Source organism: Lepidothrix coronata, unplaced genomic scaffold, assembly GCF_001604755.1.
Source record: "Lepidothrix coronata isolate B3197 unplaced genomic scaffold, Lepidothrix_coronata-1.0 Scaffold101, whole genome shotgun sequence".
NCBI classification, from domain to species: Eukaryota; Metazoa; Chordata; class Aves; order Passeriformes; family Pipridae; genus Lepidothrix; species Lepidothrix coronata.
Window position 1 is genome coordinate 1 of NW_016690281.1, and position 141,964 is coordinate 141,964.

Below are 141,964 nucleotides of genomic sequence, written 5' to 3' on the forward strand. Positions count from 1 at the left end.
TGACCAGAAACCCTAAAAAATGACCAGAAACTCGCCCAAAATTACCCCAAAAAATGACCCAGAACTAACCAAAATCTCCCTAAAAACTGACCAGAAACTCGCCCAAAATTACCCCAAAAAATGACCCAGATCTAACCAAAATCTCCCTAAAAAATGACCAGAAACTCACCCAAAATTACCCCAAAAAACGTCCAAAAACTCACCCAAATCTCCCCCAAAAATTGCTGTGCCCTGAACACACTGCTGTTGTGGTCAAAAGTAAGCTTCTGCATTGATTTATCCTAAAGGGCCATTTTACCTATGCTAATTTCAAAATATCTCCCAAAAATCCACAAGCTGATACCCTGCTCTTGTCCCCTCTCCATGTTGTAGCCCCTGACTTATCTTTTGCATGGCTGGGGATGTGAATCCATCTGTGATGCAAAGGAAAGCCACCTCGGTGAGCTGAAAGGCTCCTGAAGTCCCCAGATTATTTTCTTAGTCAGCTAAAAGAAAGGAAACCAAAAATCATTCCCCATGTTTAGCACTGCATCTGCCAGAACACAACAATCCCCCTACTCACCCTGTCCCAACTGCACTGAGGTTCTCACGCTACCAGCTCCAGCCATGGCTATTGTAGTGTGGCATACCTGAAACACACAGAGAGAAAGTGACGTGGCCTTTCTGAAAATTCAGTGGACCCGTGCTCCGCCTCTCTATCTCCCCAACTCGCCTGGAAGGCTCCTCTCTTTCCAGCTGCTACCGAGACCGCCCCTGCAAATAGAATAGGTAAATGCTCAATCACTGAGCTCTCAAATACTTAGGGATTCCTCTCGAGGCAAGCTGAAGACCTATAAACCCTGTCAGACTGCTTGCTGAAGTGTTGCTACAGCCCGCTAAGCAGACAGACGGCCACTGCAAAAAAAACACAGATGTGGAGGCCCATGCTGACATACCTCCTCATAGTGACTATCTGAGGCTCCTTTATCTTGACCTCTTATTGGATGGACCTTCATCACATTCAGCAGACAGGCAAAGGGTTGTGTATCACCTAGAAAAAAAAAAAAGCAGTTACGACATATATGCATAGACAACATCCTAAAACTAACACCAAATTCAGTTCGAGAGTAAAATTCTCACCTCGCTCGTCTCTGCTCCTGTGTTGGTAGCCCTCGAGACACTGCTCTGCAAACCCACGGCATCCTCTCGGGGCCGCGCCTGCCGTGACCCCAACACAGCAGTGCACAGGCCCACACTCCCCGCCGGGGGTCCCTCCACCGCCCCGAAGAAGGGATGTTGTACAAAGAGCATGCAGAGCTGGTCCAGGGAGCCTCGGCTGATGGCCCCGTACTCTGCTTTTAACAACAAAATGCCACAGACAAGTTTCCCAACACAGTGAAAGCAAGAGACTATGAGAATAGTTTTATTATTAAACACTTATTATCACCCAAAACAAGGCACGCATGAAGGGGCAGCTCTGTATTTCCTTAAACAAAGCAACACGTTGCCAGGTTCACTGTTTTCATAGAACTTGGAGTAAGAAAGCTAGTCAAGAGCAACAGGCATTACACCTTAGCTTCAATATAAAAGCAATTCAGGATCACTCTTCTATTCACCAGAACACCCCCATGCATACACCTCACTTGGAATATTCTACTGTAGTAGAGGTTGAATACCAAGACTAAACCCTGTGACAGTACCAAATTAGGTGTATTCATTTACTAGGCATCGTGTGGTTAAACTGAGGGACTCTATGGCAAAATCAAATGCCACGACAGTGCATGTTGTTCAGAGACTCATCAGCAGTATTGGACAAACATGATCCTACGCCAGTTTTCTGCACAGCTCCAGCCTATCTTAACAGCTGCTGCCATCTGTGGGGGGCTTTGGCTTTTAATTACAGATTTTAATGGCACAAAACCAATCTTCTGTTTTTACATTTGAAAGCTTAAAAAAAAATGCCTCTAATTTTGAAGGGAACTAAGTTGTATTAGTATCTTACATTTCTCCTCTCCAAGAAAAGTCTCCAGAGTATGCATCTAAAAATCTGCAGAAAAAGCCTAGGCACTATATGGTTCAAGGAAACCAGGGGTTTCCTCCCCAGTATAATGCAAGCCAATCATTTTGATTCTCTGCAAAATGCTCTCCTACCAGTAATGATCACTTTAATCAGCCAAGCCTAAAAAGTTCTAGTCCCAAAAGCACGAACTCGTGAAGGTAATTTCTACGTTATTTAGCAGAATTAAAAAAAAAAAAATCAGACCACAATCACATATTAATGACTACATTTACAACTGGTCTGCAATATAAATTGAACGTACTCTGTGACTACCAAAATGTCAAACGAAGGTCACCTTCAGCAGCAATTTTAAAGACATTCAGATTTCATATTTTTTAATACACCTAGCATCTAAGAAAAATGATCCACGAAAAAGTGATGGGTTATATAAAACTTATATTAAAATTCAAGTTGAATTGCAATATGTCTTGTTCATCCCTACCATGCAATCCAGAAAGAAACTACGCCTTTTGCTGCCAAAGTAAATTACTAAGGTAAGACCAGCACAGAAAACATCATGAAGAAATCAAGTTTGCAAGATAAAGCTGCCGAAAGACTCAAAAAAACAAGGTTTCTTCCCATTAATGAGTAGGTACAGTTTTTAACCAGGTGAATACCAGCAAACTTTTGACAGCTCCTTCACTGTAGCCGCACTCCCGTCCTCATTGCTCCTTCGGCAGCTGCAAGGGAGCATTGCTTTCTTGGGCCATATCTAAAGAGTCCACGATCTCGCCGGAGAAAACCGCTTCCAATCGCTCATCAATCTCCGTTTTTTCCCTGAACACACACCAGAGCAACAGCCCCGTGCACAGCACACTGAAAGGCAACACCTTCAGCCACGGTCTCTCGTGGTCGCTCCCCATGGACCGGCTGACACTCCACACCCGCGGACTGGCCTTGCTGCTGGAGAAGGGAATGGGCACCCCGCTCTCCGGATCCGCGCCCGCCGCACCCTCCGGGTCCCGCCGTCGTGCGAGTCCCTTCCAGGGCTCGGGCAGGCGCGGGGGCCGCCGCGCCCTGTAAAGACACGCATGAGCGGCGCGGGGGGCGCGGGGGGCACGGGCAGCGGCCCGGCCCGGCCCTCACCGCCAGTGGCCCCGGCCCCGCTCGGCCCCGGCCCCGCTCAGCCCCGGCCCCGGCCCCGGCCCCGGCCCCGGCCCTGCTCAGCCCCGGCCCCAGCCCTGGCCCCGCTCCTCACCGCCAGCGGCCCCGGCCCCGCTCAGCCCCGGCCCCGGCCCCGGCCCCGGCCCCGCTCCTCACCGCCAGCGGCCAAGCGCCCAGATCATCCCGCACCGCCCCGCGCCGCTCGGAAGGGGAGGCGCGAAGGCTCCCGCAGCCGTGACGGGATCACGAACTGCGCAGGAGGAGGAGCCAAAGCGAGCGGGGACGGCGCTCTCGCCGTCCATCGTCTGGGGCAGTGGTGGTTCCGCAGCTGGTGGTCGCGGAGTCCACTTTATTCCGTATTACATACAGAGAATTGCCAGGTTACCACAACTATGCTTTTATAACAATTCACTGATTTCATTGCACGTTTCAGTCAGATCCCGAACGGCTTTCATTTAACCTGATAGCTAAAGATGACATCGACCTTTGAATGTGGGTGGGTGGTGTGTAAAGGACTGCTGTGACAGAAAACGTTTCCTTTTCTGCTAAAGTACGCAGAAAACATTTTAGCATACAGATGAAATAACATGTTCTTAACACTGTATTTATTACCTTTCATACAACATCTAACAGCACTGGTCTTGAGCTGTTTTCTATTTACACCACCTGTTACCACACTTGATCATTAAAAACAAGGCTAGGATTGGACACACAGAATCTGTAAACCTCTGCCACACACCAGTCTTAGCAAAGAAAGTTTCACAAATGTTCTCAGAAACTAGCCAGCTGTTCTCATAATGATGAGCCCTCACATTTCCTTTGCTTTAGGGCAGAAATTCATAAAGTCAAAAATACTTGCAAGAAGATAAATCATTTCAGTGGCATGATACGTGTTCAATTTAATTGACATTCCATATGAACCACCCAAGTTTCTTCATACAGTGTAGTTCCAAATTCCTGTGTCGCCATGCAGGTGCTCATCCTTTGACCCATTAAGAACTGTTGTCACTGCAGTTGCCAGTTTGTGACTTACATATTCAATACTGGTATTTTCAGCTGTAAAATTTAGTTTAAGACATCAGTTATTTTTGCTTTTAAACATCAAAATATTTTTGTTATAGAATTAGTCAATAAATAGTTTTGAAATAAGTCATCTAGAGTAAACTGAATTCTGCTTTTGACTATACAGTTCTAATTTGCAATAATTAAAAAAACTACTGCAATAATTAATAGAACTACCAAACACACAGAAATACTGTGCAAGTTACATAGTTAATAGTTTATATGGGAAGATAAAATGTTTTTAAAAAATTTTATTATGATTTTTTCCTAGAAAAGAAAGTCATCAATTTAAAAAAACAGGTAAGAAAGTTTCTCAAAGCAAAAAGAAAAAAAAGTATGTCGCTAATTTTAAGCTACTTTAATTAGCTCAACAGTGCTTTGTTTTCTTCAATTCTGAACATAAAAAGTGTAAATATATCTATATCTATTTCTTTTCCAGGAAATTAAATTCTCCTTTGACAAACAGTTCATGTAATAAAGGGCATGATGGCCTGGAAGAAATGAGGGAGAGGAAACAAGCAAACAAAAAAGCCCACAAAAAACAATCCACAAACCCCAACAACAAAGCCAAAAAAACCGACTTGTCTGGAATTAATCCAGATTAGCCTTACTTCTTCATAGCCAGAACCAGTCTTTCCTTTTAAAAACTGCATGTGATATGGTACTTACCTAACAGAAATCAAAGAGAGGGAAAAAGAAACAGGTGACTTAGTAAAGGAAAAAACCAATTCAAACAGATACAGAGAACATTTCAAATGTTATAGAAGAAGTCAGACCTTGTGGTTAACATACAGAAAGTGGAATTACTTAAAAGACACTTTTATGCTATCAATGCTGTAACATTGATTTCCTTTTAATTTGGCACATTAAGGACTAGAGACAAACTTCAATTACAGTCAACATTTTTCTACAAAGCTAGAATTTCAAGTCATCAACAGATTTTCTGGGGGACAAAATAAGTCCTCTTGCACAGGAATCAAAACCTAAGGACTTATTAGATACTTTGTCTACTGAATTCTTCCTTCATATATGCCAGATTATTTAATTGCTGCTATAACTGAAAACAGTATTGGGGTATTCACATTCTGAATAGACAACAATAAAAAGAACAATACCAAAAAAACTCACCAGAATTTGCTTTGTATGCAATACCGTGCTGATCTAATAAAACTTTAAGTTTTTTTATTTCTTCAGAAAGTTGCTTGTATTCCTAAAAAAGAAAATACATTTAAAGTGGTTCTCCCACTTCCCAAATGCATATCTAAAATGGGAGTTTATAAAACATAATGGGTCTGTGCAGAACTGTTACAGCTTTTCACTTAAAACATCATAAAGATAAACTGCTTATTCCAAGAACAAGGTGCAAATTTTAGAAGATACATGTCTATGTTGCCAAAACAGGAGCCAGCTTTTCTCAAGCCTGAGTGTAAAAATTAGGAGTGCTTTCTGTAACTATTTTGAATCTGTCCTCTAAGTAGCATTTTATCATAGAACAAAATTGCATTCTTAAGTTTTCTTCAGGACTGGCCTTATTTTATTGTATCATAATGCTACAGTCTGGAAATTTGTCACCTCCTCAACTCTTGACCTAGTAACTTCATGTTCCTGCTTTCAGCAGTTTCTGTTAACTTGCAGAGAGAGGGATTGCTTAGTAGTTTTGACACTCAAACCACATACCTGAAATCTCAAGAGAAGCCCCAATTTTTTATTGTCTTTTGGTGTTTACATGAATAAAGACAGAGCAAAAGAGTAACTATTTAAAATTCTGTGGTTACCAAAACAGCCAATTTAATGTCAATTAAGCTATGATGAACCCAGAAAAAGAAGTACAAATTATTAAGTACTGTATTGTTAACGAGCGAGCTCGTATGATTTCAAAACGGTGATCTTTATATATGTATATTCAGGTTAACCACAGTCTTCTGATTATATATAAGTAGCTATCTGGTGTTTTGTCTTTGCTACATTTTTCAAATAAAATGACAACAGCAACTTCTTCTCTGCATTATAATTAATTCCCTTCTGTGCTCTTTTTTTTTGATGTTCAGCTTGCACTCTTTTAGAGTGAGCACCCCTTCTACCTCTGTTTTCCCTATTCCAATTCTGTTGCAGAACTGTTCACACACACAGAAGTCCTTCAGAAATGGACATAGCATAGGTCATTCTGCCTTTTGCTTGTGTTACAGCCAATGTGTCCTGACACAAGTGTGGGTAATTATCCACAGAGAGAAGCACCAGCGTACTCAAGGTTGGTTACACATTTATTTGCACTGTTAATTCCTTCCTATTTCCAGACTGATATTCCCCAGAAAGAGTACCTACAAGGTGTTGGTAACCCAGGTGCATACCCTAATTCCTACATACCCACCATCTTCTTACTGGGCATTCATCTGTACTGGTTTGGTTTTGACTTAAGGGCTAGAATAAAGATATCAACTCACACTCTATGCAGTGTTACATATTGAAAACAAAAAAGATAATCCCATGACAGATTTCAGCTGAATCCAAAGAGCATTTACATAATGCTCTCATGCTGATACTGTGATACAGTAAAAAGGTGGCAGTTTAATTCCACAAATTTAATATTGTAAATATTTTGCTCTATACCTTACTGCACTTTTCCACTGTTTTGAATTCCAGACTTATTTTCTTACTCTGTTTCTCAGCTTCTTTTTCTTCTGTTGCTTTTAGAAGTCCTGCTTCCTCAAAAATCTCTTTCAGTATTTTTTTGTAACCCTAAAAAAGAAAGTTTTCAAAAGACAATAGATCAATCCACTCAACTCTGATCTCTGCTTGTAATTTGCACTGGCCATTCCAAGTCCTCAAGCTTCATTGTAGAAAACATTACAATTACCAGTTCACACAGCAGTTACAGAACATAAAATTATTATTTGCCAACTGCAGAATAAATGCATCTACTCCAAAAGGAGAAACTGCAGAAGCCAGGTTTGGCTATTGACAGTAATTGTTTTTTTCACTGAACAGAGTTGGAAAAAGTTAATAAACCTGGTCAGTTATTAGTTCATCATACAGAAGCTGCTCTGCTTCATCCCACTTCCTTTGCAGTGCTTCAGGCAGAGTTGGATAAACTGAAAAATGGAAGGCAAACCATGTAAAAACCAACACCACTGTCCTGCATTAGTTAATTCCCCCTCTAGTAGCATGCAAGCATATTTGTTCTAAGAACTCAGTGTTTCCATACAGTACATAGTCTCCACTACTTTCAAGAGTTGGGGTTAAACTTAAATTGCACTTCACACATTTAAACTTTCTGGAAAATGCCTCTGACCAGAAATTTTTCTCTTATTTCCAGCTGCAAGGCCTCACATTTATTTGCTCAGTGTGATTCTGAGCTCTGCCTTTTTGTAACATGGGCAGATACTACAGGGCTGATTCCTACAACCAGTCCAAGAAAAAAAAAAAAAAAATCCTTCACTGGGTCTGTATCAGCAGTGACAATTTATTTGAGACATATCTGTGTTCTAATGACTGGGATTTAAAATACACTTTGTATTATATGTTACATGTAATACTCATTTATATCAAGGTACAAACTTGAAGAACCTAAAAATGGACACTCTGAGGTTAGTGTAATATGCCAACTGCTCCACAAATGATTTTCTAAATCTTACCTAAAAGAGAGTGGGGATGGCACACAAGAGGAGTCTCAAATGTCAGAGAGTAAACACAAGTACTTGGCTCAGACACATAAGCCAATTTATTGCTCTTTCCACAAACAAGATGAACCTAAACATCAGTAAAAACAAAGATGAGCAAAAAAGGTCCACATGAAACAGGACCAGCATTGATGATCAATTTGCTGAGTTCCAATGCTAGCAGATGCATTTCTATACATACTGTCATGTCAAAGCTTCCAGTCCTTTTTCATTTTTCCACAGAAAAAGAATCATAGCAAGCACATTGTCAAATTATTTTATCAAATGTGAACACTGCTTCCTCTAATAGGAAATGATTCCCCCCCCACCATTGTTCCTTCAACTCCCGAGCACCATATTTCCAGCAAGAATGAGAGTAAAAAGGAGGGGGGAAAGGACATCCTTTAGAGCCTCATCTGATGTAAGCACAGTTTGCTTAAATTTTATTTCTCACCAATGTGCTAAACAAAGAGTACAAGACGCATGTAGACTGTATAAAACTATTTTCATTACATTTGTAGCACCAGTGTTTTCCGTCTGTCAAAACACAATGCCTGTGAAAGATTTCAATCACAATATCAAAGGTCATACAAGAATATTAATTTTCTTCTGCAGCCCCCATGGGAGATAAAGGCACCTCCACTACAGTATAGAATATTTTCACCTTGGCAGCCAAGTTGGCAGCCAATCACAAGAGATTCAACAAGGCAAAATGCAGGCTCATGCACTTGGGTCACAACCACCCCATACTGCTCTAGGCTTGGGCAAGAATAGCTGGAAAGCTGCCTGGTGGAAAAGGACCTGAGGGTGCTGGTTGACACCTCTCCTTGTCAGATTTGTGCACCAGACCCTTCCCCACCTCCGTTGCCCTTCTCTGGACACACTCCATCACCTCAGTGTCCTTCTTGAAATGCCCTTGGTGCTTCTTTTAACATCGTGCTTAACTTCTGGGTATGCTACTGTTAACTGCCTAATTCTTTTCCCTCCTTTTTTATGGATGTTCTTAGTACAATAGACTGGTAGCTTGAATTCAACCAACAGCTCTTTTTCTTTATTTTTCCTGACACAAATTACAAGTATATTTCTACAGTAGCAATTAGAACATTCCACTCTATCAAGGAAAAAAAGAGTTTTAAGTAATCAGTGAGAACACGTAAGTACACTTCTTCAAAATTTCACCCTGAATCTAGATTCCCTCCTCCATCCATTCACGTAGCTCCTACAGGAATTCATCTTTTTCTATCATAGCTTAAATAAGGACTTTTTCAGGGTAGGAATGTTTCAGTTTGTAGAGTGTCACAAGTGTATGTGTAGTCATGCTGTCTGAATTAGCATAGCCTAGGTTATTATACCTTTGTTTGTCTGGTCTTAGTTTCACATGAGTCTCCTTCCCTCATCCACATTCCAACAAATGTGTTGTTGTTAATTTCCCATTCATGCCAGATTCTGAAAAAACAGGACACTCTTTTAAGTTATCAGAAAGAAAAATTTGAACACTCAGGAAGAAAACCAGGAATACCTTATACCATGTTCAATTCAAGTGTATATACATCATTTTTGTTGTCTGAGTATTTCCAGTTCTTACAGCCAACACCTTACGTGCAGCATAGTTTGTTATCCAAGCTGCTGTATAGGGCATGTCAGCATCACTTTTGAGAGCACAGTTTTGGATCAGCTTTCAGTTTGCAAACCATTTGCACTTAAAATCTGTGTTTAAATCCAGTAAAATATCACTTATAGATCAATCCCACAAAAAATTCCATGATGCTAAGTGCACTGTGCATTTCAGATTGTTTGCAGGATTTTTAGTGCTGGTGAGAGCACCTAAAAATCTACTCTAGTTCTGCTAGTCCTAAAGCAAATGATACCCTCAGCATGCCGATGTACCATCTTCCTCACATACCGGCTCACCATTTTGCACACAGAGAAAAGACATCTATATGCAAAATATTTAGAAAAGCAGTGCTCTGGTTTAGAATTAAATTTATTTTAAGTCTCATGATTTGGGAGTTATATGATCTGGGGTCCTCAAATATGGGAATTTTTTTGGGGATCTACACTGAGTCTTTTATAACTTTTCATTAAATGATTAATACAACCACTAGGCATAAAGCACTCTTTTCATTTTGTAATTTTTGTATTTAACTCAAACTGAAAATAGTTAACAGCTATGAAATCTCTGTAAATATAAGCTATAGTTATACATTATTAAATTTCTCACATGAACATATCACACTTGCAGTTGGCACTGGTTATTAATCAGTCTCCAACTAAAATAGGAGGTTAGTATTTATCAACCCAAAAAAAAAAAAACCTGAATTTTTCAAGACAGGATATCTTTACGCATATTGCCTTGGGAACTATAATGACCTAAGTTAACTCATAGAAGAATCTTCTTGTTAAAACTGCCTCCTTTTTACAATCTATAAAATGGCCTGCTAACAACATAGGTAAAACTTAAAGGTCTAAATGCCTCACCCTAAAATCCCACTATAGGCATTCCATCGAAAAGTCTGCTCATGCTGAGTGACATTATGGAAAGGACAAAACTCATACTTGTACCTTAAAAGAAAAGAAAAAGAAAATAAGAAATTTTCAGACTGAAATGGAAAACTAGTAAATTCCTAGTAAGTAAACAAAGACTCAAATCCATTACTCACGTGGATTCCACAAAACTGAAACACTTGCCAGCAAGCCCAAAGAGATGTGCAGGGCCTAAAAACACCACAAAATGACATAAAGGAAGAACAATGTTTTGGTTAAATTTAAGAAAGTTACTATGGTGACAAAACTGCAAGGAATATGTGACAAATTTAGGTCTCTGCTATACATAAGGAAATTCTTATCCTCCATATGTATTACTGTAAGTTCCCACTAGCCCTATACTGGTTTCCATCATAATCTTTAACATTTTTCATCTTCAATACTCAGTTAAATAGATAAGCCTCTGTCTACAACAAAACCAAGAAACCCATGTAAAAACAAATATTTGGAGGCAAGGTCCATAAAAGGAATCATCAGTGCAGATCTTTCCAAAATCTAACACTGAAATCACTAAAACTCTTGCTTGGGAGCTGTCTGTCCCCAGAGCCATCCAAAATCCTCAAGTAAAGCCCATTTGTTGACAGCGCGGCATATTTAAGTTTCCCTGAGATTCTGAAACTGGATATTCCTTTTCACAGTTTGCCTTCATGGTCTGATCCAGATAGTATTCAACAAGATAAACCTTTTGCTGTCAGACAGGTCAGCAGCTGCAATTCTACTCTTGTAGAATTGACTGTTCCAGCCTTCCTATCAAAGGAATCCAAGACAGGTCAGTAAAAAGAAGGTCAAAAGTTCTGAATTATGTGCTAGAGGAGTATTTCAGTGTCCCTTGTTTATAGAATTTTTGCTTGGAACTATTAAATATTTATGAGGAAAGAAGAATAAAGATTTCAAAGCATACAAAATAAACCCCCATCCTGGATTCTAATTCCCGACTGTCAGGATTGCCTAGGTCCTTTTTTGAAAGATCTAGCCAAGCAATCCTACAAACAACAGTCAGACCACCAGAATCATGCCATTCAGAATAGCTTAACCTCTGGGATATGAGCAGGTTTTCTTTCCCAAGTGTGTTTTCTGACTGTGTGATCTTGCATTTCATTCTACAGATAGGCCTGGCCAAAGGGTTTGTCCCTTTGCTACATGAAATCTGTGCCTTAGTGATTAGGATGCTCTGCAAATGTGAATGTCCCCGAGGAATGCATTAAACTCATGCCTCCATTTCCTGGGCTGATGCTCTAGAAGAGAAATTACAGGAACTATTCCACCAGCTGTCTTGTAAAAGAACGGGTAAGGTTTCTATGCTAAAGAAATAATTGTGCAAGACAGGGTTCCATGCCCTGGATTCCTGTTCCATACACACTCCCAATTTTTGGCTACACATAAGTTCCCACAACAAAGAAAGAAGGATTTCTAGCATGCTGTCCTTAATTTTTTTTTCCTGCTACTTTTGTCACCTTTCCATTCAGCATTCTGTTACTAATCCCATTCCTAACTATTTCACTTTTCACATGCTACACACGCAGAATTTATAAACTTGATTTGGGTGCACAAAACATGACAAAGAACCACTAAGCATAATCACATTGTGTCACCATACCAAAATGCCTTTACTGAATTTGAACAAGGTTTAAGTCTGTGCATAAAATTAGCAGAGAGACTAGAGTTATTCACTTTTGCTTAGTCTTTGCCTTCAGTATTTATCTGCTCTCCCCCATATATGGGCTAGATTTTTTTATATTCCTGTTTATTTTGCTTAAGTGGTGTATTTATATCACAGCACCCATGTTGTGTGTGAAACTAAGCCTCTGTGATAGCTTCCAAGACTACTCTTAGGACTTTTTTTTATAACCATTTTTTGGTTTTAAGTGCTATTATATGATGAAATATATGACTTTTATATGACAATCTCGAGGATGTCAGAGATTGTTTCAAGAAGAAAATAGTTTTTACCATGGGTCAGAAAGATTTGTGACTGGCTCAAAGAGAGTAAAACGTATGGATAGTATTGTGACAAAAGCAGTCCAAACAGCACTGGGACATTGTAGTGGGTTTCTGTGGCTGGGTTTTGGTAGCTGGGGGGGCTACAGGGGTGGCTTCTATTAGAAACTGTTAGAAGCTTCCCCTGTCCCATGGAGCCAATGCCAGCCAGCTCCAGGACCGACTTCCTGCTGCTGGCCAGGGCTGAGCCAATTAGGAGTAATAGCAACGCCTCTGTGATAACATATTTAAGAACAGAAGATTGTTGCACGGAAGAAAACTCCAGCCAGGGAAGAGCAGAGTGAGAACATGGGAATAACAACGTAGACACCAAGGTCAGTGCAGAAGGAGGGGCAGGAGGTGCTCCAGGTGCCAGAGCTGTGGCTCCTGCATCCCGTGGTGCAGACCATGATGGAGCAGCTGTCCCCCTGCAGGCCATGGAGGACCATCAGGGTGCAGAGACCCACCTGCAGCCCACAGAGGAGTCCATGCTGGAGCAGGTGGATGCATGAAGGAGGCTGTGACCCCGTGGGAGGCCCAGGATGGAGCAGAGTCCTGCCGGAGACCTGCGGCCCCTGGAGAGGGAAGCCCACACTGGAGCAGGTTTTTCCCTGGTAGGACTCGTGGCCCCTGTGGGGGACCCACAGGGGTACAGCTCATTCATGAAGGACTGCACCCCGTGGAGGAGTGACCCACGGGCAGTATGGGAAGAACTGCTGCCCGAGGGTTGGACTCACGCTGGAGAGGTCCATCAAGGATTGTCTCCCGTGGGAGGGATCCACGTGAGCAGGGGAAGGAGTCCTCTCTCTGAGCAGCTGCAGAAATAACAACTGACTGCAATCCCCATTCCGGTCCCCCTGCACCGCTGGGGGGAGGAGGGAGAACGTGGAAGGAAGGAGGGGTGGGGGGAAGGTGTTTTTAAGACTGTTTTATTTTCTCACTCTTTGGCTCTTATCCTGTTAGTAATAAATATAAGTTTGAGTCTGTTTTGCCCGTGAAGGTAATTAGTAACTGACCTCTCCCAGCTGTTATCTCAAGTCATGAATCCTTAGCTGTTCGTTTTTTTTTTTTCTCTCTTCTCTGTACACTTGCAGAAGAAGAGCTAGAGCGGCTTTAGTGGGTACCTGGTATCCAGACCAGGGTCAACCCACTACAGACATGGAACACCAATGAGGTTAACCTAGGTTTTAACCCTTCAGAAGCACAATAAAATATATTTGCCATGCTTATTTTCCGTGATGCTTACAGAATGACATGCAAAATTAGGCTGTGGCTGCATAAAGTCAAAGTAGACAATTTGCATTGCAAACAACTGTTGCTAAATGATGAAAACCGTACAAAAAAAAAAGGTAACGCTTGCATATACCTGATACTGCAGACGGGGACATCTTTGGCTGGAGCCTATTTGTTTGAGGCAAGAATGGGTTATTCAACCTTTCAAAAGAAGGAAAGTTAAACGTTTAAGGCTGTTGCGCATCTGGCCGTGGATATATCCTCCCCTACCCGTGTGTGTCCCAACACCGACGGCCCCTGCCCCAGCCCGGCGCCCCGTCCCCGGAGGAAGGGGCGGGCGGAGCGGGCGGAGCGGCAGACGGGCTCAAGCCCGCCGAGTGCGAGTGGATCGCGGGGCACAGCGAGCGGGCGGGCACGTACCCGAACGTGTTGGGCTCCTCCACGATCTTCATCTTCCCCGCCGAGGCGAAGAGACCTGCGAGCAGAGAGCCGTTGGCCGCGGCGCACGGACCGACCCGCGGCGCCCGCTCCCGCCGCGGCCCCCGCCTCACCCAGCGCCGCGCCCAACGCCGCCAGCAGCAGCCGCGCCGCCATCGCCCTTTCCGCGGGAAGCGGAAGCGCGCGGGCCGCGGGGCGGCCGCTCCGCCCAGCGCGGCCATGGTGCGGAGCCGGCGCGGGGGCCGGCGCGGGGCTCGCAGCCTCGACACCTTCGCGGCGGACGCGGAGGCTGCGCTGAGAGGTGCGTGCGGCGCCGCGGGACGCGGGTCTGGGCCGGCGGGTCTGGCAGGACCGGGCCGTGCGGCCGCTGGACGCTGATGTGTGCCCGCTGTTTTCAGCTTGCCTGGAGGGCGAGGGGGCCGCGGCCGGAGGCGACCTGGAGGCCAAGTTCCCCTGCCCCCTTGCCATGTGGGAGCTCGGACACTGCGATCCCAAGAAATGCACCGGGAGAAAACTGGCCCGGAAGGGGTTACTCCGAACCCTGCGCCTTCGCCAGAGGTTCCCGGGCGTCGTCCTCAGTCCGCTGGCCACGGAGTACGTCTCTCCCGCTGACAGGTGAGGCCCTGGTGCCTGCTGGCGCGGGCTGTGAGGGAAAGCTCTTGGTTCAAATACCGTCCTGATGCTGTATGAGGGAGAACGTTTTCACCACTGATTCATGGCCAACACTCTGATACAGAATAGATTTGACCTTCCCGTGACATTGCCCTGATGCATGAACACGAGAAATAGAGCCATTTCATCAAATCAGGTTAACACTTTTACAATAGCTGGTATCAGCTGAGAAAAGCTTCTGTAGATCCCAATGAGAAATCAAGGTACACCTCATAGGTTAATTTATTCAGAGCATAGGCCTATAGCTGCTGTATCTTTATGATGCCATATATAAGTTCTTCAGCTAGGCAGCACAATGCATTAACTAGAAAACTTTTTGAGGGAAATGAGAATTTTCTTCAAATGTGCCTGCAGAATTTTTATAAAGATGTATTTCCTCAGAGAAAAGATTTCTCTTTAGAAGCTAGCAGAGAACCTCAATCTGAATTTTGGTGTACTTTATGACTATGAACATTACTATTAACCACACTTCTCTGTCACATTTTTAAACCTAGAATCTTTCACATTTCAACTTGAAACATGGATAAACATTCTTTACCATATGCATGTTTGAAGGAAACCCATGTTATAACTCTTTCTCATTCTCTCTCTCTTCTCTATTTTAGGTTATGATTGACACAAGCGGGGGTTGTATGCAAATTTGTTGCTGATATAAAGTGGCAGTTGGAATTCTCACTTCATCTGGGGTTGTTTAGTCTGGAGAGGAGGAGGCTCAGGGGAGACCTCATCACTCTCTACAACTCCCTGACAGGAGGTTGTAGCCAGGTGGGAGTTGGTCTCTTCTCCCAGGCAGCTAGCAGTAAGACAAGAGGGCATGGCCTTAAGCTCTACCAGGGGAGGTTTAGGTTGGATATTAGGAAGAAATTCTTTACAGAGAGGGTAATCAGCCATTGGAATGGGCTGCCCAGGGAAGTGGTGGATTCTCCATCCCTGGAGATTTTTAAAAAGAGACTGGATGTGGCACTTAGTGCCATGGTCTAGTAACCATGGCGGTAGTGGATCAAGAGTTGGACTTGGTGATCTCAGAGGTCCTTTCCAACCCAGCTGATTCTATGATTCTATGATCAATATAATGGTGACAATTTTTCAAATACAGTAATGTTTCTTTTTTTCAGGCATGTCATTGCTCAGAGTGGAATTGCAGTCATAGATTGCTCATGGGCCAAATTAGAAGAAACTCCCTTTAAGAGAATGAGGGGGAATCATCCTCGGTTGCTGCCTTACTTGGTGGCTGCAAATCCTGTAAACTATGGTCGGCCGTGCAAGCTGTCCTGCGTGGAAGCTTTTGCTGCAGCATTTTGCATTGTTGGTAGGCTCGGTTTGTTGCCAGCAATTCTTACATCCTTAATACATCAGAAGAGATGATCTGCAATAAAATAAACTGTAATGCTGTCCCATTGGTTATCAGTTTGCTGAGTCTGGGATCAGATTGTCTAGCTTTCTTCCAAGTACTTGCATTGGGGTACCTGTGGAGTATTCGTGTCAGCTACTAAACAGGACACTAAACTAAATCCTGTTTTCGTCTGGATGGTGCGTAATGTTAGAAAAACTGTTAAAAAAAAGACAGAGAAGACAGAATATGAATTCTTAGGCACCTTTGCCTTAGTGAGAGGTAGCAGCTGTCTGTTAACAGGGCGGGTTCTGGATAAGAACAAAAGAATTTGCCCCTTCTTGTGATGTTTTGCAAACTCACCGCAGAACCTTGACAACTGAAGAGAAGTACTCTACCATACTGCAGACAAATATTATTTTCTGAAAATACTGTATGTACAAATGCTCCTGTACTGAAGGACTGTGGGACCTAGAGCTTGAATCATTCATTACCTGTACAAAGTATTTTTATGTAACACTCACTAAAAGGCTATGAACTCTTCTTGGATTCAGTTAGATATTTCAAGTTAAACTGAAATTTTAAAAAGATTACAAATATTTTCAAAGTCTTAATCCCCTAATGCTGAAAACAATGCTGGCAAACATCTTACTATTTTAGTGATACATAAGTATGTACTGAACTTAGAAACCTGTAGGCTGAGTGAAATCTCACACTGGAAAACTGATCACCTATTTTCTATTTTAGGATTCCCAGACCTAGCCACCATTCTTCTGAGGAAATTTAAATGGGGTAAGGCATTTATTGACTTGAACAAAAATCTCTTGGAAAAATATGCAGCCTGTCGTTGCCAGGATGACGTGCTAAGCATTGAGAAGGACTTTTTAGCTACTGTCCAAGAAACAAAAGATGAAGATGTAGGTAAGGAAAAAAACACAGGGACACCACACCCCCCTTTTTCCTAACTGGTTTCCTTATAGTCTTTTCCTTTGATCTCGTGAAAATATTGGCAAGGTTGGAAGATAAGTGCTTTGTTGAGATGTGTTCTTCTATCCTTATACTGTGTATTCTTCTTATAAGAAAGTTTACCCATTTTTTTTCAACTAGAATAGATGAAAATGACTAAAGCGACTTAACGCACAGAGTAGTGCTTTTCCAGCCGAACTGTGAAGCAGCTACCCTGATACAAGTAAGGATACTGGAAAACTAAGGAGCAAAAAGAAAATATGATGCATTCTCATTTTATCCACAGATGTTAAAAGCTGAATATGAGTAAAAAGACTAGTAATTGAGAAGGAACTATAATAAAAATACAACCATACAGTCTGACAGCAAATTAATTACACATAAACCTAAGAAAGACCTTCAGTGAACATATTTATATAGTCCCCAATCAAGATGTTTCAAATCAGACTTATCAAGATAATTAAAATCATCTGTAATAAATACAAGTAGTTTATTCCCAAATTCTTCCAGTAAGTTATTGGAATCCCAGTATTTCAAGCTATATTCACAAGTGACTGCTTGGTCTTATTCAAGACAGCACAAAGAAAGACAAATCAAATAATCAAGAACATATGAAAAGAGATGTTCCTAATTAACATTTTCCTGTCACAGTGGTTAAGCCCCATAAAACAGGCCAGGGGCTCATACTGTAAGGAGACAGTCAACAGCCTTAAACTGCTCTGAACTTTGATCTCTTTGCCATTACGCACTGGAACGTGATGGAATGAAACCATCCTGTTTCTTGGTGGAAACCTAACTAGTTACATTAAACTGAAGCCAGTTCTTAAGGGGCAACACGACTATGCCAAATAAAGCACACTTGAATCTATGCACTTTCTGGATGGACTTCAGCTATCATGCCTTGTTTGACTTTTCTGTGGTAACAGTTCTCCCCAGCTGTCTAAGCCACCTCCCCTCTCTTCCCCACCTCCCCTGGTTTCTGATCAAACAACTATGGTAAACTTAACAGAAAGACTGAACCAGACTTCCTAGGCCTTCCCCTCCCTGCCAGTAATTTTCTGTGAAAATGAGGGCAGATGATTAAAATATGCCTTTTTCATCATGTGCAGTTTTTCTTCCTTTTTCCAGATCCATTTGATGTTGACTCAGGAAAAGAGTATTCTAATCCCAACAGGCCAGTCAGTTCCCCAGGGTAATGAAATTTAATTTAAATACTAGTTTTTCTTATTATAAGTTATTTTGCTTTTATAATCCTGAAAAATGTTTCCAGTCTAGCACAAAGCAAGGAAGACTCTGAGGAGGACAGCATGAGCACTCCAGAGGATGCCACTGAAAGCAGTGAAAGCAGTGATGAGAGCAGTCCAGAAGATCATGGTACTGTAAAGTTACTGCAACAGCTGCCAATAAATCAACTATTTGAAAAGTGAAAAGAAAAAAAAAAAAATCAAACCCAACCCTCCTCAAGAAACAAAACCCTCCACCTACCAGAAGAACATTAAAAACATCCCCAGTAATCCCAAAGAGTTGTAACATCTTGTATAAAGAAATTTCATTGTGAACAGCTAAGTTTGTCTTGTTCACCTGTAGCTTGGTGCTTAGCAAATCTCAGTCTCTGTGTGGGTTTATAGGTCTTTTAATGAGAGCTCCAGAGTTACTTAATTTTTAGGTAGGTAACTATGGAATGTTAATTATTTTGTAAGGAGCCTGAAGCTTAGTAACAAGTTAAAAAAAAATCCCTTTATTCTAATCAATGAGTCTGGAAAGTGGTTTATAGGGTTTATTTTTACCTAATGGTATATTAGGTAAAGCTTTTTAACTTCTGGGCTACATTTCAACAGGAAAACATGACTTAAGCTATTGCCTTGTTCAGAGGACCTGCCGTATAAGGTGCCTCTGACTTTGCAGGCTTGAACCTGCCATATGTGTTTCAACTACGTCTTCTAGTTTAGGGTAAACTGACTGCCTAAGCTTATAAAAGGAAAAAAATGCTTCCTGGAATTCCTTTAACATCTCAGTGTGTCTTCGGTAACTCTACTGCTGTTTACTCTCATACAGTCCTAAGCAACGCCATGTTTTGGGACTTCATATTCAAAACTGTACCATTAAATTTCAGATGGCAGGTTCAGCAGTGCTGTCTCTGTGCATTCTCAGCACTCCAAGAGCACTGCACCGACACACAAATACACACTGTCTGGCCCTTAAAGGTTTGAGTCAGACTTGTACCAGCACTTGCACCTTAGGCCACTTTTCCACATGCTGCCAGTTTGTACAGTGAAAGTGAGCCGGTAGCAGGTTTGTTCTGTACATTTAAATAGCAGGTTTGTTCTGTACATTTAAATAGAATACTCTTAAGTTTCTAGCACCCAACTGAAACTTACTTAAAACTAAACTTCAGCAACTCTTCACTGGAATTGGAGATACTAAGGGCAATTTGTAGACTCACCTTCTCAGATCCAAGTTTTTCAAGTCACAGCAAGACTTTCTCCTCTTAACCCTCTACCACTAGAGACTAAATGCCAGCCCTGTTGGAGCTAGAGCTGAGAATAACAGCAGCACTTTGAGTGGTACAAATATTCAATCTGCCTTTTAAAAAAAAAATTAAAAAAAGAAGCACAAGTAAATTAATTCAGCAGGGAAACTTTTCCTTTGATTCAGTTTCTGAACAACTCACTGTCCCACCCATACGAAGTCTTTTCCAAATGAGCTGTTTCAGCAAGGGTTTCTAGACGGTGACAAAGAAATCCTACAAAATTTTTAAAGGACTAAGAATAATGAGGGTGTTAGCAATTCTAATTTAGGAATACTTTTATATTATAAAGCCATAGTAATCAAATGCAGACAAGCAAAACAGATCTGAGAACTGAGCTGTAAAACACTTAGATTAAGTCTTGAGCAATAGCCATTTTTTAATAACAAAAGCCTTGAAGGAGCTATAGCTCAAATGGAACAAAGCTTTTAACAATTAATTTGTTTTGCAGAATGATTTTGACTAAAAAATACAATTAAAAAAGGCAGTGAAAGTTTAATAGAGGGCATATCAGCTTGACATACATGAAAATAACTTACATAATTTAACTGATTTCCTTTACAGAAGGAAACTGTCATTGCATAGATCACGTCCTTGTCCTAAAAGCTATATACATTGACATACGGAATAAGGCACAGAATTATTTGATAAACAAAACCATTTAAAGTCTCCAGTTTCTGTAGGTCCCCTTAAACTCCTTGGATGGCTTCTATTATTGTTCATATCAGTCTAATACTTATGCTAACGTGGTCACACCAGTTTGCTGATCCCATGATGATGCACAGTAAGCAACTGGTCTCCAGTGAGTCAGAATTCTGTGTGCTGCCTAAAGGAACTGATCAGAGGTGACTTGCTGCAGATACCACACAGTGAAGGGCCACATTCATGTTGGGGGTTGGGGCAGGGAAAACAAATGAAGACACCATCTAAACAAAAGGTAAGTGCAGCATCACAGGCCTTAAAGATAGGACTTGCACTGAATTGTGTTCAGAGCCACTTAAATGGCAATCTTTCAATCATTTTAATGAAGATAAATGAAACAAAGCCCTTTATATAAACAGTTTATTTACTCTAAACAGCAACACAGACAGAATGCCATATAAACACAAAGGAAGTGACGCAGAATAAGGATGCTGGCTAACTTTGGATCTCGGAGGCTCTTAAGCAATAACAACCTAGTTTCTGAAAGATAGAAAAAAACAAATTCAGGGAGGGAAGGGGGTGCAGGGCATGATTTTTTTCATACAGCCAGCTAGAGGCTAAATACAGTTCTAACATTTTAAAGCATGCCTGCATCAGATAGCAAAGTAACTAGAGATACTAGTGAATTTATAGAAGTATAAAAGTTTATAATTTTACAGCAGTTGAAATACTGACATCAATATTAAAATAAAAGCAAGTTTTACATAACAATCAAAAATACAAAAGACTGAAGGAAGAGACCCTGTATGAAAAAACTGGGGGCAATTCAGCAAATTTAGAACTGTATACAAGTGGCGAATATGGAAAATGGCACACATACAACCCCCTCCCCTAAGTGGATATTAATTGTACATAGCAACATTAGATTTTGCAAAAGTTTTGTAAACAAGTTCGTGCCAAACCAATCCCTTCCTTTTTAAGATGCTGCATGACAAATGCTTATGATGGTGCAAACTTCTTGGCTTGTGCTCGAACCCTCTTTTCATATTCCACTCTGTTTTGGCTGAAAAGAGAAAAGGTAATTACAGCTGGAGAAATCGTTAGTTTCATACTGAGGAGAAACAGAAGAATAAGTCTTTGCTGAAGGCAAAACCATCAGATAGGAATTCACTGAACACTACAATAGATTAAAGGCTTTTCTAGACCATTACTTTAATAATTTACTTCGGATAGAAGACTGGTACTGTTCAACTCATCACTTCTCAAACATCACCTGTTGTCAAATGACTGCACTATTTGACTTCGTACTATACCTGCTTCTGCAAACAGGTTTGTGCCTGCTCTTTCTCAAGGCCAGATGTATCTCATGTGCAAACATTCTCATTCATCTCAAGTTTTCCACTCCTCACTCATGTTAAGACATGAGGTCATTAACAACAAATTCCTAACAGCACAAAGTCATTGATGAGAGCAGTTCACTGACAGTTGGTGGACTTCAAATGATTTTAAAGTATCGTCTTTACTGCTGTGGAGAGAGAATGGAACTACTCTTTAAGAAATGGGAAAATAATAATGGTGTGGTAATTTCAGCCTGAAATCTCTGCGGACCTTGACTCACAGCTTTGGGTTAGGATCCTGATCTTCAGTTGGAAAAAAAAAGCTAGCTCAACATAGTTCACTAAGTGTACCATACTTGCAACAGGATTGATTAAACAAGCAGGTACTACTTGAGGGAACTATGCCCAGTCATTAAGCCTCAGACTCAAGATGTAAAAGGGCGAGATCTTTGTGTTCTATTCTTGGGCCAACAAGGAATGGTAATAGCTTAGTAGAGCATCCATTTACATTCAGTTGTCCATTTTGCATTAGCTGTCAGTCAAGAGCTAAACAAAAATTCGTTACCATTACTCTTGTACCAAAGGTAGTTTACAGTGACTAGATTTTGCAGACAGCTTTGCAGGAAATTTAACTTACTTTCAGCTATGAAGGTTTGCTGCAGTGAAAACAAAAAAAAGGCAGCAAATTATATCCTCAGAACTTGATAAGGGGGAAAAAGAAATGAAACCAATTTTGGTCAGATCCAATGAGCAATTACCAGCAAACAGACTGAAGGTATTCTATACATATTTACAAACTTTATTTTTTTTTCTATAAGTTATGTTGCATTGTCATACAAGAACACAGAGTAGCTGTTAAGTCTCACACCCACAGAATCCACCCAGAAGGATGCCTTCCCTAGTAGACCCTGCATGGCTGCAGCAGAGGGGGAAGCAGGTGAGCACATCAGGAGTGTGAAAGTTACGGAATGACAGTACCAAAGCAATCCTGAGAATCAGTATTCTCATCTTAAATACAAAGTTTAGTCTTGGAAAATTAGAAACTTGACTTAAAGGCATCTATTTAAACAATGCTGCATCTTCCCCAGAATTGATCAACTATGCCACGTTACAGATACATGCACAACCCTGCTCTGTGTACAAGTTACTCACTAAGTAGTAAGAGAGACACACTCTCAGACTGCAAAATTATAGGAACCCATCTAAAATACTATGCATGTCCAAGAGACATGAAGAAAGATAAATGGAAGACTGTATATACTTGAAGCAACAAAGATCATGTACTAGTTTAATCTCAATAGATTCCCCCCCCCCCCAAGAAGGACTTAAAGCAAAAACAAGACTAGCCAAGACTCCCACACATGCGTGTGAGAGGTGATTAAAAAAATACATGTTATACATGTATAACAGTATATTATTCCTGCCCAATATTCCCTCAGAGTGGCTTTTTTTTGATGAGGCCTGCCTCATCATTCCTGGCTCCCAAAGGTGTTCCCTGCAACTCTGGCCATTTAACTGTCCTCTGTATGCACTTGGCTCCATCAAGTCTTCAGTAAGTATTCAAAAAAATAACATTCGGTGAAGCCTTTAATTAAATGCAAGCCACACTACCCATCCCTATGTTTCCTTTTCATTAGGATCCTATAAAAAGACATTTTTGACACAGCTTGCATGTGCAGTCTCATACAATGCTATTTTTCAAACTTGGCAATCTCATGGAGGCCTCCTCTGTCCATAACGGTAATTCCACGTTTCTCTCCTGGTCATTATTTCAGTAGCTGTCAGTGCCAAAAAAGCATTCGTTTAAACTGTTTTGCTCCCCTAAAGATTATAGAACAACCATCCACTTTTAAAGGTGGGAAAGTTATTAAGCTTTTTAAAAAAAAGTTCTTTTTAGCTCACAAATTATCACCTTTCTCAACAAATGCAAACTTCATTCAGCTAAAGCTACAGGTGTTTTACAGATGTAAAACACCCTGTTTCCTACAGCACTCACAGCTCTCCTTTATCTTCAGGCACTAGTGCTTTCAGGTACCCACTTCTGGAGAGAAGTAAGTTACTCCTGGACTGACAAATGTTTCTTGTCACCTAACTCAGTCTCATGACACCATTATGCCTCATTACTACTACTCAGCCTTTAGGGGAAAGGATTCTGTGTTGGGTTAGAACCAGGATGAGAATCATAATCTAACTGAAGGAGTCTTCACACTTTATTGCTGTTGTGTTGCTATTAAAAGCCCCACTAGGCCTGGTTACCATAAGGTTACCATTTTGTTCAAGGTTAGCACAGTCTAGGCATCTCCACAGGATATAGTCATGAAGGTAAGAAAATTCCCCTGATCATTCCTAAAAACATTTCCACATTATGCTCCTAAGTAACAGAGAGCTGTATGCAATATGACAGCTTTGAAGCTAATACACGAAGATACTTACCAGTAAATTGTGTAAGCCTCTGCTTGAGCTGGGTCTTGAATATTTGGTTCATTTAGAAGTTCTTGTATTCCTAACAAGATCTGTGGAAAAAGGAGTAGAAATAACATAGGCATAGATATTACTGAAAGATATTCACTGAATAACCCATAGAAATCAACTACAGAAACACAGAGTGAACATCTTACATTCACATCAGATAAGCAGACAACGCAAATAAAAGGGCAAAGAATAAGTGTAAGTACAACTAATGACCTGTTTAATTGTGATTGCGGGTCGCCAGTCCTTATCCTCCTCTAAGATGGAGAGACACACGGTGCCTGAAGGATACACATTTGGGTGGAATAATGGTGGTTCGAATTTACCTGATAAAGAAGAGAGAATTATTTCCATGCAGTGCTAAGACGAAGATCAGAGAGCTGGCTTAGATCAGTGGGGGAAAAGAAAACCCCACCCCCCCCAAACCAACACTGGCAAAAGACACCCCCACGCCTCCAAAAAAAACCCCCCTACAGATTTCTGCAGCTATTAATGTCAGGGGTTTTTTTGGCTCAGCCTGCACCTAAGCAGGAACTCCATCACATCTGTGGTATCAATCCAGGCAATCTAAGATAATAATTTTGACCAGTAATCTTCTGGTTTAAGAATGGAAACTGACAAAATAATTCGGAGTAGCTTTGTGATAACGACTTTTTAAAACCAGTTCTGCCTTTTCAGCCTCACATACTACTATATAAAGGAAAGATATGGCCCTTCACTCATCTTTTCTCTTCTTACTTTGAAACTTTCATACAAGAAAGACTTAAGTTTCTAGCATTTCTTTCAGTTTCCCTTTTCCTATGTATTATCAAGATGCACTGAACAAGAGGAACCAAGTTTAAGCTACAAGACTGACTTAAGGCTTGTGCAGCTTTCCTTCTGCCACTCAATCTATATTCTGGCATTTCTTTTAATCTTTACAGGACTTAAATGCAACAGCCACCATCTTGAGTAAAGCAATAAACACTTCTTTAGCAATATATGAAATATCTGCATGTTAGTGCAGTTTTCTTATCCAACATCACAAGTATTCACATGCCATAACAATCTTGCTGCTCAGTAAAGTTCAGTGGTACCTCAGAAGCTGCATTGGCAAGGAGTCTTACCAGTCACATATACATCTTATATTAAGGCATGACAATTCATTTAACAGTTTCAGGATGTGATAACTGGTATTTCTCAAGATAATAACGTTAAATATTGTCTAGTTAAAAGGGATGTTTCCCCCTGTGCCACATGTATTTAGGTGGTAACAATCAAAACGAGTAGCCAAGACAACCGATAGAGCTAAAATATGCAAATGTGATGACAGATGAACTGCTGTCAAAAAAGCCCTTTGTAATCACTGTCATTGCTTTGAGATGGCAGCCAATTCAAGAACCATGAAACTACACAAGGCAATAGATGTTTTCAGGTTTCTACAGTACGAAAGTTTTGAGACTGTGTAAAGAAAATTCAATTCCAAAACTTAATATGGAAGTTAGGTATCTGAAGAGCTGTTATGCACAGTAGCAGAAAAAAAGCAGATTCATGGTTTAGAGTAAGCTGATTATAAGGTTCAAGTTATTGGACCTTCTTTTTCACTAAGTTCTTGTCTTCTGAGTTCTTAGCTGAGAAGACCAAGTTAGCAGTAAAAATACGCAAAGGGATTTGGCCTGAGCATCCCTACCTACCAGCTTCCAAGGAGTGCTGATCATGTAATGAACACTTCAAGCAATGCTTGGGTCAAACTCTGAGGGAACCCACACAGCAATCTCCCTCTCCTCCCAATTTTGTTATATTGAGCACTTAACTGATTTCATCACAACTTTTTTAATGCAATGTGGTGAGTGTGGAGGGGGAAAGCAGTGTGACTTAAAAAAAAAAAAAAACAAACAAAACCAAACAAACCCCACAAAGCTGTAAGAAAGTAATAACCATTTGTAGAATCTCGTGTATTAGTTCAACACTTCTCTAATAAAACCGTGGTTTTCAGTAATTTTACTTACATTTTGGGGGTGAAGAAGGATAGTCATCCTTGAAAAGCATTCGTAGTTTAAATAAGCCTCCTTCCCATGGTGTCTATAAAAAGTTAAGGTAAAGTTTAGGTTACAGCAAGGAAAAGTCAAGCTTGTGGAAAGCAGCTTACCAAGAATACCATTTCTCAGGCAAAGCACAAGACATTTTTCTGCTACACAGCAGAAAAGAGCTGTCCTACACTGCAGCACCCCGTCTACACCGAGGAGAGTTATCCGACTTCTACTACATAAGAAACTGAAGTGGAAAAGCAGGGGTTTCTTTCTTCATTACACCTACTAAGTGTTGCTGAGTCATCAACAAGAGTCAGGATCATCACCAGTAATTCCATATAAAAGTAAAATTTTCATAGTACATAAGAACAGAATACTTCCGAAGTTTTACATGATAAACACATGCAGTGAAGAAGGGGCTGTTGTACCCCCACTTAAGTCTGAGAAGATGGGATATGGATACACCCCTTAAGCACATGGGTGTAAATGGCTTCTATTGTCCCTTATGAGAATGTGGCAAATAAACCCACAAATGAACAAAAAATGTGGACGGCACTGTAGTATTGCTACAGTTACATGAGGTTCACTAGTCTAAACTAGCCCTGTCTACATTTGGTAGCATGGAGTCTCAGATTCCAGTTTTTTGTAAAACAGAAATTCTAAGAAGCTCTTTATCCCTATCCAAAACCAGGAAGAGCACTCATAGGAGCAGTTCCCATGGCACAGAGCAAACCAAGTAGGACTGTACTAATCAAAAGGGTCACATAAACAAGAAAAAACATCTAGCAATAGACAAAAAGGCTGTCTCAAATATACAAAACACGTAAACAAGGAAAAAAACCCATCTTCTGACAAACTGAGTTCTGGTAAGAAGTGTAGAAATACAGAAAATATTATTACAGATGTAAAATTCAGACCACTTCTCTGTAACTTGCCCTTGCTATGTAAACACTGCAATGGAAGTGCATGTTGAGTTCATCCACTAAAACAACTGGAGTAAAGATGGTCTCACATCTTACGAGCAAAACGTGATCAAATCTTATCCTCACGGGCAGACAGATATGTTTGAAGTCTACCTTAGGAGGAAATTCCTAATTCTTTCTTATTTGAAATACATGGGTTTTAGCTGAAAGAAGAAAAAAAACAAAACAGAACACCCCAAAAATCCACAGGGAAAAAATCAAAACCACTCCATTGTAATTGGTATTCATTATGCAAAGCCTCAAGCTAAAATAGCAAAAAAGCCATACTAGGAAATAATAAGATAACAACGTTTTCAAAAGTGAATGAGTTTGATGACATTTGCTATAGTGTATTTAAGCAACTTGATCTAAACTGCTGTAGTCAGTTGTCAACAACTAGAAAAATCTATTCTCCATACCTTGTCAGAGGAGTCCCTCTTCAGAAAACAGGAGCTTTTTGACAAAATAAACTTTACCTGTTTTGTTTGCTTTCAGTCTCAGGGGAAGACAAATAGCTTTTAATAATTTCTTCGAGTAGGAGGACAAGAACAGTCGACAAAGTTTTTACTATCTTTCTTATAGAGCAACACACTTTATGGGTGAAAGAGAGTGGACACTCAAAGGCCTCACTAAGATAGCAGTGTGACAGCAGTGGCACCAAGACCACACTGCATTACAGGACTAGTTGCAGATGTCCTTTGAGTCAAATTCTAGGTAGTTCACAAGTGATTTGATGTTAAAAAAAAGTGAATGGAGATATCCAACCCAGGACTAAGACCACTTCTATTTTTGATCTGGCTGCAAGTAAGCATTTTAGTAGTTTCAACTACTCATCTCAGGGGAAGCAGCAGCAGCAGCACAGCATAAAGGCAATAGCCGACTGCTTGGTCTCGTAGAGATGAGCAAGTCATGCTGCTGCTTGTTAGAGACAGCATTTTTACTTGAGTAAAAACCCTTTTTTTTTTTAATAGTAGAAATCATATCAGCATAACTGATCTTTTCCTGGCGTGACACATTTTCTAGTAAGCAAGAAGCTGCCTCTAAGGTCTTGCTTGTTCCATTTTGTGGTTTACAAAACTTCAAAGCAGTAGCATGAAGATTTGGTATGGCATGAAAATTTTACGTAAGTATTTAAAGGTGACATCTTGATAAGGTACATAAATTATACGGGATAATCTTGCTTTAGCAGAACACAAGGGGATGAGTTTTTCCTTACACTGTTAAATTATTTGTAGCTGCTTCTTTAAGAACTAACTTGAGCTGTGCAGACAACTACTAAAACTAAGCTGTAACAGCAATGCCACATTCAGCATTAAACCGAGGCAACAATACAGAACCTGCAGGTTTTGCCTACACAGTGTCTTCTCAGAAGCTAAGAAACAAGATCATAAGGGAATTTAAACAAGTTTGCAAAAGGCAGTAGAACAGGGAAGGCAAAAAAGTCCAACGTCCAAGGCAAAACACTGAAGACCCAAAGAATTAAAACCACCAACTAATTAATAGTAGTATCTCAGAAGAAACAACTGCATCCAATGAATTCAAGAATAATATCTACATGCTAAATAACATCTTGAAAAACAGAAAAAAGATTCTGCTTAGAATGAGCTTTTATAATGACAGTGTAAAAAAAAAAACAACAAAGAAGTTTCACACATTAATGATTATTTTCACTAGAAAGCTTGCATTTGTCCTATCCTCCAGAATCAGATCAAGCTGATAAAAATTAACAGTTCTGATAGCTACAGACTTTTTCCTTTCCCTTGTTATTTTAAGGTAAGGGACACAGAAGCACAAGTGAAATCAGATAAAAAGAAACATTATTAGAGAGCTCTATCTTCTTTCCCCAATACAAAAGAGAAAGTTCCATAAAATGGAAGGCAATGAGATTCCATGTAGATAACACAAATTATTTTCCATGAAATCCAAAAAGATAAAAATGGTGCACTTCTCTGAAGGATCTCACTATTAACCAGCAGAGGCAGTTAACCCAGCAGAGGCAACATTTTGGTAGTAATTACTTTCAACCTTTAGGGCTTAAAACAACATTTAGTAAGAACTGAAATCACAAAAAAACCTGACATGAAGCAGAAGACCATCTCCAGTTTGTTCAATGCAAGATTCTTACACACTCCTCTGAAAACTTTTATTCTGAAGGTGGTCAGGTTGAACAGGCTCATGGTGTATTTTGTCCAATACTCTCACCCCACTGCACTTGGAGTTTGAAGTAGCAGCAGGATCTAGGCATTTTTATTAAACTAAATGTAATTTGCATTCTCTATTGTTGGTGGAATGCATGAGCAGATTTATGCTACTTTTCACCATAAATAAGAAGTTAGGAGAATAGTAAGTCTTACCCCTTTCTTTCCTGGAATAGCACACTCCCAGTTCATTAGATTCATTGTGCCATCTGGATTTTTTGTAGGTACTGCTACAAATCCCTGAATTAAGGCAAAAAGCCAAAGGGTGAGGATTTTAGAAGATGTACTTCAAATACTTCATGACATATTTTATCTTTACACAGAGTTACTTCTTTTTGCACTACATAGTTTTTAAGCAGCTTTTTTTTTATTAAAAAAATTTAATTTTAAAGAAATCCCATCGAGGTAAAGAAAAATCATCACCAGAACACCAAAACAGCTGCCGAGTCAGAAATTTGGCAGTTCTCATACTTACAAATGGATGATCTTTCCTCCAGGCTTTTCTCTCCTGTGCAAGTCTGCTAAGAGCTATGCCAGACATATTCAGAGTCCCTCTAAAACAAAAGTAATTGCTTTTAGTATAAACTTTTACTTATAGTGTAAACAACACATTATATTACTTGTTAATAAGCCCTGCTCACTTAGGAATTATTTTGGCCTCTGATTTTCAGTTCTGTAACTGTTTAAACTGAAGACACGTTTTTGCACAGCATGCAGAACTTAACATCAGGAATAACATCAAGTTTGCCCCTGTCATCAAGTTCTTAGTTACTGGCCTTGATCTACAAAATTCTATCCTTACCTTGTTGCTTTATATTTGAACTACATCTCAGAAGCAACTTTGACAGTAGCTTGAAAACACAAAGTCTGTTAGTAATGGAAAGAGTGCTCAGACTTCCTACTTGTGCAACTGATAAACACGTCTCTATTTCCTTCCTACACCACACAAGGAATGGTTTTCCTCTGCGGGCAAACACCTGTACTTCTCCCATTTCTGGCAAATGGGAATAAGAAATGTTACTTTTAGGGTAAATTCCTTTTGAAAGCCGGGATTCCACACAAAAGCAACACAGGCACAGAACTTAGCAAAGTCACATCGCTTTTGCAGTGATGCCACTATACAACTTCTAGACAAGAGCAGGAACAGACAGCAATACAGAACTGAGCTAAGGAAGAACCAGTGGCTCGTTCCACAAGACAGGTTTTCAATTCCAGTATCAACTGAACGATATCTGCACCTTCACTGCCTCAGTAACAGCCAAGCATGGCGACCAAGGCTGCAGAGGAAACACCAGAGCACAGGTCACTGCTGCATGACACAGAGCAGTTCCAGACACGATGGCTGCACAAGTGGTGCTTGCAAATACAGGGGAGGATTCTCCATTTACCCAGAACAGTCCTCGAAGCAAGAGTTTATTTTTCATTGTCAAATTATCTAAACTCAGGGTTTCATTAGCTACATGGTCAAAATAAACACCAGTGAAGGTTTTTAATCCTCCTCCCAGCTGCACTTCTACCCATCCTAAGAGCTGATAATTGGCAGTGGGAGAAGTCAGGCCAACTTGTTCTCAAATCCACATGTAACTCACAAGCCTTTATGACAGCCAGGAGAGTAGAAGTCTTACTGTTCTCTTACTGTTAGAACACTTAATCACCTCATAGAATTAAGGAAAGTAGTATTACCACTCTATTGAAACAAACACTGGTTAAGCATTATGCAAAATTTTACAATCTCTCAACATGTAGATTACTTACAAGAATATTGCAGTCTACAATTAATATATCAATTGTAGCTCTTTAAAAGCACCAGATTAAGCATTTTATGCAGTTCCTAGGACAATGGATATTTCAAATCCCTTCTTCCAGCCTTTTTTTTTTCACCTTCAAACTAGCAACTAAATTAACGTGAGATAAAGCTTTTTAAAAGGGACCATTAACACTCAGTGAACATACACATACAAAAATCCTATATTGTTCAATTTTTCCTCTAGAATTCCCAACACATGCACCTGTATCTGAGTTATGTCAGAAGATTTGCAGGACTTAGTCAACACAAACTGTACACAACTTTGGGTTTTAGTCTGTTCACACACAGGAGATATGGAGCCACTGAAAAAGGTACCAGTGGAACAAAAAACCCCCTCTCCCTTAACCAAATTATACATGGAGTCATTTTAAATATGCTGTGAGCCCACACACTTGCAACAGATGTAAACGAACTACTGACTATACAGCAAGATTTCAGTTGCGCTGCTGGTATCTGGTGGTCCAGTAATACCAACCTTCCCATCATAGTTTGAGAAAACTATTTTTTGTTTATAAACCATCCAAATATTCTCAGTTTAGTAAATCAGCTACCTTTTCTGCCAAAAAGACACATTACAGGATGCTTTCAAATACATGAATTCCATTTCCTATGGCTAATAGCCAACTAATTACATGTACCCCAAGGGAAATGCCAGTTTTTCACAGGCACATAAACAAACAGTGTATGTCCTACAGAACATGGCCAATCAAATAACTTTTCAAGACAAACCCCTCAGTTTTCAGGCCATGCATCCTGCTTTTGTTATGCACTATACTGTGCCCTAGTACATTAAAGATTTGCTTATGTTCTACAAATATCTTTTCAAACCTTGAGGCATTTTACTTAGTTCAGCACTGATAGACTACATAAAAAGTTTCAGTGTGTGTGAGAGACAACAGGCTTCATGTGTATGGTTCCCACAGGCTTCAGTCATACTGACATGGGCAGACAAGCACCTAAAACCTCATCACAGTTTACTAGAAAATAGAGATTAGACAGAGAAGACTGAAAGCCTGTTTCAAAAATTAAGATTCCATTAGGTAAGCATCCCCTCAAAAGCAATCTGTTAACAAATTGCCAATATTTATTCTCTATATCCCCATCTATTTATGTGCCACATCACTGGAAATAATTTCGCACCAAAGGAAGTCTATCAACCCTACCCTGTACATGCCAGACAAGTCTAAGAGACCAGTTTTCACATTTTATTTGAGTTTAATCCCCCAAACACACCCTGCCATTAAGAGGTAGCAGTGTCCCCTATCAATTCAGAAAGTTAATTCAAACTTCCAAATTTACTCAGTTGCTTATCCCTGCTTCTGTTACTGCCTATTTTGGAAAAGGACAAAACAAAACCAATACAGTCATCATAGGTGCAAATTTTTGTGTTCCATTACAGAACATCTTCCCCATCTACATCCTCTTATGGAACAACCTCCTGCCATGCACAAAATGCAATTCTTACAAAGAACCATTCCCGTGCCACAGAAAAGTCTCTAAATACATCAAACCCACGCTCCTTAAATTTCAAGAATTTCCAATAGATCTTATTAATTCTAAATCCCCAAACGTTCAGATTACCAGCCTGACATTTTTACTTCGCAGGTTAAATACCGACGTAGGAACAAATTATTATGGGAGTCATGGCTGGGCTTCGCGAACGAAGATTTGGGAAAGGTCTCTACCCACGTTTTGCTCCCAAACTGTACAGACTTTTATTTTTCAGAAGGGTGGAGAAAGCCACGGGCTGAGATTTAATCAAAGCCAACTCTGGACTGGGAAAAAGTCTCCTCTGCCTGCGGCAAGAAAAAGGCAGAAGAGGCCAAGCGGCGACCGGAGCCGCACGGAGAACAACAGAAGATGCCGCGCGGCGATGGGCTCGGTGCTGGACGGCCCGAGGCCTGCACGGGACACCCCGGGCCCGCCCGCCGATGCCGGGCGAGTGCCCGGCGGGGCGGGCCCGGCTAGCGCAGGCCCGGCGGTTCCCGGCCCTCCTGGGCGACCTCCTCCACCGAGACCCACGGGGCACTCGCAGCCGCGGGCAGGCAGCGCTGCGCTCCGGGCCCGGTCTCAGGGCACGAGCCGCCAGGCCCGCACGCCCGTGGCCGCCGGGCCCGGCCCGGCCCGGCCCGCCGCGGGCAGGAGCCGTCGGCCCTGCCTACACCCACCCCGCTCCCGGTCCCGCTCCTGGTCCCGCTCCCGTTCCCAGCCCCGCTCCCGGCCGGGCCTCACCGAGAGGAGCCGCCGCCGCCGCCGCCGCCGCGCGTGTCCCGGATCGAGGCCGCGCGAGTGACCCGGATGTTCCCGCTCCCCCCCCCTTTTGTCTCCACGCCGGAGTTTCCCTCCCTCTCGCCCGGGAGCGGAGCGTGACAGCACTAGTATGTCCCTCGGCCCGACCCGTCCGCGCCGCGCGCCGCCCGCCACTCGCCAGGCTTTACGCACCCTCACGACACAGGACCCAGAGGTGCCCGGACGATGCCTGAGCACAAAGCGCCGGCAAGAATCCAAGCGGGGCTCTCCCAGGACCGATCCCTCCTCGCGCCCCTGGCTCTCGCCAGTCCCGACCGAAAACTGAAGCAACCTTCACCTCCTACGCTGCGGAACCCGCCCGCACCCTGAAAACGCCCCGTCCCACAGCGGGAGGGAGCGCGCGGTCTGGCCGAACCCCGCCCACTGTACCCAGCCGAGCTTCTGATTGGAGGATGGGCCCTTGCCCTGGTGATGGGCAGGCGGCGCGACCTATGGGAGGGCGTGGGGCGGGCTCCGGCCGCGCGCTGGATACGTGATGCTCGTGCGGGGTTTGGGTCTCGGGTCTCTTCGGGTTTTAGAGGGTTTTTAGCGGGTGGTTGTTTGGTTTCGGTTTCCAAGAACGCATTTTTAGTGGCAGAGTATGAGTCACATTCTGATCTCGTCTTTGAGTTATATTTCTGATTTTAATGGGAAAATTTCTAGTCCCGGATGCTCTGCCTGGCCGGGCCCTGCGCTGTGTCGGTGCTTCTGGAACTGCGTGCTGGGTACTATTACAGTCCAAAGGGCTTCTTGGCAACTCTATAATTGACTGTCTCAATAACTAGTCACGTAGATTTGAGTCAGCCCTAGTCAGAGCGTGTGCTGAAGGGTCCCTCTGGCTGAAAAAACTTTCACCGGCAGCAAATGCCCACGGCGGCCCAGGACAAACACATACCCCCTGTGCACCTTTCCCAGCAATTTCAGTGATATTACCAAAAGCAGTGGAAACTGTTCCCATTCGGCTGACTAGATCTATCTCATGAAATTGCAAAAACTGCAGTCTTGGAGAACATCACATAAATATGGACTGTGTGTTTATTACTACCAGGCAAGACCTCAGCCCACTGAAAGATGAATTTGCAGGGTCACTTTCATCTTTCTGAAGTGAAACTTCTGACTGAAAGTAAAACTAGCTCCAGATAAACTCTGAAAGTTCTATAAGATCCAAATAGGATGTTAATTACTTACTTGGTTAGGTCCCCTTTATAAACTGGTTTCTAGTCCAGGTACACACTACACAAATATGCAACTACAATTTACATCTGAAGTGCTAAACTAGGAATTATCAGTGATATTACACTGTTAATATCAATTAATACATTTGGAAAAAAAACCAGATTTAAGACATGAGACTTTAAAAGGGAAAAACCAGGTTTATTTCATGCAGTTTACAATACACCAGTGTTATGAAAAGGAGTTTAAAAAAATACCCACACACTTTTTAATTGTATGCTTGATTTAAAAGTGATGGTTAACTGTAACCACCTTCAAATTATATGGGAAGCCCTAGCAGATTTCTTTCCAGGGAAATTCCCTGGATTCACTTTCTTGTCTATGTCTGTGCTAAGAGTTTTGGCTAATGCAAATGCATTAAAACCAAATCAAAACTCAAATTTTGCTGCAGTAAGAACACTTCAGAGATAATGAATTGGCACAAAATAAAGTGTTATTGCTAATCCACTATCCAGGAAAGAACATGTTGCAAGTATGGCCACTTGGATATAAGCACAAACAGCTGATGCACAACTAATTTTGAGACCAGTGATTTGGAGGAAAAAGAAAAATAAAGAACATCTGTTGAACTGGGTAGGTGGGCCTATAGAGTGCATAGGAAATAGATTTTTCACAGCTGGGTTCAGATGAGACTAAGGTTAGAAGCAGGTGGAAAAATTTGCCATTTGATACTTCTTCAGTTTGGTGATCTTGTTTCAGTTCTAGGTAGAGAGATTGGCAACATTTCTCTTACAGTGCCTTAGCACTTGCTTCATTCTAGCAAGTACAAGAGCCAAATTAATGTGAGTAAAGTTGTGCATAAGCTTTTGGAAAATCTTCAAAAGTAGCAAGAATCACGTACATAAATACATTAACCCTTACATTCCAGATGGCTAGGCCTCAATACCGCAACTTAAGTCAGGTCAAAATTTAGGCTCAGGCAAGGAGAGCACTGTCACAGAACCTCCTCCCCCTTCCACCCACTCCCAAAGTAGCAAAATAACTTTCTAAAAAGTTCCTGTCATTATAGTAGTTATTAACACACAACATCCTAAGGAGAACCCTTTGATGGGTTCAGAAACCTGTATTTGCAGCAGTGTCTATTCACTGAACTTCTGAGAAGTTTATGCCTTGGTAGACCCTGCTAAAGTAAAGGACAATTAAGTTGTGAAAAAATATTCTGTGACAATTTCCTGGGGCAGAATCTTCCTCAAAGCCTCTCCATTGGCAGTGTGGTTCATAGAAGTTGCTAGATTTCAGCACGGGCAATAGTAAAATCGTGGGCAAGTCTACTATCTTCTCTAGTGTGCTCCTATATCCAATCTGGATACTGAAATTCCAAGCCATATAGGAACACTTATATCTGCAATTGGTTCAGCCATTTCTAAAAATTATTTTAGAGTCCAGGAGTTGAACAGAAAACAGACTAGTTACTTTTTGAATGTTGTATGTCTCTGGAACCTCAAATTAGCCCTGGAAAGCGTTTTAGCCCTTGGCATTTCTGCACTGAAAATGGAAAGGGTTCCTTCTGACAGTCATTTAGGCAAACTGAACAGTAATATCTATTTAGCCCTTTAAAGCCTCAGTTCAGTAAAAAACCTTTAAAGACAACTTGTGATTTTTGTGAGCTAAAAGAAAAGTTATATGACACAGTTCAGAGAGCCTTCCACTTTTTTTTTTAAACTGAATATTTATACTATTTTAAGAATCAATAATTCTACACACAAACCCAGGTAAGATCCCAAGATTGTCCTTAAAGCTGGAGATAACTGCAGTCTAAACTATAATGAAGTAACAGGCAGCATCCTCAGACTGTAAGTATTTCAAATTTGTTGTGTTAGAAAAGACACTTCCCAATGACCACTCAGGTTTTAATCCTACTGTCTTGAGCTAAACAAAATATCTCTTTTCAAGAGCCCCATAGTTCAGGGCTGATTGAAGAAGTTAATTTGAAAAACTTGGAAACTTTTGATGTGGTGAGAAAGAGAATAAAATAAGAGAGTGACGCTTTCTGATTTTATAACATCTCAAGTGAACAGAATTCCAGGGTTCATCTCCAGACTCTCTTTCACTTGACTTTGATCTTCATGAAAAGCCCAGGACTTCACTCTTCTCCCAGTACTTCTCAAGAAATGTATTCCAGTATACCTGCATGATTGTTATCTGGTTTCTATGTTATTTCATTGAATCAGATACTATTACATTTTTGCACTCCAAGGTCATTTTTGTAACAATAATAAAACCAGTAATTTTTAATAAATGTATGCTAATTTGCTGGTGGTAGCTCTCTACAGCTCAAAAAAAGACTGACAACTCTCAACAATCTCAAGAGATATTCACAGAATAGCATTCTGAGAAGCACATTTCTGATAACACCATCATCCTACTCAACAGACTAGTTCCACAAGCATGCCTGCAACCCAGTTTTCTTTTGTTTAATCTACCAGAAGCTTTCATATTTCTCCTGGGGAAAAAAAAAAACCAACACAACAAAACAACAAACCACCTCTTTCAGAGAAAAGGAGATTGATTCAATTTTTGTTATCTGCAGGAAATAGTTCTAATTGATCATAACTGTGCATTCACATTGCTGGAAATGGAGCTACGTAAGTATTGTCTAAAGAAAATCTGAAAACAAAAAAGTCAAGATGGATACACTAAGCTTCATTTTTTTAAGAAATATCTTTTCCTAACCCTACAATGCAAGATGAAAGGAACTTTTATCATTAAAAGAAACCTATCTGAGTTTGAAAAAAACACAGTACATTTTGTTCTGAGAACTGACACTTTAGTAAAGAGTCAATATAAGCTTCTGAATTCAATCAGGCCTTTGACACACAATTAAATTACTGTGGAATAAACCCCTTGCAATTAGCCATAATCCATGGAAATCCTATAGAGAGATGGGATAAAATTCCAGGTAACCTTCTGTCTGTTTACTGTGGGAACTGCTGACTCAGACTATACTTTTGGACAATTATTATGGACCATATGACATTCACATCTTAGAGGCCTCAGAATTACTTCTTCATTGCAGATAAACTCTGATTCGCTTGGCACTTGAAGAAGTCAAAAGCATATAATATAAAAATGTCATTTCCGATAAAAGGAAAATGGCCTCTGAGGAAACTTAAGGCCAACAATACCCTCTCTGTTTTCTAACTCAAAGCAAGAAATTGCTATGGCAAATTTCAACTTCTCAGCTTTTAAACAAGTTTTGCAAGAAGTTTGTCATGTAAAAGCCTTTAAGGAATTTAGTATCTCTCCCTTCCTGCTTTATCTCCTTCCGCTATGATCTCTTCATGCTTAAGTTCCAACCTGGAATACTGTTCTGATGTAAGAATAGAGGAGCTGTGTAAATTCAGAGTTCGGTCACAGGGGTTTGCAGTACAGCTTTGCAGCTCCAGCCTGTCAGTGAACCCTCAGGTCTCCAGAATCCCAGGCAGTTCTCAGGTAGGTACTCTCCAAATGGCAGAAAAGAAACAAAGGACTCCCGTTTAAACTGTATTGGTACATTACTTCATCCTGTAAGATCTTAAAAGAGGAAGCAGTGCTTGCAAACCCTGGTGATGTGGATTGGACTCTAAGGCAATGACTTTGTTACTGTAGCTAACTTTATTGAAACTGCAAGAGTAAAATAAAAAGAAACCAAACTTATTTAGGGATCAATTCTTAATGCCTTGAAAAAGGCTGACAATAGCATTTCCAACTATCTGAAAGCCTCACATGTTCACAAAAATTAAAACAATAATGACAGTAGCAAGAATGGAAAAGTAGTTAGTTCAAGTGGTCTCAAACAAAGGCATATTTAAAATCTTTTACAAGGTACCTGCCTACTAAACTTCTCTTTTTTTCTTTCCTTCTTAAAATCTTTGTGAGGTATTGGAAACAAAGTGCAAAATGATTAAACACTCATTTCCCCAAAATCTGCTATGACAGGAATACAATGTAAACTAGACTGCAGGTAATCTCATAATAAAAGCATGTTTTAAAACTGAAAATACTCCACTGAAAAAAAAAAGTACTTAAAAACCCCCACTCTTTTACACATTCTAAATTTGTTCAGTTTGCTCAGTTTGTTACTCATGCTTTGTTGATGTCATTTAGGAAAATTTCGCTTTAATAAACAATAGTCTGTCTTTTTGGGGTTAAATAAAAGAAAAAACCAGAAATGCTGATTCAGAATGATCATTGTAAAACAGGCATTTTAGGCATTAAAACCAATGCTGAATTTCTCTGTAGAGCACGTCAGGAAAACAACAAATAACATGGTTGGCTGCAATTCCATGAGCTGGGGAGCTCAGAGAATTTGGTGGAGTCATACTGCTTAAAAACACAGTGACTACTGCAGCAGAGGAAATGTTTTAATGTGCAGTTAACACAGACAACTGTTATGCTTATTTTCAGATACACAAGATAATCAGTTACTATTTAGGGGAAATTTGTGTGTTCAATTTAAGCTGATAAAATATGGGTGCCTAAAAAAGTATAAAAGTATAAACATTTCCCCCTACACAATTACATTTTTAGTAAATTAAAGTCCGTTTTAACTTCTTAAAAAAAGACAAAAATTGTATGTGTTGTGGAGGGGCCAGCAGCTTCCTGTGCAGACCACATCCAAGTCGCAAAACAGTACAAACCCTTTCAAGCATTAGGCATAGACAAAACATTTAGCCCACTGCTTAGCCTGCTTAGTAGAAATGTTTTTTACAAATTGTTCTCTGCCAAACTTTTATCAATGTGTAAGTCCTTTAAAAAAAAAGCAATAAAAAAAAAAGAGCAGACCCTGGGTGTTTGAAAATCAGGCTTTTGAGTAAAGGATTACCTACAGTATATGCATAAATTCTGAAATTACTGAGAATGAAAACTGTAATGTCTTTAGAATTCAAAACAATCTTGTAGCTTTTTAAAACTCCCTTCCACTGCTTCCATAAGTTAATGAAGCCGAGTTTTATACTGTCCACTTCATTAAGTGTTTTAAAGATGCGCTAAAGATTTTGCTGAAAACATAGTGTATTGAAAAGCTCCAGTCTAGTGTATTAGCCTTCATCAAGGACAAACTAATAAAGCTGCACCAGATTTTTTTAAACACTCTTCTTTAACTGCATAGTTGAAACTGTATAGAAAGAGAAAGGTTGATTACAGGTATCCTGAATGTCCAAAGTAATCATGTTTTTCAATTGGATGAGCTTGTGTTCACACTAAGGTTGATTTTAACCCCAGTCATAGTGAGAAGGACCTAGGACTACCCTGCCATACTTCTGTAAAACCTCCAGCTCTAGAAAAATCTCTACCACATAGTTCAATGCTTATAGGCATTTTATAAAAGCACAAACACACATATGAGTATAAATATCTCAAAAGAAATAGAATGTTCAGTTGGTCATTTTAAGTGAATTTTGATTCCCCTTCCAAGCATCTGGCTAAGACTGGAGCATAACTTTTGCAGGAGACTTTTAACAGAAGGAACATCAAGAATAACTCAGATGAAGGCCATTTCCTCTGAGTTTAGTCTTCCCTTTGGGTGATAAAATATGCTATAAATCCAGTCAATATATACACCCTTCCTCCAGAGAAACCTTTTTTCTGTTGTGTAATTTTTTCACGTGCTAGTTTCAGTTGATCTCCTAGGCTGTTATTACATAATAGAGTATGTCACAGAGCCAAAAGGAATGTGCAGTATAACACAGTCAACTGGGGCTGCCACTGATTCGGAAACAATGTAGGCCCAAATACTTGCATTTGTGGGCTGTAACGCTTGTGTGTGTGTGTGTGTGTGTGTGTGTGAGTGTGTGTAGCACCAATTGCATTGTCCTTTTAAGGTTTACAACAATTAGTAGGAAAATGTCTCCAGACTGATCAACATTGGGTCATCGAGCACCAGACATTAAGTGCTACATGTCTTCAAGGAAAATACGAGTGCATGGTCATTTCTTTTCAAATGACCAGTGTCAATCAGCCCACAAGAGAGTACGACCATGCACTACAACCAAAACTTAACACACACTCCCACACCATCTATTCCCATTATGTAATCTTGCAATGCTTCCAGCCAGTTGACACCCAGTTTATAGACAAAAATGGTTGAACCCAGACCAACAGAAAATTGTCTAAATCAGATTTTTCCTTTTGCAGCCAAGCCTCTTCAGTGTGACAATTCACTGCATCTTCGAATAAAAGTGAAAAAATTGTCACCATTCAATACTGTCTTCACATCCTGGAACCTCGTTCTTGCAAAATCTGAAATAGACCAATAAAAAATCTATAAATGAAAATTAGCTCTATGTCATTCCTAAAGCATGGAGGTCAAAGAGCAACATAATGACTATTTCAGATAACCTGTAAAGTGTCAAGGACCTGGTTCAAGGACATTCCTGGGGTTTGTACATTAAAGCTGAAAAAAGACAGATTGATATGTACAGTGTCTACTATCAGACACCATTAAAACAGATCTAAAAGACTGCTATGAACTGAGTATTAATATAACCAAGGCTTAAGAGTTGGCAAAAGTAAAAAGTAAGCCATTGCACCTCATCTTAGTTCTGAACATCCTTAGGTCCTGTGTGGCAAATGAACTTGGGTACTTTATTAGAAATGTAATTTAATCTGCATTTTTCCTGTTCCAGTAAAATATCCTTAACTTTCTGAAGTTTCAGATGCAAATTATGTTCCACAAATTAGTATTGAAAACATGAAATAGCAAATCAAAATGTGCAAAAATGGCACACTGGGTGAGATGATGCAGGAAGTTTTCAAAGGCCAAGAGAACAACCCAGCAAGATTTAAACCAACAACATGAAGACCACCTATTCTACTTTCAGTCTGAGTGTTTTTTCTCCTTTTCTGTTTCAGTTTTGTTTGGTTCCTCCAGGGAGGAAAGGATCAAGTCTTAGGACTGATTGTCCAAGCAACAATATTTTCATGCTGTCGCTCTACTGAATGGCAACCACCAATAATGAGGTTAACTCTCAGGCTGAGAAGTACTCTAGAACTGTGACAGCAGGCTATAGAACCAATCCCAGGGTTCTATATTTGGCTGCTGTCATGAGCAGCCAAATATATAATTAAGCAAAGCTTCAAATATACTCAGCACAGGTACTTAAGAATGTTAATCTGCAAGTAAAAGTCTCATGATACTTCATTTTCTTTTGCTTCTTGATACAGAAAGATGTTTTCCCTGGGACACAACATGCTTTTGGGTATATTTTAGATGCAAACATTGCTTATTTCATGAGGATAATTTACTACCAGTACTAAGGAAAAAGCATTTCATATGAAACTATAGGAAAGATACAAGTGAATTCCGTGAGGAAAAGCCAGCCTCTGTAAATGACTCAGCAACTGCTTGTATAATGAATTCAAAAGGGACTAGGTAAACTTACAGACAGATAATGCCACTGATACTGACTCATGGTGTTATAGTGTCATCGTAGCTTCCACACAGTCTTCTGGATGAAGGCTTGAAGCCAAAATTCCTAAACTGAGGTTTACTGGAAGGTGGGGAAATGTATCAGGAGTAAATACCATAAATGCTTCATATTTAAAACTCTTTCCTCAAGTATTTGCTGTTGGTCACAGCTGAGAACAAGGTGCTGGAGTAGAATAGTGACTAATGGTCTGACCCAGCAAATGTGGTCAGCAAGTGAAACCATATCCAACAGAGACAAAACCATGGCTGCCACAAATACCTGTGCATCTGGAAAATAATAGTCGATCTATTAATGTTGTTAATCTTTCAAATTTAATATTGGAAGCAGAAGAGTGCATTCTTTCCAGGAAGATAAAAAGTACTTACAAGATTAATAGACTTGGAACTACTTTTTGTAGCATCAGGAGCACATGCAATAAGATAAAGCTAAGCCAGATCTGGACACTGAACTTTGCACACTTTGCTGAGCAGTAAACTCAATGTAAAGCAGAAAATTCTATCATATTAGGCAATATTTTAACACACTTTGCTTGCTACTTCTTCAGTAACCTCTATCTCTACTAAAGGGGAAATCAAAGAAGCACAGAGTGGGTTGGGTTGGAAGGGACCTTAAAGATCATCAAGTTCCACCCCCTGCCATGGGCAGGGACACCTCCCACTAGCCCAGGTTGCTCCAAGCCCTGTCCAACCTGGCCTTGGACACTTCCAAGGATGTGGCAGCCACAGCTTCTCTGGGCGACCTGTGCCAGGGCCTCAGCACTCTCACAATAAAGAATATGTTCATCATTATACCCAATCAAAAACAACTGGTTCAAAAATTTGAACCCAATGTTCAAAAGCATCGCCCCTTGTCCTCTCACTATGAGCCCCAGTAAAAAAGTCTTTCTCCATTTTTCTCATAAGGCTCTTCTGAGTACTGGAAGGCTGCAATAACATTTCCCCCGGGCCTCCTCTTCTCCAGGCCAAAAAATCCCAACTCTCTCAGCCTGTCTTTACAGGAGAGGTATTCCAGCTCGCAGACCATTTTCATGTCCCTCCTGTGGACCCAGTCTCACAGGTCCATGTCTTTCTTGTAGTAGGAATCCCAGAGCTGGATGCAGCACTCCAGGCCGGATCTCATGAGAGTGAAGTAGAGGGGGAGAATCACTTCCCTGAACCTGCTGGCCATGCTGCTTTTGTTGCAGTCCTTGATAATGGATTTTCTAGTCTGCAAGTATTGCTGGCTCATATCCAAGTTTTCACCCATCAGTATTCCCAAGTCCTCTTCAGTCAACCCATTTGTCACCCAGTCTGTACTCATACTTCGGACTGTCCCAACCCTAGTTTTCACATTTCTGTTCTGTTTTCCCTACAGGTGCACCAGATCCAAAGTTGACTTATACATTCTAAACAACGCTGAATGAACTCTCAAATTCTAGAAGCCCGAGTGCGATTGCTTCTTAGGGAAGCAGAACGTGAGAACTATTTCCTCCCATTCAAAATAAAGGTGCTGCTGCTAGAACAGTGTTTTAAGGAATGTTTGCCTCTGCAGCTTAAGAATATTACATTTGATTCCAGCACAGTGCCAGTTTACTTTTTTTTCAGTAAAGCTTCAGATTTGATTAATTCCCTTCAGCCATTCCTGAAGACTTGGCAAAAGGTCTTGTTCTACTGTAGCAGTAGTTTCTGTTAGCATCACTTAAGAAAAAAATGTAGGTTTTTCTTCAGCCATGTGAAGCAACTTCACAGAATCACAGATTGATAGCATATCCTGAGTTGGAAGGGACGCACAAGGATCATCAAGTGATGATCATCAAGTGATGATCCTGGCCCTGCACAGGAAAACCTCAGGAATCACATCATATACTTGGGAGCATTATCCAAACTTCAGAGATAAATATAAGGCTGCTTTACAGCTAAAAAATTCAGGTGTATAGGTGAGAAGCTGAAGTTTAATCTCATGCAATGATAAATATCTTTGATTTATACAGGTTCATGTGACTACCCACACTGTACCACTGAACAGTCAATGGTATGTTATCTTCTAGAAACTGAAGAGCACAATAAATATGAGCAGTGCTTGCAGACACGTTAGGAAAAGATTCTTTCAGATGCAAGTTTTTTTGTGCTCTTCTACTTGTGACTTTTAAAGTACCTTGATCTTGTATCAGATGTCAAACAACAGTGGAAAGAATCCCTCCCCAGAGAGTTGTTTCCTGTTGCACCACAATCATACTATTTACTTGTATTTGCTATATCTCAATTCAAAAAATTATTAATTTCAAAATTATCAGATAAGATCACCTTTGGACTACGCTGTACTTCAGTCAAGTTTGCTAAATTATTGCCAAATCAAACATTTACTGAGAATGTATACTGTAAGTCTGTATCAGATGCCTCTACATATAAAAAACCCATTAGGCAGAAAAGGTGGTGTATGCGAAATAAAAATGAAAAGCAATTGTGACCCTACAGTCTATATGAAGAACTTTCCTTCTCAGCAAAGCTTTAAAGGAACGAATCACAATACAGTTTGTAAAAGCAACACTTATTACTCTGTCAAAGCAGCAATAATCCAAACCAGGAAGTCTACCTTTGCTAACCATGCTACAACTATAATCACAAACACACACACACCACCAGGACTAGCCAAAAGACAGCACTAGTGGGGGTGGGAACTGGATGGGGCAGAAAAGCATCTGGTTAAAATCCTAGGGCAGCTAGTGCTCACCATGACATTTACACTTAATCTGAGTCATTCATATCGTAATCCGTTTCTTCATCCTCACTCTGAGTGTCATGCAGCATGCAGCAAGTATACAAAAAGGAAGGGAAAAGAAGAGATTGCAAGTGAGTCAGAGCTGCAACAAAGTACAGTCCACTTACAGCTGAAGCATCTGGTAATGACATTTATTTACTTTTACCTGGGACCCCCACTCTTAGTAAAAAAGTATGACAGCTGGCAATTTCAAGAACGAACATAACAGATTTCATGAAAATTTCCTTTTCCAAATGTCCTAAAATTAGCAGATAGAAGCCAATAGTGCCATGCAACATAACAAAAGGGACTGTAAGTATAGAGATAAGTTAAATAAAACTGTAAAGCTGGTACCTTAACTCTGTGTACTCTTCACCAGGGATGCAAAAGGATAATACTAGTATCTAACTTTGGATGCAGACATTATGAACAAGTTTTGGTCATTTGTCCCAAGAGTGCTAGGTCAATAAAGTGATATGAAAGAGAAGAATGCCTGTGGGATAGTGCCACAGCTACCAGTAAAAGCCACTGGAACCATTCAAGACCAATTTTCTTTGCTTAGGTAAATTACAAGGTTACACGGAATCATCTACTAACTTACTGTGCTGATTAAGAAGACACAAGAAAAAAAGTCTCTAGGAAGGCATGAAGGTGAAGCTTGATTAGATGGCTATCAGAAAATGCTTTTTCCAATTCTGAAAGTCCAGGACTATTAACTAAAACTGAAGTGCTTGTCAACAAAAATTACATACTGGCAGGTTTTTTTTTTCTAACCCAACCTGCTGTAAAAGTATTAGGAAGACTTTATCATGGCATCTAAAAGTCAGGCCCAGTACACAAACATATTATTCTGTATATATCAGTGGATACCAGAATTTCTGTCACATGAACTTCATGAAGACCAACTCAGACACTACTGAACAGACTGCAGACTACAGGATAATGCTAAGAGGGAACTATGGGCGTAACAGCTCCGGAGGTTCAGTCAAGATTCCTGAACACAGCTGTCAGAAACCTCTCAAGCAAAAAATATTTTTTTTTCCCAGTCACAGCATATACCTATGTAAAAAAAATTTGATCTATTAGAAACAAAATATATAAAAATTATTCTGCAAGTATTGCCTATTAATTGCTAGCAACAGCTCAATTCTTCCAGGATAAAAGGAGTGAATATTTTTATCGCCAACCAAAATTAACAGTAATTCTTACTCATCACGCTGGTCAAATTATGCTCTGCTCCCATCTCTGAAACAATGACCAAGCAGCACAGCAATGGAGAGGTCTAAGACAGCTTTTCTCAGAGTTACTCAATTTACACAGCTGAATTGCAGTCTGAACTAGCTTTTCTACTTAGCCTTTTACACTTTCATTGGACACATATTTTCTTTTACATATAACGATGCAATGTAACTCTGGCAACTTCTGAAATTCCCTGAAGATGTACTACCATTCCTTATGAAGATGTTTATTAGGCTTTAGAATTCCATGGTTTATTTCAGGTAGGTATCTCAGTCCTAAATTGCTACCACACAGCTCTAACTTGTCAAAGTTTTCCTGAAGCATTCTGGCAAAAGCAGACCTCGACTAGGGTTTTGAAAAGAGTAGCAGGTTCACTGTTTACCCTCGACTACATTAATCCTTTACAATTCTTTGGAAGTTTTATCTCAACAGTGACAAAAGAACATATATTATTTATTTCCCTAGAAATCCAACATAAAGCTTGGAGTATCTTTATAGTCCATATTATAAAATGACTCCACGTGTAGCTACATAAGCATGTTACACAGCACAGAAAGTAATGAGGTTTTATCTATTTGAGGCCTCACTGCCAAGACTCGGATCCATTATTTCAAAATTAATTTCTTCAAAGGTGATCCTTGAAAAAGCAACTTTTGATGTTTCACCAATTGTTTTCCATCTACATATATGAAATCAAAAGCTTTTGATACAGGAGTGTCCAGTTTGCCTGTAGTCATCTCCTCATACAATGCAGCAATACAATAAATAAAAGTTGTTCACTATGCATGACAGAGAATACACCTACATTACAGAACTGCTCTGCCTTATTATTAGTCAGCTGCGATTTTGTATTTTCCCTTGTACAAACTCTGAAAGACAACTGAGTAAAATGCTAAGATACTGTGCCCATTACAATCTTTTTGTAAAGTTGGTTACAGAAAGTAAAGATAATTAAGTAGAACCCTGAAAACATTAAGCTAAGAGGTACCTTCATCTTATAACATACTGAACATGACTGTTTTACAGAGATAGCATCTTACAAGCTCCATTCTTGACAGTAAGATTTCTTCAGCTGAAGTCAAGCAAGAAAAAAGTTTTCAGCTGAACCAGTGGCAGAATAAGAAAGCATTCAAACGTATAAGAAACAAAACCTAGATTCTCAACTGTAAGAAACAGGTATTGAAAAAGTACAGAGTATTGTATTTAAATAATCCATGCATGCATAACTAATGCATGCTACCTGTACAATTTACAGTCTCTCATACAATGGACAGAGAATTAGTCACGAGCGAGGAGGAAAGAGGCAATTAAATAATGGTCCAGAACAGAGGTAGATCTATCATGATTTTGTGAAGCCCACCCAATTCAACATTGCTTTTTTAGTCCAATGTCTAGCAACTTACCTTTGCTTTTTCACTGGGTTCACTGGTTGTGCCATATGGAGTGTTATGCAATTCCTTTGAGACAACACACAGAAATTCAGCCTGATCTTCATTGCCGTAGTTATAGGAAGAACCAATACTGACCAGCTGAAAGATGAAAAAAAAAAAGTCAATTACATTTCCACATAAAATAAAATCCCATAAAGTCTCACCTTTAGTAAAAACAATCCTCACTCTTCACTGTTGGTTGTGCCTGAAGCACGATTCTCCACTTCAATGCAAATATGTTTTGATGTTGACAAATACACTGACACTGATGATAAGATAAACACAGCTTTTCTTTTTAAACAATTACAGAATTAATCATTTACAGTTATGATTATACTGTGAAAGAAAAGGCTACAGAGGCAGGCCAGTGGAGAAGCAGCCTGTTCTGTTTCTGTTATTTACTGGGAACCTTCCTATCCCTCAAAGTTAATTTTTAAAAGTTTATATATGGTATCTTAACATGGATGATTTAACATGTAAACGCCTGCATGCAGGAAGCTGAAGAGATCCCCACCACCACTTACAGAATAATGGTATTTCTATTAAAACATATTTTGAATGGACAAAAACAAAATTTGCATTTGATTGGAAAACAGCAAGACACAGCATGGTGGGACACCAATTAACATCTGAAATTCAAATGTACCGCTACAAGGAAGTTAATTAAGGAAGCGCTACAAGCGGAAGCCATGTATAATGAAATGCGACGAATTTACAAGTTTCTACAAGTCTCTATATTGAATGATAAATGACAATTTACTGAGAAAGGAGGATATACCAAATAGCAGAAATTGTCTTACTTTACACACAATGCACTTACCTAATGCTAGAAGCTTTACATGGCCTGCCTTTCCAAGACAGAATCAATTCAGATGCAGCTGTTTCACTTATATTAAAGTTTTATTTCAAAAGCATGACAAGATAATGTATGGTGCTATTACCACTGACACAGATCCAATCCTAAAAATCAACCAGTTGCAGAGATACCGTATCTAAATGTCATTACCAAAAGTATATTGAATCCACCTACCAAATCATCGCACACATACAATAAGGCCAATATTCCACAATTTCTACTGTTTCATTAAAGTGCTCTGGAAATGGCCCCGTAGAAAAGGCCTGACTTGTTTTTTAGGGCAACAGCACTTGAAACACTGTGGTTATCTGTGTAAAGACAAACACTGTACTGCCATCAGTCTAGCAGAACACTATAAGAGAGTAAAAGCCTTGTTAAAGCATGGAAGAGGCAGTCAGTATGAAATCTTCATCCAGAGTCTGTACTTGAGGGATAAGATTATTCCCTCAACAAAAGTGGAAGTCAGATGAAGGTTAAAAGCAGCTTCCACATAGCACTGTCAGGAAAAAATAAAGCCTCTTTGTACTTCTAAGGAGAGGAGAGAGATATTCAGATGTTCCTGCACTATGGTAAGACAGCCAAGCGAGCAGCTCCACAGGAGGACAGAGTTGACGACTACAGAGAACAGCAGCCACTGCACCTGCACAAAGAACCAAGCTGATTCCAGGCCTAGGCAACGGCAACGCTTTTGGACCCTGATGGTATTACAGCATACAAGGCTCAGCCTTCCATGAACAGAACTGGCCATCAAAATTCATCACTCTGAAATGATGTACTTCAACTACACTGAGTGTGATCACCAGAAACCTTTCTCTCCCTCCTTCTCTCCTAACATTGCTCTAGTTCTGCAAAATACATACTTGAAACACTGTATGTAACATTACTGACTTGAAACAGTCAGTAATGAACACAGGCTGATCAAAAATTAATGTGTTAAAGACATTTTTTTCCACCAAAAGTGTGTTATGAAGTTACAAAACCCCGGGCTTTTTAGAAGCATCAATGCCTCCTCAATATAAAGGCACCATTTATTTACCTTGAGATATTAAGTCAGCTAATCTTCCATGATGGATACTCTGCAGTCTGCACCATACCATATTTGTGTAATACAGAATCACAAAACCTACAAAGTAACTAGTTTCTTAGTGGAACAAAATGGACTAAGAAAAGCTACTTAAGAGCTGGAAAATCAACACAAAGTTACTTCATATATTGAGATGCCTTTTTGATTGTCTTCTCTATCAACAAAAAATATAATACACAAACTTTCAGAAAAAATAGCAGTTAAGTTGGCTCTAAACCCAACAAAGTGGTATAAAGTTTATCCTATATATTACATTGCAATTACAAACCATTTAATACAAATACAGTGACTGCTTCAATTATTGAGGTAAAAGGTAGAACATTAGACAGTATTTTTAATCCACTTGAAGGCTAGAAAATGTTCCGAAAGTTGAATACATGTTTAAATAAAGCCACAAAAAAATCACTTTCTCTGAAGAGAAATTTGAATAAAATTCAAGCATACAATGTGATTAGTATACAGTTAACTTTTCTTCTTGCAAAATGGCAACAGCTCACTATCAGATAAGCTGTGGTAACTAGCAGAAGGAAAAATACTTCTTTATTTATTGACCCTCTAAAGAAATAAATGATCTCTCTGAAAGTAGATACCATATAAAATCCAAACATCAGCCAAATCATCAATCCTGGTTCATCCAGGCTGACAGGTTCTCAGTTGATAATTACTTGCTAATGCTTCATAATACAACCAGAAGAGTTAACCTTTTGCACATAAGTCTTTTCAGAAGACATGGTAGGCTGAATACTTATTAGCCAGTTGGACAGGATTGTGGATTTAGCTGACTGCAAAACATCTGATGATTTTTTGCCATTATTGATCAGCTGGTGCATTTCAAGATAAAGTCACTTTTGCAACATTGAACCCAAGTTCCTCAAAACTCCAACTCATGATACTCCCATAAGCAGTTCTGTATGTGTGCAGTTAAGAATGTATAATTTGCATAGTATCAACAGCATGCTAGAAATTTCATTGTAGCTTTTTGAAATGCATCAGCAATAAGGTTGATGGCACAAAAAGTAACAATGGAAAATGACTGCAGATTAGAACTGAACCGTTGTGTCAGGAATTAAGATCAGAAATAAAGCAATGTTTTAGCACTCCTATTCCAAAAGTCACCCCATTGTTCCCAGTGTTGGTGGCAACACCTTGAGAAAGATGCTGATAAACTGGAAGACTGCCCCCCACCATGTCTGCCATCCCCACACCACCAACCCTCAGCCCCCCGACAAAAGAACGCACAACAAATCAGAGTAATCTGAGGTCTGCAAAACAGATGTTACAATGCATAGTCAAAGTATTTCAGATTATGGGTCTTTTTAATTATACTAAGAGTTGACAGAATGAAAGAAAATCCTCCCCTCATTATTTTTTTACAGAATCAAGTTGTATGACTCTAAGAATGGCCTCTATGCCTTTTAGAGTTATAATGCATTTGTTCTACTGCCTTCTCAAAGGATTTGCAAAAGTTTATAAAGATACAGACACGTCAGCTCTTAAACTCAGCACTGCTGACTGACACCAAGCCTGAAAGCACATTTATTACAGGACTCTTAAAGTAATTATCAGACTTCAAAGCTTCGATTTTTTTTAATTATTATTTTTATTTTATACCTGAATTCATTTCTTCACTGCCTTCCCCATATTCCATTTTACAATGCTGAATTTTCCTTTGAGCTATCTAGGACATGAACACATGAATAACATCATGCTGCCTGTACCCTACACATGCCTAACAAGCTGCAATTCTTATTCTATTCCAGAAAGTCTGCAAACCCATAGTATTAATTCCACATTCCAAATGTTACCTATACAGCTGAAAGAAACAGACAGTGCTTGGTACATCAAAAGCAGATTCTGGAATACAGCGAGGTAACAGTCCAGTTTTAAAATCCAGAATTGCATGGCTAAGTGTTCATGTAAAATCATAGGCAAAGCTCTGCTTTTATCAAACCGCTTCACAATCATGTTATCTTCATGATGTTATACTCATCTTTCAGACTGAATAACCATATATATAGCAAGGAAAAGAACAAGTACTCCAAGCATTTTATCGATGAAAAATACTACAGAGCACAAGGTTCCCAAATTAATTCACATATGACACTTCAAAATAGAGCACAGATATGTAAAGGACTGGACTTTTTGCTAACCAGTTAGCAAAATGGTGACTGGTAAGCAAAAAATCCTCCAATGTTACTGGTTAGCAAAAAATCCTTCCCAAACTCACGAATATTTAGAAGCTGCAAAGCAATTAAAAAAGCAGTGAAAAGAGAACAAGGGAAGAAGGAAGGATGAGCCTAAAAAACCAATGACTGAAGTTAGGATTCTCCATTTGGGTTTCAAGAAAATGTCCCAAGATGGAAAAAAAACAAAATAACAAACCAATAAAGCCAAAAAGCCACCCAGGATGTTTTTTTTCACTTGAGACAAAATTTAAAACTGGTTGGTTTGTTCTCCTCTCACTCCTCCATATGAAAAATTCCTGTTATTTGTTATTCCAGTTTGAACATATTTCATCCATCAAAAAAACAGCTAAGTTTTGAGTTACCAGAAATAAAGGGTTCAAACTCAGAACTTAACTGGCTATTTGGTGGATGAAATAATCATCATCCCAGTTTGACCATAACACAGAAATGTCCCCTTCTGAACCCACTGAACTCAAAACTGTATTTACAGGGTTCGTAAGGTTTGAATTGTACCCCTCTTAGTTAACAAGTATGGATCAAAGGCTGCTAACTTCAGAAGAAGATTTAAGGAAAAAAAGTTACCTATTGAGAAGGTAAGAACCCTTCTTAAGAAAAATATTTAACTGAATAATGAGGGAAATTTTGTTTGGTTGGTTTTTTTATTATTTTTACAATATGAACATTCATAATGTATAATGAAATACTGTGAATATAAATAAAAACCAGTCACAAATACACACAAATTACTACGTGCTGTACATCCAGGAATAAAGTGGAATGATTTGAAAGCAGCAGAAACGCAAGGAGGCCAAGCATATCAGTGTGAGGGCAAAAAGAATGGTGTGACACACCTCACTGCAGCATTTCTGGAAGCATCTCTCTTCCCCTTTCACTTCCCGTGACACTATCAGCAGATACTCTGACTGCTGAGCCCGGCCACAGCTGTACTGGGAACCTATACTGACAAGCTGAAATAACCAATCAAAGCAAAACACAAAAAGAAACCTTTGTAAAGCTGAAGCACATACCATTATCCAAATCGTACAATTAACAGATGAGCTGAAATGTTTAGGTTATATTTACTTGCCACTAGAAGAGGTTGCTATCAAGCTACAACTTCATTTCCACATAAAATAATTATTGTGGCAGCTGCAAAGCCCTTTGTAATTTCAAGGGAAGTTAAGAGTTACTGACAGTAAGACAGAAAACTCCCCATATCACTGTGGTGTAGCCAACTACTCCGAAAAACATAAACAAAGTTCAGTGCATTATGAAAGCAAGCATTATTTCCCTGTCATACTTGCCAAGTGGAGAAGGTAACGTGGATATAAGACTGGAAGGTGTTATGTAAAGCAATATATCAAGCCTGGGTATGAAAGAGCTTCATCTTGTTCCAAATACTGATAAACAAAATACAGCTAAGGAAACATAAGAAATCAACTAGAGGAAAAAAAGTTGGGTGCTCTAAGTTGCTTTCAGAAGGGGTAATTTACAGAAGATCCAAGAAAATAACTGGAGTGGAAAAAAAAATGTCTGTCTTGTTCCCATAAAAAACACTACCAAGAACTCTGGTCACACTTGCCAACCATCTAATAATTCAAAGTTCAGCATAACCTCAGCTAAATTTCTCAACTTGTTACTATAAAAAATATTTTACCTTAATAATACATAGCAATTCCTAGCCCATTTAAATTAAAGCATACCTGTCAGTGCCCTTTAGAAAGATCAGAGCTTTAAATTAAGTGTGAAGAGCTAGACAACAACTGCCTATTCTGAGTAAACTGGAGATTGACATAGATAAGAAGGCCCATGAACAGTAAAGTTATATACATCCTGATATTGTTACGTGAATAATTTTGAAGGAAGCAGCTAAATATCGTCCTCCTCATACTGTGAACGTGTTTAAGACTGCATTATGGTGACAGACTCAGGTTACACTGATCATTAAAACTGACATGACCAACACCACTGCTGTCTAAAGCCTTTGTACGTACCAATTTTGTATAGTCCAAAGTTTATGTTGTATTGCCAAAATATTGGCTTTTTCTGATTGCCTGAAGCAGTAACAATTGAAGCTAAAAAATCCTCTACAAAATAACCCACTGAAATCAGAAAAGTAGGGCACCATAATTTTTGGTAATAGATTTTGAACTGGGAGTAATACATAACTGTACTGTTCTAGCAAAGCTTTTCCTCACATTCTTTGGAAAAGGGCATCAAAACATCTGCATAAGTGCACCAAAAGTTCAGCACCTTCCAATCCCATTTAATTACCACATTCAATCATATTTTACAATAAAATTTTGAAATGTTAAGGGGAAAGAAATGGTTTTGATCAAAACCAACCACTTAGACATATTGCATGGGGCTCAGAGCACAAGGACTCCCAATCCATAGGAATATCACTCCTCCGAAAAAGCTGATGATTTCAGTGTTTTTTAGGTACAAAGTGTGGTGGATACCACTCCAAAAACTTCTGAAGGAAGCATGCTGCTGAACAACACGGGCTTAGAAAAGATAAAAAATTACAGAAATGCTACAGTGTTCTCAGATCTTCACAATAAAACTACTCACATTATACAGAATATACTAATTCTGTTGCAAGTGAATGCTGTCTGCTAAAAGCAGGTCTCCAATACAACCAAAGACGGGAATGGCCTAGTGTGAGGTAATAAGATGCTGAGTATTATAAGATCATACAGATATTGTGTTTATCTACTTCAAACTATGTGTCTAAAAGAGTGCAACATGGGAGAGAGAGGAAGCGGGAAGAAAGCTGAATGAAACAAGGGTGTAATGTTCAAGAAAACCACTGGAATTTTCCAGTTCTAAAAGAGATTATAACAGTTCTTTCAGAAGCTGCACTGTCAAACCAGTATTACTCCCAAATACAATATCCCCAAAGACTGTAAGGCTTCAGGATAGGTAAAAGCCATGGTATCATCTAATCTTTTAAAAAGTGAAGAATCTCTGTTCGTAATGAAAGCTAGTTTCTCATGACAAAGAAGAATGTTGAAAAAACTTTGTCAATGCACTGGTCAAAAAAGTCATGTGCATTAAGTGAGGGCTTTTTACAGGAACTTCAACAACAATCACCTCATAGCATGGCAAACAGACCTGGTAATACTTGAGCCAGAGAAGTGAAGAATAAAAAGCTGTTTCCGTGTTCGCTGAGTTTGCTTGGTCAGGATGTCTCCATGACACCAGCACCTTACACATTTCATCAAATATAAACAAAATGTTCTCTTTTACCTTTGTGTCCTGAACATTTTAAAAATGTTGCTTTGTTGTATTATTAGAGTGAGACTGCACAGGATAACGGACTTGTGCTTATTCCAATCTCTCCTACAGTAGGCATCAGACACTGAAAAAGGTGCTAGCGGCTGAGCACTCATGTCTCAGAGTTAACAGATTCATCGTTCCAGTGCAGTTAAATATTCTTCTAGGTTAGGAATGTGAAGGATGACAGAGTTGTACAGTTAGTTCCTTATTTACAGAGATCAGCAAAAAATAACAGAAAGATCTCCTTGCAATTTTACGATGCATTCTTGAATGTACACACAAAGCTATTTTTATGCAGTGCAAAGAACATTCACATAGCTCATAGCTATCCAGCTCCACATCTACACTGGTGAAGTCCACCCTCCTATGTCTATCAGTTTTTTATCTGAACAATCACTCTTTGGGCCTGACAAACATTTATCTTCCAAGCTCACCTCTTTTTACCCAGAGCTCTTTATATCTAACTTACCATTCACATAAATTTGTATTGGATAATTTTGGTTGATTCACCCTTCAACTGCTCATGTGTAGACACTGAAGAATTACATTTCAGACATGATGCAGATGTTTTTAAAGAAAGTCAGCACAGTTTACCTCCTGGAAAGCTACATTTTTTTGTTCTATGACAAATACGAACGCAAATATCAGATTTTAACTTAACTGTGTATGTATATGCAAATTCTGAAAATGACTGAGTGGCAAAAGATGCACAGAATTTATTTTATACTCCTTTTTCACAAAACTGATCTTTTAGAAGACTTTGTAACTATAAAAACCCATATGGGTTTTTTACCTGCTCAAATTTCCAGCCATCGGACATTGTGGAAACCATTTGAGTGAGTTCCTCTTCCTGGCACTGCAGCACTCTGTATACGTGTTTGACTGGCACCTTCAAGAAGAAATATAAGATGCTCAATAGGTCATGGAATTCACCATGTTTGTGATTTGTCTGAAGCAACCCTTACTTTCTAGAAATGATAAGCAACACCACCTTGAACCTATACAGAGCAATGAATGACTAGGGCCATTTTAGCTGAGACCTTTAGTAAATGCTATCAGAGCAACCCTGTGATCCCACAACCTGACTTCAACAGAAATTTGGCAACATGAGTTTGGAATATCTCCATGAAGACTCAGTTACAAAAGAAGGCCAGAGTAGCAGAGTTAAAGAACAAACTTTCTCTATTGTATTCACTTCCATGGAGAAATATTCATGAGCTGCTATGAGAAGCAGCAGTCTTCTCAACCACAGAGCACTACAAATAAACTAACTTTGCTACAGAAACGTATGATAGGAGCTAAATAGCATCTGTATGCATGCTGCATAAACATACTGTATAAACAGCAGTTGTACCATAATTAGGCAACCTCATCATATTCAGAGTACTTAAATGCAAATGAGAAAGACATATTCTAAAAAAGCTGTTCTCTAAAATAACTACTTGCAGAAATGACATTATGAGAAATTCTACTGTTACCACACATTTTGGAACAATTATTTAGATGGTTTTCATGTTTTGAACAAGATTTGTGAACTTTGCAAGTAGACTGGCAGGAGCCAGAAATTAAGAATATTAATCTTTGTATACTAAGGGTTCCAGCTCATCCAGAGATGGAGGCAGTCATTCAGTATCTTACTGGGGAAATGAGCAGTTACATAAAAAACGAATGGAACCCACCCAGTGCTTGTCATAGAACAAATAATCAAAAGCACACTAGAAAACAGCCTCACCTGTGAGATTTTGCTGTCTCTTTCCCTTATTTTGTCCTTTACCAGTTTTATTAGTGATGTGATATTGTAGAATTCAGCCTCTTCCAGTACACCTAGTATGAAAACATTTTTTGGAAAGACAGTGTAACCAAAGATTCCAGAACAAAATCATCGTCAGTTCCTAAGATTATCCTCTCTACAGCTATAGAAAATTATTTATTTTGCCCATAAGATAATTTACCAACCTAATGAATCTTCCATCCTTCAGGCACAGGTAGTTCAATGTTTAGCTCATTCTAAAAAGTGTCCCAAAAAACTCTCAAAGAAAACAGACGCCATTTCACATACAGAATGAGGCAGGAAACAAAAAAAGGAGCACAGATACCATTCCATAGCAGACTGATAGACCACCATAGCTCAGGCCCTGCCTCTGGCTGGAATGCAAAAGAGAAATTCAAATAATCCTACTGGAAAGCTCTGCAGCTGCTAGCATGCAGGAAATTTTTCTTCCTGTCATTTGAGATCTTAGGTCCTGAAACAAAAGCTTAAAGTTACTGCTTCAAGTCTTACTTTTTCTCCACACATAGTATGTGCTTAACAATGCACATGGAAATTATATTTCATACTATTTCTTGCTAATATTATTAAATTGTATTTCTCTTTGAAAAATTTCTTCAATACCTTATCAATACAGTTTTAGTACTATATGTTTTAAAACAGTCCTCCATTAGGGTAAAATTGTTACAATCTGGGGACAGGGAGGAAGAAGCTGAGAGCAGAATTTAGTCTATTCTGAGAGCATATTCCACAGTTGTGAACATCCCAGAACTTCACTCTTACTTTTATTTACATCTTCTAAAGCTTGTTTCCCAGGCAGCATTCTTTTGCTTGAAGAGGACTAAACCCAAATATTTCACACAGTCATAAATGAAAGGTACAAGACTATACAATAAAAGCCCTCCCCTCCTCCTTGAATACTTACAGGGGTTGTGAAAATAGGAATCATACTCAAAACACTCAGCTAACAGCACATACTATAACTGCATGATGCCTATCAGCTTTGCTTGAAACAGATCGATATGCTACACTGATTAAGATTTACCATCTAGTTCTAAATTAGTTTTGATGATTCAAAAGCAGTGAAAATAATAAGCAAGTGACAAGTAAACAAATAAAGGATATTTAGGAATGTCTTACCTTCCTCAGCTAGGTCCTTGTTAATAACCAGTTTCCCATGTCTCAGATAGTTCAGCACTGGCCCGAAGTATGTTGGGTCTCTGTCTATTAAATAGGCACCTGTTTCATCCTAGATTAGAAAAAACAAACAAACAAACAAAAACCAAACAAAACCCCAAACAAGAACAACAAAACACAAAACCCCAAACAAACAAGCCAAAAAAAACCACAATGATTTGAACATCCAAGTGAGAATTGCAAGCAAATATTCAGCTTGGCATCTGAATAGCAAGCAGATATTCAGATGTAGCCACATCCATTAAAGCCAAATTTATTAAAGACATTAAAAGGAAGGAATTCAACAATGTAGTTGTAATTTTACGAGACTGATCACTCGAATCATGTAATACCCAACTTCTCTTACCTGATTAATCACCCACAACCATTTATCAAAGATTATCAACATTGTTAGCATGAAAGATCTAAGTAGTAAGTGAAAAGTTAAGGCTAAAATTAACACTTAAAATGAGGAATTTTTTTTTTTTTTTGGAAACCTGAACAAAGGCTACATTCTAGCAAGGATCAAATACCAGTTTTTCCTTTTTCTTTTTTTTTTTAATTAAAGGCAAACAAATCTACTTCTTTTTAACCTCAACACTTTGTTCTAAAAACATTTAGTTTTGTCTTAGCTCCAATGTACAAAACCTCACAGGGTACTGAGAACTGCCATGTACCAAGCAAGAGTCATATGTGCATCTTCTAAAAAAGCATACACTGAAGTTGCAGTTTCTACCTACCTCGTGCAGACAGTGAAGGAATAGATCAAATTAACTAACACTCAGTTTACTGAACAGACTACAGCGTTTTGTGAAATGCAAAACACATCAAGAAATCCAGAGCTGATATTCCTGACAAAGAGATAAAGAGGCAAAATTGGTATCTCCTATGTTATTTAGAATCTATGTGTGAACCCCTGTGATCAATGCAGTACTGATATATTTCATGCTGGCCAGAGGTCTAAGGAAGATTCAAAAGACAGATGTCTAACAGATCTACTGCTTCTTTCTGCTACCAAGTGGATCACTGACAGTATTAATCCTTTAGGTTTTGGCACAATAAATATCTCACCGATACATACTGAAGATGTGGCAGCGCCCCAAATACTTCTTTTACTTATTCTTAATATTCTAGTAGTTTACAGGAGATACTCAAAAAAGCATCATTACTAACAATCCTAGCTACATTTGAATCATTCCCCCTGGAAACCACATATGCTAGTGATACTTGCTGTTCCACATGAAAAAAAAAATTCTACTGACCCAATCCGTTGCATTTGAACATTAATGCTTATATATAAAGGTTTGCTTACTGAACTCAGATACCTGAAAACTCTTTCTACTTAAAAGGACCTAGAATTCCAAAAAATGTTTAATTGGAAAAAAGATGGTGAATATATTTTCAGGTACACAGATTTAGTTTCTGAATAACTGCACTTGTCTAGCTGGGGCTGGTAGAATGTAGAAAGACCACAGCCTGAACTACAAAAGCCACAAACACCTTTCTATAATTACAAGCTAAATGCTGTACACATTTAAGACACACTGTCATTTTAGAAGAAGTGAAGGGGTGTTTAATTTTATATAAAATTAACTGTTCAAGAAAATGTTTAATACATTAAAACATGATGTCAGCTAACCTGCACTCAGATCAGACAATGCTTGATGAAGTCTAATCACAATTTCTTCTGATCTAAACTCAAGGTCTCACAGAAGCGAGGCTATGCGCCAAAACCAGCAGATAGACAAAGTGCATAAGATGGGACAGTTTTAATATGTCACATTTAAATACATTTACATTATCAAAACACTTCAAGAACGAACAATCTACAGATAAAACCCGAACAAATTAAATTAGCTGACAACTGTATGAATTATAAACTGAAATGTATTATTCAATACAGGAACAGAAACCAGTGAAGTTGAAAAGTATAATCTAAAACAGATAAAAAGAAACACTATTTTACAGAAGACAAGCACAGTACTTGGTCATCAGTTGAACTGAATTAAGAAACATATGGGCCTACAAAACTGGAAGTCCTCCCAGTTAACAGAAATAAATCTCTAGAAATAATCTTGTTCAATAAGATTATTGTAATTCTTTACACTACAGTGTTTGCTCACATCACCTTATGAAGCAATACTGGCCACTAGCTCTACAGCACTACAGAGATAGAGAGGTCAGTCTGGGAAGCAAAGTAACTAAAAGCTCTAAATGAAATCTCAAGTAACAGTGGCTACTTCACTCTTTGCAAAAAAGGCTTCAACATTTCTTTTCTTTCCTCTTTTTTTTTTTTTTTTTAAAAACGGGCTACAGTATCTGAAATTACCCTTCCCTAAGCAGATTTCTATACACTAAACAAGCTTTCAACATAACCACAAAGGGAAGAAGCTATGTCAGGCCTTCTCTTTAAACTTCCACCTTATGAGAGGTCGCGTATGAATAAAACGCAATTCCAGCAGGGTCATTGTTTACTCTGTGAAGCCTTTCAGGCAATAATATGTCTTGAAAAATAATAAAAAAGAAGGCGGCACACATAAGTCTTATTATTTATGATGCAACAGAATAGCAAATATCAATACTTATAAACTCTGGCTAAATGCTAACAGTGTGCAGTACAAATTCTGTCAATAGCATTCACTTCAGCATGTAAATTCTCTGCAAAATTTGCCTATCCAAACATGTCTACAGATATGGAAAACATGCATTAATTAACATTATTCCAAAGAGGAAGATGTGTGTCTTGAACACTGACCTCACAGCTCAGGTTTGCTACAGACTAGCAGCAGGGAATCACCCTGAAAGGAAAACCAATCAGTAAAGAATATTGTAACCATATGCAAAAAATGCACAGGCAAAAGGGGCACAAAATTTACTTCCTTGGCATCTTCCTGTAGAAAATGCCTTATCACTCCTCCTTTAGAGTGAGCTGCCCGAATATCCTTCAATGTATGCTAAGCACTTCATGTTGAAATCACTAAGAAAAGCCGATTACACTAGATCTTTAAGGATATTTATGTAAACATAAATCCAATAAAATCTGACACAGAAGTGTAATTATCTGTTCTACCTAGAACACTCAAAATACAGGTCATAAGTCTATCAGAATATCATCAGGATTGTTTGCATCCACATGTACATGAAAGCACATTGTATTCGCTTGAGTAATTAGCATTTTGACATTTTCTAAAAGAAAGTTTTATTTTAAGATAAGAATACTAAATTGCAGTTAACGTGTGGTCTAGCAGTTTAAATACATAGTTACAGTCTGCACAGACATAACTAGCTTTAAGCTGCTAGCTTAAATATTAATAGACTTTGGTGTCCCTGCTAAGCAATTTCCTCTGCTAACTAGTAAATTCGGCTTCTACAAGCTTCGAGCAAGTTTGAATCTTCACTGACACAACTAGTGTGGTATTTTAAAGACATTTCCCGAACTTCAGGCAAATACCACAAATGTCAGACAAATCTATATTCTTAATAAGATTTCAGGTTTCTCTTTTGTGTATATATACATACATATATAATGCAAACAGGTGATAATGTTTACCAGAACAGCAGCTGAAACTCATTTCCTCTCTATTCAGTAGTCACATCACCCCAGATTTTGACCCCAGAGGTGTTTCATGCACATTTTGACACTCTTCATAAGAAAACACAAAGCAAAAGTGCTAATTAATCACACAAGTGTTTGTATCTTTACCCAGTTCTATTTTTGCATTACATCTCTAGCAAGTTTTTCCTTCCTTGTCCTTAAGTCCTAGAACCTTTTCCACATGCACTTACAAGGACACCATTTAAAAGAAAGCATTGATCAGGTACAGTGAACCTGCATTTGTTTATCACCACTCTCCCACACCATGAAATTTTAGAGGAAGCCCTAATAACTTGCTCTAAAATTTTCAATCACCTAGTTCTGCAATACACAAGTATTTTCAAAGAATTTGAAATATATTGCCCAAAACTGTAAAATGATCGTGTATTCCTGTTGCAAACATTTCCACTTCAACTATAGAGACTGAGGTTCAAAGGAATCATAATGAACACTTACCCTGATCTTAGTTTAAAACACACATAGGATTCAATTTATTTACAGTGAAATTTAACCTTTAGAAAGAAGTGGTGAAACCTAACCTTTTAGTGCAAGCCATTCCAATAAATAATTACTGTCACTGTTAACATTATGTGCTTTCTAGCATGGACATCTATAGTTTGACACTTCAATAGGAGGATCTGACAATACCTTTGCTAGATTGAACAGGCTTCACTATTAGATTTCTAGTCTCCATTTATGTAATTCTGGACTGAGAAGTCACTCCTTAAACTCCTTGCCAACAAAACAGTTTTGTTCTTTATAACCCTCTGGCAGATCATGTTCCATGTTGTGACTACCCACTACCCCACTGTGACGCTGAACTGTGGACACCAGAGTCCGGTTCAGGATTCCAGTCGGACTCATAAACGTGGACCAAATCCATACGCCTCCCCAATCCCATTTAACAGTCTCCCCAGGAACTGCATTAAAGCAGTATTTGAAATGTCATAAATTTATTTCCAGTTAATTATCTTCACTGAGACCAATACTTTTCCAGAATGGTTACACTCAGAATCCACAGCACCAAGCTTTTGTCTCAAAGTTGTGTGCTCTAACATGAGTATTTTAAAAAAATTACATCATTTACATACACTGAGCAAGCACAAGTTCTGCTAAAGGCAGCAATATGCACAGAAATATAGTAATATTTGGCACTAAATCTGGATTTAAAAATAATTGTCTCCCCTACCCTCTGTGCTTTTTAAATCTTGAGCTAGTTGCCCAGAACACATTTTTCACAAACTATGGGGCCTAAAAACTTTGAGTGTCAGCAGACTGCTAGTACCTATCAAAACTACATCAGTAACACAACCCATCTAACTAGTTAGAAATGTCACGGACAAATATAGTTTATCTCAATTATTTCTTAGAATAATGACTACAATTTAGATATTTCTTACTAATGACAGTTAAGGATGTGCTGCCAGGAAGATTTTGATTTTTCTAAAATATTCAGTGCTTGCTTGCTTTCTTCCTCGACAGATTCTATCTCAGTACAAATTCATCTAACTTTAGAAAGGCATTAAAAATCAAGCATGAATACTGTTGCCAAAGCCTTATTAAGAAAGCCTGGCAATCTCCTCACTTAGGGGAAAATTAAAAGACCAATAGACCAGTTTGAAAAAGAAAAACTGGTATATAGCTAAAGTAGGAAGGTGCTGAAATAGGAAAATATCTGGAAATAATGCAGTAAAAGCATTAAATTAAACAATGATGAAAAGGTGAGCAAGGCTCTGCTTGTCTATTTTTACGAATTCAATTCTATACCAAGATTTAAATATTCCAGAAAACAAATCCTATTGTTTAAGAGTAAGTATGACTACTACCATTCATTTGCTGAAATGATTCCCAAGAAGTCTTAAATACAAAGTTGTGCATGACACTGTGACACACACTAAATTCAGAGAACCTGTGTCAGGATCTTATTCCATTAAACACTAGTTTTGCCTCAGGGAGTGCCAAGGTTAATCTTCCCTCTGTTGCAAGTGGGAACATATCTGACACTAAGAGACAGGCTGCTCCACCCTACTCAACATTAGCACCTGAAGGTAGCTTGAAAGCAAACGTGGTCCCTTTCTTTAAGCCTGTCAGTTCTTTTTTGTAGCAACCATTAAGGAAATCACAGAATCACAGAATATCTTGAGCTGGATCACTGATCCCTGTGAGTCCCTTCCAACTCCTGGCCCCGCCCACAACACCCCACTAATCCCACCTTGTCCATGAGAGCTTTGTCCAAACGCTCCCTGAGCTCTGTCAGCCTTAGGGACATGACCACTAAACTGGGGAGCCAGTTCATTGCCCAACCACCCTCTGGGAAAAGAACCTTTTCCTGATATCCAACCTAATCCCCCCTAACACAGCTCCAGCCATTCCCTCAGGTCCTGTCACTGGTCACAGAGAGCAAAGATCAGTGCTGCCCCTTGTAAGGAAGCTGCAGACTGCTATGGGGTCTTCCCTAGGTCTCCTCTTCTCCAACTGAACAAGCCAAGTGACCTGAGCCGTTTTGGCTTCCCCAAAAGACCTTCACCATCTTTGTGTCTCTCCTTTGGATGCCCTTTAAGAACTTTGGATTCTTCTGATATTGTGGTGCCCCAACTGTGCCCAGGACTTGAGGTGACACCGCCCCAGTGCAGAGCAGAGCGGGACAATCCCGTCCCTGGCCTGGCCGTTGATGCTGTGCCTGATGCCCCCTAGGACACCGCTGGCCTTCCAATCTGCCAGGGCATATGGCAGTGCCTTATCTTTTAGTTAAGAAAACCTTAAACCTTTACTGTCCCAAGTAAAGACAATTTCTGACCTATCAGCAAGTCATCTACATTTTTAAATTTGCTTTTATAGGTTAGTTTAAGCTCTCCAGAAACACTCAAGCCAAATCAAAGGCAACAACAAAAAATCCACTCCCACAACACTACATTTGAAGTTGGGTTTTTTCTCTAAATCTGGAATACTAGGTCCTGTTCCCTACCTTCTTAAGTGTTGAAATATCCTCCCTGGAAGTTATACCTGAGAAAATAATGAAATCTACTACAAGTCTCACTGAAAAAAAAAGTCATATATATTTAAAAAATTAAAATTTTAAAAATTTATATATAAAAAGCAACTCTTTATTTTAAATCTGTTGGTTACATATTCATTCTGTTGGTTACATAAGCTGTTCCTTTCTTTTCCCTAAGTGTACTGTACTGGAAAAACCTTTTTGTTCATGCTGGTCCAAAACTGCTTCCAGAGCCAGCACTATATACAAATACTTTTAATCTGTTACTGCATACCACACCATAGATAATAACTCTTCTTTCCCTACTAAAAATGAGTCAGAATGAATACTGAAATATTCAGTATCACCCACCATTTGTAATCTATGCAGAATATGTAACGTTTTTCTCAAAGAACTGCTGAAAGACAGAATGCCATGCCCAAGTGAGAAGTTATTATCAAAAGTACTTTGATTAGGTTCTTGAAATTGAACAAGTGAGTGATGACAGTGCAAAAATAACAAAATGTTAGTGCACACAGATATTCCACTAAAATGCTAAAACTAAACCCCATCAGACAACATAAAAAGTCACACAAATGTATGAACGATCCTGTGCTCTCTGTTGTATTTATGAGCAGCTGCGTTATTCACGAACCCAATGGTTTCGCACGGCATCAGCCCACCTTACACCTCAGCTCCCCTGAAGCTCACGGACTCGTTAAACAGCACCCCTCAGAAACTGCCCTCGCGGCGGCAGAGCCGCTCCCACCGCCCCTCACGGCAGCGCCGGGCCCAGCGCTCCCTCCGCACCGGCGGGCGCCCGACAGGACACACCGCGGGGCCAGGGGAGCGGGCCCGGTGCGGGGCCAGGGGAGCGGGCCCGGTGCGGGGACATGCGAGTGGGCCCGCAGCGGGGCCCGCGCTCACCTTGTCCGAGTCCAGGTCGGGATCGGCCTGGCAGAGGCGGAAGAGGAAGGACTTGGGGTCCCTGCAGAGCGTCTGCCGAGTGGTCAGGAAGCAGGTGCCCCCCACGTTCAGCCGCACCCACTTGCCGGGCCCCGCGCCGGGCGGCGGCGCGGAGCTGCAGCGGCGGCAGGGCCCGCCCGCGCCGAGGCCGCCGGCCACGGGCACCGCGAACTCGCAGTGGTTCTCCGCCGCCATCCTCGCCGCCGCCGGAAGGGGCCGCCCCGCCGGCCCAGCCCCGGGCGCGCCGCCCCCCGGAAGCGCCCGCTGGAGCCGCTCCCTGCCCCCTCTCTCCGGGGAGAGGCCCCGGCCCGGCCCCCGAGCCCCGAGTCCACCCCTGTCCCCACCCCGACCCACCGGAAGGAAGAGGCGGAGGCTGCGCAGGACCCTACATGCCTTTATTACAGACTACCAAGCATAAGTGAAATCCGTCATCCAGTCACTAACTACACATCTACAGCACAGAGATCTGTCGAGAGGAGAATAAACAGTCATTAAATTATGAGATATGATTAAATCATCGACCGATAGAAAATTTATATAATAAAGCCAGAAAAAAGGTGTAAAATATAGTTTACAATAATTATTCACATTCAAGGCTGTACATCAATACATACAACACCATGGCCCCGAACATGAATTCAATCCAAATAATTCATATATTAGAATTTAAATAACACAGACTGAACTAGAGGCCAACAAGAGCCAGCAAATAACCTTATAAGAATAAAAATACAAAAGTGTGTATCTTATATCATTGCATTATTTGCTTCTGTTTTCACAAGTTCTTGGAAGAGGGGAGATTGTTTTGTTGTTTGTTGAGAGGGGCTGGGGGTTTTTTTGTGGTTTGTTTGTTTTTTTTTTTAATCCATACATCACAGTTACAGCTACAAACCAGGTAGAGCATATTACACATGTAACTGACTGCCACCAACCTGAAAACAGCTAGCATACATCTATCAAAACTGAGTATGGTTCCTAGTTCCAATTTTTTCTCTTTTGTCAGATACAGTAACTTTAAATTCTGGCACAATTTTGAACTTTTGCCACATCCAATTAGAGTTAGTACATGGTCATAGGAAGCTTTGTCAAATAGCAACCATCTACATTCAGTGCCCTGCTGACAGACAGACTTCATTCTCGGGAGCAGTGACAGGACTCAAGGAAATGTCATGAAGCTGAGTCAGGGGAGGTTTAGGCTGGGTATCAGGAAAAGGTTCTTCCCCCAGAGGGTGGTCGGGCACTGACCAGGCTCCCCAGGCTAGCGGTCACGGCCCCAAGGCCGTCAGAGCTCAGGGAGTGTTTGGACAACGCTCTCGGGGACAGGGGTGGGACTGCTGGGGTGTCCTGGGCAGGGCCAGGGGTTGGATCAATGATTCTTCTGAATCCCTTCCAACTTAGGATATTATGTTCTAAAACCAGGTTATTGGGTGCTTAAGAACCTCTCCAACTGTTTATTGTATAAAAGTCATATTTCTTCTACAAAAGACAAAACATTCTTAAATGATCAGTCTTAAAAGAAAACATGCCGTTTTGGGTCACAGAACTACTTGTTTGTAAGCTCACTTGATCAACTGATGGACAATCTGCATCATGAAGCTTTGCAGGAGCATTTCCATTTGATTAATAACATATTTGCATAAAGTATACCAGGCATCCAGCAAAATTTCAGATATAAATACCACACCTATTTGTGTAATTTACTAGTAGGAAGTGATCAGAATCCACAGGCCACATCTTTAGGCAACTATTAATAGACAAGTTCTCTAGTCAGTAAGATGTTGAAATCAAATGTTTTGTCCATAGGCCAAATGAAGTAATTTTCTTGACTTCACTAAATCATTCAAAAGAAAATGTACATGTGGGAAATTCTCATGATTCTTCAAAGTACCCAGCACAAAATGTAATGATATCAAGCACATTAAATTAAGAATCTTGAACTATGAAAACTGATTAGAATCATCACATCTTTGTTTCAATCAACAGTTATTTCCAGGACTATATATAGCAGATACTTCACAACTAAAAGATGTGAGAAAGAGAAAAGTGGAGCACAGTACAGATACTTTGATGTTTTCAGCATCTAAGTGCTTAGCAAATGGAATCCTAATAGGTCATATCAGTCTGCTCACAATGCCTCAACATCACATCTGAAGCAAGTCTTCCATAATGTAAAGCCTTTACGAAACTGGACTTTTAAGGCCAATGGTAATAAACTAGTTTCTCCAGTTTATCGAAGTAGTTTTAAACTTCCTGTGACTAGGCTGGATGCTGAATAAAACAGTGTTATTCAAAAGTCCTTTCTAGTAGTAATAGATGTATGACTTATGTGAAGTAGTACTTCATCCTTTCTTAAGCTCCACAACACAGAAAACTGATGCAATAGATACCTTTCTGAAATTCAAATCCCCAGCAATGAAAAACTACAATACTATTGACCAGATTCTTCATAAATGATTGGCAATTGTTCAAATTGCAAAAGATGGAATGAATCAATAGATTGGGTTTTCTGTAGGTTTGCAGTCAGGAAGAGTCTTAAGAAGAGTCTTCTAGTGATTAACAACTTTTTTTTATGCTTTGAAAACCTTGGATTAAAAGCAGAAAAATCACCTGGCTTATCTGCAGCTCTGAAGAACCTCCCGTGTACATTTCATTCCATGAACTTCCATGAACCATAGGAGTGATCTTCAGGACAAAGATTTGAACCTACCCCAGGTATAAGCATTTAAAATGGGAGCCAGCCCGTCATAGTATGCAGCACCTGTCAATACACATTTAAGTGGACAAACTGGTAAAACATACTTGAACCCACAATTGCTTTGTGTTGCCTCACTGTTCTTCTGCCACCTTTCAAAACCAGAGATTTCACTTACAGTACAAGAAATACAAAGACCTCTCCCAGAAAAATTCTAGATCCTTCTCAAAAAACCAACAGCTAAGTAAGACTGGATTAGGAACACTGAAGCTCTAAGTGGAGGGATGCCTGTATGAGATGCTCACAGTTTTCTAATGACAGCATTGTCAATTTAAAAAAGGAGTTCTAGAATGCAGACATCAGCCTTCTTGACAGCTTCCTGCTGCCAAGATCTGGTTGGCTGAAAGCTTTTGGTGGACAGGACAGAAGTCTACTGAGAGAGGATTTTCCAGGTGTGAAAAAGCATAGTAATTGCTTTGTTATGGCAAAACGACTAAAAGTCTAAATATTACAGAAAACATGGTTAAGCACAGTTAGATTTCCACCTAGTGAACAAACCAATGGAGATCATTTTGCCAGACTTTTGTGTGAGACCAAGGTTTGTCACACTGCACAGCAGTGGCACCGTGAATCTCCATTACTGCCAAACTCTCCTGTATAAAGCTGGGAATACGTCTACATCTCTATACCAGAGCCTAAATCCAAAAGTGGTAGAGTTGCCTCCAGTGGACACAACATATGGCCGGAATTTGACAGCCGGAGAACAAATGGATAGCACTGCAACAAACTTAAAATACCTGTCATCTTGGTTAGAATGGCAAATATAGCTTAAGACAGACACAGATTAGAGGTGCATTGTGCTATTTCAATTTGAGTGACAGGGAGTGTACTTTGTATGTGATGAAATTGCTCATGATGCAAAGGGAATGCTGTTCTCTCTTCCTCATCTCAGCCATTTATTTACAGGACACCTTCACTCCCTTAACACCAGGCACTGTAAGCCAGGAATTTACTTCTCTCAGCTCTGCGGACATGGTGGGATACAGAAGACTACCAGAATGCAGTTCCTCCAAAAGAAAAGGCAACTGCACTGTCTCTTTTAAAGAGTGAAAGATACTGGAAAAGCTGAACTGCCATCAAGTTCAACCACATAACACAATTTTGAAGAGATCAATAATAAATCTCCTTCACCCTGTACGAGAAAATATTCAACGTGCATGTGTTTTCAGAGAAATCCTGATAAGCCACTGCTTTTAAAATACTGCTTCTAGAACAGTACCCCACGAGATTTTTCAACATTGTAGTGAAACCTTTCTTTGGTGGAAGGAAAAGCATATCATAGTATGACAACTCAAAATTCAAAGAGATGGTATGTGTGGAAAATGAATAAATAGGTGTGATGTTTATACTGCTTTTTAAAAAAAGGAGGAATGCCTTTGTCCAGACCTTGGTCATTCCTCTCTGCAAGGTTCAGGAACACAGGCATGTTGAAAATACCATTAAGGGAGTTGGTTTTAGCACACAAAGTTGTGTCTTTGCAACACCGTGAGAAATGTCTGACCACAAAAAAGCCTTAATTTGAAGAGGATAAAGGAGATCGATATGAAAAATATTTTCATTTTATAGATATGCTTTAAGTACCATATATTTTCCCCTTTGTACGAATATTTTCTTTTGATTTTCTAACCAGATTACTTTATTATCTAATATTTCAATTGCTTACATTTTTTTCTAGAGTTCCTGAATATTTGGCCAAGGACCAAAAATAGGATTATTTGACAACTCATTATACAATGAGACAAAAAAAGTCAAGTAATCAATTGTACAAAGCTTTCACACTTCCTTCTCTACCCAAGTAAATAGGTTGGCCCCACTAAAACGCACAAAACATGCACACCCTGGAAAGAAAGCTTCTAACTCTCATCTGCTGAAAAGGTGAAAAACTATTTACTACTCCAACAGTAACCTTTTCCCCCCATACTAACTAGCTTCTTTTTTAGTTAGCATTAGTTAAAAGCATGCTGGTAAGTTTATCGTCCCTTGATTAAACACACATGATTCATATTAAAATTTAAACTGAATGTTTAAAATCTTATATGCTTCAGAAGCCAGCATTTCAATTTTAGGAAACTTTCAGTGCCACGTTCAGCATTTTACTCTCAAAACCTTTATCATTGGAGCCTGTCTGCCAGACACATACATCTGATTCATTCACATAATTACTAAAGTACCACGTAAATCCTGCAACCAGAACTATATTAGGAATTACACAAGGGTGCAACTGACCTGGCTACAAATGCCATATACCAATAAGCTGGGGGACTGTGAGGAAAGGAAGAGAAAACAAAGAGGTGGTGCTTAGGAGAGGCATATAAAAGCTCCCTGATGAAATACAGTTTAATGATAATCTGAGAGTCACAGAAAACTCCAGCCCCATGAAATGCAAGGCTGGTACATGATTCGGCATGTGTGCGTGTGGATTGGTTTTAACTTATCTTAAGTGAAGCTGGTAATGCAAGGTCTATCCACTAGTCTGCAGCAGAAACTGAGCTGAAGTGCACAAAAGCAAGATCTTCACTGCAATGATATGCATGTGGAAGCCTCAAAATAAGCACAAAGAGCGAGCAAAGCAACCCTGAATTCCATTAGGTTTTTGCTTTTCTTCCTTTTTTTTCTTTCTTAAAAAAAAAAAAAAAAAGAACATTTCGAACATATGCTTCCCCTTGAGATGGTAATAGGTGGGTTGAAAAGATTCCTCTGATCGGCTGCACACGGAGTTCTAGCAGCAAGTAGGGAAACTGGGAAATTTTGGATGAGCTTTACTATTTTGCAGCATTCTGGTGGTATCTGTTCCGCCAAACTTCATGTATCTTTTTGCACCATTTATGAGCATTCCCACTTGGGTCCATCAGGTAATATGTCCTGTTTGGCTATAAGTGAACAACATTTTAATGATTACTCCAAACACAGTTTAAGCAAAAAGACATAATTATTCTGCACCTACCAATAAAATAATTATTCAGAATTAGTTCATAAAGTTTCTAAAAGTTAAACTGAATTGCAGCTATATAATATTATATATTACTGAATAACCATACATCTGGCACATTGTTAAGCAGTCAATATATTATTGGTATACTCCTCATAATTTACTACATACAAAGAGGGCTAAATTTTCAAAGTCCTTCTTAAGAGCTTCCTTCAAATCCCCAAATCCACATATAGTTTATTTAAACAACAATAAAAATACAGTTGTATTTTTGTGATAAATGTGTATGTCAGGGTGAGGTTTTGTGGGGGGTTTCTTTTATTATTATTTGATTTTGTATGGGGGAATTGGTTTTGTGCTTTTTTTTTGGTTGGTTGGTTTTGTTCAGGTTTTTGTTTTGTTTTAAATTAAGACTATCAACCCTTGTATTTAAGTAATTATATTTTCTCCAGAGAAATCTATTTGATAACAACTTAAATTAGCAGTCCAAGGACCTTAGTACATTTTACAAGGAAATCCAAGAAAGAAACTTACCGTATGAACAAAAAATGTCTTAAAATTCTTGGCTTCTGGCCGCAACTCTAATGACCATGGAATTTCTCCTTTTAGAACTTTGTTGACAGGATCCACATAATACAAGTGGGGTCCTTCTGTGAGCAGCAATTGGCGCCGACGTGCAAACAATCCCTAGTGAGAAAAGTAGAAGCAGCAATGCAAAAAAAGGCACAAAATAAAAATGTAAATGTGCAGATCTATGAATTGAACAACAGAGGTAGAATAAAACCAGCTCAGTGATAGGAGAGTATGTTTGGATTTGGGGGACTTCAATTTTCCATTTACTCTACCTATTTGACCTCACTCCTTTTTTAGGGGCTTGCAGTGCATTCCTACTATGTGGCAAAGCACAAGTACTATTTCAGGAAAACATCTTCAAATTCTAGCAAAACATAAAACACCTAGCTGTACATAGTACAGCTAGCAAAATCTATTTGTCAAAGATTCCAGCACAGAAATCAACAGTTGTGATTTTGTAGAAAAGATAGGAACAAGCAGGTACTAACTTAGATGAAAGATAACCTTCTTTCCTGGAAAGTTGATGCAGACTATCCTTGCTCAGCTGTACAATATTAAAGTTAATACTTAAAGCTGTTCTAATGCCACCTCTGCCCCTCTCAGAATAAAGGCACTAAGTCAGATCCAGGAAAAACACCACAGTTAAGAACAACATGAGCTTGTATTTCATTTTTCAGTATTTGTGGCTCAAACCACATTCAGACACACATCAAGAGAAAGTGTTTAGTGGGCTACATCAGATTGGGAAGAGAAGAGGGAGCAAAAACTCATTTACTACAATCTCAAAATGAAAGTATCAGTAGCAGCTCTACTTTTAGCTTTTCCAAGAAATCAAAAGCACATCACAAAATAAAGAACAATCTACTCACAAGAAAACACAGAATTTTTAAAAATAAACAGTTTGCCACTTATTTATAAGTTCAACAAGTAAGCTTTAAAACAGGTTCCTTATCTATGCTGCAACTGTGCAAAAATGTGACAGCTGAATCTTGTTACAGGAAATTTAAAAAAAACCCTTACCTTTCTTTTGTCCACTGGACCCATTTTCAGGATTAAGTTATTTTCTACAAACTGATGCCTTAAAAAAAGAAAAATAACTATTACTCCAGAAGTAATTCTTTCATAGAAACAGCTATTATTAATATCAAGCAGTTTTCCATTTCACTCCCTAGCGTCTCCTTTTCCACCAAAGAGTCCTGAGCAACTTTACTAGATGAGTTTTGTACTCTTCCTCATTCCAGGCCAAGGAGTTTTTTCTAATTCCTGACAGGGGTAGAAAAAAAAATTAAAAAAAAATCACAATCACACATGAGAAACTTCTCTAAAGCATGCAAAGAAATGCTATCAGTTACATAGTCTGGAGATATTTTGGTTGGATATCAACAGAATAATGGCCAGTCTTCGCGAGCGAAGATTTGGGAAAGGTCATTAACCCTTCGAGCCTGCGCAGTGGATTTTTTAGGTGAGACCCAGCGTGCGCTGAACTGAGCCCACCCTTTAATCCTGAGGTTCATCTGCCGGGGCCGAGCAAGCTTGGACAGTGGCAGTGAGGGCCCCAGAACGTAGGTTTGTTTAGAGTGACCTTCTCTTAGATGGATTGCCTCACAGGGCTAATGAGCTCCATCTGCCCGGGGGGCTGGGAATCGAACCCGGGTCGCAGCGGTGAGAGTCCTGCACCCTAACCACTAGACCACCAGAGGCCCCATATCAACAGAATATTACACACACAAAAACCCAACAACTTATAGTGTCAGTAAGAAAGGAGGAACCTTTTCTAGTTCTAGGACTTCAGAACAAAGACTCCTCAGCACTGGCTAATGTCATTCTGCCTATCTAAGAAACACACTCCATGCCATCTTCTAGATTTGGTACATTTTAGAAATATAGTATTAGGGTTTTGCTGCTATTGCTTTAAAAACAGAAGTCAAAAAAAATGTAGTTGCTAATTGCTTGAACATACTAAGATTGACAAATATTAATTTAAATCAAAATCCCTTATTTTTCAAGGTTCTTTATTGCTGTGCAAGTAAAGATGAGCGATATTCAAAGATCCTACCAAGGATTTCCACCAGCTTGTTTTGCCAGAAGTAACCTCTTCTCATCTTCAGAAAACTGTAAGTCCAGCTCAAAGGAATTGTTGTCAAGATCATGAATATACTGTTCAATATTTCCTCCTGATGTCTGTGGTGTACTTGTCTCTGGGACAGACAGTGAATGGGAAGAGGCAGAACTAGAAACTTGCATGCAACCAAACTGACTCAGGAGATTGTCATACTAAAGGAGGAAACAAAATGAAGTAATTAAATGTTTTGCATTAAACTTTGGTTTTTAATTTAAGCATGTTTTTGTTTATTTTGCTTTTGGGCAAAAAACCCATTCTCTATAGATTAACAGGCACATATGCAAAAAAGTATGATTGATCAAAAGCAAGCCAACCAGTATTTTTCAAAACACTCGCTCTGTAAGAAAAAAAATGTTGACAACAATTTTATCTTAGATTAATACTTGAAGTTCTCATTAAAACATAACTAAACAGTAATTTCAGTAAAAATATTTAATATTCAATAATTATGCCTTAATGAAAGTCTCAGGCAGCATCAGAGCTGAATATATGTACAGATAAACATACATTTCCATAACAGTCTTCATCATCCTCTGACATAGCAGGTAAATACGCTGTAAGTTTAGGAGGTGTCTGAAGATGTAGGTTCTCCCACACAATGGATTCGAAGAAGGGATGAGCCTTAAGAGGTCCATATCCTCCCATTTCTTCACAACCTAATCTGTTGGTAGCATCTAGAACCTGAGCAAATCAAAATTAAGTTATCCTCCATAAAATAATGACAAGGGGCAAGCAGCATTCACATTTACACAGCAGCACGTGAAAACTTAAAACCAACTGGTCTCACTGTCCTAAGCATACATATGTATAATACAAGGAGACTGCTTATAATAAAAGATGTTATTTGTCGGTATGTCATGTCAGCAACATTTTGTAGTAGACCAGCTCACAGATCTAAAGGAAGGAGCACTTCTTTCGGTCCACACAATTTTTTTTTTTGTTCTTCCTAAACACAGAAGCAAACATACAGAGAAGGCCTGATGGAACATCTCGTTTAAGTGTAGTCCACTATCACATTCTAGTCATGCAAGAAGCTGTGGAAGCTGTAGTTGGTGTCAAATATCAACCTCTCAAGCATCCTAAAATGACACGGTTCTCAGGATGTTAATATAACCTGGACTTCACCATTCAGCAGGCACTGGCTTGGCCATAGAGCTGGCCTTGGACGCAGGAATGCACTGCTAGGCCCTTTACCTTGCACCCATCATCATCCACAAAGATAAGCATTTCCTCCTCACCCCCTGCTAATATGCTAGACTATTGAATTTGAAAAAGCTTATACCACCCAAAATGTTCTCTGAATATTCACTTTAGTGTCATGGCTGTAATCTCACTCATGGGATAGAACTACTTTCTCTTCCTACTTGTCAAACCTCCACATGAACAGTAATTCTTAGACTGATACTACTGAGATGTGTTAAAGTGCATCCTAATGCCAAGGTAAGTGGACTTACTTACATTGTAATGAATGTATCTGCCTGTGATGTATAGAAGACTGTTTTCAACTAAATGATCCATTATACAGCTCAAAAAGAATTAATCTGAGAACTATATAAACTTGAGTATTTGAATCTTAATGTCTATGTGTAATGCACAGTGTCTAGAATCACTTGCTTCCATTCAGAGACATTCCTTTCCACATTTTAAGTTTAATGCTGTTTAATAATGGATGTTGATTTCTCAAGACACTCCCCTACAGTCAATAATGCTCACAGCCCTTCTTACTATAATGTTTGCAACAGAGTGCATAGAAACTTCCAGAAAAGTTTCTGAACATAAGCCAAATGTTTCCAGTGTCATCAAGTGATTTAACAGCAGCAAATATTTACCAATAACTTTTCAACAAGGTCTTTCGCCTTGGGAAAAAATTTTTCTGGAAAGTCATATTCCAACTTTATTATCTTCTGGAATATAAGATATTCATTTCTGCAAAAGAGAAAAATATTGACTCTTGTTATTAGTTTTCCATGGTTCTTTCACCTTAGCCTGCATAACTCGGACAAATATTAAACAGGAAATCTACAAGTTAAGTCATATTCCCATAAATCTTCCTAGGAGGAGTACAAGTATCTATGATCCTATAAGCACCAGATACTTGAGCGATAACAAGAGAAGTTCAAATGATGCAGAGAGATGCCTTATACCCTCTTCACAAATAAAGTTATCTCTATGGTACAAATTACATGTGAAATTCTAGGATAACTTAAGGAATGTCTCTCAGGAACTCTAGTTACAGCTGTCTAAGCAACTTCAAGACATGAAGAAGAACAAATAATAGCAGGTATGACATTAACACCAACACTGCATCGTGAAAAGTTGTACTTCAGAACTGGTAGTAAGGTAAAAATCAAAATCAAGTCAATATATTTATGATCCACATATAAAGAATTAGCTTAAATCTCTTACCCGGCTCTAAATGGAGGCAATCCAGCTACAAGTTGATATATTATACATCCCAGAGCCCAGAGGTCAGAGCTTCAAAAGAAAGAGGAAGAAACATATAGCATCTTTTCATAACAGAAGTCTTTAAACTGTAATTTAAAAAGAAAAATTCTTAACTTTCTGCTACTTAAAATATAGCACAAACCCCATGGATAAATTTGCTCTGTATAATTTCCATACTATTCTCACTTCAGCCCCTGACAAAAGAGAAGGCTAGCAACACAACTTTGTTAAAGAAAAAAAACTATACAGTAACAATCTCACAACAACTAACTACAAGGACACATGCAAGACTGAATTCTCAGGCAAAATAATACGTATATAAGTCTGAAAAGAATACTGGTTTATCCACTATGACAATTCAAAGATGCGTCCAAATTAATGCAATAGAATTTAAATCCTCTCCTCTAAGTATTTTATAAAAAAACCCCACCAAACAAAACAATACAGCTTTTTCACTTGAAGCTCTTCTTAAGACACAAACAAAAAGGCAGACTGTACGGTATGTGGGTGAGGGAAAGTTAAGTTTTAGTGTGTTGGCCTGAAAGAGCACTTTAAACTTACTGTACTTCAAGGTAAGCTATACATAGATTTGATTAAAGTTTCAAAATCCTCATGGAAGACTAAAATACTAACAGAGACTCAAAACTACTCAAATTACAGATGAGGCATTATGCAACTTCTAAATGGAGATGATAGCCTGATGAAGTCTTTCCATCAGCCAAAAAAGTTAAAACCTAGCACTAAATTACTACAGTTATTCCTGTAAGAGTTCTTTTTTCCCCCCTATGGTTTTTCAGCAATTAACTTACTCTTCCATCACCGTCATAAAATAGATCTACACATTCAGCAGGTTACCATCAACAAGCAATTTTAATGAGTTAAGAGATTTCACTCATACCAGGCACAGAGGTGAGCTTTAAAACATTGCAAACCTCAAGTACAGTTTAGCAAAAATAACTGCGAGTTGATCTAAATACAAGTCAAAGAAGGCTGCAGCCTTTCCCCTAACTGACAGCATGCGACAGTGGTTGTTACTACAGCAGGAAATACCATTATTTGAGGAAGGTTTTATAAAACAGAATTAAAATAATTACATTATTTGGATAACATAAAAAAATTGATATATTTATGGGTAAGAAATCCAACTTCACATTATACACCTTCAACAACACCTAATCCTGTTTGTAGAACTCCAGAAGGTAGATGAATTGAGGAAACCAGCACTAAGACAAAAAGCAATACTTGTTAAGAAAAAAAAATTTTCAAACTTTCTTAAAAAACTTTTATACACCAGCATCTTTTTTCTTTACAATACTAAGCTTCCTTGCTTGATTTATCCACTCCTCCCCATTTAACAGCATCCTGACAGAGTCAGTGAAGTTCTGAAATGCAGAGTCCTCACCTTTTACAGGCAGATTTCTCTGTCAGCAGTTCTGGAGAAACATACTGTGCTGTCCCAACAAATGAATTTGCCCGTGCTGGTAAGGAAACAGAAAGAAATAAGCCAAACACATACTTATGGATAAACCAATCTTTCCTTTCCTCCCCTGTACCAACCCAATTAAAGAAACCTGCAAAGGCAATCCCTTGCAAGTTACATAATGCTACCAAGAACCCATGGGAATTTAATTTCTCTATCAATCCACACAACCTGCTCAGAAGAAACAAATCAGTCTCAGTGACACTCATGTGGTTCAAGAAGTTGGGTATTTAGGTGCTCTGTCAGTAATAAAATCTACCAACACAAGCTTACTACATTCAAGAAAAAAAGGTTATCAAATTCAGTTCAGCTCAGTGCTTTTTTCAGGCATTGTTTGCAGCATCTATTTACAGGTTATTACTAAAAACTAGCAACACAAGAATTCTATAGCCTTCAGTGTCTATCAGAGTTGCACAAATGTGGAGTTAAAGACATCAGCAGAGTAAAAACTTACTGTATCAGCTGAGCCACAATACCTCTGTTTGTCTTCTTGTCTTGCAAATGAAAACTAAGTAATTTGAAGTACTTTGACTTCCCACTATATTTGGTGATCCAGCTGGCTATAACACTACACCAAATATTACCTTTTCTGACATAATCCAAGCAGTGACACTCAAAACTGTTTCAAGATCTCTCAGCGATTTAGATGAGGTTGATGATATTTGAAAGTTACAATTTGGTAAATACAACATATGTACATTTTCAAAGGACCACTTGCTATAATTATCTGTGTTACATAATGAAATAAATCATGGCATACCTTGTCTGCTATCTGCAGATAATACTTTTGCTGTTCCAAAGTCTGTTATTTGAATGTGCATATCTTCATTTAATAAGATGTTCTCTGGCTTAAGGTCCCTAGAAAAGACAGATTTTTATATTCAAACACCATACAAATGAAAGTGGCAAAACTGTCTAGTGATTTAGGTACACAATGTTATCATAAATGATGTAGACATTCTATAAACATTGTTGCAACAACTTTCTTCAACTTGTAGCTGTCAACCTGCAGACTATCAGATTTGGATAAGCCCCTTAATTAACATTTTTTCTAAAAAGACCTTAAGTAATTAATTATCTCAAAACTACACTACTGTGCATCTCAACAGAAATGAAAAAAACAAACAAAAAACCCAAACAAACAAACAAAAAAAAAAACAAACAAAAAACTCCCCGAAACAAACAAAAAAAAGCACCTCCCAACAAATCCCAACAAAAATCTCACCCCACAAAAACACACACAAAAACCCAAGCCCTTTCACTCCAAAGCCTTAATTTAAATAACACCTGACAGACTGATACGGCATTAAGATCTTCTAGGCCTGTTTCCTCTGTGCAAAACTCCAGCTGGCAAACCCAGCCCCAGCTAAATGTCCAGACTACGTAAGAACTGTAAACCACCTCCATGTATAACCTCTCTTTCAAATGTGTGCCTACCATTTGCATGGACACTGCCACCAGTGTCCATTTTCTGAATAAAACCAGACCTCACAGTATGACGAACACAATAGAAAGTAATATAGAGTTAGATGTCAAGAGGCTTGTCAGCAACAAAATAAGGAGCATAAAATAAGGCTGACACTGATACGGTATTACTTTGCACAAAGTTTCCTCAGCTGAAAAGATGACATACTTCCCCCTCTTAAGCAGTATCTTTGAATGCTCATAAAGAAATTTGGAGCATGGGAGCTGTTTTGGTTGACTGGTAAGAAAAAAAACCAGTACAGATTCAAAGCTGTTTTAAAGCTGTTTCCATCAACCACTGTGCAGCATTATTTCCGTCAGATTGCAGCCCCCTATAATGAAAAAGCATGGGTTGTACAATTTAGAGGCTGCGGATTAGCACAGAGAGCAATTGGAATGAAGTAATTATGACATACAAGCCATAAAAATCCTCTTCATTTTCCTGTAACTAATCTCAGAGAGATATAGAAAGTATATGAATGGAATGGACCCTTTTACCAGTTCTGTGTGGGGCTTTTTTACATATACATTTGTATGTAGACATATTGTACTCTATACACACATATACACAGTGTTTATATTATACACCTACGTTAATACTGTATTACGGATCTATAGCTATATAACTAGATACATAGAGATATATCTGTAATAACTTTTCCAGAGTAGCCTGACATCTGAAACTGGTTCTATCTCATGTCCTATTTCTTTAGGCAGCAGAAAATCCCAAGAGCTTTCAGGCACTGCTAGAGCTGTGGCCTTATAAACTTCATACTAAGTTCTCTAATTGCACAATCTCACTGTTTTCTTTTGAGCTTCTCATAAGGGCCTTCATATGAAGACAAGCATAAAGCAGCTCTTCTGTAACTCAAGATTTCCAAAATAGGCTTAGTAACACTGACAATCATGCTACATTCATTTTATAAACCTTCTCTCAGCCTAACATATGGACTGTAAAAGTGAATGAAACTGGGAGTTCTTGAATGTTTTTTCACCCTCGTGGAAAAGTTTATGCTTTCATACTCTCCACATCCATCCCCCTTAGATTCTATTCCAAATTATTACACAAAAAAGTATTAGAAGAACACTTTTTCCTTTTAAATGTAACTGAAAGAAGTAATGCTATCAGAATTACAATCAGCCAGCTTTCTGCCAACTAGCATTTACTGTTTCACGACAACTGCTCCGTAACCTACAGACACAATAGATTCCTTACCCAAAAAGAAGTTCTGCAGCTCAGATGTTTAGCACTTAAAACCTTAATTTATTTAATAAACGTGAATGAAAAAACATGATTATCCAAAGAATACAATTACATTCAGAACAACTGTGAAAGTACTATTAGAAACTTTGCCAGATTTCACCATTTACCTAATTATTGTTCAGCTTTGTGGAAATTGTTCACTCAGTGAAAACTGATATAGATTAATTTTACTTTTCTTGATTATATAGCACACACTAAATCACACACCAGAAAAATTCTAATTACCTTTGCTACATAACAGTACAGGGAAAAAAGTGTAGTTAAACAAAAAGTCTGTTTCTGTTTTCAGACCAACTGATCAAGCTTGAAAGACAAGCTTTTGGTAATGTTAATTCTAGGCCAAAAGGTTTTCTTACTTCTTCCTGCTACAACAGTTTGTATAACAACAGAGATTGGCTCTCCTCCTCAAGTTTTCTATGTTTAGCTACTGATGTTAACAGTACCAGTGCTGATCAAATGCTACTATGTGCTCATTTCCACAAAATTCACAAAGAATGTTTCTAGAAAAAAACATAATCAACTGCATGTTGGTCTCAACTTTGTATTACCTGTGAATTATTCCTTTCCCATGCAAATACTCCAGGGCTGATACAATTTCAGCAGTATAAAACCTGGTACAGGTCTCATCAAATGAACCAATTTTGCGTATATACTTTAGCAGCTCTCCGTTTTTGGCATAGCTAAGCCCAAAATCTGCATGTAAGTAGTTAAGGTCTATCTCTAAGCCATTCTAAAACAAAAATCCCCACATCTCATTCCAAAGATAAGAATAATACTAAAAATACATAAACAGGAGGGAAGAAGTTGGTTAATTTGAAACTTTACACGGCAGCAGCCCAAAATAATTACTTAAATATGTTAACAACCTAGGACACAGGTCCCAATTTCTTAGCACAGCAAAGACTACGTAAAGAGGTAACTTTGTTGTTTTTTCAGACTTGTGACCCAACTAATTAATTTAAATTGTATACATAATTGCCCTCAAAAAGAATTATTTACAGTAAAAACTGATATAAGTTTAAAATTGTCCCATCACCTGAGAAGTACCAGAGCAAGTGTTTCCACTACAAAGAGGCTCTGTGAGCTCTTTCAGTGTATGCTGCATGAACTCTAGGGCCTGCAAGCACTGCCAGCAGCCTCTGGGAAAACCACAACTACTTACTGACCCCACAAACAGACTGATCTATCCCTTTAGCCTTGGCACAGCCAATTGGAAGCAGAAAGTTTAGGAGGAAATTCGCATCATTAACATTTTCTTCACAAGGAAAAAAATAAAGCCAACTGTCAACCAGTGAGCTTCCAGGATGAAACTGTACTTTGCAATTACTGCTAGAGAGAGAGCACGGGAAACAGAAGCCCAAACGGAAGATTCAGATTATTCTGTAAGCACTTTTACGCAAGAAAAATTTTAATAATAGCTCTAATTGTCAAAAAAAAAATAGTAGTAAATATAGCTGGCTACCCCTATTAAACATAGGAATCGTGGTGTTTTACTATACATATCACAAATAAAATACTTCTTAAACACTTCTCATACACCACCCCAATTTAGTATTTTTAAATTACTTTAAACTTGGATCATTGCAAGTCACTCTTCAACATTTACCACACAGACAATTTGCTTTGTTGCTCTCCCCCATCCCACAAGACACCCACTCTTTTCTTTGAGGGGACCTGCTCATTCCATCTGCTTAATTTCTATTAAAAGCATGACTGCAAAAATTGCAGCACGTACATTAGGCTATTTAAAGTACCTGAAGTTATTTTCATCATTCCTGTTAGACCATGTTTCAAAGGAACCTAAACTGGGTTCCTGTTAAGAAAGTGTTACAGCAAGTTTTAAAACACAAAGGATACATAGCTTTTCATCATCCTGAAAGGTGAAGTAGAGTTTCACAAAAAAAGGGTGATCCAGACGGGACATTACATCTCTCTCTCGTGTCACATATGGCACCTTGTTCTCTTTTATGATATGACGTTTTTCTAGAATTTTAACTTAATGAAAAAAAAATAGAGTGAAAATAGAATAGGTACAATCAAATGAAGTCCATCTAAGTAATTTGTTTTGGGGCTTTTTGGTCTGATAAAATTATCATAAAACCACTAATTCTGGTTTTTTCAACAGGTGTTTTGTACCAGGACTACACTGATATTATATTTTCTAATAGTTCATGTTAAAGGAGCCAATACTTACTGGCATACTCTCTAGAACTTGCCAATTCTCGAGCCAAGACAACCTGTTGCCAGAGGAGAAAAAACATACTGTAACTGGTCATTAAAGATGTACACTAACACCAATTTTGATCTTCCAGTCGGTATTCAGAACACAACAAAATATTTAAGCATGTGTTCATATTATGCTGGCTTCAACAAGACTTCTGTGGAAATTCAGTTCAGCACAACAATGCTTGTTTTGCTAAAAGACTTACACACTTGAGAGGGAAAACAATGATTTACTTTTTTTCCAGAAGAATTCTGAAGGTTGTAACGTAAGTCACAGTAAATCGCCAAATCTTCTTAAAGAGGGGACGAAAAGCCACAGGCTGAGGAACATTTATAAAAATCTAATTGTCACAGTACTTTCCTTAACATAAATGGCAAAGATTGAAAGATAAAATTTATCTGAGAGACCAAAAGTAAAAAGTCACACAGAACTTTTAACTACTCACAGTTTGTTAAGAAGATTTAAATAAAGGCAATGGCAGATTTCCAATTAGTAGAAGCAAGAGACGAAATTTCAGGCAAGCAGGTTTACATTTTTAAAGAGAAGATTTTGGGGGAACACAAATTAAAGCTCAAGAAAGAACTTTATAAAAGGCAACTTTAAAGACAATTGGAAAAGTCCCCCTTGCCTGAATGCGAGCAATAATCTTGTAACAACAAATGACTAAAGTTTTCAGGCTTTCCCATTGTAAGTTTATATCCATTTCAACACCTTGCTAGAATCTCAACTTTATACTAATTGCATAGTTCTTACAAAGACAAACTCCTAGGCCAGTTCCAATCCTTTATACCATAAACTTTTAACATAAGCTATTATGCTATCGCAATAATATTAGAAAGCAATGTTGACTGAAAATCCAAGCATGAAGACATTAGGATACAATGGAACTTTTTATGAATTTAGAAGGTGCTTGGAAAAAATCAGCACCCACATTTAGTGCAACACTATTTTAATAGTTCAGCTTAAAACCGCTATGTCCCATTCATTTATTCTTCAAGCTGTTCTTTCCAGATTTAAATCTCATCAATCTTACACACACAACAAATTTTGAAGTTTATCTAAGATGTTTGGCACCTCTTATAAAAAGTAAAGTTACCGTTGAGAAAGATCCTTCACCCAGAATTTTCCCAAATTTGAAGTCATCGGGTCGTTTCTTTCGAGGCTGTGGAGGCTGCTGTCCTGTATGTTGCTGCAAGGAGCTGGAATTAGATCTTGATTCAGGTGCCGTGCTTTCCATGTTAGATCCCTGTCTGCTGCCACAGGGAGAAATGACAGATGGAGTGCTGGAATCTGCTTCGTTCCTCACCATTGACGGGGATGAGCAGGAGCATAACACCACACTTGACTGGATTGGAACAGCATCATACTGAAAAGAGAAATGAAACTGTTATTCCCATACCTGGTGCAACAGCACTTTATTTCCATACAAGAATCACATAAAGTCTTCTTTGTAAGAGTTATCATTAGAAATTTCTTTAGGAGGGAATGTCAGTATTTATTTTGGCAGCTCCAATTTGTTAAACAACTCTGTTTAGGTCAGGCTGTCATACAGCCATAAGTCAAACATCTGAATATTTAATTAATGTTTTTTTCAAACTCAAAAAAATGCTCCCTAACACCAAGTTACCAAATTTCACAATATATTCTCCTACAAATAACATGATCTTTAAACTTCTAGTTATACAATGAATATCTGTTTTACTAGTAACATTAGTTCAGAAATCCAAGTTACAATGAACTGTAAATGAACACATGAAAACTTTATTGGAGACAAAGGACACATTCTTATTTTTTTACTTGGAATTTCACTGTCTTCAGTACAATTGGGGAAGGACAAGAAGAAAAGAGATAACATACAAAAGGCAGATCAGCTGGAGGGTTTAATAATCAGCAATATCTAATACTTTTTTTTAAGAATGCTCTGGTTCATGACCTTTTAAAACAAGGGAGATTATATTATTCAAATTGTACATGTGGTCACATAAAGACAACCCAACTGCAAAACAAAGAACCAGACATTGCCCAGAAAACAGCAAGTACAAGAAACACACTCCTAAAACTGATTCAGGCAACATACAAAGCAAATCATCATTTGGTACCCTTTCATCAATTTTCCCCAAGTAAGACCAAGGAATCTTGTCAAGCTCCTTTTCATCTCTTTTGGTAAAACACCATTAGTCTCTCAGGACCTGCTTCAGATGTTTTACGTGAAACTGGTCATAAAATGTAAACAATAGGAGAGTTCTGCTAAACTTCTGCTGACAACAAAAACTTAAACAGTACCTAAACACATAGATAAAGAGTTAGACCTTACTTTTCTTTCTACCAAAACATGACTGCAATTAAAATATGGTCCAAGTACTTAGGTATAACAATGGGACACAAGTGGAGAATGAACTTAAGCTAGTCCATACTTGAATACGCAGAATTAGAAAGCACGAACTAGGAGAAGCAAGGTCTTAATGCCACTAGTAGGGTGCAAACATTAAGGAAAAAAACCAAAACAAACCAGTTTCAGGAGAAAAATCAAGACACTGAACTCCTGGGAAACAAAAAAAATCTAATCGTCTGACTAGATTAAGCTCCTGAAACCTGTGTGTTTATTAAAGAATCTGACTGTTTCAGCCATGTGGTAATACAGAACTCTGAAAATTAGGATCACCTGCAATTCAACAGAACCCTTAGTGGATATAAGAACTACGGACTGGTGTATGTCATAAGTGCTAGACTAAAACATTATAAGAAATTCACAGACTATCATGAATATAAATCAATACAAACATGGATGCCCTATATCACCAAAGTCTGCTTAAGAAATTGCAGGATTCAGAAAGCAACATACCAACACTCTGAGATATCTATAAATTTATCTTTTCACTTACAAATGAAAACTGAGAGGCTTTCAAAACAGATATGACATGATATAGTACAAGAGAGCCTCCCTGGCTGTCGTAGTATTCCATCACATCTCTGTGACAGAACAGTCTTACATCTCTGCCAAACACAGCTCTTTGGTACAGGGACATCTTCCAAAATCTACAACTCTAAGACTTACTGTACAAACTAATAGATCTTGAAGTAAAAATGTGAATTCCTTGTATTAACCTGCACAATTAAGAAGGAATAAAAGCTTTTATTTCACATTAAGAGAAGGCAAAACTGCTTTCAGTGGACAGGTGTTTTGTTGTTTTAGAAATAAAGCTGACTTGCCACTGTTTATCAATACTGAGATTCTGCTAAAGACAGTTTAAGTTAGATAGGGTTGGCCTGAGAGGTTTTGTAAATTATTTTGACATTGTCATATAAACTAAAAGTTCTGAAATTGAAATTTATTTTGTATTGCTTGTAATTTAAACATTGACAACCTGGGGCTTTAAAGGGAAAAAATTAATAGCTGGCAGTTATACTTAATATATTCTTTTCATGGCACACTAGTGTTTCAGACAGTTGACAAAGATGCAGCAACTGCATCTGACATACATCTTGTATCTGAAAAAGAGCATCAGAAGGGGCAATTAACAGATATTACGCACAGCTTTCCCACTGGCCTCCTCCCCCCTCATATCCCACAATTAAAATGTTTACCTTCTCTGTGTTCCCCAATACCTATTTGTGACAGTCTCCACTTCAAAGGCTAAAGTGCAACACACCCTGGGAGTTCCAGCATATTCGAAAATTGAAAAGCAACTCAGCAGGTCAGATACCAAGGCCTGAATATATGTCCTCAGACTATGCCTCTTAGTACTTAAAATGAGAATGCAGGCAAAAGCAGTGTAGTTCAGCTACAAGAAACTTAAGATACAAAGAAACACTGATTCAGAATAAGAAAATCCAACTAAAAGCCTCACCTTTCAGTGCAAAGAGCACAGTACAGGTTGCACTTCCCAATATATACCAATCCCACACAGGAGTGGTTTGCAGAAACTGTAATGACTATTGTGTGATCCCTATCAATATTTAACACCAGTTTTCCTTTCATAAAATGGGAGTACGCCAGAGAGAGTGCCCTGAATGAACGCAAGCCAGAGCAACATTAGCTAGTGTGCTCCCATAAACTGCAGCAAGCATCAGTTCTCAGACCTGACATGCTCATGTCCATTTCTGCTCTGGACTTCTGCCTAAAAACGGATTGTCACACTTTCCCTAGGTGACCAACAGCATCCTCTTTCTGTTAACCAATTGTACGTTTGTGTGCAGAGAAACAATATACTGAATAATTTATCAAACTCCATTGCATGCCAGTTTCCATTTATATATGCTTAGAAGTCTGTCAGATAGTTTAAAGAATTTAACAATACAACTATCTGCCAACATTATTATTACCTCTAAGGAATGAAGATACTTGCCTAAAGAGAAAAAACATTCATTAGATGCTGTCACTGTCTTGTCATTATAACCTAAAATCAAGCATGTAATGGATGGAACAAAACATAGATTAAACCAAGCCTCAGCAGTACTTCTGAATGCACCACACAGCTAGTAAATTGTGGTTAACCTAACAAGTTAACCTAACAAGTTAGCTTTGACACTCTAGTACATACAGCCACATTAAATTAAATTAAAATATCATAGTAATTTGGAGGTATTTACAAACATGTATTTTGCTCAGTTTCAGCTTGACCGAAGTTCAGCAGGATTTCTAAGAGCAAACACTCCTCTCCAAAAAAAAAAAAAAAGGCATTTATTAAAAACTATACTATGTTACAAAGATATTTTCCTGAGACAACAGGATGCTCTTTTCTACAGAAAAGTTCCTTGAAGATCAGAATAAGCCATTTTCTTCAAATTGCAGCAAACAAGCTCTACTCCGAGTATTAATTGTAGACATTTAAAAAGCATTAACATCAAACATTAGTCTCCTCTAGCACAGTGGTTTGCATTTATGTTGCATAGAGCTGCATCAGCACTCCTTCAAACCCCATCATCAAATGGTATGCAAAGATGACTGCAGAGAACTTAGAATTTAGCTCATAAGCCAACAAACTGCCCATCAGTTCCACACATCTTGAAGAAACTGATCATTAGTCAGCAAAACAGTCCAAAGCCAAACAATTTGTCAAAATCTACACTTTGATCAAGGTTCATAAATGGTTACCAATTACTACATTTAAATGAACAGATTAGAATCTCATATTTCAATTATAAAAACTATTTTAACACAAATTTGTTTTGCAAAAGAATCTGAAGTCATACATCTATCTGGTGTGACGTTTTTCGATCTCAGAAGTTGCGACATGAAAAACTGTTGCTTAATAGACCATTTTTATGAATAAACCATGTAAATTTCAAAAGCATTCAGCTATATAAAAGGAGGATTTTTTGCTGTTGTTTAAACAGAATGCTATGCTAACTGATTAAACAAGTCTAGGAGCTGACCCACCAAAACAACTAGGCTCACCTTCATGCCCACTGTTATTTGAAGTTTCTCAAATGCTGGACTGCATAAAACTGTCCCCTCAAAAAATCTCTTAACAAAATATCTTCATAGAAATAACCATAATTTAAAAGACAAGAAGAGATCTTTAAAAATCATGTCTTGGTAATACATTCCACGATTAAACATTATATGAATTAGTGGAAGGGAAAAGCTTGGAACAGATAATTCTTCAAAGACGCTATTTTACCTAAAATGGTTGGCACCTTTGTGGGAAACAGAAGTACTGTTTGTCTACTGATGTTCTTTGCTTTGTGCAGTAAATCCATAACACAGTTCATACATAAGTCAGTAATGAGGATATCAGCTTCATGTTATATCAGCAAAAATATAGCAAATAGGCTCAATGATTTGGAAGCAAAGAGAACACCTCTGCATTATGAGACTGGTTTGACTCTTCATTTAGGGAATAAAGATATTTTATCTACAAGACTGATTTTGTTTCTATAGAAATTAATTTTTCACATACAGAGCAATGCTGATCCAAGATTTTAGTTAATGTAAATGCCTTTCTCTAAATTTGACCACCTTACATACAGTGGCATTTCCTGCCACTAATTTCCAGGCTTCTAATTCCAAATTCAGGTAGGGATTAAAGCTAATGAAAGGATTTGTAAGAACCTGCATATCAGCCAGTTACACTCTAACCTCCTCTACTGCTAGGCAAAGCACTCAAGTTCCAAGCACCTTCAGGGACAGAGACTATTTAAGGCCTCCTTTCACTGCCTTGAGCCTCAAAACAAATCAGAAACAGGAAACCACAAAAATCTCCAAGTCCGCCTATGGCCCAAATAAAAAAATCTGAAGTCAGTCTATGGCCCAAATAGCTATAATGTAAACAAGCCATTGAGAATTCATCTCACATAAAACAGATCTAGGTTAGCTCACAAGAAAACAAAAGCCATCTGTGATCGCAGTGGTCTACAGATCCCAGGCTACACCAGCAGCTACTCCTGAGGCACAAGGATGTTCAGGTGCTGCACAGCAGGGATGGGGCCCACTAACACACAGAAGGACTTCCAGTGCCAGGCTCCTCACCAGCAGCTTGAGGAGGCAAAGAGAACGGTTTGGTGTGAAGAACAGAGAAGAAGCCACAAAGAAGTGGCAGTATATAGATAGAGTCTATAAAGGATCCATGGCACAGTCAAAAACTGTAAATTAAATTTCTGCAGGATTACTAAAGAACCAAACACCAAATTTAATACTTTCTTTTCAGAAGAATGTGCTATGAAAGTTAATCCTTGTAATTTTTCACCATAAAGAACTATAAAGTATTTGCCAGGTGAAGTATCTACAGCTTGTTTTTTAAAGCAGAAAGCAACTCTCACGTTCAGTGTTTAGTCACACAGCAGAACAGTTATTTCCTCCAGCGCTGTTGAGTAGAATCCATAAGATGTTAAAAATAAGGTTCTAGACCAAACAGGTAACTGTGTGCATGTTGTGTTCAGTCCTTTCAAACACTTTAGACTGTGGTAACTTTCCACAAGCTTAACTGCAAGTAAGATGTCAGAAAGGGAAGCGAGGAGGGAGGACAATCAGCTCCTTCCCCTTTTTTGCTTCTCTATTACATACACATAAACTAACTTGGCCACTTGCAAAGAAAGATTTTCTTATTTGAAATACCAGAAACAGTGATTCCTTGGCTTCACACAAATTCTTCAGAAAGCTCCAATACGAGGAACTTGGAAAAGGATTTTATCTTTCAAACATACTGTAAGTTCACTTGCATATTTTCTGATGCCAGAGATGTGCTAGTTCTACAGCAATCCCTACAGTTTTTCTAGAGAAAAAAATAACTATATAAAATACAAGTTTACTGTTAAAAAACAAGGGTTACTAAAATATTTCACATCTTCATAGATCAAACTTATTTTTATTACTTTGCCGGTTTACTACATTTTTCAGTCCAACAAAGTGATTGTGCCCCTGGTTTCATGCCTTCTGTACAAAAATTCCTGCAAGAATTTCAATAGTAAGCATCTCTTTCCAAGTTTTTCCTGCACTGCTGCTTTCCAGCTGATCTGCTTTAGGGAAGTGCAATGAGCCCAAGACTGCTGGGTGTCTTACAAGGGCAAGCTACAGCAATCTAATTATTGAGTTTCAAGAGCTACAAGAAACAGACATTACTTCTGGTACTGTAAGTAATGGATCAATAACCCAAAAAACAATTTGCTTTAAAGTAAACAGGCTACCTCCACAGTGGAATCATTGTTTACTTGAACATTGCTATTATACCCAGATTATTCCGTGGATCATCTCCTTTCTAAGGGCTACAAGCACTTCTTACATTGGAAATATGAATGTATATAAAACTGCTCCTCTTAAAACTTCCAGTTTTTCAACCTTTGAGTACCTCTTCAACATCCACATCTTTTACTATTTTCTATTCCTGCAGCCTGCTCTGGTAAGGGATTTACAGAAAAATTATCCCAATTAAAAGCCTACACATAAGTGATAAGCACTAATCATAGCTTTATGCTGAAAACTCAAGAGAAGAGAATATTAAGTAGATAGGTATGTAGGGAAAACCTCTCAAGTCTATCTGGAAATTTTACAGCTACAAATAACTACAAACATAACTCTTAATATAGCCTAATCTAATTCTTAGCATAGATGCAGAACTTACTCTATTGAGAATCCAGTTACTTAAAAAGTGTAGTTCATATTAGTTCCACTGGAAAAAAAAAAAAAGGCAGCTAGCAGTTTTGTTTGGACAGATCCATGACTACACTATAGGTTTTATCAAGTCAGAAACACTGGTAGAATCTAAGAATTGCTAGAGCAGCTAAACATTCCAGTGAAGATGTGCTGCAAAAGAAGACATAAATTACCATACTCCCAGACTCTTCATTTTGAGAGAAAGGGCACTTCTTGATTTGACACCCAATATACTTACAATGAAGGCATTAACAGCAAAAACTAAGACCACACTGATCTCTGCAACTAAAGCAGCACTAAAATTTTTTCCCTCTTAAAAGTACAATTCCCTCCTTTTTTACCACGTCTTGAAAAAACAGTAGAATGTTTTTGGAATTGTCCTCACATACAAAAATATAGAAATTAACTGGTTTGGCAGAGAATTGCTGGAATATTCCTTTCAAAGCTGCATTCTATTCCCCTCCCTCCCATTCCATCTTGTGCATTTACAATAAAATAATCACAGAACTCCATCACGCAAATCATTAACTCGATCACACAAACATTAACAGTAACTTGCTCAGAGCCTCAGAAATACCACATTTCCTATATGTGATATCACCTGCATTAAAAAAACAGCTGAATCGAGCCACCTCTATCTGGTGCTGCCTGTCAGTACACTCACCTGACCAGAGAAATATTAAACAGAATGGAAGAGGAGGAATTAAAGAAATTATCCTGAAAAAATCTCTTAATTTTTACAAAAATGGTTGTCAATTTTGTTCTTAATTTTCCCCCCTCTGCATGTTTCTCTAATGGGCAGGGACTTAAACTGTATCTAGAAAAGGAACAGAAATGCAAGTACTTTGGAGAGAAAAACCTCAAAAGACAGGCAATAAGCAAAGGCAGAAGCACAAAGGGAAGCATACTCCTTGTTTAAAAGAGTCCAAGTAAACAGAAATAATTTCTGATGCTAAGAAACAGCTATATAGAGCTCCATCAAATAGCAAAATTAATGCCTTTAATAACCAAACATTGGTTTGTTTCACAGTCCTTGATGCAGCATCTCACGAGCTCTGTAGGGTTATTCCATGCAGTATTTCCATTCTTCAGTCAACAAATATGATTATGTGCAACACCCTAAGGAAAAAAATCACTGAGCATGAAGAGGACATCACAGTGAAACAGGCTGTCAACAATCACCACAGCTATGCCAGTCTGCACACAGAAGAGTGCTGCAGAGTGGAGCTTGGCAGCTTGGAGCTGACAGAAACAACACATGACCTAAAAGCACAGCAAGGATAAGGAACACAGCACTGCCGGTTAAGTTACACCAACATCAGTGAAAGCTGGGGGTTAGTTTTCTTTTCACGAGTGAAGGTCTACACTAAGTAAACTGTACAACCTACAGCGTGAATTAAGATTTACCATTACCACACCTGTGTACCGGCTACAACTCCATCTTATATTAGTGTACACAAAATGTCACAGCTTTACAGTGTCAGACTAACGTAAACAACTGCGTGTGAAACAGCGTCCTACTGTGACCCTCACGATCTTCCTCACGCGTTTGTTCCCACTACAAATGAACTCGACTGCAGAGTAACAGCTGCCTCCCCCAGGGTAACAGCCCCGGCTCTCCCCGTGGGAGACGGCCCGGCAAAGCTCCGCCAACGGCCCGTACCCGGAACCGGCAACGGAGCTCCGCGAGAGGCCGCGGGGCGGCCCCGTCACTCTCGGCCAAGGCCTCGCCTCCTCCCGCGGAAGGACCGAGCTCGGGCGGGGAGCGGGGCCCTCACGCAAGGCCCGCGGCGACCCAGGAGCGGGGGGCGGAAGGAGGACTGGGAGCAGCAACGCCGAGAGCGGCCCCTCAGAGGGCAGCGCCTTGCTCCAACGGCCGCAGGCGGCGCGGCAGCCAGCGAAACTCCCCCGCGCCCCGCCGCCAGCAGAGCGCCGGGCACGGGCGGCCACCGCTCACGGGCCGGCCCCGACGCCTGGGCCTACTTATTCCGCAAGCACCCCGCGGGCCGCGGCCCCGGGCGGACTCACCAGGGGACTGCCGGTGCAGGCCATGGCCCGCCCGGCCTGTGGGCCGCCCCCCGCGCCCGGACTCACCAGGGGGCTGCCGGTGCTGGCCATGGCCCGCCCGGCCCGGGGTCGCTCCCCGCCCGTTCCGCGCCCGGCGCTCGGCCCAGCCCGAGCCAAAGGGGCACCCGCGTCCCCCGCCCGTGACGTCACCACAACAATCCCCCCCGCGGGCGGGACTTCCGCGCGCCCCGCGCGCTCACTGGAGGCCGCAGCTGCTGCTCACGCGCGGGCCGGGACAGGGCGGCCCCGGCAGCCTCCGCGCCCGAGCCGGATCGAGCATGAGCAGTTGTAGGGGTGACGCTTCGCAGGCTGCCTTAGGTGAGGGCGGAAAAGGGCGGGGCCGCCCCTCCCTCGCGCGCTCACATCCGGATTCATGCCACGACGCCGAGGGAGGGGCGGACAGTGACGTCACCGCATGGGCGGGGCCTCGGGAGCGCAGCTCGGGACTGAGGTGCGTCACCGCGGCGGTTCCGGGGCGGGGGTTCGCTCTGCGAACTGGGGTTCCCTCCCGCGGCAGTTCCTACAGGCCCTTGTGTCCCGTGGCCCGCACGAGCCCGCGGGGCCCGTTAACGGCGCCCTGTCAGGCCGTGTGCGAGCGTCGCCCCGGCCCGCGCCCGCCGGACCCAGTGGGGACCCCCCCGACCACGGCACTGCAGCGGACAATTGGAATTTGTCAAGGAATTCACAGAATTGTGAGGCATTACTCAAAAGGATGAGGCAGAAAAGGACAACAGCCAGCCAGCTTTCCTGTATGATAATTTTCTCATCCTTTTCTTCAGCAGATGAGTAGAACAACTGATAGTAATCTTCTAATAGGTTGGATGCGTGGGTCAGTGGAGATGTGTAGTTTATTGTTGTAAGCCTACCTTCACTCATTTTCAGACTGTAGTCACATTTTAGGCCTCTCAGAGAAACTCTGCCAAGTAGCAAAAAGCTTTTGTGTAGCTTAGGCATTCATAGAATCATAGAATCAGCTGGGTTGGAAGGGACTTTCGAGATCAAGTCCAACCCTTGATCCACTATCGCTGCAGTTCCCAGACCATGGCACTAAGTGCCACATCCAGTCTCTTTTTAAAAATCTCCAAGGACAGAGAATCCACTACTTCCCTGGGCAGCCCATTCCAATGGCTGACCCTCTCTGTAAAGAAGTTCTTTCTAATATCTAACCTAAACCTCCCCTGGCACAACTTGAGACCATGCCCTCTTGTCTTGCTGATCTTTGCCTGGGAAAAGAGCCCAACCCCCACCTGGCTCCCCCCTCCTGTCAGGGAGTTGTAGAGAGTGAGGAGGTCTCCCCTGAGCCGCCTCTTCTCCAGGCTGAACAGCCCCAGCTCCATCAGCCTCTCCTCATAGGACTTGTGTTTGAGTCCCTTCACCATCCTAGTTGCCCTCCTCTGGACCTACTCCAGGACCTCAATGTCCTTCCTGAACTGAGGGGCCCAGAACTGGACACAGTACTCAAGGTGTGGCCTCACCAGCACTGAGTACAGGGGAAGAATCACTTCCTTGGACCTGCTGGCCACATTGTTCCTGATCCAGGCCAGGATGCCACTGGCCTTCTTAGCCACCTGGGCACACTCTGGCTCATGTTCAGCTTCTTGTCAATCCAAACTCCCAGGTCCCTCTCTGTCTGGGTGCTCTCTAGCCACTCTGTCCCCAGATTAATGCTGTAACTGTGTTTGTGGCTACTGAACACTGCTCTTCAAAGAGATCCTCCTGGTCAAAAGGCAGATTCTTTTCCATTTCATCTGGCACAATTTTTTTCTAGACAATATCACAATGGTCCACACAACAAATTGACCAGTTGGATTTATGTTTGTTTATGTCCGTGCATATTTTTATAAGGCTCAAAAAGTATCAGGCTCATCATAGAACTAGTAAAATGTATGGATTGCACAGAGCTAAGTTTAGAGCTGTTTCAAACATTACACAATGTAGAGTTGTGAACACAAAGAAAGGAAGCAACAGAGAAGCGCAGACTTATAATAATATTACATGACAGTTCTGTCAGACTCACATGAAAATGCTGGCCACTTTGTTCTGGTTGCACGTTACACACACAGCATGCACTTGGTAGTCCCAGGATATTAAAGGCTTCACAGGCTTGACCAGAGCCCATATTATGTCTCATTACTAGATTGTAGTTCTCTATCTTCCACTGGAAGGATACTTAGAGGCAAAACTCAGCCTTAGAATAGTTCAGAGATTCTAGAAGAAGCTTTAAAAAGCATAACTTGATACTAATACCAGTCTCAAACATGACACACACAAAAAATGAACAGAAAACCTTAAAATAAAAACACAAAGCAAAAGGCCGGGGGAAAAAGGAGTTTTATAGACTACTTTTGTAGAAAATTTGTAGTATTTCATTGGCTGAATAAAAATGAGGCTTTGATTGTTCCAAAGACCTAATTGTAAAGCAGAGGTATTTTGTTTTTTTTCTAGTGACAACAACTAACATTTATAAGTAACTCCATAAACGCAGAAGCAGCTGAAAGTTGTTTCATCTGGAGAACCGCTGATGCTGGAATATTATTGCAGCTTTTTAACCATCAGCCTGTCATCACCTGCAGACTCAGTTGTTATAGTCTTCCTGTCCTACCCTAATGGACTCAGGCAGCATCATCTTTGACTTTTCATTTCTCTCAAGTAATTTCTGACTACATTCAATCTCTCTGTTTTGCTTCTTTATCTCATGAAGTTTTTTGTTCTCCCTTCCATAGCCTGACCTGCTGCTCCTTACCATATCTGAATATAATCGTTCCCACTCTGATTTTGCTAATACTCCTAGTACAGAATACCTTCTTAACTGAGCAACATTTTATGAAACTGGTTCACTTTCTGTGCAGACATGTTCATAAGCAAGGGCTATCAAGATCTGAGAGATTTAAGATACAATTGATCTGACAATTTCAGAAAGCATCCCTCTGATTTTGAAGATTTGAAATTTGAGACACTACATCAAACCACACCATGGGGTCTAAAAGTTTAGGATTGCCAAAATCCTCCAGGTGTGTAGTCTTGTTATATGATTTTCTTATCCTGAGGAAATTATAGCAACTCTTAACGACAGCAACAGCACATTCTTCTCTTGCCATTAGATTGAGGTATAGTAAAAGAAGCACACTTGAATACAGTTTTCACAAGTTAAAAACCACAAAGGACCGTAAATGGGATAATATTTTCAGATATCAAGTAAGCCCTTTGCTTACAACACTGAAAACAAATCACTGCTGTTACCTCCTATGGCTGTCATGCAAATTGGATGTGAACTTCTCCTTCTGTTCCTGTTTTTCTCACAGTTGAAGACTCCTCACAACAATTCTCTGGTCTAGCATGTTTTTTGGGAAGGATGTCTCAACCTACTTTGTTACTTATAAATGAAATGTTTATTTACCTTGTCAAAACTATTCAGTGCTAATGGTCAGCAGAGAGACAAGGGAAGCATTCCAAAGACAGAGGAATAAATGTATGTGACTGTATATATGCATGTGCCAGCTAGTTTAGATGCATGTCTACCTATCTCACTATGCTTGCTAAAACTGTTGAGCCTATTAAATTGAGGAGATCCAACTAAGACTCCAGAAATCTGCTTGGTGGTAAATTAATTGTGTATAGTATTTTCTAGGACAGAAAGTAAATCTCTAGATATCCAGCTCAGAAAGGCTGTACCTGTTGTGCAGTTAAGACAAAGGACTCGTCACCTTGGAGAGCCAGTAGGCCTGGCCTGTACTGTGATTAAGTAAGCCTCATGTGTGCTGTTCTTGCTTTTCGTCTTTCTCCATTAGATCAGCCCAGCCACTTAACCTTGAGATAAATTTTTGTTAAAATCAAAGCAGTACATGAGGCTTAGTTATTGCAAAATAAAAAGTTAGAGCCTTTCACAATAATAAAGATCAAGGTCCGCTGTCTGATGATCTTTAAATAGAGCAATTACAAATTCTGATCAAATCAGGAACCAGTTGAAGTCATCAATGCATTAAGAAGCAAAATTACCCTCGTTAGCGAAAATCGTTTATTGTGATTTTATGAAGAATTATGCATAGTTTTAAAAAATTATGGAGTTTAAATCATGGTTCATCACACTGCAAATATTGCTGCTTCCAAGAGGCACACAATTCCAATAGCTCTTCCTGAGGAAAAACGGCGGGTCTGCTGCTGCCTCCTTAGACCGGCGGTTACTGGACCTCTGCTGGCAGGAGGTTAATTCAGGGAAGGGCATGGTCATGTATCTCTGAGACAACAGATGTTGCTGGAGTTGGGCTTTGCCATGCCTGTAGGGGTAGTATTTGCTAGCCAGAGGACTTGGTCACAATCTTCTTCTGAAGTACAGGAATTGAAGATTTATTTTAAAATTATACAAGTTTGCAATTATCTGCACAGTCACCATTTAAGCCACTTAGGAAGACAATGTTGGGAGATGAGAGAAGAGCACCAGAATCTTTGTAGGCAGTATTCCTCAGGGAAGGTCACTGATCATTCTGATGTTTGACAAGACTATTGCCATCGGAGAGCTTCAGTGGTTCAGCAGGAATCAGACCTCCTGTGGTATCATTGTCACACAAGGTACAATAGTCACTGCCACTGAAGGACACATCTTCTATCTCCAAAGATTCCTGAAGCATAAGAAAGTCACCCTTTCCATGCTGTGAGTGAGAGGAATAATTCCTTCCCATGCTAGGGCTCTCAGAATTGTCTTTAATTATTTCAGAGATTTTCAGGCCAACTGTGTCATCAGCATGGTTCGGTGCAAACAATAGTCCTGGCCTCACTTCTATCTCTTCAGCTCTTATATACCTACTGGGGACATATTGCTGGCTTGGACCTGGGGCAAATACAAAGTTTTCTTCTGCAGCAACCAGATTTGTGCTTTCCCAAGGTTTCCAGGAGATCTGAGAAATCAGTTCCTGGGTGTTTAGATCAGAAACTCTATCTGCAGTCACTTTGCTTGAGTTGCTGGCCTCTTCTCTTCCAAATTGGCTACAAGCCTCATTAGGTCCAACCCAGTCCTAGTGAAAGGATCAATAAGTTTGGGTCATTTTTCGTAGTTATTCCAAAATATTCTGTGTATATGGCTTTGGCACAATAATCCAGAGGTTTAGTGCAAATATAACAGGCCAAGTTAGAGTAATAGGGTAGATAATCTAGCTGCTAATTTCACAAAGCTTTACAAGAAATTTTACAAGATTTCACCTCCAGAATATAATGCAAGCTACTTGTATTGCTTTGGCTTTGAAAGGACAGGGTGCACCCTTTCGATTCAGCCAGAGTTCAAAGTGACTAGAGGGGTTCTACTTCTAAGGAGTGAGAAGTTGGACAGGAGCTCTGCTGGTCAGCTAGTATGTGGAGACAAGAAACTGAGAAACTGTAAACTCTCAGGAAGAGCAGAACCACCTGTCAGTAACTCTGCTCAGGAGCTAGAATGATTAATCCCAGAAAAAAAAAATCCTCCCATCATGAACTGAGGATCATAAGAAAGGAATTAAACTTATTTCTTACCTTGAAATTCCCATTGTGCAAACTATAGAGTGGCTGAAAGAAAGCAGCTGGCGTGGGAATGTTAAAGCAGGTGAGACTTTTTGCCCTGAAGTGAGAAAACAACTATTAAAAAAAACGGAAAATTTTTCTGTATTCTGTCTCCATGATACTGATTGGATGCAACCTCCACACTTACCATGATTTCTGACATCTCATGCAATCGTTTGTCTGCTACCTATGCATGCATTTAATGTTTCTAGCCTGAAGCAGTCTTAAAAGTTTCTTAGGAATATCCAAAAACTTATTACTGGTCTATTACCCATTATATGCACCAAGCTATTGAAACATTTGTTTTTCAACTTACTTGATCTAAACCACTGTTTCTGGAAGTGTTTTAGAGAATTCTAGCTTCATTATATTTAGACAGAGAAATTCTGCCAGACATTCTTGCCCATTTATTAGAGTCTATCCTGTAAAATACTTTATTGCATTTTGTCAAGTATTCTGTTTCTCTAAGAATGATGTGTGTATGGAGCATAATAATGTATGTCAAGGCAGAAAAAAAAAAGAGGTAGGAGATTTACTTTTGCTTTGACAGCATAAAAAATGGCAGAAGATGGTTGAACCAAGGTTCTAAACCACTTTGTTCTCTGTAAACTTGCTCTCAACAGAATCTGAGTCAGTCTAGCTTGCCTATATTGGTATTTTACATACTGACTGCTGCCAGGTATGTCACGAGTAGCTTAACATTGACATCAGTTTAACCACCTTTATGGATTGCTAGGTACTTGCACTTTTAATTTATCTACATGAAGCTTAACAAGAAATTTCCATGGCTTTAAATTTCTTTAACTCCAAGAGACCCTCATCCTTGAGTTTCAGCTGAGTTTGGGAGTCACAAGGGTACTTTGGTCTCCTTAAGGACTGTATAATGGGTCATTAACTATCATCAGCCAAGGAATATGTCATGTCCCATGACTGTCAAAAGAGGTTTTGACAATGACTGAGCCTGTGCAGGAGAAACAGGAAGGAAAAGGGATATAACAACTTTTGATTTATCCTCTTCAGGCCATAAAGATCAAGGGGAACTTAATGAAAAACTATCACATACCTTGAAGAAAGTTTGCAGTTCCAGAATAAATAGAGTAGAGTGCCCAAACTCAGAGGAATGAACAAGAGCTGCATAGTGGTATTTAAGATCTTCTCAGACAGTTTTGGTACATCTAGGAAAACAGCACAAAAATTTGTAGCAAAAGTCTGGAAGTCAAGATAGAATTCCAAATAACCAAGCAATCCAGATGAAACAGGCTGCTAAAGTCCTCAAGGAAAGTAACTTGGCTATGAATACTTGAAGAAAGCTAGTTCTGTTTTGTAAAGCTCCATTTTTTCACATATCTTCCTTTTTTTTGGAACATGGACATGAAATGAATTAAGATGAAAACAACATTCTTTGTACCTGCTCTTTGAAACACCGTTGTCTGGCTCCACTCACTCCACTGACTGTGGTAGGAATTCTCATTTTCAGAAACTTTGCAGCGAACTCTTGCAATGTAAGCGATGCCACTGCGAAGCTCTGTTGCTTCAATTTCTATCTGTGGCAGTGAACTGGATGGTGTCTTGTTCAATGCAATCTGAAAAGTATTGAAAGCATTTCTGTTAACAAGGCTGGGCAAAGGGATGGTCTTTTAAATACTCTTTTTTGGTTTTTTTTTTCCCTTTTCTTTTCCAAATTCTCTTTTCTTAGATGCAAGAAGAGGGCCTGCATGAGGATGGGTGACTTATGAATGTAGGGGTCATGAGAAGAGTTATTGATCTCCAGAATTGATTTATATAAAATCTTTCAGACTTCATATGGGAAACCAGAAAGGCCAGATTAAAAGAGTCAGCTGGCAGAGAGCCCTGAGCTGATTAGCAAGGCTGTTGTGCCCAAAGAGCCAGGCAGCATCACTGTGTGTCTCATCCATTACCTCCCAGGACATGCTGTACTCCTTATACTGCAATTCATATTGGAGAATTTCAACGAGGTACCAAGGCACGTTCCACACACTCCACCATATCTGACACTTGCTGGCAGTGGCATTGCTCTGGAGGTTCAAAGGTGGATCAAGTTTTACTGTAAATAGAGGAGGCAGGTTTTTTCACAATATTTGAAACATCACAAAAGGAGATGTGTGATACCAGGCTGACTAAAGTCTTGGAAGATAAAGCTTGGTCCGAAGAGTGATACTAAGACCAGAAGTAGACCAAATTAGTTTCCAGGTTGGATCAGAGCAGCTACAGAACTGACATAAATTAATGATAACTCCAGCAGTCTCTGGGGATAATCTTGCAAGCAAAGAACCACTCTGGATGTCACATTCTGCCCTAAAAACATACCACACATATAGACACTAGATACTAGTATTTCAGATACTAGAGCATTTCTCTGAAGTACCAGGCCATGGGACATTCGATTAAATCCGTGACTTTGATTTCTCATTACATAATTTCTCAGGAAAAAGTAAAACAACAAAACAAACAATTGTGGCAATCTAATTGTAAATTTTCTATGGCACAAGAAAACATGATGCAAGTGTGAAGTCTTCTTGAAAGATGCTCCAGAGCCAGCCCTCTCTAAAGTCCTAGAAAGGTCAGAATGGAGAGACTCAGGGACTGCATCCTCACTGGTACAGTCCACACAGCACACTCTCCAGGAATGGACAGTCTAGCTTGTTTTCATTGTTTCCACTTGCTGTCTTTGAGACACCCTTTGTTAGAGAGCATATCAGACCTACCCCAAAGCTGCTGGGCAGAGCCACAGCTCACGACTGCCCTTGTTCATACTTACTGTGCTTGCGGGGATTGTACACTGGAAAGGTAACGTATTTGTGATTACGTCCAAAGAAGTTTCCTTGGAGAGAGACTCTATAACCATCTGTTTCCAAGATCTGGCTGGCTAAATGAATTGTGCAGTGGTACTGATTCTGCATGCTCTCTGCGGCAGTCAGTTTGCAGCTGGCGTTGTGGCCCTTTGACCAGAGGCTAGAAGAATAAAAAGGCTGAAAGTTTCTTTGAAGGCATACAATGAAGTGTTTTTTCAGTTTATGAAGAACATGTGGCAGCTTAGCACACCACCACACTCTGGAAGACCATGAACCTCTTTAGTGCAGAGAGCACAGAAAGCAATCCTAAAGCTGGCTGGATGGCAGGGCTGAATAGGGAGGAAGGAGATGCCTTCATAACCTCTCTGCTGAAAGCACCAGACCTTCAAGGAGCTGCATACAGAGCCCAATATCTGCCCCCTCTGAAAGTGAGAGGGCTGCATGTCATTGCCAGGAAAGCAGCTGGGTAGGGGGGAAGAAGTGAGTTACAACTGCACAGCACAGAAGCAATGAGTTGTACATTAAGGCCTCTTTTGCTAGGAACAAACATCAGTACTGACAGCAAAACATGTTGGAAGTTGGTTTGTTGTTTTGTGGTGTAGCCATTTATTAGCAAATTTTTCACGTTGCATGTGATCCCACAAGAAACAGGGATATCACAGTTTATCAGCTTGGCAGTTCTTCATAGATCTAAACCCCAGTATTATTTAGAGCTAGGCTACTTTTGACTTAACCCTACCAGAATATGAGGCATCTAATGTCAGCATGGCTTACCCTCATGTAATACTTACTGGTGGTCAAGACAATGTTATTGCATAATCTAAACACATTCATCTCAAATTATCCTGTCACATAGCAAACTATTCACCCTATTGTTTCCATTAGGGGAAACACTATTCAGATAATATTCTAAATCACAGAATCACAGAATTGACCAGGTTGGAAAAGACCTCCGAGATCATCAAGTCCAACCCTTGGTCTAACACAGCTGTGGTTCCCAGCCCATGGCACTGATGCCACATCCAGTCTCATCTGAAAAACCTCCAGGGACGGTGAATCCACCACCTCCCTGGGCAGCCCATTCCAATGTCTGATTACTCTCTCTGTAAAAAATTTTTTCCTAATATTCAACCTAAACCTCCCCTGGCACAACTTGAGACCATGCCCTCTTGTCCTACTGCTGGTTCCTGGGAAAAGAGCCCAACCCCCACCTGGCTACAACCTCCTGTCAGGGAGTTGTAGAGAATGATGAGGTCTCCTCTGAGCCTCCTCTTCTCCAGGCTGAACAGCCCCAGCTCCCTCAGCCTCTCCTCACAGGACTTGTGCTCCAGTCCCTTCCCCAGCCTCGTTGCTCTTCTCTGGACCTGCTCCAGCCCCTCCATGTCCTTCCTGAACTGAGGGGCCCAGAAACTGGACACAGCACTGCAGGGGTGGCCTCACCAGCACTGAATAAATCTGTTATTAAAGCTTATAACTCACTGGACTTGTATATATATATATATATACTAACTAATAGATTAAACCACTAGTGGTTTAATTTCTAGGCAAAAAGACAAGAAATTATTAGAAGTTGATTAGGGAGCTTCATGGACAATGGGCTCTGGAAGTTCCCAGATCACAGAGACTGAAGGCCAGGAAGGAAAGGCTCCCTATGCTGAGGCACCTGCCAGAACAGTTCACTGGGTGGATAGCCAGAGCTGGCAGGAGAACATGCAGCTGTGTCCACTGTACCTCAGCTGCCCCAGCTGAGGCTGTGGGCCCACAAAAGGGAGCAGCTTCCAAGGTAGCCCAGGTCTGGGGTGATGGGGTGGCAAAGGTAGCTGTGCCACAGGTCTCCTCCTGCTGTGGAGGGAAGAAAGCCCACAGCTGGACCCCATCTCTGCTTTTCCATGCCATCCTGCCCATGCCAGGGCTGGGGCTGCCACAGGCAGCGCTCGGTATGTGGCTCTTACTTGGTGAAATGCAGGTGGAAAGGTCCATCGCCCACGGGCTTCTCCGTCGCCCACGTGCAGTTCACGGTAGTTATGTAGTTATTCAGGCAGCTCAGGCTGCCACAGAGCTCTGCAGAGGAAGGAGACCAGAGCTAGATCCATGTATCACTGGATGAGGCCTTGCTCAGTACATCAAATAAATGCATTACTTGCTAGTACTTCCTTTACTGACACTGCATCTAATCTTCCCCATCATGTTCTTCCTCTCTTGTACCACACTTCACTGCATGAGATGAGTGTAACATCTTAGGGCAGGGACCTTGGGCAGTTGCTACACATTTTCTGCTGCCCAGCTTATCCAGTATGTGCTCAGTTCCCTAGGCTTGGCATTACCAGCCAGCTGTACCGGTTCCTGGGACCTAGGAAAGGGCAGGATCTTGGGTTGCATATTTAAGAGTCTGTGAATGAAAAATGAGCACAGGTATGTGCCTGTTTTCCTACGGTGAACCTATTCCAGATCTCCTCTTACCTCTCCCTCTTCCTCCACCAAAGAGCAGCACAGCAGTAATACACAGCCGGAGGCCCAGCTGCCACACAGCTCTTCCCATTCCAGATAATATCTGAAACAGAACAATTTTTAGGAGCAGTTTTGTCAGTATTTGTACCAGCAGGTTGAAGCTTTACCTACTTCCTTCTGCAAGTGTGATGCAAGCTTATCTTGAATCTCTCAGGGCACCAGCTCAGCTATATAATTTCTTCTATAGGAACTGGTCTTCTCATGGCAGTAAATAATACTTTGTACAGGAATCTAAAGCACGAGCTGCATTAAAGTAAATCTTTAATTCCTGCAATTTGATCAAGGGTGGGTGAAAGGGTGGGTGTTTCATCTTTCCTTCTTCCTGCATTTTTGGCATCTGGTTTATGACAATTTAAGAGCAGCAGAGAGCCACAGTGGGTTGGAAAAAATGTTCATGTTTCCCTGTATCTCATTTCTGACAGCAACCAAAACCAGATGCTTAGAGAAAATCATAGCAATAGAGCATAGATATTCTTCTCTGAAAACATTGTCAGCCTCCAGACATTTGCAGCTCAGGGGCCTCCTGGAGCAGACATAATTTCTGCATATTCAGAAAAGAGAAACAGAGAATAACTGATATGCTCCTGGTCAAAGCGTTCATTGAGAGATGTAGAATACTTAGGACCTAGTCATTACCCCAGTTCACAGAAGGGTTGTGTAAGGATGTTTGAAGTGTATCTTCTGCAATATGGAACACTACCTCTGTACAGTGTTAAGCTGGACTCACTCTTTTTTTTTTTTTAATTAGAAATTCCGTTCTGTGAATTCTCTCCTGATGAAGTTTTAATTTAAAATTATACTTTTTCACTGAAAGCTTCTGATTTGGCATTCTTATGGCAAAGCTTAATACGAAGAATATGGACCTGATCTACTCAGCAATACATGGTGTTTTTAAAAGATGTTTTCAGTTTGCAATACTTGCTGTTACCTGAACACAGCAAATGAGCCCAGCACTGCTGCGAGGAGTGTGATGCTCCAAGGAGCCTGAAACCCAGAAAACATGGAGTGAGTTTGTAGATAGAGACCACTAATAAACAAAAACAGTTTCTTGAAAAATTAAAAGAATTTTGGAGGAACACTGTTTGCACTGCTTGCCTAGCACGTACACTGAACTGAGCTCTAGGGCTGGGCTAATGTAAGGGTCTGAGAATTTTCTGTCTTAGAAGAGCTTGGGTTAGTTATTATTAAAAAAACAAAAACAAAAAAACCCAAACCAACAACTATCAACCAAAATTTGCCAGAGATTATGATCTCTCTTTCAGGACAAGCTGGGGAAAAGGGAGAGAGTGTCAGGATAGGAGAAACACTAAGTACAGCATTAGCACAGGACCAAATAGATACAGCCTGGCTATAGAATAAGATCATGATTTCAAACCAACAAAGGATCTGAAGTAATCTAGAATAGAAATGAGCGAGAAAAAGCCTATGCTTAGCAAGGATTGTGATATTTAAATCATTAGGATTGTTTTACTGAAGGGATTAAGTGATCTGATGGCTACAACAGCAGGAACTGGACTCCATGACCAGGAGGAGTCAAGAGTATCCTTCCAGTCATGAATTTCACAAAGCAATACAGCAGCATCCAAATAAAACTTCTTGCCTGTGATCATGCCTGCTTATGGTGTCCCTTTTCTGAATCGAATAGTAAAATAATTACAATGTTTCAGAAACTTATCAAGAGAAAAGGAATCTTTCTGGCTACCACTTCCCCACCTCTTCATTTATGGGTTTTTGGTAAGCACTCTGTTTTGCTGCAGACCTTCTTCAGAGTGGGGGTTGTCAAGAGGAAGTGTCACCAGTAGCTGATTTTAGCTGCAGGAGGCTGGGAGGCATGAAGCCTCTCCTGCTTATCATTCTAATCAGGGTTGCGTGTGATCCCTGAGATAAATACAGTCATAGTGACTAAATATGATATAGACAGAGATGCATTAAGTAGAATTATACATGTGCTTACAAGAACTCGTTCAGGCACACAAACAAATAAACAAACATAGGTCAAGATAAGTAAACCAGGACAGAATGTTTCCAGGTAATTGCTATTAATTTTATAAACTCCCCCCACCCCACGTAAGAAGTTCTTTGTTCAGTTCTTCAGTGTTCAAAATGTGTCAGACATTTCTGGCTCTCTAGCCCACCTGGAAACAAATACAGCATGTTTAAATACAAATTTTTGCATTAGAAGCCATGAATGTTAGTCATAAGTAGGTCATGTAACACTGAATTCTGAAAGGCTTATCAGAAAATTATTTCAGGAAATAGCACATAACCAGATGAACAAGATTCTGCAGTACATTAATGCATTTAGAGGAGCTAACACACAGACTGTGGATGCATATGAGTTAAAAAAATGTTATTGTAGCTACATGTAATATTGAATAATTTCTTCTGTTGGGATCCATACTTTAGACAAAGAGATGCTGTCAATATAAAAATGGTTCTGGAAAGGGCTATAAGAATGATATGATCTTGGATAACTTTCCTCAGAAATCAACAATTAAAGACCAACTAAATCTCTTTAACTTAACCAAAGGAAACACTAAGTAGTAATTTCACACCAGCCATAAGTATCTTACATGGGAAGGTGATTTCACATAGAGAAAAATCTTTTTTTTTTTAAATCTCCTAGAGACAGATGGAAAGAATGCACTTGTTAGACACTGAAGGTAGATACAATTAGACAGAAATAAAGTGTAGAATTTGTACAAAGGGGAACTACCTTTATTGCTGGAACCTCTTGCCTAAACATATGATGCAAGACTTGTAGTCTATAAATCTTTCTTGGGTATCTTGAAAAACAATACAAAATCCCGGTAGCTCAGATGGAAACCCAGTGCCAGCAGTCCAGGTGCTATTACAGCAGCTGCCAGCACTGGAAGACAAATCAATTTTTTAGCCAGGTTGCCTGCTGGTTTTTCACGTTCTAATGCCCAGTTTCTGCCACACTGGGCAGTTGTGGGTGAAGCCAGAAAAGCCCCGTGAAAACTGGAGGAACCACCTTTACTCTGCAGGAAAGAAAGAGACCAAATGCCTGAGATGACACCCTGAAACAATACACCAGATGTGCTTCCACCAGTCTGGATATTAGCTCAGCACCAGGAGCTGAGTATGACCTTGAGTTGCTAGGTAGTGTCAAGCTGTTGCAATGGTGTTTCCATCCTTTCTGCATGTTTCCAGGGCTGAGTTGTTCTGCCTGTTACCTGCTCAAGGAAATGAGGCCTTGCAGCCTTGCCTTTCCCCTTCCCTCCTGTAGTTCCACCAGCAGCCTCCATTTCCCAAAAGTAATTTTGAGTAATTTTGAAGCAGAGTTTGTACAGACAGATTTTTCAAATGCTCTCAGCTGCTTACCCACAGAAAGGCACATGATTGACGGTTATTGGTAGATCTGTTACTAGGAATTCATATTCACAGATTCACCTCCACATTTCGGGTCCAGCTGAACACACAATAAAAAGATTTTCTTTTAAGAATTTATAAGGTGAAATAAATTATTTGATAGATAACACTGAGAGGGGAAGTAGAACAAGAAGGTGACAACACAGTCCCATCATGTGGGTAGCCTAGATATCATCTGGGTTTTAGCAACTCAGTAAAGCAGAGCTTTACAAGGAGACCCAAAGAATGAGGTAGCCCAGGCGAATTGCAGGCAGTACCTTCAATATATAAGCAGTAGCATAAAGGGTGATTAGGAGGAGGTGATTTAACAATCTAGTGGGAGGTGGAAGCTGACATCATTGAGTTCACTTTTTGATGGAGAAATGAGAGATGACAACAGGACAAGGAGAGGCTGTCAGTGACTTTGGAAGTGGGGACAAGAAGCTTATGAGAAAGAGAAATAGAAGAATTGTGTAGAGAAATGTAATAGGTTCAAAGGGATGGACACAAGAAAGAACCTTTGCATCTCTGACTTTTGGATGACTACAGGTAAGACAAGTTCTACAAAGGCCTGACAAAACACGAAGTGCCATATAAGAGCATGAGCAAAAATTTGACGTGGAGATGCGTGCATAAGCTTCTTCAACATGCTTGAGCATCCTTGGATACTTGTCAGATTACATGCCAGCCCACAGCAGAGAGACAGGACTCCTAGGCTTTACTCCACCTCTGACATCAATTTTTATATAGAGTACATTGTTTCATCAGTGTAATTTTTTCTTGTTGCAGCTCATACATCTGGTCTCCTATGCTCACCTAAATCTTAGAGGAAGTCAGAAGCTTCAGGTTCTGGACTCTTTCAAAATGTGTTTTTCTTGCTGTCACTCCCACAGCAAGATATGATGTTGACAAGAAGCTCAGCAGGATCTAGCAATGTATGTTTGCCACCCAGAAAGCTAATCCTTCATCAGCCTGCATCAAAAGCAGTGTGACCAGCAGGTTAAGGGAAGGGGTTCTACCCCTCTACCCTGCTCTTGTGAGACCACCACCTGCACTACTTTGTCCAGCTCTGGGGTCCTCAATGTAAGAAGGACATGGAGCTGCTAGAGCAAGTCCAGAGGAGGCCGTGAAGATGACCAGAGAGCTAGAGCCCCTCTGCTATGCAGGCAGGATGAGAGAATGGGGGTTGATAACCTGTAGAAGAGCAGGCTCCGAGGAAACCTTAGAGCCCCTTTCAGTATCTAAAAGGGCTATAAGAAAGGTGGAGAGGGACTTTGGACAAGGGTATGAAGTGACATGACAGGGGGGAATGGCTTCCCACTGACAGAGGACAGGATTAGATCGGATACTGAACAGAAATTCTTCCCTGTAGGGTTGGCGAGGCCCTGGCACAGGTCACCCAGAGAAGCTGTGGCTGCTCCATCCCTGGAATTGTTCCATGCCAGCTGGACAGGGTTTGGACAAGCCCATGGCAGGGATCGCTTCCAATCCACACCATTCTAGGATTCTATGATACAATGAGTGGTGTACAGTGGGAGCAGACACAGCAGACCTGGACCCTTGAACACTGTTTCCATCCATTACATCTTAGTAATTAGTGATAAGTGGCCTGCTTTCCCTTGGCCATAATCCCTTCCTTTGCTTACATCTCTTCCAGAGGAAGCACCAACAGGCACTACAGAAAAGCAGGACACTGACTGGCACCTATGAAGTAAAACAATGACAGGCAGTAGCACATCTGTACTAACAGGTACATCCATCCATCCATCCATTAGGACTAACCCAAGTGTACATTCACCTTTATACTACTAGGTGTGATTAGAGGGGTACCCATCATGAACAATCATCTCTGCCTATAAAGAAAGACTTTTGCAGGTCCTTTAAGAAAAATTAGCCATAGATTGTCTACCTTCTTAATACCTAGGCCTCTGAGCACATGCCTGACAGAAGCACATCAAGTGCACACAGCAGACTCACATGATCAGCATGCCAGCTGCTGGGGAATAAGGAAAAAGGGGTTGGATTTCTCAACTACAGAGATTATCAGAGAACCCCATATAACCAGTCTTTTTCTCCCTTCCTCTTTGGAGAGCCATCTTCCCATAATTTGATGCTCACAAACAGCCTTGCACTTTTAGATTTGACATACTTGGATCCGAGAGAAAAACCTGGTACAAAGGATGACTACTGCAATAAAGCAATATCCACACACACAAACACACATATATATACACACATGCATACATTAAAAAAGTATATTTTTGCCTGCAAAGTCCCAAACACTGAGGACTATTTTGGCTGGATTCCTTTACATTCATCTCTTGCAGTCAGAGAGGAGTACCTAAAAAATAATTTCTTCAGGGTGGTCCTTCTTTTGAGCACAATCCATCAGAATTAATGCAATAGTGCTGTTTTGTGCTCAGCAAACTAGCAGAACAAAAGCACAGGGACCCTTCTCATGATTCTTTTGTTCTAGGTTTCTAGTACAAGAAACAATATATAATTCCACATTTAGGGATAGAAAATATTTTTCAACATTTTATCTCAGTAGATGTATCCTAACATTAGATACTGGCATACATGGAACAGAAATATGTTAAACTGTCTTACCAGCTCAAAGAAAATGTCACTTTTTGCACCGCTTCTGTCCCTTGATAGTTTGGGCTTCGTGGTTTGATGATCATGCAGTAGCAGCAGTGACATAATAAAGCAGAGCATACTGTGCCTGATTTTAAAGATAATCTCAAGAACCAATGAAAAACTGCTCAGATTATCAGATTGAGTTAAAGTAGCTGTATCTGCAATTACTCATTAGTCCTGGAGAAACTGAGGAACTTCTGCTAAAGGGTTAACATTTAAAAGGCCAAGCAATTTGCTGAATATAGAAGTATAGGCTTGCAACTTTTCTATTAAAAAGGGCCAACAGAAGAGCTTTCTAAGTGACCTAAAGTCATTTTCTAGCCCTGTCTGGATGTGAGGCAAAACTGCTTCCACCCAAGTCCTCTACCAAACTATGCTCAGACTCCTGGAGCACCCTGAGCTGCCCTGTCCTGCGCTTCCCCCACAGCCAACTGCTGCACTGTGCTCAAAGCGCAATGCTGGAAGCAAAGGCAAAAAAGTATTGCAGTGCTTCTGTGTCCTGATCCCAGAGCATATGAGGAACAGATCTTCCCACACCCAGCTGCAATGGCAGTGTTACAGTTAGGATGCATCAAGTCAGTCCTGTACGTGGGTCTAGTGCCGAGAAGGGGGAGAGAGAAGCAGTCAAAGAATAGACCAAGTAACAGCCTGTCAGTATCAGCTTCTGGGGCCAAGAGACAAGGAGGCAGAGGCCATGCAGAAATGGAGATGGACATTTCCAAACTGGTACAACAGAATGAATTATGGTGCTTCCCCTAGTACCTGCTTTTTGGCCCTAACATTCCTGGGAAAACATAATTTTTCCAAATTAGATACTGCTAGGTAAGGGACATTTGCAGTTTGCTCCTAGGAGACACTGAAAAACCCCCACTTCCAACCCCTCAACATTCACAGTGACAACAATTCATTGGCCAAAGGGCAATTGTTACAGCTTGCTTCAAAGGGAATGGCCTCCCTTATTTTAATACTCTTATGGCAGGTACCTGCCTGCAAAATCTGCCTCCTAGGGTGACCAGAAGTAACTTCTAGCCCAACATAGCACCAAACCATCACCTTCTACCAAATGTACAGCCTGATAGTGTTGCAGTAATAGAAACAGCTCCTTCAGCAGTTCTGGGGCCAATGATACAGAGACAAAGAGCAGGCAGAACTGAGATGTAAAGGGCCATAGAAAGACAGAGGAGTTTCCCCTCTTCCCTTAAGCAGCCGGGGTCAGTTACCACAATGTAGTTTCTGAAGTGAAAATAGCTGTAAGATGAAGCTGTAAAAGACTGTGTGGAAACCATCAGAAACACTTCTGCCTAGTACACATTCGCATTGACATGAGCATGATGCAAAAGCCCTTGTAGGACAGTGTGGGGCAGGCTCAGCTCATCCAGGCAGTGAAGTTGGGGTGATCCTCTGCAGTTCATAGAGGACACACAAGGGACTGGTTGTGCAGCAGGGAGGATGTATTAACATGTGAAGTCCTCCCACAACTTATCACAGCTGATGACAAGAAAAATGGAAAATAAGGAGGGAAGGAACCAAAAAACTTAATATCTTAGAGCAGTGCCCAGGAAGCCACTGAGCTAGGGGTATATTGAGGGAATAATAAAAACATGGGCAAAACTAAGCCATATAGGTCCAAAATCAACATAGCAGATACCATGGCTGTTCTGAACAATCAAACCAGGGAGGTGGATGCATAGCAGTACAGTCCCAGCACTCACCTGTGAAAGAAAGAGCTTCTCTTCATTACAGTACTCCCTTCTCTTTAGGGAGCTGTGGAGATGCCTATAGTCTCAGTTAAGAGATGGAGAAGAGGGAAGGGAGTTTATTGGTATCACAGCAACAACACATTATTACTGCACTGGAAGCAAACATCATTCACCACAAAGATTCTCTCAGGATAGGACCTCCTACAGCCAAGCAGCACTATGCCTACATAAGACGTTAGGTCTTCACATTCACTTTCAGTATTGTAGTAACTTTTAAAGACAATTAGGCTAAACAAATCAGAGATAGAGATGTCAGAGGGAAACAGATTGACAGTTACAGTGCAAATTGCAGTTTCATAGTTGGCTTTATTAGCTAGCAGAAATTGCTCAAAATCTGTGCTACTGACCTGTTAACAGCAGTAGAGCAAGTCCAAGGCAGAAGTTGCAGGCACATCCAGCTAGGACGACATTTCTGAAATTTTGGCATAGTTCTAAAAGCTGCTCAATTAATGTGCTTGAAAAGTGCTGGGAGATAAGCTGACTCAGTAGCCTAGTAGAAAGAGTTTGTCTGGAATTATATATTTTGAAGACTTTTCATTTACAGACCCCACCTGGAAAGGCACAGTCTTTCTGAAACCTGAGTTGTGCTTGTTCTCTTGGACATACATTTCTGTGGTGATTAAATAAGAATTGGCTTTGATCATACCCCATGGACAGGTCTGGGACCTCCATAACTAATAAACTACTACAGCTGAGTTTAAAGAGCCAAAAGACATTAGTAGGAAAAGTAATACCACATGTTGTTTGGAAAGGGTGGGGGAGCCTTAATGTAGCAAACATGCTTGCCATGGGTTATGCTTCTAAGAGTCCATGTACAGCCAAACTCCCAAGTCATGCGAGAACACCAGGGAAAATAATTTAATGTTCTGTACTCTTCAAAAGGTTACTGTAAAAAAATTGCACATCTGTATAACCCAAAGTATAATTTTCAAGGTACTTAGAATTCTAAAAAAGACAACAACCAACCAAACCCAGAAACAATCAATCATAACAAATTTGAGACATTAATAGGATAAGTGGCAACAGAAATAGGCACGTATTTCTGTGGTTTTAACAGTTTTCAGTTGTATGCAAGAAGCTTACACAAAGCAAACTTTGTTTCTCTTCTGAATTTTGCTAACACTTTGCCCCTGGCACAGTAAGGAAAGGCCCCACACTCTGCCAAGCAACATCAAGCCCTCAGTTTGCCTGTGTCCCACTGACAGGGCTGTCAGAGCGACAGGAGACCCACTGCTTGACGTAGCTCCGTGGAAAGTCCTGCCCCTCCTGCTCAAGAGAGATGGGCCCACAGTCGGTCTGACTGTTTTGCCCAAATTCACAATCAAGTGGACTTCCACAGTCTGAGTCCACAAAGCCACTGTCAATAGTGTCCAAATCAACGCAGATCATAGGGTAACTGTCACCGGGCCTGGTACTGTGAGGGAAGAAGTCATAGGAGCCTTCACTGTAGGAAACACTGTCACCGTCAGGAGAAGGTAGAGAACCTGGATTTTCCAAATCCCACCGAAGAGGCTGCAAGCAAAGGGCTTCTAGGATGTTCCCCACTCCTCCTTCTGAAGACCTTTCTACTTGCTGGTGGACTGGGACACTTGTGCTCCTCAAGTGGTCTGTGGACACGGAACCTGAAGCAAGTATTTTGTCCTGCGTGCTCAGATCAGCCAGATGCAAGTCATGGGATATCTTTCTGTCTTCCTCATCAATGTTAACCTTGGGGTAACCAGGTCCTCCAGCACTATCATCTTCCTCATTGGTATGCTTATGTCCCCTGTACACGTGGTTACAGCTGCACTGGCAGTTACAGGATGTAAATTCATCAGCCACAGTCACCGTATCAATGGACAAGTGCCCATATGACTGCTCCTCAGTCCCACCACTGCTGTTTACACTGGACCACAGGGACTGGCTATTGTGGCCTGGGGCAGTCAAGCAAGACACACAGGTCTTGCAAGTCAGATTCTTTCTCAGCTCATGCAGCTCTTCCTGTGAGGTGCTGTTAGAAGGACGCATGGTGTAAACTTCTAGGACTTCTGGAAGGACTATTCCCCATTCAAAGAAATCAAAGGTCATTTTTGTATGGGATGCACCAACCCACTTCTGCAGAAAAGGACATACAGTGAGAGAGGTTAGTATCACAAGTTTTGAGGTTCCACTGAAAGTTCTTATACTTTTAGAGGCAAAGGCAAACTCTAAAACCACTGACTCTTCCAATAGAACAGGGTAGGAGATGCTGTTATTACCAGACACAGCTGCAGGCGAACTGACTGAAGTAACTGAAAGTAATTAGCTCTGAGAGGTTTGCATGGCTTTGCAATTTTCTCTATGCTGCAAAGGATGCCACTGCCCATAGCAGCATTCTTTCATCAATCAGCCTGAAGTCCCAGGCCAAGCCACTAAGTTGCCCCTACCTTCTTGTCCTGGACACTGCTTCTCTAGGGAAGGATGGTCAGCTTCTCCCCATGTACTGCACTTGCAACCAACACACACATAGTCCTGCTCTCTCACTTCCCCTGCCTCAGTTTCCTGGGAAGGGGGTCTGGACAAGGCTTCTCCGATCTTCTGTATGCACCAGAACAGCTTTTCTTTCACAGTGAAAAGAAGGAAGCAGAAGCAGGCAGGGGTTGGGGTCCTCACAGAACTCTAGCCACCACCTGCAACACTTACTCAGATGATTAGGGAGTGCCACACATTGAATCTTGCCCTTCTGTATCACCATTAGCATCACACTGCCCTGTCCCAGGTATTCTCCCTAGATCACAAGCCCCTTGCCTTCAGTCACATCTGAGAGTAAAGGCACTTCTGGATTTCTCTGATTTAAGAAAACAGTAAGTTTATGTTTCTTTTGAAGAAGTCCCTGAATCAGACACTCAGATCACTGCAAATTTTAGACATGTGCCACTAATGAATGCCAGTAAGTCCTACTTGAGGATTCTGCTCCCTGTCTTCCACTTACCTAATGGCTGAGCTGTGTCAAGGCTCTTCTAAGTGTATTGCTTTCTGCTGTGTATAAAATAGGTAAGAACACTGCACTTCATAAACACTGTGAAGGCTTCTGAGTGCTGCCACATCTGTCAGACTGCCTTAATCTTACTGGCCTCCTGCCCCAAACTGCACTCAGCATAACTATACACGAGCAAAATATTTGGGAAGAGAACAGCTTGGCAGGAGCTTATTACCTTCTGACAGAGAGCATGGGAAAAAAAAAATCTTCATTACAGCAGAAAGCACCAAGTCTTATTTAATTAATTTTTAACCTAAGCTACAAAGAACTTTGTATTAAAGCTGTAATGGACAGAAAGCCACCCGAGGTGGAAAAAGGGTTTTGGAGAAACAACAGAAAATCCTTTTCTTAGAATTGAGTGGGCAGAATATTTCCTATTCCCTCTTGACAGTTCTTTGCAAATTCCCACTCAGTATGAACCTAAGAACTCACACACAAGTAAACAATGTTCCTTAGCTTTCCCTTCTATGTTTTAAGTTTCTCTAACATTTTCACTGCTTCCTACCCAATCCAAGAGTGGTGTCTGCAGAGCATTACTACTGTAATTTGTAAACATTATTCACGAGATATAACCTAACAAAACCTGCCTTTCTTTGATGCAGGCAGGATGCAGTTGAATAAGACCTACATCAACTGGGTTTTTGCTGGCCAAAAATGACAAGTCTGTTCACTTTTTAGTGATGTCAGCACATCCTCTTAACATCCCTGCCTGTGCATCTTGTGCTGTGGCTGTGTGAGCAACTGCTGCTTTGATCTCCAAATTTCCTAGGAAGTAACTCAGCTTTAGCAACTGAGACTCCTTCCCTTCCCAGCAGCGCTGAACAGCCTATGTAAAAACTGGCAAGAATGTAATTCCCACAGAACAGAGAAGCCCAAGGCTTCACCTGAGAGGAGCATGGCTCTTGGCATACCAGGGAGCTTTTATTTTAACCTTAAGCACTAGCCTGTGACTCTCAGGAATTCACACACTGGGTCCTCCTGGTCCTTCCCCTGAGAGCAACTAGTACCAGCTGCCTCACCAGAGGATGCAAGTATCCCTCTGGTGCAGATATAGGAAGGCATAACAGGTCTGAAAGAGGAAGGAAGGAAAGGAGACAGTCACTACTGGCTTCGGCCTGAATAGCACCCCTCCAAGACTACTTGCTTAATCTAATTACAAACATCAGCCTTGCAGCAGTGGGAAAGTAAGTACATGAAGATCATTAGGGCCCTCTCCCAGAGGGTCTAAGAAAAAGCAAAAAGAAAGAGCAGACTCTGAAGTGTCTCTGATCAGTTCTGCTGTAACAACAGGAACTTGTTCAGAAAGAGGCAGTGATGTTTGCACTGGTATGCCAGCACTTTTACAGTTCGATAACAGGACTGTGAGCTGCTCCTCAGCTTAATAAAATAATTATTTATGGATGCTCAATGTGCTTTTACTTTTGCATCCTGAGGACGCCAGAAAACTTTGCAGATTTTGCAAACTATTTTGTTACAAAAGCAAGTTTGGCTGCTGTTAAATGAGAAGAGAATTTGGGAGGGCTAGGCAAAGTTACTCAAAGACAATTCCTTCATAGGGAGTCAAGCTGCACTGTACTATCACAGCGATTTTCCCCCAAAGCTCTGGACATCTTCCCAGGACAATAGGCATAACTATTGCCTACATGAGTGACTTTTCAGAGAGAACCATAAGGCTTAATGTTGAGCTTGTGTCACATCAGAGCCTGGAGTGGGAGATCTGGGCTTTACAATTAAGTCTGTTCCATGGCCTTTATGGCCCCATGGGACTGCAGCTTTGGAAAAGTCCCAGTTATTCTTCTGGTATTTGACTCCCATCAGGATCCCAGTCTTCACAAATCACGTGAACTCAGCTCATACACTGAGACAGCACCTACAGAGAATAAGCAGTACAGACATGACATAAAAGCCTTCATGGCACAGAACAGACACTGGAGAGCTCTGGTCACTATATCTAGAGCCTTCTGGCATTCCTTTGAGATAGATTTCCCCTCCTACTGCCCTAAAGAGAATCCCTTGCCCAGGATAGCACAATGGCTTTTAAGTTTGTTATGTGCTCCACTACACATGTTCTTGTGTAGCCCAATTATACCTTGAAATCTCCATTATGTGCCAGGTAAAGAGGTTTGAAAAAGGGAGCAGGGTCTGGTATGCAAGCCATCTTCTTCCAAAAGCTGGAAGAGAAAAGAGAAAGGTTTTGGGGTTAAGCATATGTCACAGATGCAAAGCAAGGCATCTCTAGATCCATTTCAAGCAACTGAAATCACCTGCCCAGCCTCATGAGTTAGAAAGTGGCTGAGGATCCAAGGATGCCTTGTGCTGCCAGAGCCATCTAATGGCCTTTCTTGTGAACCTCAGCACTTGCACACACATATATTCATGCTAAGGAAAGAGATTCCAATTTTTTCCTTCCTGGAAAAGCACCAAGTGCTCGAAGTGCATTTTCCCCTCAGGCTGGGCTGGCTTGTGGTCTGCACATCAGAACTCTGCCCTATGCAATTCTTTTGTGGACCTGGGCTGTGCCAGCCCTGTTGCTGCACGAGCCCAGCCCTCCTCCGTGTCAGCACCCCAAAAGGGAGAGAGGCTCCCAGCCAGCATTGAGGGGCCTATGTCAGCTTTGAAAAGGTGCAGGCCAGCCCTGGCTACTGCTTCATCTGGCAGCTGCAGAGCACAGACAAGACCAGAACAGCTCAGGAGGCTGGGTGGCCCTTGCTTCATCCTTGTGTGCCACTGTCTTGACCCAACCAGCTGAATGGCAGCAGAGCCCCAGAGAAAAGCAGCTCGGTCCCAGCAGGACATCAGCTAGAGACCATACTTGGCTGGTCCCCACAAGCTCATAGCAGCCCATGCTGCCCATACAAAAAAGGCTGCCTGTGAACACCCCATCTTTATCAAGATAGAATAAGAGCATTTACTCACGCTTCCTGAAGCATTCTTACCTCTGCTGTTTGGCCAGAAAGGTTGCGATTGAAGCCATGATTGACACAACAACACCAAACAGCAGCAGCCATCCCATGCCTGCTGTTTGTGTTACTGCTGAACAAAGAGAAGGGTCATTCAGGCTCACCTTGCACTTGTCCTCCGGTCAATAAGCAGGAGATGGTAAGAAGAAAAAGGGCTTTTGCAATGGAAGGGCTTGTCAGGCATTGGAAGGGGCTGCCCAGGGGAGTCACCATCCCTGGAGGTGTTCAAGGAATGACTGGATGTGGCACTCAGTGCTCTGCTCTGGTTGACAAGGTGATGATCAGTCACAGTTTGGACCTGATGATCTTGGAGGTCTTTTCCAACATAAGTGATTCTGAGGCACCCTTAATTTCTACCCCAGACTCTCTCATAGGGACGTTGAGGCTGTCACCTGGGCCCCATGGCCCAGGTCTGAATGAGAATGCTCAGAGAAGACTGCATCAATGAAAGGAGCAGTGCATCAGCTGCCCCATGGCCTGGCTGCACCACACACAGACAGCCAGCAAATTTGGGGCAGGACAGCTCCCTGCCACAAAGACCCCTGGTGTTTCTGACTCCTGGTTTACGGACACCTCATAAGTGATCCATGAAGTGAAGAGAGAGAGCAGTTGGCCAGAGACATGTGAAGAAATGGTGTTGACTAAATGACTGTTTGGTGGCTGCTCTCCACCTGTGGTGAAAAGGTGCACCTTTAAGATCCAGACCTCAGATATCCCTTTGCAAATGGAGCTTGGCCCTGCTGCCACAGCACCGTGTAAACCCTGTAATATTTCAATTTGAGCTACAGACGAATGAGAGAGCAGGGAAGCTCAGTGCATTCTGCTGACATTGACTGCAGTTATTTTGCCCTGCTCTATTGGAGCAAAGGTTCCCTGTTTTCATAGCCTTTGTTCCACCACAAGAAACATCAGTGTACTTCTGTGCATAAGGTACCGTGAAATCCCTGCGGAGTGGTGGCTACCAAACAAAATACCCATGCCCAGCATGACCAACCATTAGAGTCCAGTCCCAGAACTCAGACTTGAGAGCAGGATCCCTCTCCCCTCAGCTGAAGATAACACTAAGCTCCAGTAGAGGAGATCTCCCTCATTTCTGAAAGCTGCAAGCAGGACCCTGGGCATTTGACACTGAAGAGGAAGCTAGAGGTTACACTCCTGCTGTGGCACCCAAACCTACAGGCAACCCCACCAAATCCTTTTCCACGGGAGAACATCAGTACTGACAGTCCAGGCCTGTGGTTCCTGTACTCAGCAAGAAAGCTAACCATACCTATCTAGACTATTTAGAATTTGTTCTGATTAATTAGATTTCATTAGAGTTCTGAAAGCATTCTGACACTGGACTAACTGGAAGGGCAAGGACAGCTAGTAGCATGTACCGGCAGGGCTGGTTTTCAGTGACACTGGAAGACTCCATTCACTCCAAAACCCATGGTAGCCGCTGTCTTCGCGGGGTCTGGCTCTCACTTGGAACTCGTACTCAGTGTTCACTTGGAGTTCCCACGGTAGGATCACCAGTGTCTGTTTACCTTCATGAACAGCTTTAGTCTTCTGAGTCTGTGAATGATTAAACACCAAACACTCAGGGTTAGAGTGACTGTTCTCACTTTCCCCTCACTGCTGCATAGTGAGGAGCCCTGTAAAATAACCTCCCCTGCTTTCATGTTGTTTCTTCAAGGCCATGCTCTGGCTGGTCTGCAGCTGCATTCAGCCACTGGGGAACCTTCCATACAGGACAGCATGAGAATCAAATGAATTATCACTCTTCCTCACAGGAACTACTACTTCTCACACAACTTCTGCTTCTTGATTCATTTTTGGGTTTGCCTGTTTTCAGTCCAGTCAAGCAGAAACATATCTTTTCTAAACCATGAAAATACTTCTTCCACACCAGTGCTGCCATCCTGGTTGTGCTGGCCTCCTCTTTTCTGGTACATCCTACTTGATGGTAAACTGACATCTCACTTACCTCCCAGCTATCGGTTCTTCTCTTATAACGCAGCTGATATTCCAGCTCCTCATTCAAAAAGTGGAAGGGAGATTTCTGGTAGGTGGTTTCCCAAGAAATATTGTAACCCTCTGAGAACAAAGTGGTCAGGTTGAATGGAGGCTGTGGTTTGACTGGAAGACAGGATGGTGTTACCTTTCATAACATTACTACAGACAAGACGGCCCAGTGTGGTATCAGCAATGCAGAGCGAGTAGGGAGCAAAACTGCCCTGGCACGGGTGGGCCTTCCTCATACAGGAGAACATACACAGCAATCCTGCCCCTCAGTCATGCACAGAACCTCCCATCTGAGCAGCATAATGAAGTCAGGCCCGAGTTTTCACTGAATATACCTTCTGCCTGTCTCTGAACCTCCTCATTGCTTAGGGAGCAGAAGAAGATAGTACAAGAGGATAATAAGTCCTGGGAGAAGTAAAGAGTAGAGCACCTCTCATGACATAAGAGGACTCTATGAGGTCACGATCGCTTGAAAAATTGGGGAAATATTCCTCAATGTAACAGATATCAGGAAAAGCTGAGGCAAGGGGACACTGCATAAACCCGGTGCAATTCCCTGTGTCCTAAGTGCCCAAAACCCAAGCTTTTATATCCCTGCAGGGTGTGTTCATGTATGGAAAAGCAGTAACGCAAAACTCCAGCAGGGCCTGCTACTGAGCTACAATGCCTCTGGACAGGGACCTTCAGGAGGTATGCAAAGCACTACTACCTAATCTCTAGTCTGTCAGTGGAGTCAAGGGGACTTCCTGAAATGTTATGGCATTTGTCAAAAAGACAACACTTCTCAAGTAAAGTTTAATTTCAGAAGAATCCAAGTAGAAAAATCCTTTTCATATGCCTGCACGGTACCCATCTGCCTGACTAACCACTCCTTTTCTTCAGTTTGCTACACAACCAGAACATACCAGCATTCCAAGTCAGCTACATGATTGCATTCAATCTTCCTGTCATGCAGGAGAGATGATTAGGAATTGCCCCATAAAGGGGAACTGCTACATCCATTGCATCTGGGACACCTTGTGCCACCCAAAATAATGTCATGTTAGGTGTCCACTGCAAGAGCCTTCTGGAACTACTTTGAGATAAGAAGAGAGCTGGAAGAGGACTTTTGACTAGGGCATGTACTGATAGGACAAAAGGGAGTGGCTTCACACTGACAGAGGGCAGGGTAAGATTGTATATTGGGGAGAAATTCTTGGCTGTGAGGGTGGTGAGGCACAGATTGCCCAGAGAAGCTGTGGCTGCCCCATCCCTGGAAGTGTTCAAGGCCGGGTTGGACAGGGCTTGGAGCAACCTGGTCTAATGGAAGGTGTCCCTGCCCATGGCATGGGGTTGGAACTTGATGATCTTTAAGGTCCCTTCCAGCCCAAACCATTTTAAGGATTCTATGATTTGTGACATTTGCAATAAAGCAATTCCTCCTGCTCTTTAGAATCCAGCCAAGAACAAATTCCTGCATAATAATCTAGGTATAAGACTGGTCGAAGGTAGAAATTTGTCACCTATTGCTTCATGGTGAAAAGGAATTTCCCCATGAAAAGCATGGACTAAGCCAGCTCTAAGCTCAGCCTCAAGCATAATAGTGACAATAAAAGCACAGTGCTCTGTGTAGATGAGTGTACACCAAATGTAGCCCCCACCACTTGCTGCCATGCTCACTCCTTGCCCAGACTATCCTGGCACCTAGACATAGTCAGACAGTATTTATCAAATCCACCATTTTTGTACTTACTGTTGTCTGACAAATAAAAGTCTTTGGAAATCACTTGCTGCCTATCAGCTACCTCTGTAACATCCACCTGGACCTTGGTATCTCCTAGGAGTTCAGTCATGTCCACAGTGCACATGTACTCTGTGTGACTGGTGTTCCTGGACAATTGCAGGAGACTGCACGCAGCCACAGTATTTTCAGGATCTTCCTCAGGAATCCTAAAAAACCCAAAACAAATAAGTCCACATCTACCACATGCTGTAGTTGTATTAATTTGTTGCTGAACCACCAGGCATAGAACTCGATTAAAAAAAAGTCAACATGTTCAAATAAAAATTTATCTTTGAACTTTGACAGATGTTTTCCCCTTTCTATTTGCTCAGCTTAGCATCTTTGAGAGAAGTAGAAAAGTCAAAAGGAAAGGTGCTCCTCAGGGCTAAACAACCCAGGACTGCCTCCATTCCCTTGTTGGGGCAGAACAGCAGCCATATGGGATTGAACAATCTGCACAAGCCCTGCCAATGCACATGGGTGAAAGTTCACTGTTAACAGCAGCAAAGGGCAAGGTATTCCCATGGGAAGAGAGCAGGCAATGCTAAGGAAGCTGGAGTCAGCGTAGCAGTCAGTGGAGGCAGGAACCAGGGGTCCTTTGCTATGGGGGAAGTCAGTTGGTAGCTGAAGTGTGAAATGCCAAGTAAAAAACCAGCATATCAGCAAGAACAGGATTTCTACCCAACAAAGAGGACAGAAGGTCACCCCCGTGCTATGGCCATGCAGAGATTCCTGCTAACTAGACTTTGCTCATCCTACCAAGACATACCATGTTGCAGTGAGGTTGTATGAACCAGCACCCAGGTCATTTTTCAGGATACAGGACAGGGTCTGTATGTAGTCCACAAAACAAGTGAGGTTTTCACAACACACAGCTGTAGATTTGGAAAGAAAAAACACAATATCAACTTCCATGATAAAGCAAGCAGAAATTTACATCACCATATGCAGTCCTCAGGGTTCTCACTAAATCTGAAGGGAACAGATCATTCTGTGACAGCCTTTACAAAAATCTCCAGCCTTGGGGTTAAGATGTGTTCCAGCTCTACAGGATGACAAGTCTTTGACAGCAAGATAAGTGTCAAACAAAAATTATTAAAAATACTGTGGCAGCCAAAATCAGAGAGTGCCCAAATTGTGACTGAATTTTCAGACTTATCCCTGTCCCTTCTCATATAATCACTACAGCAGTCACATATTTTAGCAAGAGTCTTCACTTATATGGCACATAGAATAGGCATGATAACCCAGTAAGAAGCAGTACCATATTCAAACATTTTTATGATACCACTTCCTAAATTGAGTACTATTCTTTGCTAGTCTAGTTTTCATTCTATGACATGTACATGGCACTTCACTAAAATACCACTTTTTTTTTTTAAATGTGCAATTCTTTCTTTGCCTCTCTCTGTTTTCTACAGCTTGATATCTGCAGCATCAATACATTTCATGTCCAGCTCCAGAGGTTTGATGTTTTTAATGAAATTTTGGAAAAAAAATTGCAAATTTATAATTATTAAAATTTCTGTTAATCATTCTGATAGGCACAATTTAATTACTTGTAAAGAAAACTTTAGAGGCAATTGTGGAATTTACACTGGTCATTAAGAAAATTAAGTCATTTGAAAGTGGTCACAAAGCAACATTTATGCTCTTATAATTGTTCTGCAGGAGCTCTGCTCACAGATCAGTATCTGACATGTGCTGTACAAAAGCACCATTGTCCTGTGCATCACACACTTCAGTTATCTCCCTGGATTTCAAGGCAGGGAAGATGCAGCACAGTGAGAAGTGTCTGCATTGATAAGTCCTTTCCTGACAGCACCCTGGACTGACTAAAACTATCACCACTACCCTAGGAATGGCTGAGTGAGGAAAGGCCTGCAGGAGATGCAGCATGCCATGCTGGTGCAAACCATGCCTCCTGCAGTGACCATTCATCTCTGACATGTACAGTATCACCCCTTTTTGAGGGGAATAAAATGGTTGTCATCTAGAAAGAGATTCAAGGTTGTAACATCCATGATTAAATCAAGCATGGGTCCTCCCCTACCATCAGGGCTGCCCCCAGCCTCATGAGAACTTGTTACTTCACAGCCATCAGGCACGCAAATCCTTTGACGCTGACCATGCTGCAAGCTCTCCTCCCATTGTCATTCTGCTGCTTGTCTGGTTAGAGAAGCTGCACTCCCTGCTTCCTCCTTTCCCTTTGCAACATGCTTTGTGTTCAGTGTTGTTTGCAGATGATGAAAGCAGACTGATACAATATGTTCAACAATCACAATGCCCAATTTTACAGCTGAAGCCGTATGCAGAGAACCACCAACAATATGGAATGCAGGCAGCATGTGCACTGATGGACCAAAACCATCTGTTCCGCCCTCCAGATCAATTGACTGTCCCCACAAACAAAGCGTCTCTGCATTTACAGTCCCAATGCACAGTAGGGGTGTCCAGTGGAGGGAGCAGCCCCCTTCTAGGCCAGGATAAGTTCAAAGGAAAACAAAGTCCAACTTTTCCTTGCTGATGTCACCCATCACAACATTTACTACCCAGTCCTCCTGCTCTCCATATGTGAGCTCTGGGCAGCACTCAGCACTTTGTATACAAGACCACCATTTCTCCAAAGAGCTAGGAGAGGGACAGAACAAATTTGGGGATATTTGCAACAGACTGGCCCCAAGGATGTACATATGCTTTTTTAAACTGTAAATTATTCAAGTGATATGGCTGTCACTTTTTTTTTCATTTTGACTTTTTCATTTCACACTGACTTCAGAATTTTGTTCTAAAATTTTCATTAATTTTTCTCTTTTCATTTTGAGCCCTCAATAGACTCTTCTGAGGGTCCTGGTCTAGGTGCTGTTTGGTCCAGAGTCCTGAGCAACATACTTTTTCTCCTTTAGCCTAACTTTACTCTCCTACAAAAATGGGGTTAGAAATCTCTTGCTTTCCTTTAGCGAGGACAGCAAGTACTAATAAGCTGTTAAGCATTAGTAATTAGCATTCTGCTATGCTATTATGTTAATTAGTCAAACGGACTACTATTCCTAGGTAGCTGGTAAGCTGCAAGTGTATCTTTGAGCAAGAACCTATTAACAAAATTAAGAAGACAACTTTTTACTGGGAAAGAAATAATTAAGTGTCCTAAACCCAGTTAGATCTAGGATGAAATGTCTGTCCTTGACAGCTTCAGAAACAAAATTCAAACACTTCTAACAGTAAGATCTAGGTTGATTCAAACTGAAATTAGTACACAGTAATTCCCTGGCTTCCATTACACAAAATTCAGACCAAACATCACAAAGGTCCCATATGGCAGGAAGATATAACTCTGAATGCATCTTTTCTGTTAACTTAGGTTTAACTGGAGCAGGTCCAATGCTCTGCCTAGAAGCAGCACGTAAGATATATCTAAGTTTCCCTGCAGACAGTTGTCGCTGCCTTGTCCTGTCCAGCTGACCTGTTCAGAGAGTCAGCTCTGAGTCATATGGAGTTTGCAGTGTGGGTAGGAACCAGCAAAAAACGGTGGGTGACTTTCTGCACAGTCCAGTCCTGAGCCAAGGGGCTCACATCAGAAGAGGTTCACTCCACTGTCCCTGGCAGGCCTGCCAACAGCAACCATAAGCCGTGGTCTTGGCCACCAGAATCTTTGCTACAGCAACAGGTTTTTTGGGTGGGGGAAATCCTACTCTAATGTTACTGGGAGACATTTCAGGTCAAGCCAAGCACTAACTCTGCACTCCCCCTGCTGGTGCTGCTCCCCGCAGCCTGGCTGAGCTCTGCCCAGCTGTGCACCTTCCTGTGCCTGTCTTCCACTCCTTATCCCATAGAACCCTCTCCCATATCTTGTGCTTGCTGTCCCATGGCAACCTGGGCTCATGCACATCTCATCAGAGCTGGCAACAACTGTCAAGATAAATCCTGTGGGTGTACAGCCTGGAAAAAATATCTGAGAACTTACTGTATTGGAATAAAAGGAAGAAGGAAATATTCTGGAGCCACCATTTGTTCCTCATGTTGGTTCTGACTGGATGTCCTGGGGGGGGAAGAAAAAAAGAAAAACACAAAAAAAACTCCCACAATCAATTAAAAGCTCAGCTCAGACATCTACTAATATGATGAAGGTTGAGGTGGAATTAATCTTGCTTTCATTAAATGTCTAAAAGTGCTTTATTTAGGCAAGTAATTTCAGCTCTCCTGTGTTGTGTACCTACTCCATGGGCTGAGGGAGGGATGATCAACAGCCCTGCCAACTGGCCACAAGTGAGGTCAGTGAAATCCTTGTTCCTTGCCAGCATGTGCGCAGAGAAAGCAGCAGTGACTGAAGCCTTAGGCTATCCATGCAACAGGAAAGGCTCTTGGTTTAAGCGCTAACCTATTTTTTAGTTCATTAGTTTCCTGCAACTAGAAATGGCTTACCACTATGGGAAGTGACATTGCTGAAGGTTAAACATCTGTGCAGTGAATTAGTCAAAAAGAGTCTGAAGGTCATTGTGGGTCTGTATGAGCAAGGCTGGTGAGAAGTCATTGATTTGGCCTACCCATGGTTAAATAAACATGAAATATCTAGCTAAAGGACTCCAGGAAGACATACCAGAAAAAAAAACCCGCCTCCCATGTGGCACAAAAGAGAACAATGTACAGCACTGACTGCAGGGAAAGGCTGTGCTGATGCACTTCGGTGCCATGCCACATAGTCTGACCTACCCTCTTTTAATTTAAAACCATCACCCCTTGACCTTTTACAACAGATTCTGCTAAAAAGTCTGTCCGTATCTTACTAGCTTCCTTTAAATACTGAAAGGCTGCAATAAGGTCTCTCTAGAGCCTTCTCTTCTCCAAGCTGAACAACTCCAGCTCTCTCAACCTGTCTGTAGCCTCTCCAGTCCTTGGAGCACCTCCATGGCCTCCTCTGGACTCAGTACAGCAGCTCCACGTCCTTTTCATGTTGGGGGTTCCAGGGCTCCAGGCAGAACCTCAGGTGGGGGTCTCACGAGAGCAGAGTAGAGGGGGAGAATCCCCTTCCTCAACCTGCTGTCCACACTGCTGGGAATGCAGCCCAGGGCACAGGTGGTTTCTGGGCTACCAGTGCACATGGATGGCTTATATCCAGCTTTTTGTCCACCAGCACCCACAAGTCCTTCTCAGCAAAGCTATTCTTGATCCATTTATCTCCCAGCCTGTACTGATATGGGGGGTTGCAGGTGTCCAGGTTCTTGGGTGCCTGTGCTGCCTTCCACCACCAGCAGCAAACACCCAGACAGTCACTCAGCAGAGAGAAGCCAGTGAGGCCTCTACCACGTGGGGAACATTTGTGGTGTTAAAAAAATTTCCCAGGTTTACTCAAATAATGAAAGTAAATAAATTTAGCAGCCAGCAGAAAGCCCCTGTAGCCCTGTGTGAGCTCAGGGATGTGCTCCCAAGGTGCCAGAGATCAGTGAGCCTCATTCTGGAGGTGTCACAGACATTCAGTGGCTGCAGCACCTCAGCCCTGCAGTGGGAGCAGTGCTGCAGCTGCTGCCCCTCCTTTCCTGCCAAACATATCCTGCCCAGGAAGCACTGCTCCAGCTCAGCAAGGAGCCCCAGGCACCCTGCCAGCCTCCCTCACCTGCTGCCAGTGGCAGGACAGAAGCTCTCTTCCCCCACACTCCAGCCTTTCTTTCTGCATCATACATCACCTTGAGGAAACACCTTTTCTTGACCCCTCTGGTCCCAGCTCTCCAAGTTTCCTCTATGTAATAACTCTTGCTGTTACCACTACTTCTGGTGGTGCACTTCCTGGTCACTGAGATACAGCCCACTGTCTAACCCCACCTTGTACTCCCACTCATCCTTCCACTGCTCTTCTCCAAATCCCCATTCCTTTGAGGAAGGCCTGTTGTTATCCTGCCATCTGAAACCTGCTCATCCAACCTCATGCCAAGACTGGCTGTACCATAAGCCCATCTCAGTATCACTTTGTTTTGTGACTGTCATAGTCCACAGTCTTGGTCACGCTGGAAGGCCAAGAAAGGCAACTTGCTGCCTCTTCTTCAGCAGAGGAAGGAAGGAAGGGATGGGTCCTTAGAGAGGTCTGCAGACCCACCGCTTGTTTCAGAATCCAATTGGCAGGGCCTCTGCCACTTTATATCCGTGAGACTGCTGTAGCTCCCTCATTTTACCCCCATTCTTGTCTAAATGAACAGAGCAACACAAGGAAAGTATTTGCTGCTTTTACCTAGTGGACTATGGTTTCTTTCAAGTGCCTCCCCTACCTGCCTTCCACTCCTCAGAGTGGTACCATCAACCCAATGAGACAGGAAGGACTGAGCAAGGAAAACTCGAAGCAAGAAACACAAGTAGCTCATTGGGAAGATGTTTTATGGAGTTGCCAGAGGCTGCCATTACACAATGGAGAGAGGTTAACAGGCAGCATTGTAATCTAGAAGGGAGGTTCCTGAATAAGAACACAGTGGAAAAATAAAAAGAAAAGCAGTAGGATCTGCTAACATGAGTAAAGCAAGTCCTCACTTGGGACTTCACTGTACCATCTCTTACCCTTGCCAGCGCCCACAGACTAGTACAACACTTATCTCCTTCTCTTCTTGCAGAGTTCTCCTATCTCAGCATGGTGGGAAAGGACTGCAGCCTCTGAGAGCACCACAGACAGTGTCAGTGCTGTGTGTCTGATCTCCTGGCTGTGCTCCAGGTTGTGACGAGACATGGGCAGACAAGACACGTGCGGAAGAGCTGGGAAAGCTGCAGCTCTGCAGCAGTGTCTTTGTGGTCTTTGATGTCTGAAAGACCTCATTATTTAAATGGAGATGTATAGCTGCCCTTGTTCTGAAGCTTTCTCCAGTCAGGTCCCCTGCAAACCTCAATTCAAGTCTGTGATTGAGATCCCCACCTTTCGTACACTCCTCCATTTGTTACACGCTTACCATTTGCTTCCATCTGTCAGCACGTGATTGTTCATCTGGAGGGAAGAACGGCAAGGGGCAATGAGCAGAGGCAGGAGCTTGTTCCCTGTCTGGCATTAGAAAAGTCCTTTCTACCACCTCATTCAGACCATCTCGGTCTATGAAATGGGGACTCCAAGTCAGCCTCATGCAGCCTTGAAACACAGTCACTTAATTCTTATAAAATGTTAGGCATCATACAGCTGCTGAGTGCCACTGCTGCAAACTCTGTGGTATCCTAGGGCACAGTGTACAAGACCACAGCAATAGAACTGATCAGCATTCCTATAGATATGCATATGTAAATGATGCTACAAGGTTTTAATATACCAGCAAATAGGAAACAGGATCAATACAGACACAGAGATTTATGAAGATTATTTTTTGTTAAGGATCTAGAAATATGATACTATAAGCTGCCAAAGATGGATGCAATCTAACCTCTCAATTTGAAGTATTTTCAGGAAATGTATGCACTTACAAAACTTCCAAAAAACAAAACAAAAAAAATCCCAGAACCAACCCCCCCCAAGCAAACAAACAAAACAGCAAAAAAACACCAACAAAACAAACCCAACCCAAACCAAAACTAATTAAGAATTCAGTTTAGGTAAAAAAGAGGATATTTCCAAGCATGAGAAAAGGAGTTTTGCTACACCCAAGCTAAAAAAGAGTGGAAGACACACTCCACCAGTTATATGTGCCCAAACAAGCTCTCTTCTTGAAAAAAATTCCTTATCAGTACACACTGCCATCTAATCACAAAGCTGAAGCAATGGGGAGCCGGGAATGCTTCGGCTGTTCAGTAGAGGCCAACAGCAATGACAGGCAGGGCACAAAGGGCATGTCAGTTATAAGAAAGAGTTACAGTGAAGTGCAGATATCAAGCAGCAACAAACTGGCAGCAGGGAAAACTAGTGGAAACATGAACATTACCTGCCCTGTCCTGTGCATTTCAGCCCTCCAACACTTCCATGGCCGGCCTGGCTAAACCATCACTGCGACTGCAGAGCCCATCTGCGCAGGAGCTGGGGTGAAGATGAGTCTCATCTGCACTAAGAGCAAAGCCTACTTGTGCACAACCAAGGGCCGTTGTGTGTTGGAATACACAGCGATAAATGGAGATTGACGTCACTACTGTATCAGTATTACTGTGCTGACAGAAGGATGTGGTGAGAGGAGGTGATGAATTCAGGTCCAGACACCCACACAGTATTTATTACTGTACTGCTCTGATCTCTTACATGAGAAAAGGGTGGGAGAGCTGATAAAAACTCACATAGCTAAAAGGTCATAGTGGGGCTGGTGGAATAAGACCCTTGCAGTGAGGAGGCATCAGTGTCACGGTATTAAAGAGCTAAGCCAAACTGCATAGTACAGCATGTGCCACATTGGAGACTGCCAAGCACCACTGTGCTCAGCTTCCATCCATCCATCCCCAAAATGGCCCCAGGACCAAGGCAACACCACCAATCCTCAGACGACAGGCAGGGATATGGTCTGGCTCCTACACAGGTGGGGGGCTCATCGCTGCCCTATCTCATGCCTACAGCTTGTATCTGGGCTGGGGCTCTGCAGGTTGCAAGGCTGACACTAAGGGAGGGTCAGCCAACTCACCTACACCTACCATAAAAGGGGCTGCAAGGAGCCCATGCATACTTCTGTCCTTGGCCAAGAAGGAAATGAGCAGCACTGTGGAGGGATTTGGCACACACAGTGTAGTGTGGTGGTAGGAGGGTAAAGAACAAGGAGCTGGAATAACCCAAGAAGACTGCAGCAGTAAAGTTGGCACAAAGCAGCAGGGTGCAGGATGAGGGGGCTCCACATTCAGCCCTCCATGCCTCTGATCCACCCTTTTTCCCATCTGGGAAAAGCATCAGGTCTTTCAGGCCAGGGCAGGTGGCTCTTGACCATGTTTCCCAGGTAGCTGCTGGTAGCTGGGCTGGTTGTGCACTGCTAGAACATGCATACAGAAGGTCCCAAGACTTAGTGCAGAAGCTACTCCTCAGAGTGTTTTGGAGCAGTCTCTGTAACAGAGACTAGCTCTCCCTTCTGTGTGCTTTGTGGATCACTTGCAGGCACAGCATCAGGCCCAAGCTTCTAGAGAAGACTTGCCTCAGCTGATGCCACCTGTGGGTTGTGGAGACTGTCACCACTGTTGGGTGCAGTGTGGGACAGCACAGGGTCAGTGAGGCTGAGCAGCTAAGCTAGACATTCCCCAGGCACTTAGTAATATCTTTCTGTTGTGAGGATAGCAGACCAGAACAGTGGTGCAGCCTTCGCTCCCTGATTACACAGGACTCTCCAAGCTGTGCCAGTACTGTTATTTGTGCAGAGGAAGGAGGGAAAGGTATGTGATCAGCCTAAAGAGTGATAGTCTGGCTGGCACAAACCATACTGCTTTTAAACCATGCAATTGTATGCATTTGATATTACAGAGCTAATTTTTAAAACAAAACCACTGATGGCACTCTAAGACGAATAGCTTTATAAATTTAAATACATTGCACCTAAAGGCCTGTTTTTCTCAAACTTAACTCATTAAAAGTGTAGTCTCAGCCCAGCTCTCAGTGGCAATATTCACCAAGAAGCAAGTGTGAAGGGCACACCAGGGAAGGCTTGGTAGATTCTGCTAGAGTTATTCATGACCCAAAAACATTTTGCCATGACTAGAAGAAGGATAGGTATCTGTAGGTATTTATCAGCAAGAATACATGCAGAGAAAACAACAATCAGAACTGACAATTCCTTCCTGTAGGAGAGGGAACTAGTCACGCTTGCAGTTATCAAGTTCATGGTTTGGGGAAAAAACTCCCCACAAACAGTACTACCTCTGTATTTTCTTCCTGTCACAATGGAGTTAAACCAATATCCTCAGCACCATCAAAGATACAGACCTGGCAGAACTCTAGGGTCAAAGGCACCTTTACTGACTGGTGACATTTAGGAGGAAGATAATCATACATTACAATAAGTGAAAAATAGCAGGAGAACAGCTGAAACATGAATAACAGTGTTCTACTGGAAGGGAAAGCAATAGAAGAAGCCACCTCAAAGCTCAGGAAATGGGCTAAAATATGAATGAGCCAGGCAGAAAGCGGAGGTGTTAGTCAGCAAAGCAGCAGGTTGAAAAACACCGGAGCTCCGCAGGTGGTGGCTGTGAGCTGACACAGGATGCTGCAGGGGAGGGAGGAGTGCATTGCTTTCAGTCTGGGGAATGCTGAGTGCCATCTGTAGAGACCCCAGCACCCTGCCCTCTTGCCTCCCTTCTGCCTTTGCCAGTTTTCTGTAGCTGCCAACACCGGGCTCGACCTCTTGTTTTCCCCAATATTCATCAAGTCTGAACCTCCATGAATTCTGCATGAAGGCTGTAGTAAGAGGTCATCACTTTGGCTCCTGACAGAGAAAAAAAGCTTACCTTCACAGAGCTGTGACTACGTATGTCTTGCACACATGGAGGAGATTGCACAGAGGCTTGTATCTTCTCTTAGGAAATCACCAGACACATGCTGGTAAACAGAAACAGAAATGACTGTGCCTGTGAACTCACCCTGACCATCTGGAACAGAAACCTACAGCTCTGTTCAGGCTCAAACCCAACTCCCTGCACCATGCAAAACATGCCCAAAGCATCTCTGCACGAGGTCAGCAAGGCTGTCATGCATTCCCACAGAGCTCACCTGAGTCAGCAGAGCTGGCAGAACTCCCTGCTCTGTTCATGTAGGTTGGCAGAACCCGACCCTGCTGGAGGCAACATCTATCAGCTTTGTCTCCAGATCTCTGCAAGCAAGGATGCACCAAGACCAGAGCTCTGCTGCTGGCACACAGCTATTTATGGCAAGAGCCTCATGTGGATCTCATGGAGCTCTAGTTTACCACAGCTGTCAAAAATCAGCATGTCCCACCTATGCTGCCTGGCTGCAAAGCTTCACAGCAGCTCTTCCACACCTGGGGCTGGGTGCAGCAGCAGAGTGTGCCTTGGGTGGCTTCTGGCACCTCTTACAGGATGAGAAACGCACCAGCTGTCTTCAACTTCTGACTGTGGCAGCACATTTAAAGCAAAGCAAACGGCTCACACGGCACACAGTGAGCTGCAGGGGATGGCTGGCTGGCTGCATCCCTAAACCACAGAACACACAGTCCTGACACTATTAGTGACTTCTCATGTCACTGGCAGCAATATATTGTGTCTTTAGAAGAAAAGGTGAGAAGGTGGTGACTTCTCAGAAAAGCCATCCCTGTAGCCCCCTCTGCTACAGAATCTTGCTATGCAAACCCACTACAGGAGTGGGAAGAACCCGTGACGCTTCTGGACAAGATCGTTTGTTGCAGGGGCCCAGCACAGCTCAGAATGAGGCCGTGAAATAGGTAGCACACATCAAACTGTGGATCTTAATTCCTGCCCTAGTGAAGGAAACAAGGCACATCACGGCTTCATTGCCCCTGTCGTATAGGAGTGTACTATGTGCTTCTGGAGCACCTCAGCCAGGCAGCAGAGGGGGCAGACTACCCAGCAGCAAACTGCCTTGCACAGCCTTCAAGCCCAGGGCCTGCCAGACACATGCACTGGCCAGCAATTGCAGCACAGTATGAGCCAGCTCCTCCAGACCTCATCTGGGTACTCACCACAGGCACTGCCTCCATGGCCAGCCATGGCCAGGGTGTTCCTGGTTCTCACAGCAACTCTACAGCCTCAAGACAAGAACTGGGGAGTGGTTATAACCCTCAGCCAGGTGTGGAAATTCTACCCGCAGAACACAGTCTAGTGCTTTCTCACCTCATTATAGCTCTTGCTGCTGTGTGGGTGGCTCACTGCAAGTGAAACCAACAGTAGCTGAGCGCTGGGGAAAAGCAGCCAACCTCAAACTCTTCAGCTTACGGCAAATTTCCCCATGTCTAAGAGCTGGGGAAACAGCAGCAAGCAGGAAAGTCCCACTGCTATGTGTTAGTCACCAATTCAGTAAACTTCAAGCAGAGGATGAACACCACACTGCTATGAATGCCCTGCTCTTATACAATGGACATGATGAAGGAAGCAACTGATCCATCACTGAACTGGGACAGGAGCTCCTTAGAATGTCTGTCACACTCCACGGACTGGAGCAAGTCTAGCACAGCCATCTCTCTACCAAAGACAGGCTGTGGCTGTGACTGCAACAACTTTTGCCATGACAATTGCCACTCTGCATTGAGAATACAGGAACTTAGGTCTCCTGCACAGATGGTCAGAGTTTTATAGAGAGTATACTAGCTAAGAGCTAAAAAAGAAGCTGCTTCTCCTCTCATGCAGCTAAATGTGCCACACCAGCCAGTTCCCCATTCTGCAGCCTATTTTTTTTTCCTTTCATCTTGTAGACTTGGTGGAGGGGTAGACAGCCAATGGTATGGAAATTTCCATACAGAAAGACATAGAAGGAAAAGGTTGGAAGCAGGACAGCAAAAGGGACAAATAGAGAAAAGCACCTTGAGATGTAAAGTTCCCCTCAACACTGCTTTCTCAGTTTGTCCCAAGGAATGAGAACATTCAGGATTTAGCAAACCAGTGGTGCTGCTGACAGCTGTTATTAGACACTCTGGGAAAACACTCTGAGGGTATGGCAATTCAGCAAGCTTTAACTTTGGTTGTGTTAGTGAGGTACCTGGAAAGTGCTCTCTTCCTCACTTGACTGTTTTTCCTTTGCTTCAGAACAAGCCGCTTTGAGAAATGACAGCCCTGCAGCTGCAAACCAGACCAGTTCACTGGTCTCCCTGCTGTGATTGCCAGCAAGTTCCTGCTGAGCTGTTGCTTGGCTTCCAACCTCGTCACTGCGGCGCAGTTGGAGGGGCCTTGAGGGCTGTGGACGTGGCTGCAAGGGCTGATGAGACACTGATGGCACAACATGGCTCAGTCACAGCAGAGTGGTGAAAAAAAACGGAATTCCGGGTAATGTGAGATCATGATACATCATCACATGGGAGCCTGGGGCAGACCTTGTACTCAGCAATCTGCAGAGGTGGAACATGATCCATGTGTGTGTTTGTGCATGTCCACACGTACCTGGGCATTGCACAGGCACAGTTCCCCCAATATTAGTAAAAAACATGTATGTCTTGTGAAAGCAACTGCATGCAAAATAACACACTTTAGAAGCACCTCTGTCAGGGCTAGAACACAAACTGCACAAGTCACGTTCCCCAAGGGGTTTTCTACAGAAAAGACTTGGCTAGGAGAACAAAAACTGTCCTCTCAGCCTCTATTCACTAAGGAGTTTTGACACATAATTCCACAGACAGAGGTAAACCTTAGGGAACAGGGTTCTGGAAGTCACAACCCCCTCACTTGATTCTCTTAACCCTTTGTTCCTTCGGCCCTATCACTGCAACACCTAAAAGAACTGCTTTTCTTAGATAAAGCTCATGGTGGATGAACACTTGGAACATCCTTGCATCTTGCCTCAGTGATGCAGGGTCACAAAGCAAGATGCAGAGGCAAGTTATTTAAAAAGCTGACCCTGTCCTAAATTAACTTGTCCCTACCCCCAATAACTTGACTCCACATCCTCAAGCTCCTGCTCCATACTAGTCTTGTGGGTATTGTTAGTTTTCCACAGGCAATGAAAAACCTTGTGATTGATGAGAATTTGTCAACAGCTGATCTGTACAGCTGCATATTTCCACGGAGCCAACACTGCTCAGAAGAGAAACAAAAAAATCTAAGCCTGGGGCACTTCTGCGATGGAAAAAAAAAGTGTATCGGAACTAGCTTCTCCTGAACTGGGAACACACCAGCTTTTTTTCTCAGGAACCTGTTTCACTCATGATGAGCCAGGTTGCTAATATTTGGTAGGCAGCCAGGTGAGAAGGATGTGGAGGTGGAGTGATTGTGCGAGAGTAATAAATGGCATTACAACTAGGCTAAAACTTGGCACAAGCCTCCACTTGCACTGCAGCCTTTCCAAACAAACTGAAAACCACTAAAAATGCTCTTACTATGATCAGTAATTCTCTGTCCTGGCAGGAGCCCTCCACTACCAAAAAGGACATGCCTGGAGGGTTCCCGTCTCTGGGAAGGAAGCTCCTCTCTCAGGAGGGTGAGCTGCCTCTGCAGGCACAGGCTGGTCCCCAGGTGGTGAGCTCAGTCCAGACCCCTCAGTGCCAGCCCACAGTCACAACTCCCACACTCTGCCCAGGGGGCAGATCACCAGTCTGGGCTGGAAACCTGTCATTTGAAGCCTACCTGCGTTTCAGAGCCTGGCAATTGCTCTGGATGGCAAAAGTGACAGAGATGGAGCATGGAATGTGAACTCAGCTCCCACTGTAGCCAGGCCCTGTGTCTGTCGCAGGACGAGGGGGAGTCAGACAGCTGTCCCCCAGCCCCGCTGTCCATCTCCAGTTCTGGGTTATACAACGGCATAGGAACAGGGATCCCCCTTCTCCAAGAGTTACAGTTTGATTTTGCCAGAGAAACACTGAAGGGAGAGAAAGGGAAGAATACCCCCACACAGAAAGCCATCTGATGGAAATGGGCAGACCAGAGGGCATAGCTGTGCAGAAGAAAAAAAGCCAGGGAAAGGCAGAATGGAGCTGGGGAGAACCAAGTGCTGCAGCAAACAGCTTTTCAATCCTGGCCTAAGCAGACCTCTCCAGCCAAGCACAAGCCTTTCTGTAGGATTTCACAAAGAACACAAGGAAGAGCACAAGAATAGAAGGGGAAGAAAGCACCACTGGTGTCCCTGCACCTTGCAGAAGATCCCTGTGCTACTAGAGTAAACAGTGAGTAACCCATTCCAGGCAGCAGTATTAACTCTTGGATTTTGCTTAAACTTGACTTCATGGAGTCAGCTTACTTATGAGGCAGACCACGGCCTCTCTGCATCCTGCTATTTCACTGTTCCAGGGCAGCTGTGGCTGATGGGTCCTGAAAAGCACCTTCCTCTGTGTGTCTCACAGCCTCCCATCTCACAGAACTTGTGCTGATGCCAACTACAGCAGCGACCACCCTCATGTAAAGAAAAGAGTATTTCTGACAGAATTAAACCTCTCCTGAGTGAAAATAAAATTTAATCTGACATTTTTGGTTAAAACAAATAAATAACATGTTCATCAGCACCTTAGCTACAAGCAAGATCTTCCACTAACCACCACCACAGTGAAAATGAGCTACAACCCAGTGCCTGTACAAATATTAACTATCCCATCCAAATACAGATACGCTGCAAGTCTCCTTCCTGGGCTTACATACCCTTTTTTCAGTGTTGTAAAACGAAGTTACCTCTACTACTTGGCCAACTCGGGAGATTTGCAGTACAAAAATTTTACTTACAAAATATGTTAAAACCAGTTGCTGTGCTTAGCATTATGGTTTCCTTCCTTTCGAATGGGAATACAAATAGAGTTTTCTAAATGAGAATACATGTATACATTCTAATACACAAAATATTACTTGATGGTTCTTAACTTTTTTTACCACTGCCAGCATACCAGGGTGGAATTTACCATATCAAAATATATGATAACACTGTAGAGAAGTTCGGAATTGTCAGTAAAATTTCTTGAATAATTACCTAACAAGAAGCATATACAGCCTTTAAGCTGCGTGCATAATTCCCATTCCAACTGGACAAGAACAAGAAGCCAAAAAAATGTTCCATGAAGGTACGGTGTTGGACCACACATTAGATAAGCTTTCTGGGAAAACACTGCTTAGAAATGTCTGATGCCATTTACAGCTGCAGAAGTATGAAGTAATTCTGCTTGCTTTTACAGAGTAAGAAACTAATGACCAATAACAGCACTGTGTAAGCCCAAATGACAGTAATCTGTATTTCATGTCTTGATTGAGTGGGTATGGAAACGTACACCCCGTGCTAGGGCTAGGCACACAGGACAACAAAAGAAATAAGTTATGGAAGCTGTGTGCTAAGTCAGTCACCTCCCCTTTGACCTGCACCTATGTCCCACTTCTACGTGTGTCAGCACCACCTTCCACATCACCTTTGTGTGCTTCCCAAGCAACACACAGCCAGGGCAATAACCACAGGAACTGTACTAAGAACTTCGGCTTCCTGCAGCTGTTGCTCCCTTTTAGAGATCACTCACAGCTGAAGACACTTCAGCTCTGGCTTCACCCCAGTAGAGCTGCTGGGTGCCACCCCCAGCTGTCCCCAGGGGCCTGCACCACCTCCTGGCTGCCAGTCCTGGGCAGACACTAGTGCTACAACCTCCTGAAAGACGTGTGACCTGTAGCAGCCCTCATTTCAGTCAAGATTGAAATAACAAGCAACATTTCAATTTGCCATACAGTTTATTTCGAAAGGCTCGCTCAGTCTTGGCAAATGTGGCTAAGCTACCTCCATATAGCAGTTGTCCTCTTGGGCAAGGGCTTGCGCAAATTTCATTTTTTTCTCATTCTTCCTGCTGTTTTCCTTGAACGGTTCTATTGATCTTTTTTTAACTGCAACTGCCAGTCTGGAGTCCTCACTGTGAATGGCGTGAGAATCAGAAGGACTGGAGTTATTCACAAGACAACGAAGTGACAGCTTTTCTGAGATGTGGTGCTCCAGGGGCCCTGCAGTTTTTCTGCCTAAGTTTAGCGTAATGCTGTCCAGTGATGCTGGTAAGCTGGCTGCTGAGCCACTCCCCTTCCCTTCTACATGCTTCAGCATCTCTCCACTTCCCCCTGCATCTCCAAGTTCCCTCAAGTGGCTGTGTGGGTGGCAGTGGCAGTCAGTATTCAGTTTGTCATTGCCGCTCTCTTGCATTACTTTGCCAGTAGAGTTAAAGCTGTTCTGTTTTGTTCCCTGTGTAGTTCTTTCTCTGCTGTTTAAATCTTGACAGTTCAGCTCTAACAAATGCAACAGCTGTTCCTCTCTGCTGATATTTTCGTCATTGCTATCACCAGACAGCTCATTAGAGCTATCGATCCAAGGGCTGCCATTACTGGTCTGTGTGTCATTCTCACTAGAGGCTAAACCTGGGACAACGCTGCAACCAGGACTCTGAACAGTCAAACACACACAGTCCTTTGTCCTCAGGTCAAGTTCACAGATTGCAATATCTGGAGGTGCTTCTTTGAGATTGTTGCACAGACCAATGAAGGATTCCTGTAACGAGATAATCTCATTGTCACAGTATGGACCATTACATCTACCTGCACTATCAAAAGGCTGATAACCTGATGGCTGAGGTGCAATAGGGCAAGAAGTTATATTGGTTCTCTTTGGAAAATTTTGATATATTACTTGCTTATGTATTTCTTCCTCTGATAGGAAAGCTGAAGCACCTTCATTTGCATGTGTGGAGAAAGATGGAAAATCAGTACGCTCTGAACAGGTGTTTGGAAAGTCAAGCTCAGTGTAGGGAGACCTGCGGCTGACATGACATGTCCCACTGCCAGCGGGCTGAGCAATTTGATCTCTACAGCTGCATTCTGGTGTCTCTGACAATTGTCTTGGAGGCTGTGAGGAACATGCACTTTCAAAGCACAGAGTCAGGCTACTGTTGGCCATGGACTGGGACACGAGGGCATTGAAGCTCCTGTAGGCAGAGCCACAGGGCTCCAGGGATGGTGACGAAAGGGTGTCACAGCTCTTGTAGGCAGAACTACAGGGCTCCACAGATGGAGACATAAGGGAGTCAAAGCTCTTATATGCAGAATCACACAACCTCACGGGTGCAGACACAAGGGTATCAAAACTCTTGTTTGCAGGGTTGTTTATTCTGTCTGTTTTAGTCCCAAAGAATGGTTTATTTGTAGATTCCTGGATCAGGACACAAGAGTCCCTCTCACTTTCTGAACCGTGTAGAAAAAGGTTTTGATGAACCATTTGTTGAAGATCTCTTGCATCCAGAGAAGCAGAATTTATGCTGGAGCTCTGATAGCCAGATTCAAAGGATTCTTCCGACAGTTCTGACTCCTTGCTGGATGTACTACAATTGTAGTCATCTTGAGAGGCTTTGGTGAAAAGAGAGGCTGTATGAGAAACATCCCATGGCCGCTGACTCTGGGCTGTGCTTTCTTTTGGATTTCGCTGTGGTGGATTTTCCAACTCAAGTTTCTTGAAGGTTTTCCTCTCACCTGTGAGGATGTCTGAGTCTTTATTGTCTTGCACGTTATTTTCATCTGCCAGGAGTGCATCAAACATGTTAGCTAGTGCCTCATTGTGCTCTCTGAAAGCACCGATGCTGCTCTCACAAGGCTCAAACATGGTGATCTGGTTGCCAGTCTCTTCCTGGCTCCCAGTCTCACTGTCTGTTAAACATTCACAGATTTCAATAATGTCTTCAAATGGAGTTGTATCAGGGGTTAAAACTGCACTGCTGCCTTTTGGCAACCACTCTCCACACTTGCTGTGGCAGCTGCAAGATTTCTCAACATTTCTGATGTTATCTTTTCCCTTGAAGTTTTGGCTTGACAAACTTTGAGCCAGACAGTTCTTGCAACTTCTGTTTTTGGAAGTCAAAAGGAAAGGACAGTTAATGTTTATGTAACAGGAAACTACTTTATTCTGTAAAGCAGAGGTGTATTTTTTAATATCTTACTTACATTTGCTTTTCCATATGACTCTGCTTTAAGTCATGGAAAGGGAACTTAATTTCATCGAAGTAGCAGAAAACTGAAAACTAATAAGGACACAAATGAGATTGAGGACACATATGAATTGTATTTAGTATCCCCTGCACTAGACAGACAATAGCACTTATTACACATTCTCCTTCTGGTGATCAGGAAAAGGTATTTTTTGCAAAGCTTTTAAATTACCTTGACATTTTTTACAACCAAATGGCTCTTTGCTGGATTTGGGATTTCATCCCACCATTCTTTCTTCACTCTGCAAGGGAAGAATGAAAATTGTTTTGACCACTTGGGCTTCATCAGTGTATATTTCCCTCTTCTGTTCTCCTCTCCCTCTTAGGCATCTGCATTGCAGCAACAGGAAGTGCTTGTTCTGTACATCTCCAAGTGCTGCTTTTCATTAAACCAGTGCAAAGGTGTTTATATGTTTGGTACGTGACTGCTCTGCACAATGCAAGTCACATGTTCTTCTAATCATGTTTGAAATTATGTGTGAAACAGATAGGATCTCACTTTCACACTGCCACTAAAAGAAATTGAAAAGAAATAAAGACATTTAACCATCATTACTGGAACCCCAGCAAAACTGACAAACCCCTACTATAACAAGACCATTCTAGTAAGATTAATAGAGACTATTCAGAAAATGAAAGAGCACAACTGATTCGTGTTTATAAACCTCTGCTCAGACAGCTGATAAAGGTATTGAGAAAACCCAGACCATCAGACTCCTGTACTAGCAGACATTCAGCTTATCAATAGCAATACTGATGGCTGTGTAAGCCATTGCTCTATAAACCCTGAGCCAGTATGATACGTACTTTGTAAAACAGAAGTAGCAAATGACAGATCCTGCCATGATCAGTATGCAGGATATGGGCACAGCCATCTGCAGAATGTCTTCAGCTGTCACTTGGTAATCTGTTAAAAAAACCCCAGACATTTACATGTGAGTGTGCATCTAAATAAAAGCACTGGCAGTACCAAATTCACTGCTGCTCTTCTGCACCTTAAAAAACTGCTTCTTTAGAGCCTCCAGCCGATCAACAACAGACCCCCACAGGTCTGCCATACTGAAGGTGTGCGGTGTGTCAGAGACCAGCAAATGTACTGTGGCCAGTTACTTGGAATTGTTAGCTGCTGGGAGAGCCAATGTACACTGTGAGGCCCAGGAGTTGCCTTTTTATGGTTAGTGTCTTTGGAAGCCTTTACAGACGTATTCACATTACATACAAAACGATGAAGAAGATGATTCCATAACTCTCCTCCAAGAGAAGAGCAGCAGGGTATGAAGATTATACCATCCTTTTCCCAAGCTGCTATTTCTGACAGCATTACCATAGTGAAATTCAACTTCTTCACTCCATTCACTCCAGTAGGCCGGGTAGTCTGTGTAGTTACACCTGAGACTTGCAACGTAATCATAGCCCCTCCTCAAGGAGCTTGCAGTAATCTCAAAGCTTTTTGCCTGGTAGTTAATTGCTTTTACAGAAACCTGAAAAAAAGTGAGAAAGTTCACTTTGATTTCTTTATAAGGCGAAGGGTTAGTGATGGCAACTAAATACCAGTAGTATTACGTGTTTCAGTGATCTTTCACAAATGAGCAATTGAATGACTGTGTGTAATACTGCAGTTTGCTGTCATCAGGGGTATTTGTGACATGCCACCATGCATGTTCTTCTATCAGAAGAAGCCCAGCTGTAAAGTGCTGGATTGTTCAAGAGGGTGTCTTAAGTGCCTCAGGTGCTCCATGGAGCCACCAACAGCATCCAGCTTCCTGATATCTAAGGAGCAAATGAAGTTCAGGGAACAGGAGCTCTGTATTTTCAATCTCTGACTATTACAAGCAGCAGACCATTTTGGGGTGGCAGTCAGAACAATTTCAGTCCTTTAACACCCAGCTGAATCACCTTGGGGCAAAGTGACCTGTGGCAAGTGACCCTGAGATTAGATCAGTTGGTTAAAACTTGGTGCTAATAACGCCAAGGTCATGGGTTCAATCCCCTGTATGGGCCATTCACTTCAGAGTTGGACTCGATAATCCTGGTGGAACTCAGAATGTTCCGTGATTCTGTATGATCAGGAACACTGTGGGACTTGCCCTTGCTGGCCCTTACACCATTATTCATGAAGTGGTTTCAAGAATTTTCAGAGGACTTGTTAAACTTGAAAGCTCCAGAGAGACTGAAAATGAAGAGACTACTAGCTGTGTCTTACCTCCATCGGGTGCTGCTTCCTCCAGTATTTCAGTTCATAGATGACTGGTTGTCCAGAGAGTGTGGATGGAGGAGAGTAGCTCTCCTCCCAGCTCAGATTGAAATTACCATTTTTAGCCTTCTCAATGGTAAGATTCTTGGGGGCCCTCGGCTTAACTGTATGTTCAAAAATACAGTTAAGGAGAACATGAAAATGGGAAAGAACTGATGGAGAGATCAGAGTGACAAGCATTCACCAGAGACCAGAATATCAGTGCTGTTAGAGCACTTAGCCCTTTTCAGTATGCTGTAACACAAGGAT

General features: G+C 41.1%; 9 protein-coding genes across 21 annotated transcripts in view; 1 reads left to right on the forward strand and 8 right to left on the reverse strand.

Moving 5' to 3' along the window:
• Positions 1-2,122: 2,122 nt before the first annotated feature.
• CUNH16orf91 (chromosome unknown C16orf91 homolog) lies at positions 2,123-3,444 on the reverse strand. The gene is made up of 2 exons (XM_017823025.1): positions 3,299-3,444; positions 2,123-3,055 (listed from the first exon to the last, which is right to left on the reverse strand). Exons 1-2 carry the CDS (start codon positions 3,442-3,444, stop codon positions 2,701-2,703), a joined length of 501 nt encoding a protein of 166 aa, XP_017678514.1. The 3' UTR covers positions 2,123-2,700.
• A 286-nt stretch (positions 3,445-3,730) lies between these two features.
• On the reverse strand, positions 3,731-14,227 carry GNPTG (N-acetylglucosamine-1-phosphate transferase gamma subunit). The gene is made up of 11 exons (XM_017823116.1): positions 14,166-14,227; positions 14,035-14,089; positions 13,748-13,815; positions 10,521-10,575; positions 10,339-10,422; positions 9,213-9,306; positions 7,837-7,951; positions 7,211-7,293; positions 6,812-6,940; positions 5,333-5,414; positions 3,731-4,198 (listed from the first exon to the last, which is right to left on the reverse strand). The coding sequence occupies exons 1-11, from the start codon at positions 14,206-14,208 to the stop codon at positions 4,077-4,079; spliced, it is 930 nt and encodes a 309-aa protein (XP_017678605.1). The 5' UTR covers positions 14,209-14,227; the 3' UTR covers positions 3,731-4,076.
• Positions 14,228-14,250: 23 nt separating this feature from the next.
• Positions 14,251-18,582, forward strand: TSR3 (TSR3, acp transferase ribosome maturation factor). The gene is made up of 6 exons (XM_017823117.1): positions 14,251-14,353; positions 14,451-14,667; positions 15,840-16,033; positions 16,802-16,975; positions 18,149-18,212; positions 18,291-18,582. The coding sequence occupies exons 1-6, from the start codon at positions 14,272-14,274 to the stop codon at positions 18,445-18,447; spliced, it is 888 nt and encodes a 295-aa protein (XP_017678606.1). The 5' UTR covers positions 14,251-14,271; the 3' UTR covers positions 18,448-18,582.
• A 2,010-nt stretch (positions 18,583-20,592) lies between these two features.
• UBE2I (ubiquitin conjugating enzyme E2 I) lies at positions 20,593-33,634 on the reverse strand. Of its 3 annotated transcripts, none has more exons than XM_017823120.1 (7): positions 33,204-33,337; positions 29,640-29,718; positions 29,321-29,404; positions 25,984-26,056; positions 24,212-24,321; positions 23,960-24,039; positions 20,593-21,252 (listed from the first exon to the last, which is right to left on the reverse strand). In XM_017823120.1, the coding sequence occupies exons 2-7, from the start codon at positions 29,703-29,705 to the stop codon at positions 21,189-21,191; spliced, it is 477 nt and encodes a 158-aa protein (XP_017678609.1). In that variant the 5' UTR covers positions 29,706-29,718; positions 33,204-33,337; the 3' UTR covers positions 20,593-21,188. The 3 variants fall into 3 exon arrangements, with proteins under 3 accessions (XP_017678609.1, XP_017678608.1, XP_017678607.1); XM_017823119.1 differs by lacking the exons at positions 20,593-21,252; positions 33,204-33,337 and adding exons at positions 22,310-22,514; positions 33,414-33,634; XM_017823118.1 differs by lacking the exon at positions 20,593-21,252 and adding an exon at positions 22,310-22,514 and having other exon boundaries at positions 33,204-33,340.
• Positions 33,635-34,613: 979 nt separating this feature from the next.
• Positions 34,614-65,390, reverse strand: KCTD5 (potassium channel tetramerization domain containing 5). The gene is made up of 7 exons (XM_017823087.1): positions 65,156-65,390; positions 57,624-57,732; positions 56,448-56,539; positions 55,509-55,604; positions 52,285-52,401; positions 47,281-47,406; positions 34,614-40,712 (listed from the first exon to the last, which is right to left on the reverse strand). Exons 1-7 carry the CDS (start codon positions 65,387-65,389, stop codon positions 40,683-40,685), a joined length of 804 nt encoding a protein of 267 aa, XP_017678576.1. The 5' UTR covers position 65,390; the 3' UTR covers positions 34,614-40,682.
• A 3,660-nt stretch (positions 65,391-69,050) lies between these two features.
• On the reverse strand, positions 69,051-92,755 carry PDPK1 (3-phosphoinositide dependent protein kinase 1). Of its 8 annotated transcripts, none has more exons than XM_017823091.1 (14): positions 92,634-92,754; positions 83,544-83,813; positions 82,418-82,460; positions 82,081-82,218; positions 80,772-80,916; positions 78,256-78,353; positions 77,418-77,493; positions 75,977-76,045; positions 75,400-75,496; positions 74,078-74,251; positions 73,505-73,722; positions 72,469-72,526; positions 71,410-71,562; positions 69,051-70,816 (listed from the first exon to the last, which is right to left on the reverse strand). In XM_017823091.1, exons 1-14 carry the CDS (start codon positions 92,655-92,657, stop codon positions 70,709-70,711), a joined length of 1,671 nt encoding a protein of 556 aa, XP_017678580.1. In that variant the 5' UTR covers positions 92,658-92,754; the 3' UTR covers positions 69,051-70,708. The 8 variants fall into 8 exon arrangements, with proteins under 8 accessions (XP_017678580.1, XP_017678581.1, XP_017678585.1 ...); XM_017823092.1 differs by lacking the exon at positions 92,634-92,754 and adding an exon at positions 92,568-92,625; XM_017823096.1 differs by lacking the exon at positions 92,634-92,754 and adding an exon at positions 92,203-92,308.
• Positions 92,756-96,509: 3,754 nt separating this feature from the next.
• LOC108501340 (interleukin-9 receptor-like) lies at positions 96,510-112,203 on the reverse strand. 2 transcript variants are annotated; one of them, XM_017823100.1, is made up of 10 exons: positions 111,178-112,203; positions 104,382-104,437; positions 103,406-103,496; positions 102,898-103,006; positions 100,912-101,105; positions 100,052-100,197; positions 99,541-99,715; positions 99,196-99,307; positions 98,106-98,190; positions 96,510-97,615 (listed from the first exon to the last, which is right to left on the reverse strand). In XM_017823100.1, the coding sequence occupies exons 3-10, from the start codon at positions 103,482-103,484 to the stop codon at positions 97,076-97,078; spliced, it is 1,440 nt and encodes a 479-aa protein (XP_017678589.1). In that variant the 5' UTR covers positions 103,485-103,496; positions 104,382-104,437; positions 111,178-112,203; the 3' UTR covers positions 96,510-97,075. The 2 variants fall into 2 exon arrangements, with proteins under 2 accessions (XP_017678589.1, XP_017678590.1); XM_017823101.1 differs by having other exon boundaries at positions 111,573-111,749.
• A 124-nt stretch (positions 112,204-112,327) lies between these two features.
• On the reverse strand, positions 112,328-132,071 carry IL21R (interleukin 21 receptor). Of its 3 annotated transcripts, XM_017823090.1 has the most exons (10): positions 131,574-132,071; positions 131,312-131,402; positions 124,917-124,991; positions 121,722-121,827; positions 120,923-121,119; positions 119,153-119,304; positions 118,563-118,740; positions 117,160-117,256; positions 116,313-116,394; positions 112,328-113,319 (listed from the first exon to the last, which is right to left on the reverse strand). In XM_017823090.1, exons 3-10 carry the CDS (start codon positions 124,969-124,971, stop codon positions 112,405-112,407), a joined length of 1,782 nt encoding a protein of 593 aa, XP_017678579.1. In that variant the 5' UTR covers positions 124,972-124,991; positions 131,312-131,402; positions 131,574-132,071; the 3' UTR covers positions 112,328-112,404. The 3 variants fall into 3 exon arrangements, with proteins under 3 accessions (XP_017678579.1, XP_017678577.1, XP_017678578.1); XM_017823088.1 differs by lacking the exon at positions 131,312-131,402; XM_017823089.1 differs by lacking the exons at positions 131,312-131,402; positions 131,574-132,071 and adding an exon at positions 128,830-131,305.
• Positions 132,072-137,157: 5,086 nt separating this feature from the next.
• IL4R (interleukin 4 receptor) overlaps positions 137,158-141,964 on the reverse strand; it is a 14,005-nt gene continuing 9,198 nt past the window's right edge. The window contains exons 4-9 of the mRNA XM_017823026.1: positions 141,665-141,890; positions 140,786-140,942; positions 140,269-140,368; positions 139,634-139,703; positions 139,418-139,494; positions 137,158-139,317 (exon numbers count right to left, since the gene is read on the reverse strand). Coding sequence (XP_017678515.1) covers positions 137,214-139,317; positions 139,418-139,494; positions 139,634-139,703; positions 140,269-140,368; positions 140,786-140,942; positions 141,665-141,890 — 2,734 coding nt within the window. The 3' untranslated portion in view covers positions 137,158-137,213. The remainder of the gene's footprint in view (positions 139,318-139,417; positions 139,495-139,633; positions 139,704-140,268; positions 140,369-140,785; positions 140,943-141,664; positions 141,891-141,964) is intronic.

Coding starts and splice junctions, on each gene's coding strand:
- CUNH16orf91 (XM_017823025.1), bottom strand. CDS start 3,444: ATGGACGGCGAGAGCGCCGTCCCCGCTCGCTTTGGCTCCTCCTCCTGC. Junction 3,056..3,298: donor TGGGCGCTTGGCCGCTGGCG/GTGAGGAGCGGG, acceptor GTGTCTTTACAG/GGCGCGGCGGCCCCCGCGCC.
- GNPTG (XM_017823116.1), bottom strand. CDS start 14,208: ATGGCGGCGCGGCTGCTGCTGGCGGCGTTGGGCGCGGCGCTGG. Junction 7,952..9,212: donor CTAAGACCAGACAAACAAAG/GTATAATAACCT, acceptor ACTGATGTTTAG/GTTCATCTTGTTTGTGGAAA. Junction 5,415..6,811: donor CAGTGGAAAAGTGCAGTAAG/GTATAGAGCAAA, acceptor TTTCTTTTTTAG/GAATACAAGCAACTTTCTGA.
- TSR3 (XM_017823117.1), top strand. CDS start 14,272: ATGGTGCGGAGCCGGCGCGGGGGCCGGCGCGGGGCTCGCAGCCTCGAC. Junction 14,354..14,450: donor CGCGGAGGCTGCGCTGAGAG/GTGCGTGCGGCG, acceptor CGCTGTTTTCAG/CTTGCCTGGAGGGCGAGGGG. Junction 18,213..18,290: donor AGGCCAGTCAGTTCCCCAGG/GTAATGAAATTT, acceptor AAATGTTTCCAG/TCTAGCACAAAGCAAGGAAG.
- UBE2I (XM_017823119.1), bottom strand. CDS start 29,705: ATGTCTGGCATAGCTCTTAGCAGACTTGCACAGGAGAGAAAAGCCTGG. Junction 29,405..29,639: donor GGAGGAAAGATCATCCATTT/GTAAGTATGAGA, acceptor GCCTTAATTCAG/GGATTTGTAGCAGTACCTAC. Junction 26,057..29,320: donor CTATTCCAGGAAAGAAAGGG/GTAAGACTTACT, acceptor AACTTTTTATAG/ACACCATGGGAAGGAGGCTT.
- KCTD5 (XM_017823087.1), bottom strand. CDS start 65,389: ATGGCGGCGGAGAACCACTGCGAGTTCGCGGTGCCCGTGGCCGGCGGC. Junction 57,733..65,155: donor CCGACCTGGACTCGGACAAG/GTGAGCGCGGGC, acceptor TTTCTAATCTAG/GATGAAACAGGTGCCTATTT. Junction 55,605..56,447: donor GAGACAGCAAAATCTCACAG/GTGAGGCTGTTT, acceptor TTCTTCTTGAAG/GTGCCAGTCAAACACGTATA.
- PDPK1 (XM_017823091.1), bottom strand. CDS start 92,657: ATGGCCAGCACCGGCAGCCCCCTG. Junction 75,497..75,976: donor TTGCCTCCATTTAGAGCCGG/GTAAGAGATTTA, acceptor TCTCTTTTGCAG/AAATGAATATCTTATATTCC. Junction 73,723..74,077: donor ATGAAGACTGTTATGGAAAT/GTATGTTTATCT, acceptor TTCCTCCTTTAG/TATGACAATCTCCTGAGTCA.
- LOC108501340 (XM_017823100.1), bottom strand. CDS start 103,484: ATGGGAAGAGCTGTGTGGCAGCTGGGCCTCCGGCTGTGTATTACTGCT. Junction 98,191..99,195: donor AACTGCAAACTTTCTTCAAG/GTATGTGATAGT, acceptor TTCTCACTTCAG/GGCAAAAAGTCTCACCTGCT. Junction 97,616..98,105: donor TGCACAATGGGAATTTCAAG/GTAAGAAATAAG, acceptor TCCTTTCACTAG/GACTGGGTTGGACCTAATGA.
- IL21R (XM_017823088.1), bottom strand. CDS start 131,613: ATGAACAGAGCAGGGAGTTCTGCCAGCTCTGCTGACTCAG. Junction 121,120..121,721: donor TACAACCTCACTGCAACATG/GTATGTCTTGGT, acceptor TGGGTTTTTTAG/GATTCCTGAGGAAGATCCTG. Junction 119,305..120,922: donor CTTTTATTTGTCAGACAACA/GTAAGTACAAAA, acceptor CCTGTCTTCCAG/TCAAACCACAGCCTCCATTC.